General features: G+C 31.8%; 4 protein-coding genes and 1 long non-coding RNA gene across 7 annotated transcripts; 2 read left to right on the top strand and 3 right to left on the bottom strand.

The window, feature by feature from the left end:
* The first annotated feature begins 8,678 nt into the window (after positions 1-8,678).
* On the top strand, positions 8,679-58,483 carry LOC143071611 (dual oxidase 2-like). Its single transcript, XM_076246028.1, has 31 exons — positions 8,679-8,815; positions 19,555-19,641; positions 20,028-20,189; positions 21,467-21,654; positions 22,144-22,378; positions 22,853-23,040; positions 24,670-24,763; positions 25,571-25,667; positions 26,726-26,840; positions 27,474-27,567; positions 28,003-28,175; positions 29,134-29,330; positions 30,473-30,618; positions 33,343-33,528; positions 34,439-34,549; positions 34,808-35,025; positions 37,148-37,333; positions 37,884-38,109; positions 41,462-41,555; positions 42,801-42,982; positions 43,757-43,853; positions 48,227-48,426; positions 49,424-49,654; positions 50,549-50,642; positions 51,010-51,059; positions 51,626-51,907; positions 52,340-52,572; positions 52,914-53,075; positions 54,233-54,388; positions 55,307-55,435; positions 57,903-58,483. Exons 1-31 carry the CDS (start codon positions 8,767-8,769, stop codon positions 58,023-58,025), a joined length of 4,785 nt encoding a protein of 1,594 aa, XP_076102143.1. The 5' UTR covers positions 8,679-8,766; the 3' UTR covers positions 58,026-58,483.
* Positions 58,484-62,674: 4,191 nt separating this feature from the next.
* LOC143071612 (ciliary microtubule associated protein 1A-like) lies at positions 62,675-69,578 on the bottom strand. The gene is made up of 4 exons (XM_076246030.1): positions 69,413-69,578; positions 63,934-64,044; positions 63,543-63,656; positions 62,675-63,294 (listed from the first exon to the last, which is right to left on the bottom strand). Exons 1-4 carry the CDS (start codon positions 69,462-69,464, stop codon positions 62,813-62,815), a joined length of 759 nt encoding a protein of 252 aa, XP_076102145.1. The 5' UTR covers positions 69,465-69,578; the 3' UTR covers positions 62,675-62,812.
* Positions 69,579-69,582: 4 nt separating this feature from the next.
* On the top strand, positions 69,583-103,829 carry LOC143070993 (uncharacterized). The gene is made up of 14 exons (XM_076245087.1): positions 69,583-69,719; positions 70,615-70,768; positions 72,229-72,390; positions 72,873-72,953; positions 74,055-74,200; positions 74,818-74,926; positions 75,557-75,664; positions 76,290-76,430; positions 77,573-77,638; positions 89,908-89,930; positions 97,017-98,069; positions 98,683-98,850; positions 99,824-100,031; positions 100,609-103,829. The coding sequence occupies exons 2-14, from the start codon at positions 70,697-70,699 to the stop codon at positions 100,864-100,866; spliced, it is 2,595 nt and encodes an 864-aa protein (XP_076101202.1). The 5' UTR covers positions 69,583-69,719; positions 70,615-70,696; the 3' UTR covers positions 100,867-103,829.
* LOC143071610 (uncharacterized) lies at positions 83,674-88,936 on the bottom strand. The gene is made up of 2 exons (XR_012976925.1): positions 88,859-88,936; positions 83,674-84,163 (listed from the first exon to the last, which is right to left on the bottom strand). It is a non-coding gene; the product is annotated as an uncharacterized LOC143071610 (long non-coding RNA).
* A 4,542-nt stretch (positions 103,830-108,371) lies between the features above and the next one.
* Positions 108,372-116,045, bottom strand: LOC143071613 (major facilitator superfamily domain-containing protein 3-like). 3 transcript variants are annotated; one of them, XM_076246031.1, is made up of 5 exons: positions 115,880-116,045; positions 111,039-111,836; positions 110,453-110,600; positions 109,389-109,501; positions 108,372-108,692 (listed from the first exon to the last, which is right to left on the bottom strand). In XM_076246031.1, the coding sequence occupies exons 2-5, from the start codon at positions 111,730-111,732 to the stop codon at positions 108,379-108,381; spliced, it is 1,269 nt and encodes a 422-aa protein (XP_076102146.1). In that variant the 5' UTR covers positions 111,733-111,836; positions 115,880-116,045; the 3' UTR covers positions 108,372-108,378. The 3 variants fall into 3 exon arrangements, with proteins under 3 accessions (XP_076102146.1, XP_076102148.1, XP_076102147.1); XM_076246033.1 differs by having other exon boundaries at positions 115,940-116,043; XM_076246032.1 differs by having other exon boundaries at positions 115,936-116,043.
* Positions 116,046-130,649: the final 14,604 nt, after the last annotated feature.

Raw genomic sequence — 130,649 nt, forward strand, 5'->3', positions numbered from 1 at the left:
AGTTTCTAAATAAAAAGGGTTCTTAACCCATATTTTTGGATTAAACTGTTTTGATGACACAATTTTTTCTTAATTTTTTTTTTTTATGAAACGCTCTCCCTGTGTGTTTCTATCTAATGAAGTGACTCGGTTTGTTCTAAAATTAAACAGTTAGTCTTAAACTCATATGAAGACTCTTATGCCTCGTTCACACGTACACTTAATTCGAATTGAATTCCAATCGAATTCGCTGATCGGCTTCACACACACTCCTTTTTTAATTCGAAGCCGAATTGATTCGAATTGGCTAATTCGAATCATTCAATTCGCATTAGAAATACGTTTTTGTTAATACAAATTAAAAGTTAACATCGTTTGGACAGTAAAGCGAATTTTGTCGGCATATTTTTTTTTTGACAATAATTATTACATTCAATGTTATATGCTGTGTCATTGTTGTGCTAGAACCAGTTCATTGTTATATTGGTACCAGTCCATGTACATTTTTTAATAAGGAAAAAACTCATTGACAAGACGAGACTTACCCGGTAAGAAAATGTAAAATTGTAGATAAAACTAATCAGTAGATATATGTTGCAATATTTTATAGTATAAAAGTAATTTTATTTGGAATTGGATTGTTAAGCAACTTTGTATGTTTAAGAAATAATTCATGGGGGCTTGAATATATCGTTATTTTACCACGGGTTGGCCCTTTATGACAAATATTTTACCCTGAGCGATAGGGAGGGGTAAAATATCGGCATAAAGGGACAACCCGTGGTAAAATTTAGATATATTCAAGCCCCCATGAATTATTTCGATTCTGATAAGACAAATATAGCAATTGTTTTGGTTCAAAGCGCACTAGATGGAGGCAAATATTTGCCGTTCCCATAAATTAACCCACTTTAAGATTGGCGGTAAAGAACGGAGCAAACAGATTTAGTGACATGCTCAAACTATTTACAATAATATATTTAGATAGATTTGGATGAATTTTAATGATAATTTACTTATATATCTTCTATGTATATAAAAAAGGGCTTATACCACATTTTAGTATTGTTTGTTTACGTTTCATTCTGGTGATGATTTTCGGTATCAGAAGCGTGTATTTTCCCGAAAAATGCTTAAACTATTACGTTATCATTCTATGACGTCGTGTACTCCATCCATAAACAATCATATGACGTGGGAGTACAATCAGAACAGCCCAACCAATATATTCATATTTTACCACAGGTGTGTACTCAAAGCGTTTGAAGGACGTCATGTTAGAATTGTTTAGTTTGTACATATATATTGCATTTAATCGGTAATTAGCTAGTCATTAATTAGTTTAAGTTCTTTCCCTATATTTTAATTTCAACTTTTAAATACTTTAGTGACAACATGAATAGATTGATGTTAGATATAAAAACTTAATTCACTTTTTTTTTTTACATTTAATTGGGGAAAACATAGATTGACTGTTATGGGTTGAGAGTAAACTTTTATTATCTGCATTTCATAAATCAAAAGTATGTTATTTTTCTGTAAATGTATGTTATTTTTGTAAATTTGCATCTTTCTAATAGTATTGGAAACAGTACCAAAACATGCTTACATGATTTTTATACAATTTCACATTATAAAGGAATTTTCCTTAATTTATTGGTCCAAGAATTGACTTTCCAATAAGATTTGATATGATGACTTTGTATTTGATTGAAAGGTCTGAGCATATGTAAGGCAGAACTTTGTTACATATTTCATTAAAAAAATAGATGATGGATAACAAAACTGAGAGAGAGTTTTATCCCCCAAACAGTGTTAATTTTGTTTATTTCTATAAGACATCAATAAATTCATGTTGTCTCATAGATAAAAAAAAGTTAAGAGGTAGTTCACATTTACATTATTATTGCCATAACATCACTTTATCCTTTCCCTTTTCAATAGGTGTATGATACATCTGTTAATTGCTTTCTGGTGTCTTACAAACTCAAATCGTTTCAACAGTATAGTTTTCTCCAGAGGCATTGCTGAACAATATTACATTTTATATTAGTGCTGATAACAATAAAATACAGAATGTTTTTGAAAAGACAACGCACTATCAGTTTGGATTTGGAGATGGAAATGTCGTTTTTTTACTCCAGATTTATTTTAGTGATCTGGATTCTATTACTAATGAGCAGATGGAACTGGTCTTTAAAGAAAAATATCATTGTTCATTTATCTTCTTATAGGTTGTAAATACAGGCATTTAATTAGTTTGTTGTTTTTTGGGATGGATACTCTTTTTAATCTTGCCATAGTTCATGTTCTCTTTAATTATTTTTTTATTATGCCCCAGTTGTAGCAGAGTTTAGTTTTACCCTTGTTTGTACATAGAATTGTACATAAAAAAATTAACAACATAATACTGGAAACAAATTAAACACAATCATAGTCTTTTGAATGAGTAAAAACATATTGTTATTGACTCATTGAATGTAGGTTTGCTTGAGGGCACAGTCTGAAGAAAATTTACTTGCATTGGTCAAGGAGAAAATGTGTTGATTCCATCGAAAAGCTAAAATTGTTTTATTATAGATGTTATAAAAAATAATTTTATCTTTTCAATGGGTTCAACACATTTTCTCCTTGACTTATGGAAGTAAATTTTCAAAAAGTATAATTCAAAAACGGTAAACGGACAGAAAGTCACAGGACAAAAAGTCACAGGACATAAAGTCACAAATTTGGTAGGACAAAAAGTCACAGGACAAAAAGTCACATATAATTTATTGACAATTGTTTTAATATATAAGAATATATCTTGAAATATTTACTTTTAAATACATATATTCATATTAAAGTTTAGGAAATGTGTCATTATACTTGAAAAATGAAGATTTATTTAATTTTAATCATGCAAAAGATTATTTTCTTGGCACCATGAAGCCATTTAAGTGCCAAGTCACTTTGACATTTTGTTTTTTTTAACAATTATTTGATAATCTTTGATATTTTTTTGATACATTTTGTTTAAAAAGTTGGTTTATATACAATAGTTTAAGAAAAATTCAAAAATATTTGTGTACAAATAAGCGTTTTTTATTCAAAGAAAATAATCAGAAAAAATGAATTGTGACTTTTTGTCCTGTGACTTTTTGTCCGTGACTTTTTGTCCATGACTTTTTGTCCTGTGACTTTCTGTCCTACATTCTTCAAAAACTATGACATATCTTCAAATCTTCAAAAATGTTTTTGGGTCCATTTTCATTCTCTGTTCTCTTGTTTTGCTTACATAAGCCTTTTATTGTTGAAGTGGCTACAATTTGATTGTTCAAATGTACTTATAATTTGCTGTGTATTAGATAATCATACACATGTATTAACATATGTGCAATATTGAATGAGGTGCTGTAGAAATCATGATGACAAATACATATGTGAAAATCATTAGAAATAAACCATAAAATATGGTTTAAAATCAGGTGTTTTTTTTACTGTCAGAGTACAGCTAATCATGTCTAAAAATATGCAGGGCTGCATTGTACAGAATTTTTAGAAATCGATTTATAATTGACTTTAAGAAATTATTATAATTTGCATATTCTTCTTTTTTCCCCACATAAAAAAGTGTTGGAAAGAAAAGAGCAACTAAATGATGGTGATAGGTTCCCTAGAGTGTTATCTTAATAATTTTAATTGACTTTTTGTCTTGGAATATATTTCGTGAATAAAATAAGTGCTAAAATGAAATATGGATTTAATGTAAACTGTAGTGTGTACTATCATGACTATAGAACAACAGTTTTTATATACAAACTGCATTATTTAATACAATTTATTATAATTATATATTCTCTTCTATTGTACAAATCAATTTTCCAAATATTTATGTTTTAGCAAATATACAGTGAATCTCTTTAAAACTGGACAATTAATATATTTTTTTGTCACACTGAGAGGAGTAAAGATCCTTTCATTTTTCTTGCTACATGGCATTTTAAATTTCATAAGGTATTTGGGAGACTATTGAGAGTTGTCTCCCCTAAATTCACACAAGTATGCTGATTTGTTGATTCTGCAGAAAAAAGAAAAACATCAAGTATGGCAGTTAGTATCAACAAAATAGAAAACCAAAATTGGTTACAAAAAAAGATAATTGAATCCATGAAATTGAAAGTTTACTGAGTATAAAGAGGTTCACTGTATTATTATAATTTGCCTTAATCAAAATTCTGTGCCTTCAGGTTGTAATCATAATATAACAGATTTTCTAGTATTTTGTACTTTAAATTAGCAATAAATATTGATTTTAATCTTTTTGTTTTGAAAACCTGTATTTGAAAAAAATCTCAGCTGGCTCACTAAATAAATAAGTCACAGTGTCACAGAAAAGTCTTCAATTTTGACATGTGGCAATATCAAAAATGGTTCACATCAAAAAGAAAAAACACAACTGTCATATAAAGGTCTGAAGTGATGACATTTCTCAACATGAAGAGTGCAATATGTCACAGAGAAAACCAGAGTGTCATTAAAATGTAATTTGTGATGACATGTATAACTCCAACAGTGGGACACATTAGATAAAAGGTCTTCAGTGATGACATGTTCGAACATTAAAAATGGTTCATGTCACAGAGAAAATAACAATTGTGTCACTAAAAGTTCTTCTATGATTCGATGTTATAATGCCAAGAGTGGAACATATCACAGAAAATCACAACTGTGTCACTAAACGGTTAGAAATGACATTTTATAACAAGAAAAATTGTTGACGTCATAGAGGTCAAAGATCTTCAGTGATACCATGTTTAAATACCAAGAGTGGAACATGTCACAGAGAAAATCACAACTGTGTCACAATTCATAACGCAAAGAGGGGTGAGTATCATCAAGAAATCTTAACACAATCACTTAACAGGTCTTCAGTTAAGGCGTTTGGCATCTGAATGATACACTTGGATACACGGGGTTAATCATTTGTGTGTTTCCTGCGACAGTGTAGGAGACATAGGTGGTACTATCCAGCAGTGGCGGCATAAACTATATTTTTGATGGTTCAGAAACTGCTTGAAAAAAAAGATTATTTGTCATGTGACTGATTTCTCACTTATTATGAGTAATAGGATAACTATATTTGGTCTAGATGTTCCTTGTTATAACTGTGAAGTCCATCATACAAAGATCATCTGACCTCAACCACATTTAATTGACCAGTGAGCAAGGTTAAAATTATGCAATAATGCCTGTTTCTCAAATTCTATAAGAAGCATGTCAACTATATTTGGTGTATGGAATGATTGTAATGATCTGTAATAGGTACATTGCTCATTGTTGAAGGCTGTACATTTACCTATAGTTGTTAATTTCTGTGTTATTTTGGTCTCTTGTGGAGAGTTGTCTCATTGGAAATCATACCACATCTTCATTTTTTACATAATAGTAATGCAGGTCTCGCCCAACCTTTATCTCATTTTTATTGTTCATTGGTCAATTTTTTGTTTTTGTGTTTTGGTCTGTTTTTCGATTACAATAACCAAAAGGTCAACTATATTTGGTATATGAAATAATTGTAAGGTATACAAGTCTGCCTTGCAGTTATCATCTGACCTTGAAACCAATGTAAAGTTTTTGTGTTTTTGTCTATTTTTCAAGTACTATTTTTCTCTATTTTTCTAGTACTATAAGAAATAGGTCAACCACTAGTATGTTTGCTGTACAGAAAGATTGTAAGGTGTACATGTCTGTATGGCAGGTATCATCTGACCTTGACCTTATTTTCATGGTTCATTAGTCAATGTTAAGTTTTTGTGTTTTTGTCTGTTTTTGAATTCTAACAGCTATTTAAAGGTTAACTATATTTGGTGTATGGAATAATTGTAAAGTGCATATGTCTGTCTGGCAAGTATAATCTGACCTTGACCTCATGTATGGTCAATGTTAAGTTTTTGTGTTTTAGTCTGTTTTTCAATTAGCATACGCAATAGGTCAAATATATTTGATGTATATAAAACATTGTAAGGTGTTTGATGTGTGTCTGATACAATCTATCTGACCTTGACCTCAATTTCATAGATTTTTAATTGAAAAAAGAAAATTATACGTTTCTGTAATGCTTTTAGGAAAACCTTTATCTTTATGACTCTCAACTTAAAATCAATGGTCAGTAAAGCCAGAGACATATAATACAATGTATTATATGTCTCTGGTTAAGCATGTGTGTGCACTCTTGTGGAAATACACTCAATTGACGGTTCTACTCAATTAAAAATAATGAAAATGGTTTATTTATGTAATTGAGCGCATGTGTATTTTTCTTGAACTTGGTAGTGATTTATGGCAACATTGAGTTATTGGTGGCATATATTCTCTGGATTCCTCAATCTGATGATTGATTGGAAACACACAAGATCGTTTTGACTGATGAATATCGTTATTTTTGTTGTATTCTTTTCAATACAGGTCCCAAACATTGAACACGAAAATTGCCGTTAACACCCCCTCCGACCGAGTGGAATCTTGCATATTGTCAACACTTATCTGCCTAGAATGGGAAAAGTGCAAACCTTATAATTATGTTTTAACGTTAAATGTGCCTTTACTCAACTTGTCCGATACCACATGATTTCGACACTGTATTAGTTTGAAAAAAGGCTTCTTTTATTGATACTTTTATTTGTACAGGAGGTTCTGTCCATCGTCTTGACAGGTAATGCAAGTCAGGGCCGTAAATTGCCTTTCCTTCTAGGAAAAAATGGACCCTTTTTAGACAAAAAATGATTTTTTTTTCGTTTTTTTTCCTGTATGCAATGTACCTCCCAAGAATCCACCACTTGTAGTAATTAAATTATTTTGTTACATTTCAATAATTAAGCGCCTAAAAATATTGAATACAGTTGTCTGCTCTATGGTCGGGTTGTTGTCTCTTTGTCACATTCCCCATGTCCATTCTCAATTTTATAATTCAGAGTAAAGTAATATTTTTTTACGCTTTATACTGCTTTTTGACTTCACAAGCCATTTTTACTAAGTTTTAGAGAAACAATTTGCGAACTTTTAAAAAATGAAAAACTCCCTGACATTGCCAGCTTGAGCATTTTTTTGTGATTTTAAGTTACATTTTGTATCTTGCAACATTACCATTTGCCTGTCAAGATTACAAACATGTCATATGCATGCATTTGCATTTGCATGACTTCCAGCTTAAAGTATCAATTTTGATTTCTTAATTTATCTAATTTTACCTAAGATCACCTAAGTACATCCTTAAAGCATTTAGTATCATTATATTAAATCAACGTATCATCGTCCTGACTATAAATGTACTTAACTACTAGTATTTGCTATTTTCACATTTAGAGCAACCATCTAAGTATCAATCAATATTTAGTTTCCTTTATATTAATTAAAGGAAAGTTATGAAGTAAATAATATCACAAAAAAAGACTTCATATCATTTTTGGACAGAGTTTTCGTAGTAATGATAACCCGTAAGAAATGAAAAATTGATCTAACTTCAAGTTAAATTTATGTATACGGAAAAACAAAGTCACTTGGAAAACAGGAAAACACTTATAATATCAACAGAACGAACAAACGGATAATAACTGTTCTTATACCTTATTAAGACGCCGAAGAAGGAAAAATAAATTAAATTACAGGAAAGTGTAAAGTAGTATATGACAATTTCCGGGATACAATATTTTTGTACAATTCTGAAGCATTTCTTGCACAAAAACGGACTACGGTATATAATATACACAGCTGCAAAAGTTCACGTTTTTTTAGGACAAGCAGTTTTACTTTTTCTTCCACATTCAAGCATGATATCTGATCTTATCTATAATATATCGCATATAATTTATGAGATAAATTCATACTAAGATATCTTGTATATAATCTAGTTTTTATAAAGGTCTTCAACACATCGGACAAATTTTGCTCCAAAGGCTGGCTTCAGCAATTAACAAAAAGTTGTACTAATTCAGCGAAAATTCACCTAGAAGACTTTATAACAACTAGCTATACAAAGGATTGCAATAAAGGATTAACCCTTCGATTAAGAGTTTTTTCTTTTAAGTCTCAAAAATCTAAGAAAAACTTTTATAAAAAGTGTAACAATATGAAATTTCAGCAATGGAAAGGTAGTTCAAATAGAGTCTTGCGGAGAAGCAACCGTGACCTCAAATGTTCAATACATGGTTTAACCCCGTTGTCTAGGGTCGAACTCACAACCTTCCCATTACCCGAGGCGAGCACGCTACAATGCATGTAGTAGTATTTGTTTGGATCGGATCATCTGTTTTTATATAAATACAATGTATGCCGAAAAACGTATTCTATTTTTCAATTTATATAATTTCATAAGTCATTAAAGCCGTTTTTATAAAATAAACATCCGTTGCTTTGTAATCTCTAAAACATCTCAAGGATTTGTGTAAAGTTAATAAGTTATTAAATCATATACATTCACGTCTGTTTCATCCGTAAAACATCACGCACTACATGTTAAAATCTGCTTTCTAATAAATTAAAACAGAAAAATAAAATCCCCAAAAACTTGCACGCAAATTAGTTAACTGGTTATTAATTGAAATATTTTTAGTTTATGATTTTTTTAAAACTCTTTATTGGCCGAATTAACAACACAATTTATTTGTGTGTAATTGTTCACACCATTATACTTATACAGACAACGTTTTATAAGCTTGATAAGATGAGTTAAGTGTGTTGTTCCTGTTTGCTGAATCACAAATAGCGGAAGGGGTACTTTTGACATCCCAGTTTAGCTGATTTTGGCTGATGGATGGTCTAGTTTGTTGGCTCTTACTACTCCTGGCTTTCAATGTTGGTAAGTTATCAAACAAAATATTACATTAAAGTAATTTATATTTTTTTAAAAGCATAAAATGCGATCATGTTTATTTTTTTTTTCAACTGAATACGTATATTGCATTTCCTGTTTTGGGTCACAAGGTATGTTAGCATTGTAATGTTATGTCAATCATTACAATATGATTTAACAAATTTTTGAATATGTGAAATCAGCTTAAACATCTTTACTTAATTCCTTCCCTCTTTTTGTTTGATTTTGTCTTTTTTGTTGTTTCACTTTCGAAAATAAAAAATCCATAAAAACTATTGATACTACAAAATATTTGGTTACTGTATATGGATGAATTGTATAAAAAGGCACTAAAAGCCTATTTTAAGTTATCGAAAGATTTTGTATCCTTGCATCCTTCAGTCAAAACAAGCATGCATGTTTTTGATCATACCATCAAACCCACTCCTATTATAAAGATGTGAGATATGGGGTGCCTTTAACCCAATGTCAGCTAAATATAGAAATGAGATTTTTTCATTTGACCATATTTACTCCACATTATCTGAAAAACTTCATACTAAATTCTGTAAATTTATTCTTGGAGCTCCAAATAAAAAAGCACCAACTTTGCAGTATTAACTGAGTTGGGAAGACTACCAATATATTTTACCATGATTGAAGCAATGACTAAATACTATTGCAGACTAGAAAAATCAGACACTAACTTTCCATTGTTATATAATGCATTTATAGAATCAAAGAAATTGTATGAGTCAAAGAAACCATCGTGGTATATGTCATTTGAGGAACTTCTTTCACTGATTAATAATTATCAAATATCCTCAGACAGGGTTAAGCCAATTGACAACAGAAAACTAAGAAATTAGGGGGGGGGGGGGGTCACAAAACTCACTCAGAAGGAAAACTATGAACATATGTTACCTTTAAATCGAATTTTGGTTGTGAAAAATATCTTAATATTGTTAAAAAATTTGAAGATAGACGGAGTCTAACAAGATTTCGCATATCTGCTCACCATTTACTTATAGAGAGAGGTAGATATAGTAATACTCCCCGACACAATAGAATATGTAAGAGATGTTGTAGTAATGAGGTCGAAGATGAAATACATTTTCTTTTCAACTGTGATAGTGTATCGGACCAACGGAAAGACATGATAACAATGATAAATAATTTTAAAAATCTTGACCCTACCCAAAAACTGATATGGTTAATAAATAATGAAGATGAGAATTTATTATCAGAATTATGCATGTTCATTAAGAAATATGAAAAGTTCTAATGGGATTAATCTCCCTCTACTACTTGTAATTTGAACTTTATATTTTCTCTATAGTGAGTTCTAGAGCACCGTCCCTTGATGAATATTGCCCAGTAGCAATGTCAACCCTTGCTCCTGGGCATTAGTCATGAGGAGAATCACAATTGGAGTAATCTCATATCTGTAGCTAGTTCTGAAGGATCTCCCCTTGATGACCTTTGCATTGTTGTAATGCAAAAGTCCCTCACTGCTGTGCACTGGTCATGAGGAGAACTACTGCAGAATAAGATACTATATTTCTGGTTCTATTTTTACTTTTTTTTTGTTTCCCTATTAATAATTAACTTTATACCAAATTCTTTTAATATTAAATCGGCCTCATTACACTCAATGCCTCTTATCATAATTATATCCTACATTGCTCATATTATCACTTTATTACTTTGTGTATTACCAGAGACATATATACGTATATATGTCTCTGGTATTACGTATTGTGTATTTCACTAATGTTTTATATAATCATTGTATTATGATGTTTTTGTATCTTGCCCGACAAGGGCCCATGATTGGTATAATAAAATAATGTCTAATGTCTATAGATGATATAGTTTACAGACTGAATCATAGATTTCAATCCGAATTAAAACCCCCCTGACTGAAAATCAGCGACCAAACTAAATAATTTAAAGGATGACAAAAAAAATCTATGCATGCTATCTTCAGCCATACAGAGTTATACTCTTCATATTATTTTATTGTGGAATCACAAGAACAATAAAGTGTAACAGCCAATCTCATGGAAATGATGAAAATTTCGATCTTGTACAATAACCTTGAGCATACTATACAGGGATCCATGCATAAAATTCAATAAAATATAGTTGAAATATTTAGTAATGTTTAAACTACATATAAAAAGACTGATTACAAACCTAAAAGTACAAGACATCATGCCTATACAGAAATACTAATATATTAGGCTGGTGATACCCTGATATAGTAATAACATTAACGGTACCAGTTTGAATGTTCCATGATCTAATATAAATGTTTAAGTTGTTTTCCACGGAGTTTGAAATATCTACATTTAGTGTTTTGTTCTATTCGAGAAAATTAGTGGCAAAGCATCATGAACATAATACCCTAAAAATCACTCTGATGATTTAAACAATTACCTAGAAATGGCACCATCAAAATAATTGATTTATACGAATATTTACTCCATATGATATGGAGGTGTATTTCAAAAGACAGTCGCCATCACCTTCTTGAGACATTTTTACACCAGGTATACATGGTGTAATTGTAATGAGTATTTTAAACGAAAACATTTTGCAATGTAATCACATGTTAATCAAATGTAATAAGTAATCATTCAATTTCTGATTACATGTAAACGTAATTTGATCGATTACAACTGTAAAAACAGGTGTATTCATGATTTGTTTTACAAGTGCGAGGTTTGGCTTGCCACAAAACTAGGTTCAACCTTCGATTTTTTCTTAAAATGTCCTGTACCAAGTCCGGAAAATGGCAGATGTTATCTTATAGCTCGTTTATGTGTGTGTTACATTGTCGTTTGTTTTTTTGTTGCACTTTCGTGTTTCTGTTCTTTCGTTGTTTTTCTCTAATAGTTGATGTGTTTCCCTCGGTTTTAGTTCCCCGATTTGTTTTCTCTCTACCGATTTATGACGTTCGAACAGCGGTATACTACTGTTGCCTTTATTTATATTAAATTCATATGATATTTTGCTGATATAAATTTTGTATATGGACATAGACATTAAGAACTGTACACCTCTTCTAGTTTACTTGTTCTTTAATTCGTACCTTTTCGTTCGTATTATGAAGACTTCTTGGAGCTCAAGAAGAGTATGTCCTCTCATCGAATAATTCAAAGGTTGGTTACTCAGTAATACTTAAAGCTAAACTGTAAAGCAAGAGATGTTTCAGATATCCTCATTAGGAATTTCCCATTTCTAGGTATTACTATGCGTATCTATCATACTAATTAAAACGGATAGCTTTTTCTGTGTTCTCTGTCGTCCAGATACAAAAAATCAATATGGACGTTGGTGTGTCGCTTCTCCGTCTTCAAGATCAAATCAATTAATATGGGTTTTGTTGTGTCGCTTCTGGAGACCTTCGGAGCCGTCTTCCAAATAAAATCAATGGATTGATACATGGTTTTTTTCCTAAATTTTTTTTGCTTGATTAAGGTATGAAATGTTATGATTCTAAATCCTATTATTTGTTCATTTGCAATTACAATCATCCACCAGAGACCAATTTCCTAGTAACTAAACAACTTTAGGTAAATGTATATCCATCAACAATGAACAAAATTAATTTTTTATCGTATAGTAAGATTAAGCTTTAAACCACGAATGGTGCTTAAACAATTGAAAAAAACCCAAGCATGTCAGTTACCAACGACTAACACTGATTTACAGAAATTCTTGACTTGGGATACATGTAGGTAAACATAAAGAATAAAAGCGGCGCACTAAACCCTTCCCTTACGTTGGACACTGGTGCTACATCATAAAAAGTATATAAGACCAAATTGTAAAAGAATGTTGAAAAGTTCTTGACTTGTCAGATTGATACGAAGCCTCAAAAACAACGGACATAAGGACAATAGTTGACAAGCAGAATTAAGATCGAGTAGTGCCGCAATCACTGCCAGCTAGATCAAAACCAATTACTGATACAATAGACAACACAATAGACAATACTTGATTATCAATAAACATTTCTTTTCCAGACTAAAAACTAGCAATTAGTACGTGACATTCAGCGAATAATCTGAGAAATCATGACCTTGTGCAGTGTCCAAAATCTAGAATTGACAGGAAGGGGGGCATATGTGTTTTAACAGTTTCTATTCAGGTTTAAATTTACCAAAACAAACGATTAATGTGAATACAGAAAAAAATCTGCCTTTTCAAAAACAATTTTCTTTTTAAAACATCGTTATTTAAACAACGATGCGGAAATAAAGACTTAAAGTTAATATGACATCTATAAGCCGGTCCTTATTAATACCAGTTTAACCTTTGCTACACAAAAGTAGGAAAATCCATCTTACACACCATTAATTATTACTTTGCACACATGGTAATATGTAAAAAAAAAAGTATAATTATCTTGGTTATATAACATTCCAAGCTATTCTTTTTTCGGCATAGTTGTGGCCAAAATTAAAATGATTAACTGAATTGTACAGATATCCTTGTCACAGTCCACCCAATCTTACTTTTCTGTGTAAGGTACAGGCATCTTGGTGATGGCGTTTCTTTCAGATTAACGGATAGTATATGTATATGTAAGCTCTCACTCGAGCTGACAGTGCACATGATGCGAAATAAAGTTAATAGGTCTGGAAATCATGTCTTTCCCCTTTATTCTGGGTTGGAAACCTCATTTTAGAAATGACTGGATCTTTATATATAGTTTTTTTTTTTTGCATTTCAGTTTGTTTTAAAACTGTTTTTGCCAAAATTGAGGTGTTTGTTCACCTGTTAACGGACCCCTATTGTCCCCCCCCTATATATTTTGGAAAAGATTATATATCTCTGTATAGATGTACTGATTTTATGGATCACAAAAATTTAAATGAAAAAAATAAAAAAAAAATAGAAATAGTTTCCCGCGGTTTTCTTGATTTCAAGCTATTCGGAAACCATCAGTATCTTTCCAACAACTGATTGGAAGAGGCTGAGGCTGAAGAGAACCGATTATTCATATTTAATTTTGTGAGGTGAGCTATAAATAACCGACAAGAGTCAAGAGATGACAAGAGGCATATACATACATTTGCTCCGGAAGATAATTTCTCGACTAATGATCGACTGAAGTGGTTGTATTTATCAGTAATCACTTTGTTTGTGAATCTCATAGATCTCATGATAAGTCAAAATATTTATGAAGTCTTGAAAGGCTATAATTACAATAAAGGCCTCAAAGCAAACACATAAAATATCCTTATATTTGAATATGGGGGTCAGACACGGCCATTTGTACTTTTCCCGTTTGTGGTGTTCTTAATTAACGAGGGTTGTAAACAGTAATGGGGTACCTTCATGACAAATAGCGGTAAAAATTCTTGCCAAATGAGGATAAGGTTTATGAGGCCCCTCATGGGGGGTCCTAGTAATCACATAATCACCATTTTTTTGCCAATATAATCACATAATCATTAAATATTTGCTTATCTTTAGTAATCAAATAATCATAAACTAAAAATACAGTCCTAGGTAATCAAATAATCATGAAATATTTGGCTTAATAATCAAATAATCATTAAAAAAACGGCCAAGTAATCACATAATCAAAAACCCCATGAGGGCCCTCGTTTATGACCCCTTCTGTAGCCATTTTTGTACGAATTTTTCAAACTTCAATTGTCACCAAAACTACAGATAGAAAGGAATAATAGAGATATGCCATTTAGTACATATACCAAGGGGGGACTTGATGGAAAGCATAATTATTTACTGTTTCGTTGCATTTACTAGAAAAATAGTACTTTGTGGCAAATAAACCAAGATTTTTATAGAAAATCCACAGCCTTTAATACAGAGAATTTTGTTATAAAATTTTAAGCATAGATTTATAACTTGCTTTTCTATGATGTGCTAGTGTTTATTTTCTACAAAAAGTTCTAACCAACCTGTAAATACCTTGTGCTGAGTCACTAAGGTCGAGCGCACCCTGAAAGGTGTACTTGATTTGGTCCATATTTTTATTTGTTTTAACCAATAACTACATTAAAATACTTGTTTTAAGGAAATCAATGCTAGCACTGCATGCAATAATCCTATATCTATCAGTCATCAAATTGCCAAATATAAGAATACAAGGACAAAGGGTGTGGATTTTCTATAAAATTTCCATATGTTCAGCATTGAATCAACACAAGGGTACATAATCCTTAATGCAGGTTCACGCTAAAACGCAGTTTAACGCTATTTTTTTATGCATGACGATAAAAGGTACACTTTCTTTTAGACGATAAAAGAATTGACGAATCAAGTTAATTTTTTTAATAATTATTTCTGACCTCTGACGAATCATGATAAGGATATTTTGACAAAACACTTTAAAATTTTAACCAATTTGACTCTAACGGTAGCGGAAATTGACTGTTTGACACCAGACGGTGAAAGGCATTACTACCCTCATTAATTTTAACTCAAAATTGAGAAATTGAGAAATTGGCAAATTAAAAAAGTGAAATCGAGAAATTAGAAAATCAAGAAACCGGGAAATCCAGAAATCCAGAAATTGAGAAATCTGGGAATGGTGAAAGAGAAATCAAGAAAGTAATAAAAACACAAAAACAAAAACACAAAGATTTTGCTATTTCTCTTTTTTGCTTTCTAGCTAGGGCAAAAGTAAATGAACTTCATGAAATAAGAAATCAAGGGGAGGGTGAAATGCAAATACACTACAAATCAATAGCCTGTCAAGACATCCTAATTATTCCGACCAAGGATATGTAATCTTACTATATAAATCCTTGTTTGGACTAAGTTAATATTTTCAATTAGTTTAATTCAGTAGAAAAATATAAATATTGTTAGATATTTTCTGAGCAGTCTGGGTCCTAGGGTTTAATTTTGGATTTTATTGGATAAAGCACATGTATATATAATGCAACAAAAGTTTTGAATAATAATATTTAACCTTTAAACCCATGGGTTGCTTTTTATGCAGTTAAGCTGCATTATGCGAACACCCTAGATTTGTGTTCTACCCAATAAATGCTGAAATACTTGCCATTGTTATTATCTAGCTCACTGTTATATATAACTAATTTAACACTTTTTTAATAGAATTAATTCTGGATTACAAAAAATATGACCAGAAACAAACTTAAATGATCGTGGAATCACCCAAAAGTTTTGAAGTTTCACTTAGGAAGTAAAAAATCCAGACAGGTGACAAAATACATCTATGAATGGTAAATGAATATGAACACTAGAATTGAAAATCAAAAGATTCATATGTAAAAAAAAAAAAAAAAAAAGCAGAAAATATTTTATACAGAAACTCAAAATTAATTAATGTCAAAATCCAATACAATGTGACAGCTGGGAACAGTTTATCTAACAATATAAATTTCTTAATCAGTGATAAATGTTGATAATACATGCAAGATGCTTTTAAAGTGTAAACATATTTTTTTCTCAATTTTGAAGGGTCAGTTAAAGTAGCTGGAAGTTTCTTACTTTATTTTCATAAATAATACAACTATATTATATAATACCTGAATGTAAGCAAATCATATGATATATAGGTGGCATCCTTTGGGCCACTCTACCCCCTCCTGTTTGATAACTTTGAAACGGATGAGATCCCCACCTCTCAACCAAATACATTCATGTATGGGACTATATATATAACAAATCAAATGAAATATAGGGGGAGTCCCTGGGATCAACCTACCCCTTCCTGATTGGGAACTTTGAAACGATCGAGATCCCCACCCCTAAACCATATTATATTCAAGTATAGGACAATATAACAAATCAAATGAAATATAGGGGGAGTCCCTGTGTTCACCCTATCCCTTCCTGTTTGATAACTTAGAAACGGATGAAATCCCAACCCCTACTAAATCATACATACTCATGTATGGGACAATATAACTAATCAAATGAAATATAGGGGGAGTCCCTGTGGTCACCCCTTCCCGCATGTTTTAGAACTTGGAAACAGTTGAGATCCCCACCCCTAAATAATATATATATTCATGTATGGGTCAATATAACTAATTAAATAAAATATAGGAGGGGAGTCCCTGGGGTAACCCTACCCCCTCCTATTTCAGAACTTTGAAACCGATGAGATCCCCACCCCTAAACCATATATATTCATGTATGGGACAATATAACAAATCATTTACATTTACTATGGGCAGGTCAGTCAGACCTCACCTTTCCCGTACGAAATTTATAGCAGGATTCCTCCAGGAATGTAGGAAGAAGTAGCAGGAATCCTGTAGGAATATTCGTTTTCCTGCTACATCTTAGGCGTACTAGGAATATGAAGATTTTTCTACCAGGAATATTCAATTTTCCTGTCAAAATATTCCTGCTACTTAGTAGGAATTTGATGGTGTAGCACGGAATTTTATAATCCTGGTAGGAATCTCAACTTAGATTTTTTTTTGTAACAGGAAAGATGGACTTAGAAAATTTCTTCTAGCAGGAAAACTTTCTGCTAGCAGGAATACCAATCTTAGACATTTCTGCTAGAAGGAAAACCAATCTTAGAATTTTTTTCAAGCAGGAATTTTACTGGCAGGATTTTATACCAGGAATACTGTACTTCGAAATTTTATGCACCCAGGAATATTTAACTATATCCCTGTAGTAGTGAACATTTGTCTGATTTGTGTCTCATAACTTTTGTACTATAAAACACAGTCGAGATCCCCACCCTTAAACCATATATTCAAGTATGGGACAATATGATAAATGAAAGATGTGGTATGATTGCTAATAAGACAAATGTCCACAAGAGACCAAAATGACAAAGACATTAACAACTATAGGTCACTTTAACCATACATACTCATGTATGGGACTATATAACTGTAACGGGAGTGGAAGTTTCCACTGGCTTCGTTTTCCCGTTGTCCACCCAAGTTCTGGGATATTAAATAAAGTACGTAAAACTACGTAAATATAAACAAGATGTTTATTTTAAAGACATATAAATGGTTGAACATAAGTTTACATAAATAAATATACGGTGGTGGCTAGTCTACTTGTATAAATAAAGGTTCCATATTCCCAAGCCAAAGTATGAGCGTCTGCTCATTTCAAATCCTTAGTGTAGACTGCCCCGAACCCGGTGAGTGACATCATACTTATAGTTCCTATGGACAACGACCCCGTGCCAGAACAGGAAGTCCCGACAAGGATTTTTTCATGGCCGAACTCGGAAGAAAGAGTTACGGAACTATAAGTCATACTAAAGTTAACCAATTTCCCCAAATAAATAGAATGAACAACTAAAACAAAATGACCACCATTACATAACAAATCAAATGAAATATTGGGGGAGTCCCTGTGGTCACCCTATCCCCTCCTGTTTGATAACTTGGAAACAGTTGAGATCCCCAACCCTAAACAATATACATGTATGGGTCAATATAACTAGTTAAATTAAATATAGGAGGGGAGTCCCTGGGGTCACCCTACCCCTTCCTGCAGGCCTCTACAATAACTTTTTTTTCAACTTGTCCAGTAGGACAAGTACATATCAAAACTTACTTGTCGGAATGAAATTGTTACTTGTCCAAATTTTTTTTATTTTAAATAACCTTTTTACATCTTAAGTTGATTAAAGGAACAAAATGAATTTAAACAATAGAACAGAATTTGATGTTTTTCTTTTGAAATACTTTTCAAAAATATGAGTCAAGTACAACTGAATTTAATCATGTCACAGGACTTAGATCTAGTTTTCATCAATTTTAGTCTCATCAGATTCTGCACATGAGGCACCATCTGATAGGCTTGTATACTCATTTGACATTTGTATCCTATTTTTTTTAAGTTGAAAAAAGTTTATTCAAATACAATCAATAAAAAGAAGAATTGTGGAATAAAAATAAAATAAATATTATACTTGATAATACATCTTATACGGCAATTTACATGGCATAGTGTTGAGAATATGTAGCTTCATTTCGTGTTTTTAAGTCCTGAAGCCATCTTATTAATTGTCCAGTTGGCCTCCGAATACTTCTGATGACCATATAAGTTATATAAACATAAATAAAGATATAAATAGAAAAGTGAACTCGTGTAATTGCATTTTGCCATGTCTGTTTAATTTTATATTATAGATTAAAAATATATGTTAATCATCGTTTTTACTTGTATAAGAATGAGTTTTTGTGGATCGAATTAGTCAGTTAAATGATTTACCTTCATTTCACTTTCAACATTGACATTCTTTTCCTTTAAACAATTATACACACACAATTCATGTGTTATTCATCACTCGCTAAGGGTTTAGATTGAAGTTCACATGAATACGGATTTAATGAGGTTGAATTATTCACTTACAAGTGAATAATACATTTATCAATGTTTCTTTACTTATTTTGACAAAATTAACCCGTACTGGCTGCTAAAAGCGAATTATTTTTTCACTATTTCACTTTTATTAATGATTGAACAAAAAATATTATATTTTTGATTTTTTATATATATAGTATATTGACCATCCACAAGACTGGTCAAATAGTTCAACACTTACAATTTGAAAAATAGTGAAAACATTGTATACTTATAAGTGAGGTTTTATAAATGCCTTTTAATATTTAAGTTTTCTACTATGATTAGAAATATACCGTAGTTATAATTTTATAACATTATTTTATAGAAAAATAAAGATTGAGCATTGAACTGTTTAAAACCATTATAATTTGTGAATTGACTTTGTTTGTTTTCAGATTGCCAGGAGGAAACTCCTGACCCTGAGCTTCACCCATTAGATGGATGGTATAATAATCTTATCAACCCAGACTGGGGTGCCGTTGGTTAGTATTTTGACTGTAATATAAATGGTACATAACAATTATATTAATTAACACAGACACTGGGGTGCCGTTGGTTAGTATTTTGTATCAGTATAGGCAGATGAAGGAGGAGGGAACCCAGGTTGCCCTTGTCCCACTCATGGAGCTATAAACATGGTTAATGCATAGACTTTAACAAGTTCCCCTTTAAACATTGCGTAGATTAGGGGCTCTGGCACTTTTTTTGAAAATCCTGGATTTATATCAGGTCAAGTATGGGTTCTGACCTGATTTCTATCACAAGTATTGAGATTTTTTTTAATTTTTTTTCAGAAATTAAAAGATTCACAATAGGTAAATTTATCAGTATTACACATGCCATGTTAAGGTATACATTACTTTTATAGATACTCATCTGTTACGGAAAAGTAAAGTTGGTTATGCTGATGGAGTATATCATATGGCCGGACCCATGAGGCCGAATCCTTTTGATATCAGTAGTGCCGCACTTAGAGGACCGATGGGACTTGGATCACCAAGAGGGAGGAATGCTATGATTACTTATTTTGGTAAGATCATTATGAGGATTATATTAGCATATTAATTTAAATGCAGGTTAGATTTAATATTCATTTATACCAAATACAAAATTATTAGTTTGTTAAAAAATGAAGGACTTGCTTTATCATGTTATAAGTACATGTAATTAGTACATAATAGCTTTTTTTTATGCCCCATTTATGGGCATTATGTTTTCTGGTCTGTGCGTCCCTCTGTCTGTTCGTTCGTCCATCTGTCCATCTGTTTGTCTGTCTGTCCCATTTCAGGTTAAAGTTTTGGTTAAAGTTTTTGATTGAGGTAGTTTTTGATGAAGTTGAAGTCCGATCAACTTGAAACTTAGTAAACATGTTCCCTATGATATGATCTTTCTAATTTTAATGCCAAATCAGAGATTTTATCCCATTTTCACGGTCCACTGAACATAGAAAATGATTATGCGGATGGGGTATCTGTGTACCGTACTTGGGACACATTCTTGTTGTAGCCTATGTTATTAATGTTATTCCAGGAGAATTTTAAATTACATGATTCTTACATGATTGAAAAATATAGTAGAAACACATTTGATTCCCCAAAGAATATATGTAATAGGATATGTCTTGTATAGATCACGCAGCAACCTAACATAAGAAATAACTGAAAATACTTGAAAGACATGTGAATTTAAACAGTCAAACTGCAGTCTTTAATTAACAATAGGTCCATGTCTTTACAGTAAAGCTCTAAATCTTCTTAGCCAACAAAAGTTGTTAAACTGTACTCTTTTTTCGTGTTATTTCTCTAATATTTGATTTACCTCGGAAGGTCATTATATCATAGTCATAATTGTCATCACTTAATGTACAGTTATCTGATCAGGGCCATTCCAGAATAAAATATTTTGTGAACAGGAACATCAGTGCTGTGTATCATACAGTATACAAGGTGCCGTGGTGATGATTTGCTGTGTTAATAGGATGAAGTATTTATGTTATACCACTCAAACAATGTAGTGGTGTCACATTCCCTGTATAATGGATACAGTAGGGCTTTTTCTGTCATTTAATAATTATATATATATAAGTGATAAGATCACAGCGTTATTCCCAACTGAAAAAAGGGATCTTATTCTCTTAATGTTCCCCAAAAAAACCCAACTGAAAACAAGATCTATAAATCTGGTGAGTTCCAACTTGTATTCAATACTTCTGTCTTGAGAAGTGTACTTGATGAAAATAAGGAGATGTAGTATGATTGTTTTCTAAAAGCTTTATCATGAAACAGTTGTTTGGTCACTATATTTTAGGTCAGCAGGTTGTAGAAGAAATCATGGATTCTCAGAGACCTGGCTGTCCTAGAGAATTTGAAAATATTGATGTACCTAAGGGTCATGACCTCTTTGATACAGAGGGTAAAGGCAATGTCCAGTTACCATTTATACGGTCCCGATATGACTTCAGAACAGGACAATCACCTAATAACCCTAGACAACAGGTATACTTAATAAGTATAATAATGGACATCTTCAGTTATGCCCATTTAAAAGAAATATTTTCTGATGGTTAAGATTTAACTGCTTAAGTTCAAGATGTATACTTTAATATTTTATCAACAGTATAAAGTTCATTCAAGCAATAATTGGCTTTGATTTGTTTCTGATTACCAAATGTCAGTTAAATTGTTCCAATTCTCAGGAGGATTATGCACTTATGGAATGTTGGATACATATGGAACACAAGAATCTAGGAAAAATAGGTAAAAAGTGTGAAAAAAAGACCAAAAAGTTTGATTTTGGAAATGAGAACTTCTGTCTCACTCCTTTAATTATTTTAAACAATTTCCTGCTGGAAAAAAGATAACTTCAAATTCAAATTCAAATAGACATAATAATGTTCAAAGTTTTTTATGTACCAGTTTGCAAGTCATTTTTTGAAGTGACATATTTTTATTTTGATGAAACTAACTTGATAATGATGTTTACAGATATCTGAAATAACACCATTTATTGATGGTCAGCTAATGTATGGACCAGCAAAAGCGTGGACAGATGCTATACGGGAATTCCGTGGAGGACGACTGAAAGCGTTAGATGATAAACCACATCCTATAAGCATGAGTCTACCTGATAGAAATAACATCAGACTACCATATGCCAATCCACCCAATCCTAGAGAAACAACAAGAGAAACGAGACTCAGAGGGGTTAATAGATTTTGGAGTAAGTGTCATTCAGACCAGTTTTCATGAATGTAGATGTACTTCTCATTATATTTTTATGTACTACAAATTTAGAAATTTGGTAAGATTTTGGGTTAAGTAAGGTAGGAGTACTGTGGAATCATTATAATTTTGGAATAGCAATATTCATTGATATGGTGGGTATAGGTCAACATGCATTGCAAGTATTCAAGTAAGAAGGTTTGTATGCAGACTTTAGGAAAAAACATGCAATCAAATATCCATGAAAATACAGTTTTTCTTTAATCCATGAAAATAGGTTTCAACAAAAATAAATGAATTTAAAGTAATGAATATGTATTAAACATTTGCCATGAAATTTTTAGCAAATAACAAGCTTTTAATTGTTCCTGCAGATGAAATAAGACACCATTTTACCATAATATATGTAAGTAACTCATCTTGATCACGTATGATATTATAACTGACAGAGGATTTATTTATAATCTTTCAGGACTTGGTAATCCCAGAGGTTTTGAAAACCCCTTTTTGCTGTCATTTGGAGTACTTTGGTTCAGATTACACAACTACTATGCCAACGAGACTGCCACCAGCAAAGGGTGGACATCAGATGAAGATTTATTTAAATTTGATGAGAGAATATTTAATCAAGCTAGGAAGATGGTTGTTGGTATTTATCAGGTATAGACATTTTGATTACTGTTTTGTTTACAGTAAAGCAACTTTAGTTATTTTGTACGAATACTTTATTTTGCGTTTACTTTTGCCTATATGCTAGCCTTTTGGCGTCTTTTAAATTGACTAGTGTAGATGAATAAGAAAAAAATACAAGTTTTGCATATTTTTTACCATTTTTATTCACGTTATTTTTCAACTTGTGAAAGTCACAAAATAAATTGCTCATAAAAATTAGTTTACAGTATTGTTACATGGTATTTACCTAGACGTATCTTTTTGAACAAATTTGTCCATTTTGTTATAGTAGGTTTTGCCCATGATGATTTCGTGGTGATTTTTTTACTTCGGTATATTATTTTGAAATCTTCAAATTTAAAAACAGTTAACAGGAAAATTTTGCACTTTGAAAGAACAAAAAACTGCTTGATATAACAATGTGTTATTTTGATATTTTTAATTTAAAAGGACGACTTAGCCTTCCTTCTGCCATGGGGCCACAGTGGCTGAGTGGTCTAACTAGTTACTACTGTGATCACTATAATCAGTCAACACTGAGGTTGAGAGTTCCAACCCCCCTCTTGCGCCTGCACTTGTCCCCAATCTTAATTGACTAAGATTGTCAGTTTTCCTATCAGAGGTAGTGGTTTTCACCAAGCACTCGGGCTTCCTCCAACAATAAAAACTGGCCACCTTGAAAAGCGGTGCTTAAAAGTGGTGTAAGACAATAACAATCAAAACCAAGGAGTAAACAAGGACTCACAAAACCAAAGGACATTTACATCAACAGTTATAAATAATATATAAGAAACAACACGAACTCCACTAAAAACCGGGAGTGAAATCAGGTGCTCCAGAAGGGTTTCCTGCACTGTATAGTCCTGTCTTAGCAACTTTTGAGAAAGCAGTATTCCTCGTTCAACAAAATCAACGTACTTTGAGGTAGCTCTAGAGTAACGTATCAATTGAGACACATATACTCCATACACTGGTGCCGCTGGGATGTTGCTACACAGAAATGGAAAGTTGACTATAGGAAAATTAAAATCATCGCGTTTGTCATAAAATTTGATATTAAACCTACCATCAGTAGACCTTTTTCTCGAAATGGCTACTGATGGTAGGTGAAATACCCAAATTTTATGACAAATGCGATGAAATTAATTTTCCTATCAGTAGCCATTTCGAGAAAAAGGTCTAAATATGAAGCAGGTTTATCTGTGTCGGTAGTATCTTTACTGAATCTATTATTATTAAGAAACAGTACATCATCAATATACTGAAAGGTGAAATTAAAAGACTGGGCTAATTTCTTTTCTCCTTTCTGTACAAGCCCTTGGATAAATTCTGCTTCATAGGAATACAAAAACAAATCTGCAAGTAGAGGAGCGCAATTGGTACCCATTGGGATTCCAATAGTCTGTTAGAAGACCAAACCTCCAAATTCAGAAAACACAGAAATCAAATCTATTGCCATTGTTCCTCCTGTCAGTATTTTATATATGTCAGTAAAACCCCCATTTTTAGTGCATGTTAAGATGTCATCACTCAAATATCATAAGAAAAAAAGTATCTTGAGTATATGAATTTATACTGTTTTTTATAGAAAATATGAAATTTTACTGTTTTTTGTAGAAAATTGTGTTTTATGATTGGCTTCCAAGATGGTTGAAAATCGAAGCTAATAATTCAACATTTTTCAACATTACAGGAAGAATACCATATAGAGGTTTGTAATAATTTTCATTAGCGCTACAAGAATATATTGAAATACTGTCAGTATTTAATACTTCCAGTGCTTACTTGTCTAATACAGATATCCCTAACCATGCTCTTCGAGTACAAATGTACTGAGTGTAACAGGCCATTGATAATAATAATAATAATGAAAATTTATAAAGGGCCCTATATAGAAAATAAAAATTACTCTAAGGCACTGTACATTCACATGGTAATTAACACAAATCAATGACAAAAACATTCTTTAAGAGGCAATACCCGGTACTTTTATCCTCCTATGCTATTGACAATTACAGCCTAACTATAGGAATTTTATATAAAGATATTAGTATAAATATATTGAAAAGTACCATCTACAAACAGGGAAAGTACCAGTCAATATGAAACTCCTGGTGTCACCATTTATAAGTCATGACTTTTATCGCTGTGTTGAAACAAAGTAAAATTTGGCTTGTTATATGGTTAATGCTATCTGGATACAAACAATTTGTTTTCAAGACAAAATACTTTGAACCATAAGTAAAATTTGGAAGTTAACCTTATTTTTGTAAATTATGTATAAATTGCTCGTGAAAAAATTGAACATAAAAGTCAACCTATGTGAAAATTTCCATGAAGTCTATAGCTTGTATAAATTATTTCTTTATCTTTAATTTGATTTAAAATGCTGAACAAAGATATGTTAAAAAAATTATAATTAATTTTGTGTTTTAGGCTATTTTTTTTTTTATCAGTCTGGTCATGCATTGTATAACTAGATGTATTAAGTAAGTTTTGATTAAATTTTGTTTTGTAGGTTATGACCCAACAGTTCACCCTGGTATAACACATGAGTTTCAGACATCAGCTATGAGGTTTGGACATACACTGGTGACACCTGGTCTGTGGAGAAGGTAAGCATATAAAAGCATACTTTATATAAACACCAAACTTTTAAAAATAATTCCAAGAATTGATTGCTGTATGTCGTTGAAGGGTAATCATTGATATGGTTATATTTATAAATTTACTGTTTACAATTTTTTGAATTTTTTAAAATACTAAGGCTTTTCTACCTCAGGCATAGATTACCTTAACTGTATTTGGCAAAACTTTTAGGAATTTTGGTTCTCAATGCTCTTCAACTTCGTACTTTATTTGGCCTTTTTAACTTTTTGGATTTGAGCGTCACTGATGAGTCTTTTGTACATGAAACGCGCGTCTGGCGTAGAAACTAAATTTAGTCCTGGTATCTATGATGAGTTTATTTACAACCACTGGGTCGATGCCACTGCTGGTGGAGATTTATTTCACCGAGAGTATCACAAGCCCAGTAGTCGGTACTTTTTGTGCTTACATGAATTGTCATTGATATGGTTATATTTATAGATTTACTGTTTACAATTTTTTGAATTTTTTGAAATACTAAGGCTTTTGCTACCTCAGGCATAGATTACCTTAGCTGTATTTGGCAAAACTTTTAGGAATTTTGGTTCTCAATGCTCTTCAACTTTGTACTTTATTTGGCCTTTTTAACTTTTTGGATTCGAGCGTCACTGATGAGTCTTTTGTAGACGAAACGCACGTCTGGCGTAGAAACTAAATTTAGTCCTGGTATCTATGATGAATTTATTTAAAAAAATATTCAGATTAAAAACAGAATGATGTGATTTGAAAATACTGCAGTCAGCATGAATATGAATTTGATGATAGTATTATTGTTTAACTGAGCTATTCTGCCAATTAAACAATTCTGATTTTGATTCAGCCATGCTTGATCTACGTGGTCACTTGGGTATAGATGTTAAAGAGGTTTACTTTATGAAATAAAAAGGTACGCTTTCTTAAATGGTAAAGCGATACACTTTGTTAAATAATAAAGAGGTACATTTTGTTAAATGTTAAAGAGTTGCACTCTGTTAAATGTTAAAGAGGTGCTCTCTGTTTAATTGATACTTTTGATATTTTACAGAGCTGCTAGGAGTGGCACTAATCAATGTCCGTGGATTCCAAGTACAGTTAATATAGCTGGTCAACCAGGAGAGGTTCATGCTTTAAGATTGTGCAATGCCTATTGGAACTCTCAGGTAAGTTAACAAGTTATACAAACAAAGGATTTACTGTTGTTAAACTCTTTTCCAACACATTTAATTTGGTCAGTTTTCATATTGCATCAATTTGGCCCTTATCCAAGTTTCAATATGGAGAAAAGGGCTGCAGAACTCATGAATAAACTTTTGATATTCAATTGCTCTGAAAGGAGTGGGGTAAACCAATTTATGTCTATTCATCCTTTTGTCCATGTTTTTAAGCCCCACCTATGATAGTAAGGGGGCATTATGTTTTCTGGTCTGTGGGTCCATTTGTCTGTCGCTTCAGGTTAAAGTTTTTGATCAAGGTAGTTTTTGATGAAGTTGAACTCCAATCAAATTTAAAACTTAGTACACATGTTTCTTATGATATGATCTTTCTAATTTCAATACCAAATTACAGTTTTCATCCCAATTGCAGGGTCCACTGAACATAGAAAATGATAGCTAGTGCGAGTGGGGCATCCGTGTACTATGGACACATTCTTGTTTCTTTCTGTCTGTCTACCAATTCATAAAATTTTGGTACCTTTTGTCTCAGGAACTACAAGCTAGAGCTCTTGAACTTTGGAATCAAGCAATTCTATATTTAAAGATGGTGTTTAACAGATATTTTTATTATGTTGACAGGAATCTGTAACAGAAGATGTTGATGCTTTGTTTAGAGGGATGGCCTCAACCTTAGCAGAACGGGAGGATAATATAATGGTAGCTGATTTGGCAGGTATATATCAGTGATAGTTGTCTCTTAAATGCAGAGTGTTTTATAGGAACACATCCATTACATTTGTTTTGAACAGAGATTCACACATTCCAGGATATGAAAAAATGAGGCTTTCTAGAAGGCATCTTTAATGATAAAATGATAAAATGAATTGTCTGTGATTAGAGTTGTGTTATACATTGCTATTGTGATGTTATTTTTATCAGTTAATGTCAGGTCTACTCTTGACATGGAATACTAGAATGTAAATGTAAGTTTCAAGTTCTTTCATTATTATATAGACAATTAACATTTACTGTGCTAAATTTCAAGTACTTTTCTGTTCTTGAAGAATTCTTTTTTGTAGATTAAATGATCATGAAGGTTAATGGATAAAAATTAAGAAATTTTAAAGGGGTCAACTTTTTTTAACAACATTTCAATATTATTTTTAAGGTGATGTCTTTGGACCATTAGAATTTTCGAGGCGTGATCTAGGTGCAATAAATATTCAGAGAGCACGAGACCATGGGTTGCCTGATTATCAGTCAGTAAGAGAGGCATTTGGTCTCCCCAGGATAGAAAGCTTTGAAGCAATGCATAATGGCTCTATTGACACAAACCTATTAGTAAGATACAATTACCATATTTTTTGTTAAATTGTTTTATAAACATTCATATATTTTTGTGATTATCTGTTTCCAGGAAACTTAATGCAGAGAAAAAACCCAACAGATAATTTTATGAAATCTTTAATAAGGAGTAGGTCAATTTTGTGTCAATTTGTTAGTTTAATCAAAAAGAGCTCAAACTGTCAGATTGAAATGATCTATTTTCTTTAACAAAACATTGTAAAGAGGGACGAAAGATACCAGGGGAAAGTCAAACTAATAGATTGAAAATAAACTGACAACGCCATGGCTAAAAATAAAAAGACAAACAGAATAGTACACAAGACACAACATAGAAAACTGAAGACTACTATGAAGAAAAATTATACTTCTTTAAAACACATTCATGGAAATTTGATGATATTTGAAGAAGATGGCATGCATACGATAGTTTAGACAAATAAGGATTTCATCTGAAATTGAAATTAATGGTTTAATTAATTTTAATTGAATATAGTTCTTTTGAGTTTCATATAGAAATGAGCATAGCATACTGGACTCTTGACAAAAAAAATACAAATACTGAGGCAACATTGCTTAGTCTGATAACGATATTCGAAACATGAATTAGAAGCTCTTTTATTATCTATTTTGGGTTAAGATAAAATTGAGAATTGAAATGGGGAATGTGTCAAAGAGACAACAACCCGACCAAAGTGCAGACAACAGCCAAAGGCTGTCAATGGGTCTTCAATGCAGAGAGAAATTCCCACCCCCAAGGGTGTGCTGAGTATGATTTGTCACCCTGTACTTTCGTCTTGTATTTCAACATAAGAAATATATACATTTAGTTGAATCTATTTAATGAAAAATCTTCTTCAGAAGGTTTAGAAATTATGTAGGCAAATGGCTATATAATGTCTGATAAACATGTATAGATACCCTGAACATGTCACATCTTTAATATATTTTGTAGGCTATACAACAATTAAAAGCTGTATATTCAAATGCGGGTCTCAATGTCTCAGCACCAGACGATGTTGATTTATTTGTTGGGGGATTGATTGAAACCACATTTGATGGACCGGGACCATTGTTTACAGAAATAACTCTAGATGCATTCCGTAGAATCAGGGATGGTGATAGATTTTGGTATGAGAATAGGGATAATGGGTAAGTTTTCACATTTTGGTACGAGAATAGGAAAATATGTAAGTTTTCACATTTTGGTATGAGAATAGGTAAAATGGGTAATTTTTGACATTTTGGTACGGGAATAGGGAAAATGGGTAATCTTCACATTTAGGTACGAGAATAGGGAAAATGGGTAAGTTTTCACATTTTGGTACGAGAATAGGGAAATAGATAATTTTCACATTTTGGTATGAGAATAGGGAAAATGGGTAAGTTTTCACATTTTGGTATGAGAACAATTTTTTTTTATGCCCCACCTACGATAGTAGAGGGGCATTATGTTTTCTGGTCTGTGCCTCCGTTTGTCCATCCGTCTGTGCGTCCGTTCGCTTCAGGTTAAAGTTTTTGGTCAAGGTAGTTTTTGAAGAAGTTGAAGTCTAATCAACTTGAAACTTAGTACACTTGTTCCCTATGATATGATCTTTCTAATTTTAATTCCAAATTAAAGTTTTGACCTCAATTTCACGGTCCACTGAACATAGAAAATGATAGTGCGAGTGGGGCATCTGTGTACTTGGGACACATTCTTGTTTATCATGGTATGAGAATAGGGCAATGAGCAAGCTTTCACGTAACGGTATGAGAATGGATAAGAATGGGGAAAATTGGTAAGTTTTCACTTTATGGTATGAGTATAGGGAAAAAGGATAAGTTGTCATGAAATAAAAGTTCCTCCATGATATAACTTAAAATAAGTGGAAGAAATGTTCTATAATATTATTACAGATGGAACAATTTTTTTTTACTTTTCAGTATTTGTTCTTTACAGAATAAGGTCCTATTAACAAATGATCACTTGTTTTTTTTGGGGCTTAGTTTCAATTTACGGAACATACTTGATAGCTTAGCACTGAGTTACATTGGCTTTCACAACACAGTTATAGAATCTTTTTAAAAGTTCATATTAGTTAGAACACCCGACCAAGTAAAATTTAGATGAAGGCCACCAATTGATCTTTAACACAGCAAGATAATCCCACACCCGGAGGTGGGCTTCAGCTGGCTCCTAAACAAAAATGTGTACTAGTTCAGTAAAAATAGACATCATACTTAACTCCGAAATATATAAAGAAACTTAATTTAAAGAACATGTTAATATAGTGTTTCCATTTTGTTTTCAGTTTGTTTAGTGATACTGAATTGAATGTGATAAATTCCATGACACTGGGTGAAGTGATTGCTAAAGTCACCAACGTCAAGGTTCAGGGTCAGCCAGGTGTCAATGGCCAAAACAGAGAAGTTCAGCAGGATGTCTTTATACACAATGGTACTGTAATGTGGTTAAGATTAATTTTTTCATGTTATCATATTGCTACAAAAAATAGGGGATATAGGTTGCATTTCTGTAAATATCTACAATGCAATTTCCCATAGGAACTCCTTAACTGTACCACTTTTAATATGAAGTTTTGAAAAAAATTATATCGTAGAATGGAAAATTCAAAGGCACTACTATTTTTTTCAAAGGTCAAAACAAAGGGCTGTGTGGAATATTTTCAACATTTATATCCATGGATTGTTTCTGATTGTGTTAAAAGGGGGTTGGCATCTATGTATATCCTCAGAATTTCTAAGAGTTTAAACTAACACTAAAATTCTATACAACAACTACCTTAACTCCTACAGATTTCAATATGACTGATATGTATATGCATACTTACTGGTAACATTCCCAAGTTATGTCTCTACGAGATGAAACATACGGTAGCAATCATAACTAGAAACCAGTACGTAAACAAATTTGTTTATCTATGAATCTCCCCAAAAGTGGTGTGGTTTGAGAAACAGGTGTATTTACAAAGTGCAACCTATAGTGATTTTTGGCTATGATAAAAAAAACATTATTTTTACACAGATGTGATGGACCATTTTTAGCTCACCTGGTCCAAAGGGCCAAGTGAGCTTTTCTCATCACTTGGTGTCCAGCGTCCGTAAACTTTTACAAAAAATCTCTGAAACTACTGGGCCAAATTGAACCAAACTTGGCCACAATCATCATTAGGGTATCTTATTTAAAAAAATGTGTCCGGTGACCCAGCCAACCAACCAAAATGGCCGCCATGGCTAAAAATAGAACATAAAGGGGTAAAATGTAGATTTTGGCTTATATCTCTGAAACCAAAGCATTAAGAGCAAATCTAACATGGGGGTAAAAATGTTTATCAGGTCAAGTTCTATCTGCCCTGAAATTTTCAGATGAATTGGACAACCTGTTGTTAGGTTGCTGCCCCTGAATTAGTAATTTTAAGGAATTTATTATCTTGAATATTATTATAGATAGAGATAAACTGTAAACAGCAATAATGTTCGGCAAAGTAAGTTCTACAAATAAGTCAACATGACCAAAATGTTCAGTTGAGCCCTTAAGGAGTCATTGCCCTTTTATAGTCAATTTTTAACAATTTTTCGTAAATTTTTGTTATCTTTTACAAAAATCTTCTTCTCTGAAACTACTGAAGATGAATTTAACCAAAGTTGTAAACAATCATCATTAGGGTATGTAGTTTAAAAATTGTGTTTGATGACCCTGCCTAGGAACCAAGATGGCCGACATGGCTAATAATAGTACATAGGGTAAAATGCAGTTTTTGGTCATATATCTAAACCCAAAGCATTCAAGCAAATCTTTCAAAAACAAAATTGTTCATAAGGTCAAGATCTATCTGCCCTTAGATTTTCAAACTATTCAGGCAACCCATTGTTGGGTTGCTGCCCCTGAATTGGTAATTTAAAGAAAAAATTTCAGCTTTTGGTTATTATCTTGAATATTATTATAGATAGAGATAAACTGTAAACAGCAATAATGTACAGCAAAATAAGACCTTTAATGGTTTACTTTTATAAATTGTGACTTGGATGGAGAGTTGTCTCATTGGCACTCATACCTCATCTTCCTATATATAAAATTGATTGTTTTGTTCTAAATTGTGAACAAAATTGCTCTCACAAAATTTTGTTTGGGACTGTTCAAGGGGAAATCCCCCCCCCCCCAAATAGTAACAGTTGGCAGGTATATGCTTCCTTATTTTCTGTATATACTAAATTTCTACATAAGAAATTATGTCTACCTTTTCATCAATATAAGGATAATAGTTGGCAGAAACTTTCGATTAATTGCATTTTTTTTATAACTGTCACATAATTCAGATACCTTAAATATAGAAGTTATTGAGATTTTTGAGATTTTTGAATTAGTTCAATTAATATGTAAGTATCACAATAACAACGTCTTGCATTCTGATATCTTGTACATACTTTGTCTCCATTTCAACGTCCAAGATGGCCGCTAGTGGGGGACTTAGTTTAACATAGGACCCTATGGGAAATACATACAAGTTTCTTCTTATAGAGAACCACTGAATGGAATGAAACCAAACATAGCATGAATGTTCCTAATGAGATACTGACCAAGTGTTGTACCTTTGTTGTTATTGCAACATACAAGATGGCCGCCAGTAGGGGGACTTAGTTTAACATAAAACCCTATGGGAAATGCATACAAAAGTCTTCTTCTAAAGAACCACTGAATTGAATGAAATCAAACATTGCATGAATGTTCCTTTCCTTATGAGGTGCTGGCCAAGTGTTGATACTTTTAGCCAAATTTTATATTTTTTGATATGATTTCAAAAACCCAAGTAGAATCAGGTGAGCGATACAGGCTCTTGAGAGCCTCTAGTTCAGTAGACTTTGGGATATCACAATAGCAATGGCTAAAACAGTTTACCAAATCGCAGTTTGAATTCTTCTTCCACAAGCTGATCAACTTGCAAAATATTTCAACAAATAACTCAAGTGAAATGTTGTTAGTATAAAGTGATTGCTGTGTAAAAAAAAGTACCGGTAATACTTACCATCCAGCTCCAGTTAGTTGATGTCTTTGTCATGAATTCAAATAAAATAATGACTTACTACTTTTAGCCTTTGTTATTGTGATATTCCCAAAGCCCACTGAATAAGCACAATAATTACTAAAAAACATTTATTGTAGGAGCCAATGATCCATGTCCTCAACCTGCTCAGTTAAATATAAATACTGCAATATCTGTTCCCCCAAACAGTGGGAATAACCGTACCATTATTGAAAACTGTGTACCATGGCAGACGTATGACTATTTTTCTGGCAGTGAAGTGTCGTTTCCTTTGACGTTCCTAGCTGTAGCTCTGCTTATTCCAGGTAAGAATTGAGAATTATTTTTTTGAAAATTTAGAATTTTTGAAAAGTTTCAAGAATAAATCTTTAATTGCACAGTATTGGGCAATAGATTTGAAAGATCTTTATTTTGTGTCAGAAACCTATATTATGTAACAAAATTTTAATCATAATCCATCAAGCTTGAATATTGTGTCCAAATTTGCCCCAACTGTTCAGAGTTCGACCTCTGCGGTCGTATCAGGCTGTGCTCAGCAAAGCATTTAATTTTTTTTTTAACACCACTTTTAAGTCCAGCTTTGGGGCTATATTTCGTGGTAGCCAGTTTTTATTGGTGGAGATAGCCAGAGTGCCTGGAAAAACCTTTGACCTTCATCTAGGTCAGAAGTCTTCTTAATTCTTGCTCTTGTGTTACAGCAAATTTTAATGTTCACTGGTATTTTGGTAAGCCATTATGTCATAGTCTTGGCTGTCTTCATTGTAATTATTTATACAGTGTTCAAATTAACCTGTAAAGAGTTCTGAAAAAGTGAGAACAATGCGTTACAAGTTTCATCGGTCCGAAGCACTTTTCCGGATTTATCTTCATGAGGAAATCTCAAAGCCAAATATATTTGAGTAACTATGATTTATAAAGACAAAAAATGTTGAAGAGCTATAAACCAAAAAAGACCTAAAAATCATAACTTAATCAATCTAAGACCAACTTTTTAACAGGCAATTATTACATAATTACTTGATTGATTAGATAATTGCATGACGAATGATTCTTGCCAGTCAATTAATTTTTTAATCAATGCCAATTTCAAATTAGATTTTTTCATCAATTTTAGCTTGTAATTTAACATAATGAGTTCAATTTTTAGTCTAGATAAATTATTTTAAAATTTGCCTTTTAATTTCCGCAAAATAAAAAATGGTATGTATTTTATAGCTACTATAGGACTGATGATATGTATGGCTAAATACAGAGAAAAGAAATTGGCTAAAGCAAGGCAAAGAATCGTCAGGAGAGAGAAGACCAAGGAACCACACACATATCTAGGTTTGTAACTTTAAGTATGGTTACAAAAAAAACAACGTCATAAATTTTTTTTAACTTCATTAATCAAAAATAAACATCTAGGTTCTTATAAACTAAATCACAGGATATAAATAAAAAGATGTGGTATGAGACAAATCTCCATCCAAGCCGCAATGTATAAAAGGCAATTCAAATGCTACAGAAGAATTCTATCATTTAACAATAGAATAATTGGAACAAACCAAATAATAGCTAAATCTTTAATATTTCTTTTCACAGCAATAGAATGGGTGGGACCTAATGATGGGGAAAGACACATCAAGATCAAATTTGATGAAAATAGAAAGAAAATTCATGTCAGTGATCGCCGTGGGAAACCTTTAAGGATGATAGATCTAAGAAGTCATGGGAGCAAACAAATAGACAAACTGCATATTTGGGTATCAGAAGATACAGGAACCGTCATGTCAGTGAGAACTGAGGGGGAAATTGACTTGGTAAGTCACAATAACAGTAATTCACATCTGTGAAAAATGTCAGTTTAGTATGAATCATTGCCTATGAAATATTTTCACCTTCAATGTTCTTGAGTTATGTCCCTTTATAAATGAAAAAATAACTAATTTTCTACATGCTGTGAATTCAGAAATTATTGCGATGTTTTTGGGATACTATTGCTTTCAAGCAATCTGTAGACTTATACCATTGGCTCAGGGTCATGCCCTCACGTCAACTGTTTTATTCTAAACATTAAGGAACATCTCAGATTCTTATGATTGTCTTGCTTTGAAAGGTAAACACAAACAAAGGGATTGAACTAAAACAATTTTCCTATAATGTTCTTTTCATAATCTTCATGTTTGATATTTCCCTTGACTTATATGCATGTTTTCAACAATACGGAAAATCAGAATTAAGCAGTATTTATATTTAGCGTTTTTATAAATTTAGAAACACGTCAGAGGGAATTCCCCAGATTTTATAAAAATGCGAGAGTTCACTGAATTCCGATAAATCTATTTTTGTCATATAAGAACTGAAGTGGAGTTTTTCTTATATGTCACCATGATGAAACTGATATTTGATATTGTACTTCCATAAAGAAACGTTTAATTAACATTAAATATATGTTCTTGCTCCAGGGTTTGTTTAGGTAATTATGCGCATGCGTATAGTTTTCTTGACTTCAAGGGGTATTAGATTGAATGGTTGCTCTGGATTCCCCACTCAATTGATTAATTTAAAACTCATGGGATCCTTTCTATGTATGTCTGCTATTGAGGGTTATTGTTGTTGCATAATTTTAAATCATATGCATCATTTAAACTAAAATAAATGCAGTCCACATCGCAAAGGTGTAACTACAACACCCCTTCAGGCAAAATGGAGTCTTCCATATTATCATTTCGGGTTGTCTCCCTTCCGAAAGTAACTTCCGTCAATTCTGAATCAATAAGATACATCACGTCGAGAAAAATTAACTCATTCTGACGATAAACGTCGTATTATATTTAAAACGATTGCAATTTAAACCGCGGAATGTGTACAGAAAGGAGTCATGACCACTGACCCAAAGGAAATTAATTATTTAAAGAGTTTGAAATGAGGATTCCTCCTTGAATTAACGTAGGAAAATAGGTGATAAGATACGAAGTGTAATACCTTCTCTCACTCTTAGTCTCAGTGACTGCTGTGGAAAGTAAACTTGGAATTGATAGTACAAAAATAAAACACAATAAGTACATTGTTCATACACTTGTATCAGTGATTGGCTATATTATCCAGCTACATGTATACATGTGTCAATGAAAACAATGGCAATCATATCCCTCAGAGCAATCTGCTCTTTGATTATTTTTGTGATAAATGTGACAGCCTAGGGTTATAATCACAATAATTTAAAAAAAAAATATATGAATTTTAACAGAATTTCGCATTTTAGTCTAAAATGACAAAATCACAATAATAAAGGCATGTACAGTAATCATTTGTGCTTTGAAACTATACTTTTGAAAAAATATCTCGGGCTGATTACCTGAAGGAGAATGGTAAGGAAATGGAAGAAAGATAACACCTTAAGTTCATCATAGCATTCTGAATATTTGACCTTAAGTTCATCATAGCATTCTAGATAATTGACCTTAAGTTCATCATAACATTCTAAATATTTGACCTTAAGTTCAACATAGCATTCTAAATAATTGACCTTAAGTTCATCATAGCATTCTAAATATTTGACCTTAAGTTCATCATAGCATTCTAGATAATTGACCTTAAGTTCATCATAGCATTCTAAATATTTGACCTTAAGTTCATAGCATTCCAAATAATTGACCTTAAGTTCATCATAGCATTCTAACCGTTTAACCTTAAATTCATCATTGCAGTCTAAATATTTGACATTAAGTTCATCATTGCAGTCTAAATATTTGACCTTAAGTTCATCGTAGTATTCTAAATATTTGACCTTAAGTTCATCATAGCATTCTAAATATTTTACCTCAAGTTCATTATAGCCTTCTAAATATTTGACCTTAAGTTCATCGTAACATTCTAAATATTTTACCTCAAGTTCATCATAGCATTCTAAATATTTGATTAAACGTGTTCTAATTATAGGTGCTGAAATTTAGTGATGCTATGGACAGACAGGAGTTCATACAGAAGCTGGAGCCTTTCCTCCGTGGCATTGGATTATCACTGCAGAAAGTTAATTTTAAAGAGGAAGTCATCAAGAAAAATGCCACAACCAAGGAACAAAGACAAAAATTACTAGATAAATTCTTCAGAATAATTTGTCTACAGGTAGAAAACAATTGATATTAGTGACATATCCATAAGTTTCAGGGGAGATAATAATATTTACATTATTTTGGATTATATTTTCCCAAATTAGTCCAAAAATGTATAGTTCTATTTCCAGGCTCCTCACTTACCCTAAATATTCATGTCAACTCTTGGACATTTTATGGACATTTTGAGAAAGCACTGTTTTAAAAGTATAATCTACCCTTTTCAAAGTAAAATAAGTGACCTATTTTATTTTTTTCTGAAAGGAGGATTTTTTAGGTGGCCTGATGACAAAAATAGTCTTGAGTGGTGGAATAATTGCTTTTGCCGGAAACCTCTTTTAAAAATATATGGTGATGTAATAATGTCTCCTTTTGCCTTTCAATGTTGTTAATTTTGATGTAATATCCTATTTCCCTAGAAAATTATTTTAGGGATGAATATATTTTCTGAGTGTTTTTTCTGCCTTTGTTTTTATTGTATATAAATGTATCAATTTGGGAAATAATTCACGTATTTAAGGTTTGATATCGATGTCTCTATATAAATTATGCTTTATTTTTAGGCTTTCAAACATACCAACATGGATGCTATGGATTTAGGTGTCCTTGACATTGAAACATCCAAGCAGATAGCGGATATTCAGCTGACTAGAACAGAATTTGCAGAGGCTCTTCAACTTAAACCAACATCTCTCTTTGTTCGTAATATGTTCGTATTGGTGGATGCTGACAAGACTGGATTTATTAGCTTCAAGGAATTCTTGGATTTCTTTGTTGTTTTGTCTTCAGGTTATTAAAATTTCCTTTCTTGAATGCCATCTGTGCAATGATTCATTTTTGTCTCGCTTGACGGAGTCAAAAAGCGAGACATAGGTATGCTGTTTCCAGCATTGGCAGCATCAACAATGTATTAGTTTGTGATTAAGTTTATGGGGAACCACTAGTGGTAGGTCAAAGATATTTGGTATGCAGTTGTATAAGTATTGGCACATCTCATTGCCATGGAGATTATTTGGTCCCACCCCCTCAGTTATGGTCTATTGACTTTGAAAGTTTGCTTATTTTTCATGTATTAGTTTGTGATTAGGTCAATTTATGAGAAACCACTAGTGGTAAGTTAATGATAATTGGTATGCAGTTGTATAAGCATTGGCACATCTCATTTCCATGGGGATTATTTGGCCCTGCAACCTCTGTCATAGTCTATTGACTTTGAAATTTTTGCTTAGTTTTAATGTATTAGTTTGTGATTAGGTCATTTTATGGGGAACCACTAGTGGTAAGTCAATGATAATTTGTATGCAGTTGTATGAGCATTGGCACATATCATTTCCATAGTTTACATGTATTCGTTTGTGATTAAGTTTGTTTAAAGTGAACTACTTATTATAAGTCAATGGTATTTAGTATGCAATTGTATTAGCATTGGCACATCTCATTTCCATTGAGAATTTTTAGCCATGTACCCAGGGGTCAAAATTAGCGCTGGTCCGGTGTTCTGGGACCAGTAGAATGTGCCTTGGACCAGTAGATTTTGTCAGCTGGTGGTCCCGTGGACCAGTAGAAATTTGTTGATAAAAATCACTGATTGCATCCCAATCTACATTTGTTTACAAAACAATTTACCTGTGAAACCAATTACACGGTACTGGGAGAGGGGGTATTACAATTGATCAAGTTAATTAATATTTAGGGTGAGCGTCTTTCACAACAATATAAAATGTGGAAATTTTTGGAAGGAGTTAAACTGCTGGACAAAATAATTAAAATAAGTGAAAATCAAAAGGAAGATCGAAATAAAGTATATGAAATTGACAAAAGGAAACGCAAATTTATACCAAAAATCATGGGAAAAAGATCGTGAATGGTTGAATTATATTTATATTAGTGTTTGTCAAATGAATGTCATTTTTGCAGGACCAGTAGATTTGGAGCCAGACTAGTAGAGTTTTCAGTCCACTGGTTGGGCTGGCCAGTACACAAAAAAGCTTAAATTCGACCCCTGCATGTACCTTCAGTCATGGTTCATTGACTTCTTTAATTTCAACATTTCCATTATCAAAATTACAAAAAAGCCAGATAAATCTCTGTGATAACAGTTTATTCAATTTACATTTTCAATTTCAATATTAAAAGAATACCAATATCAGATTCATTTCACCTTCAAACTTTAATATGATAGTAGAGTAACATTAAATTGATTAAGACTAGTAAACAGAATACAGCCAATTTATCTAAGTTCAATCTCTGGCTTTCACTGTTATAAATACTGAAAATTCAGAAGTTAATGTTTGCTTCTGTTATTGTGACTTTATTTTGTGATTCAGGAAAATCTGTATACAAATATCAGATATCAAAATGTGAGTTCTTATTACCAGGGTTTCTCCTGGGTCAATTATTTTTTTAGCCACCTCTTTCGCCAAAACAATATATATTTTTCGCCACTTAATTAGTATTTCGCCAAGTAACATACATATAATTTTTGTTTAAAATTTTCCTTTTTTCTACCCCCCCCCCTAAATATGATGAGTTTGCCCCATTGTTGTCTATGATTATACTCTCAAACTTATCTTAGAGTTTACATTGTAATGAATAAACGCTGAACATTTACTTTTAAAAAGAAGAACTTTTTTTATGGCCCTGCAACGAAGTTGTCGGTGCCATATAGTTTCACCCTTGTCCGAAATTCCGTCTTTCCGTAATTCCGTCATTCCGTCATTTCGCAACAAACTATTATACAGAGTTTTTTTCTAAACGCCTTCAGATATTGGGCTGACTTTTTGGTATGTGAGTTAACCATGATGAATTATAGGTCAAGCTTAAGTTTCGTTCCGCTCCGCTTATTTTCGCTGAAATTACAGGCTTTGGACTTTGAAAATTATTGAAAACTACAGTTATACAGATTTTTTCTCTATTCCCCTCTAGATTTTGAGCTGATTTTTGATATGTGAGACTACCATAATGTTTGTGTCCACATGTGTTTATATTGAAATTGCAGATTTTTCGACTTTTTGGGACGGGGCCATTCGTGTCGCTTTGCCACATCTAGTTTTAACTTAAAAGGGGGCCACTTACTTTTAATAATAAAGAAGATATAAGTTCTGGAATATTACAAAATTCTTGGACATGTTTTGACCATATATCATGTATATATAATACCAGAAAAATGTACAGTTCTTTGGGAAAGTTTCTTCAAAGTAAAAAATATGTGCCCTTTTGTACAAATGAAGAAGTGGTTTTTACAACAAAACAAAAGCTTTTATCACTTGAAATTGGTCCCTCTTTTAAGGTGTAGTCATTACATTGAAGGGTTACTCCCATTTGAGGGGTTGTTCCCAACTTTTTATATAGATTTCTTCATAACGACAGTTTTCTTTTCTAGACCATCATAAATGAAAATGTTGAGACGTAAAACTATATGCTTGAAACACGTTGTGACACTCAAATGACTTTAAAGTTCTCTCTCAAATCAGTTATCTATAACAAAGTAAAAGAATAAAGCTTTAAATTGGAGATTTTTCTTGCTTTTGAACATTTTTCGACATAAGTTAACAACAGTTTTCTTTCTGGACTATCATTAAAAGAAGGAGAGGAGACGTCCAAAGTTTGCTTCGAGCACGTGCGTCGCAAAGTGGTTGATAAATCCTTTATGTGAAATGTGACGAACACCATTTAACCATATCATTTTGTCAAACAATGCAATCAACACCTTTAGTCTTTTGTTGTGGATAGCTATAAAATGCAATCAGCTGATTATTAATTTTCTGTCAAAATCTTCACCAGTTCAAGTTGAATTCCGAATATTGTCTGATCAGGTAAAGTCTGAGAAACCCGAAAAAAAGTAAATAAACAAGATGTATATAAAAATAAATCTTATATATATATTTCTTTCGCCAAATTCTTTCGCGAATGATGAATTTTAATCACTACAATTATTATTTTTTCGCAAATTGCGAAAATAGCGACTGCCAGCGGAAACCATACTTATTACAATCCTCTCTATGTCCCATTATACCTCGCAAAAAATTCTGAATTTACAGTAAATATATATATTTGTAATAATCTCAATCTTGACTTTCAAAACTGCTTTTATTTTATGTTTTCAGCATATAGGCTAATATGATATATTTGATTTTTTTAGATGATGGTGAAGGTAAAGTGGAGTTGATGTTCAGAATGTACGATACATCCAAACGTGGTGTGTTGACACAGAAACAGTTTGCTTTGATGATTAAGTAAGTAAACAAATATAAAACTATCTTGTCCAATTAGTCATTGGTGTATGATTGTTAGCTTTCAAACCACATATTTTAAGTTCTGTGTTAATTACTGTCACTTGACCTTGACCTCAGTTTCAGGCGCAGATAGTAAAGTTAATTTAAGATATCAGGATGAGGTCTTTTCCATGGATACTGTTCATGATAGGTCAACAAAATTTGACATGTATGCATTTTTGTTGAGCCTTCGACTTTAGTTGAAAAAGCGAGACTAAGCGATCCTACATTCCGTCGTCGTCCACAAATATTCACTCTGTGGTTAAAGTTTTTGAAATTTTAATAACTTTCTTAAACCATACTGGATTTCTACCAAACTTGGACAGAAGCTTGTTTATGATCATAAGATAGTAAGTATCGAGAAGTAAATTTTGTGAATATTTTACTTATAAATGGACTTAGTTTTTCTGCAGGAAAACATTACATACGCTCTGAATCCATTTTTTCCATATTTTACTTTAAATGGACTTTTTTTCTGCCAGGAAACAACACATTCACTCTGTGATTAAATTTTTTAAAATTTTGATAACTTTCTTATACTATTTTTTATTTGTACCAAACTAAGACAGAAGCTTGTTTATGATCAAAAGCTAGTATCTAGAAGGAAATTTTGTTAATATTTTGTACCTGTGTATCTGTATTTTACTTATAAATGGACTTAGTTTTTCTTCCAGTTAACATTACATCCAGTCTGCAGTTAAAGTTTTTAAAACATTTATTAGATTCATAAACTATCCAGGATTTTTTACCAAACTTGGACAGAAGCTTCCTACAATCTAAACATGGTATCAAGCGGAATATTTTTATTGATTTTTTCCCTCATTTTTGTTGATCCTGCAATTTCCAGCAAAAGTACGCGAGACACTGGGTTCCGCGGAACCCTTACACATTTTTATGCTCTATTTATCAGGATGGGGGTCTGTTCCTCAATATTAAACTAAATAGTAGGTCAACAATATATGACATGAAAGATGGTTGTGAGAAGTATTATGTCTGCCACACATGTCTTATAACTTTGATGTTATTTTCCATGCTGTAGTTTTCAAGATAGGATGTATACCTTGGTCAATATACAATTTTGTTTTATTCAACAATATTAAGGATTTGAATTTGTTGTGAATGGTATCATTGGGAGAGTTTGATATGGCTTTATTTCATAACTTAACATTGATATCTTGCTTTTCAATATATTAACCTCTGTTGTAGGTCTCTTTTAGAACTGTCTGATTCTTCATTGGAACAGAGACAGCTTGATCAATTGGTAACATCCATGTACAGGACTGCAGGAGTACAGGAGGGAAGTGACATGACAGTAGACAACTTTAAGAAGATATTTGCCTCAAAAGAATACGCTCATACGCTAGACAAAGCCACTTTAAATCTTGATGGTAATTAAGTTTGCTCTGAAATTCTCATCAAGGCTTTTTTTTCTTCAAAATTCTGTGCAAGAGATTTGCATTTTTAAAACAGGCTATGCTAGGTATATGTATGCATAAAAAGTAAAATCACAAAAATACTGAACTCCAAGGAAAATTCAAAACGGAAAGTCCCTAATCAAATGGCAAAATCAAATGATAAAATACATCAAACGAATGGACAACTGTCATATTCCTGACTTGGTACAGGCATTTTCAAATGTAGAAAATAGTGGATTGAACCTGGTTTTCTAGCGCTAAACCTCTCTCATGTATGACAGTCGTATCAAATTCCATTATATTTACAACGACTTGTGAACAATACAGACATAATAGGTAAAATAGTCACAATATGGGTACAGCAGTCATCATTGTGTCACAATCTCAAAACAAACTAATATTTAACTAAATTGCACAAAAAATGCATCTATTAAATTTAAAAACCACATGCATTACTTAACGTGTATGATGTCAGAAAATATAAACATCACATAGAAAGAAATATAAAATAATTTTGTCACTTTTGCATGTGATATTGTTGAAAATGCTTTTAATTCAGTCAAATTATCTTCATTTTATACAAATCAATAGAACAATTGAAACAACATCAGATATATTTCAGTGCAAATACTGAATGTGTGTCTCTTATAAAATCTGTAGGTCTTTACTACATAATTGTCTTAAGGTGCCCTCACCTTATTTAACATAAAAGACTTGTCATTCTTTATTTTCTACATGTCTCCATAGGAATAAGTATGCCAACAAAAGAAGAGGGAACTAGATCTGGAACAAGACAGACATTAAAAGCTAGAGGATCAACTATAGTTAGAGGGTATAATACCATGTAAGTTTATTTATTTCCATCTACTCATAATTGATTTATATGTGAAAGAAAAATGCAGTTCCTGAAGACACAGCAATAATGCATTAGAATAATATGAATAGTTAGCTCACCTTTCCCAAATGGCTAAGTGAGCTGCTTTTCCCATCACTTGGCCATTCTTCTCCTCCGTCAACTTTTACCAAAATCTTATCCCCCTTGAAAGTGCTGAAACAAATTTAACCAATCTGAGCCACAAACATCAGCACAACATCTTACAAGAGTTATTGCCCTTTAATTGCAATTTTTACTAATTTCTTATGTTTTTTGTCAAATAAATTAAAAAATTATAATAGATAGATAGTAACTAAATTAGGAAACATGATCAGCAAGACGAGATCTGCAATAAAATCATCTGACAATTCCTTATTGGAGTTATTGCCCTTCAATGACAATTTTCACCATTTTTTCTCTCCATTTTTGCATATCATCTTTAAAACTATAATAGATAAATAAAAACTTAAATAGCTATTATGATCAGCAAGACTCGATCTACAAATAAGTATGAAATAAAAAAAAATCAACTGTAAGAGTTTTGTGCCTTTAAGAGAATTGTGTATTTCCTGTTTATATACAGTGGAGTCCCCGGTGTCTGCATGGCCTGGGATATCGCGCATTAGCTGATTTCGTCATATCAATAGAGTAACACATACAGAATCGTTCTTGTTATTGTTTTAGCCTTCCGAAGGGATAAAAAAGAATAAAATTGATAAGTTCAAGAACTAATTAATAACTGCAATCCCGTGATTTACCATATTTGGCCAATTTCCATTAAAAAAATTACATCATCAGATAAAATTTGTTTTATTTAAGTCAAATTGATATCAGATTGAAATAATTTTTGGTCTGCATCATTGGAAGTGTGTTTGATACAAACTCAGCTATATTTAGTAGTAAAAAGTCTTTCCTTTATTCCACATAAGCTATTTTTGAAAGGCATGCGCGAAATCACCGGACATTGGAGGAACTCTCAGAACAGGGGTTTACCTAATTTTGGACACACATTACACAAAATATAGAGGATGAAACCTTACATACAGAAGATTTTATGAAATAAAAGTATGTTATGAATGTGTTCACCCAATATTATCCAATTATTGGTCTTATCAGTTGCATGAAGTGAAGTCATAAGTCTTTGGTGCGTGGATACACCAGACTGCACCGTACAAATAATGAAATGTGGTATTTAATTTTGCCAAAGAGACAACTATTCACCATGCAGAGATCAAAGGCTGAAGTATATAATAAACTTAAGGTCACTGTTAGGGTTTCAACAATGAGGAAAACCCATACACAGGTGGGCTATAAAATGTGTTACATGGTTAAATGTGAAATAATTTGAAAGTGAAAAATTATAGCATGATTATTCTATAAATGAAACAAAAAACAATGGAGCAAACAGCAACAAAAGCAACCAAATTTTGCTTAATTCACATTACACAGGAATGCTGGAAGGTAAAGAAAATTCTCTTTATTGTTTGCCATTATTTAATTGAATATTATTTCATTTATGATATGTATAGCATATACATGTATTTACTAGTATATATTACATTAGTATATAAAATAAATTTGTCTGCTTTTGATATAAATTTTAAACTCATACAGAGAAATCTATATATATAATAAGAAAATAGATTCTGTGGAAAATTTCAAATTGATAAAATATTCCCATGTATTATCATTATCATTTAGATTTAGTAATTGGCTATTTCAGAATCAATGCAAACTTTATTTTCAAACATATACACTAAAACATTGTGATTGGTTAACAAATTAATGTCATTTAAAACAGTGGAAAGGCAACCAATGGCATATTGTGGTCATAATTCTTTAGATTCTGAAATAACAAATTCCTATCATTTTATATAACTGTCCAATGTGTATTCATTAGGTATCACTTCTTGGTTTTGTATTCTTCTCTAAATATACAAAATGGGTATTCTAGAATATTTAGTATATTAATGTTATTTATGAAAACATGAATATTTAGCTGTTCATATGCATAATATATATGTTACAGTGAATTTGTATAATCTGGGATTATGTAGAATCCCTGATTTTTCAGAGAATATGTAGAATCACTAAAATCATTAGTAATTATATATAATCCCTGAAAATGACCAGTGATTTTACATAATCACTGAAAACTTTAACTATTATTCCACAAATTCCCCAATATAATTTCAGGGAATATGAATAATTTAAGGATCCTTTGTTTGATAAAAAAGATATAGACAAATTATGATTTTTTACTTTCATATTCCTTGCCAAATGAAATAATTTTGCTTTTAAACACAGAGGATGATCTTAAAGATATAACCAACACAGGGTTTCGAGATAAAGTTGAAGACTTCAAAATTAATAATATTAAGATTCCATCTTTTTAGCGATAACTTTACATGTAGTGTTTGTTTATTAAAAGCCAGCATTAAATAGATATTCATGTTCTATTTGTAAATCCAAGGAGCATGTTATTTGTGGTACATGTAAAACAAATGGTGAAGAAGATAATGAACATCTGTTTTTATGCCCCACCTACGATAGTAGAGGGGCATTATGTTTTCTGGTCTGTGCGTCCGTTCGTCCGTCCGTTCGTCCGTCCGTTCGTCCATCCGTCCGTTCGTCCGTTCGTTCGTCCGTCTGTCCCGCTTCAGGTTAAAGTTTTTGGTCAAGGTAGTTTTTGATGAAGTTGAAGTCCAATCAACTTGAAACTTAGTATACATGTGCCCTATGATATGATCTTTCTAATTTAAATGCCAAATTAGAGTTTTGACCCCAATTTTACGGTTCACTGAACATAGAAAATGATAGTGCAAATTTCAGGTTAAAGTTTTTGGTCAAGGTAGTTTTTGATAAAGTAGAAGTCCAATCAACTTGAAACTTAGTATAGGTACATGTTCCCTTTGATAAGATCATTCTAATTTCAATACCAAATTAGAGAATTTATCCCAATTTCACGGTCCACGAAACATAGGAAATGATAGTGCGAGTGGGGCATCTGTGTACTGTGGACACATTCTTGTTTTTTTGTTTTTTTTGTTTTTGTTCAAATGAACAAGAAATTCAAACAGAGAGAACTTACACATCTAAATGTATAGAAAATTTAAGGATTGACAATTAGAACAAAATTTTAGCGGAAGCAATTCCACAGGGTAAAAAAGGAAAGGGAATCCCAAAAAATATAATGGTAATTGTTCACCAAAAGTCGGAAAAAGGATATCGCCTGGCAAAAAAAAAGACATGGTATCTTGCCCGTACCAGTTTGAGGTTGCTAATTCCCTTTTTTTGGGGGTACCTACAGATGTTTTTACTGAACACTTTATTTCTCTTGGGCTGGTCATAATATCTGATTCAATATGTGAAGGAAAGGTTTTTTTTTAAATATGGATATTGTGGTAAAAACAGATATGAAGCATTTTATTTTAATATATATTGTGTTTAACATTTTAATATATTGTGCCTAACATTTTTAAAATTGGGGTTATCATTTTGATAATTTGTTCTTAACATTTTACAATTTATGTTTATATAGTGTAATGCTGTTTTGATATGATTTTATAGCAGAAATTAATTGACTTTTATTCATTTTCTTTATAAATAGACTATTTCTTCATGTCAGTTATTATGTATAATCCCTGACGGTTTTCTAGTGATTATACATAATCCCTGAAAATTTTAGTTATTATATATAATCCCTAAACTGGCCAGTGATTCTACATAATCCCTGAAAATTTCAGAGATTTTACATAATCACTGATTATACAAATTCACTGTAACATACATAGTATAAACATTAAACCTCAAAACAGGTTGTATGAAGAGTTTAGATACATCTTAATCCATATTGAATCATTTTAAATCTTAGAAATTTAGATTAAAACATTTTCAACAAGTATATAAGACATGCACAAATGGACCAATTGTGCATGAAATCCCCATAGAAATTTTGAAAACATTAGCATGGATGATAAAGTATAATATTGTGATCCAATTACTATGATACATATATAAACAATTTGAGAAAAAGCTAATTTTTTAATCCTACAAATTATTATGAAGATCAATAAATAAATATTGCCATATCAGAATTCCACACAAAGAAGTTGTGTTTTAATTAATTTTAGTTGGAAAAATTCAGAGAAGGTGATGAAATGTAACGTCAGTTTGTGTTATTATATTTTTTATCAGCATTATTGAAGAAATGAAGCAATACTGTGAACACTGCTCTCAAGTAAATGTAAGCTCTTTTGGAGTTATATTGTATTGAGCATTAAAAACCCTTACAGAAACCCATTGATAACAGTATAAAAACCATTATATATTATTGTATTCAGGAAACCTGGAACAAAGAATATAAGTATGAAGAGACAGCAGAGTGTGAGTGCGCCAACCAACTTTGCCGTGTATCCTAGAACAGCATTTGGACAGAAGTGGTATAACTTCTCACAATGGGTGGCTACATACCAGTTACAGATCTTTTGGTTAACACTTTACACACTTGTATTAGTTGGAGTATTTTTAGAAAGAGCATTTTGTAAGTTTTTTTATGTTTTGCCATCAGCATGAATTCTTTGTGAAAAGTCAAAAATAACAATGAAAATTATAATGATGTTTGTATCCCCTTGAAAAGAAGGGTATATAGGAAGGCTTATCTGGGATCTTTGAGTGTTTATTCAGTCATACAATGGGAAACCAACACTGGGTCTTTGGAGTGTGGTTATTTAGTCCTTCCATGGGTAGCCAACTTTTGGTGCTCATATCGTGTTTTAAAAGTCTTACCAAAGGTAGCCAAATCTTTGTCTATGGAGGGGGTCTATTCAGTCATAATGCTGTAGATTACCAACAATGGGTACTTTGTGTGTGTTTATTGCCCCTGAAATGTTGATTTTTTTTTTTACTGTTAAGGTATCTTGTTTAAAAGTGTTTCCAATGACCCTGCCTGACAGTCAAGATGGCTAACATGGCTAAAATTAGAACATAGGGGTAAAATGCAAGATTTGTCTATTATTTTGAAAACTGATATACAAGACAAAATCTGACTGGAACAGAAATGTTCATAAAATTGACCTCTACCAATTGGATTTATATGTTAATACTGTCTGACGATTTTTAATGGGAGTTATTGCCCTTGAATGACAATTTTTACCACTTTTTTGTCCCCAATGTAACATGGATTTACCAGGCATCTGTCCACCTATCTCGTCTTGTTAGTGCTTTCACAGGTATAATAAAACTTATACTTTAGGTTTAAAATAGCAATAACTCGAACAAGTTCAATGCTAGTAGCTGATTCACTTCTTTTAAAAGAGTTACAGGGTATGCCCCTTGGAAATATTAAATTTATGTAAAATGGCCTTGTTAGCACTCTCACAGGTACAATTCTTGCCAGACTTTTATAAAATGTTTACTTTAGGTTAATATTAGCAATATTTCGGACAAGTTGTATGAATTTGTGTGTAACAAGTATTATTTTTGCAATATAATTTGAATAGAAAATAGTCTGATTAATCAACATATACTCACATTTTCAGACTATGCCTTTGAGAGAGAACATGCGGGACTGAGAAGACTTGCTGGTGATGGTGTTACTACAACTAGAGGAGCAGCTAGTGCTATGATGTTTACTTACTCAAGTTTACTCATCACAATGAGTCGTAATATGATCACGTTTTTCAGAGAAACATTTTTACACCGGTTTTTCCCATGGGATTCTATGCATCTTTTCCACAAGTATATTGCTGCTTTGGCTTTAGCATTCACAAGTAAGTGGCTGTTATATTAGTTCATAATATATTCTTCAATCGAAACTAATTATATGTAAATGTGATGTTATTTAAAACAAATAAAGTAATAAAGATTTTGACTTGCCTCAACAAAGTCCTGGAAACAAGACTTAGGCAAGCTGTTTACAGAGGCATCAACTATTTGGAAAAGTTCGATTTTAAGTCAGTTATAGAGGAACATATTACTGTTAATAAATGAAATTTGATATGCATTTGTATCAGCAGTGACACATCTTGTGTCTATTGAGATTATATTGTCTAACCCTTCAGGGATGGTCTATCATCTTTGAAAATTTTGCATTATTAAATTACATGAGTTTGTTATAATGTCAGTTAAAGGAGAACCATTTACAAAATGTCAATGATAATTGGTATGCAGTTATTTTGGCATTTGCATATTTTATTTCAACTGGGATTATTTTGTTTTACTCTCAGACATGCTGGCTTTGAAAGTGTTGCCATTTAAATTTAAACATTTACAATTGATATGCTCTTGTCATTCACAGAAATAAGAGGGTCAAATATATAATTATATATACAGAATGTACACAGCCTTGTGTCATCACCGCTGGTGATTGGATGGATAAATCTGTTGTAGAGTTGTCACTGGTTCAGACGTACTTATAAATATATATACTTGAATTTTTGTAGATATTTGATTTCATGGTTTTGCCAAAGTCTGCATACATTATTATTGAACATTTGTAATTCATTGTACATTAAAATTTGTGGTTTCCAGGTGACCACGAAGTCATGAATCAACAGTACTATATTTTAAATACTACAGTTTTACATCTTGAAGCATGTTTCTGTATAGCCTTTGGATACCATTCCATAGCACATATGTATAATTTTGGGAATATTTCTTTACAGTTCTACATATTATTGGTCATGGATTCAATTTATACCATATCTCTACGCAAGCTTCTGGCGATCTCAACTGTTATTTCACGGAATACTTCAGAGCGTAAGTATATCATAGTCTTCTTAAATAGCACTATTTGTCCTCAAAAGAAAATCTTGAACTTACTACCTTCAAACAGTTTGTTTTTTGAAATGTGGTAAGACAAGTGATAAGCAACAAACAAACAAAACTTGAAGAAGATTTATGTTTGACTATAAATGTACCATAAACTTGATATCTTTTTCTCTAAATGAAAATAAATACAAAATAATAATTGTCTAACTGAACAGGTACGTTTGCATCTATATCTCATTAAATGAAATTAGTCTTCTTTCAACTAAATCTCATTTAAATCTGTTTGAATTCCTGAGTGTGGAAACTTTCACTTGCACCTCATTAATACAATTTGTATTACGTTTTTCTTTTGTAGGACTGATGTATTAGCCTCATTCCATTATTGGACTTACGAAACAATAACAGGTAATTATATATAAGATTCCAAACTGTTTATTCACCATTAAAAAGGCAAAGATTAAAATTTTACATAATTTTTTCAGATTTCTTTCAGTTGTATTTTAGCCTTCAATGTATTTGCTATTACCACTGCTTGTTTTAATCTCCTGAATAACATGATATCAGGTGTTGAAATCCAATGAAAAATACATCGTGCTGAATGAACACACACTGATAGATAGAAAGACATACTTTCAAATATACAACCTAGTCATACAAAGATCAGCATACACAAAAAGTGCCCCAAAAATGGAGAGGCATGCACTTAAAAACAAAAATTGTAAAAATAACTGTACAAACGACCGATGGTGGATTTGTTTTTAACCAGATCAAGGGGCAAACTTTTCATGCATTTTTAGAGCAAAACATAAAAAAAATACCACAGAACCCTCAAATGATGAAACATTTTTACAAAGAGAAACACTAAAAAAAAATTTTATAAAAAATACGGACAAATAAAAAAATTAAAAAATGGACAAACAAGCCTTGTTTTATACAGAAACGGTCAATTACTGTCTAATCTACTATTTCAGGTTTTACTGGTGTCCTAGCAACCATTGTTGTCATTGTCATGTATGTGTTTGCTATGCCTTATGCTAGAGCCCATGCATTCAAAGCGTTCTGGAAAACTCATAATTTATACATCGTCTTGTATATTTTGATGATCCTCCATGGTTCAGGACGACTTGTCCAGCCTCCATTGTTCCAGTGGTACTTTATTCCTCCAATGATAATCTTTATCATAGACAAGTTGATCAGCTTGAGTAGAAATAACATTGAAATTACTGTTAAAAAGGCAGAGTTACTTCCCTCTGGTAAGTCATACACTATATGAAGAAAGGAAGATGTGGTATGAGTCAATCTGACAACAGCCTGATGACAACACTTCAAGTCATTAAATTAATTTCTTAGTTTTAAAGGTTATTTATGAAGGAAATGAATACTAGAATTATTTAAAGGGAGATAATCATTATCCTACTGCAGAAAATAGTTGTATGGAAATTCAAGGACAAATCATAGTCCTGTGGAGGCAGCTATGTAGTCTTACTGAAACCTTTTTTTAACATATTTAATACATTTTAAAACCACCTTACAAAACCATGTCTTCTATCAAGTACTATTTTTATTAGAAAAAAACTCATCTAAAGAAGATTACTTGATTTTTTATGGATTGAACTTGTTTAAAATTACTTATAAACCAGCAAAGGAAATGATTGCAAATTAATTAAATGTTTGACTTATTGTAGATGTGACTGCCCTAATCTTCAAGAGACCTGCCAACTTTGAATACAAATCTGGTCAGTGGGTAAGGATTTCTTGTTTAAACCTTGGATCTAATGAGTACCATCCATTCACCCTTACATCAGCTCCACATGAAGAGAACTTGAGCTTACACATCAGAGCTGTTGGACCATGGACCACAAATCTTAGAGCTGAATATGATGCTAACAACCTGGAAACTGGACAAGAAATACCTAAGGTAAATTGACAAGAAATATCTAAGGTAAATTCAATGTTTTCATTTTTAAGAGATCATAATTATATTTATGAAAAGTCTTTTGAGTAACAGAATTAAAGAATGATGCTGAGAATTATATAGTTCATTCACTCAGTTTATGTATTTGGCAATATTTGTTTAGCTTTTTAAAATTGGAAAGACAATTTGTGTTTTATATTTAATTGGACAGACAATTTGTGTTACAGCTTTAATTTGACAGACAATATATGTTTTAGCTTTAATTGGACAGACAATTTGTGTTTAAGCTTTAATAGGTAAGACATTTTTCCTTTTTAGCTATAATCAGACAATTTGTGTTTTAGCTTTATTTAGATGGCCCGTATGGAGAAGGTCACCAGGATTGGTACAGATACAAAGTAGCCATATTGGTTGGTGGTGGTATAGGAGTGACACCATTTGCTTCAATTCTGAAGGACATCGTTAACAAATCAAAAATTGATGAAATGAGGTTCCCTTGCAAAAAAGTAAGTTTATTTAGAGTACTTCAAAGTTACAGCTAGAACTCCTTTAAAGGGAGTTCAATCAGTAACTGTGTGCATTCTCGGAAAATTCTAATATAAATATAGATAAGAGGATGTGCCAATGAGGCAACTCTCCATCCAAGTCACAATGTATAAAGCTTACCAATTATAGATCAACACCAAGCCTTGACTCACACAAAACAGCAAGCTTTATAAAGGGACCCAAAATGACTAGTGTAAAAATGTTCAAACGGGAGAACCAATGGTCTAATCTGTTTAAAGAAACAAGAAACACATATGAACCACACCAACAAACACAAACCATTGCACAACAGGCTTCAGTAAACCAATATTTTAGAAAAATCATTTACTTACAGAAAACATTAATTTATATAACCATATTTACTTGTTTTTACTATTGGAAAATGACGATATGATTTTTATGCCCAACCTATGATCCCACCTACGATAGTAGAGGGGCATTATGTTTTCTGGTCTGTGCATCCGTTTATCTGTCTGTCCAGCTTCAGGTTAAAGTTTTTGGTCAAGGTAGTTTTTGATGAAGCTGAAGTCCAATCAACATGAAACTTAGTACACTTGTTGCTTATGATATGATCTTTCTAATTTTACAGCCAAATTAGACTTTTGATCCCAATTTCACGGTCCACTGTGCATAGAAAATGAAAGTTGGAGTTTCAGGTTAAAGTTTTTGGTCAAGGTAGTTTTTGATGAAGTTGAAGTCCAATCAACTTGAAACTTAGTACACATGTTCCCTATTGTATGATCTTTCTAATTTTAATGCCAAATTAGATTTTTTAACCAATTTCACGGTCCATTGAACATGAAAAATAAAAGTGCAAGTGGGGCATCTGTGTACTTTAGACACATTCTTGTTTTACTTTAAAGGAAATTTTATGTTTTTTTTTATCATGTTTAAGGTACATTTAATCCTTATGAATACCGGTAGTAAAAATCTATTACTTTAGTTATATCACAGTAACTACTTTCTAAAGGTAATGAGACAAAATATTTTATATGGTCTTATAATTCTCAGTACCATGTAAGAATTTCTTTCTTATATTAACTGGAAAACAGAATCAATTGAATTGATGACACACATCTCAACAGAATAATACTAACGGATTTGTTTGTTTTTGTAGGTATACTTTCTTTGGGTAACAAGAACACAGAAACAGTTTGAATGGATGACAGATATTATAAGAGAAGTGGAACAGAATGATGCCACTGGATTTGTGGACACACATATATTTATTACACAGTTTCAACAGAAATATGACATCAGGACTACCATGCTGGTAGGTTTTAGAACAAATATTGAATATTTAACTCTAGATCCGAAAATATTGAATAATTAGGGCCTGTCCAAATGGCGGGTTGCCCTATTATAGTGATCAGTCTGTTGGTCCGTAACAACTTGTGTCCACTCTATATCCAGGGAACGGTTATAATATCATAAATTTATATACGTACATTAACCAACACCAGAGAGTGTGTCATAATGTTTGTACAACTTCCTGAGTCAAAAACTTTGGTGTCAGTTGGCACCCCCCTGTCCCATGAAAAAGATTGTATTCGCTCTATATATCTATGAGAACTGTTATGATTTGAAAGTTTATACTTGACATGTATATTAACCAACACCAGAGGGTGTGTCATAATGAATGTACAACATCTTAGGTCAAGGTCCAAGGTAAAAAATATTTGGTTTCAGTTGACAACCCCATGTCCTACGGTAAAGATAGTGTCAGCTCTATGCATTGAGAACCATTAATATTTCAATTTTTATACTTGACATGTATATTAACTTACACCAGAGGGTGTGTCATAATGTATGTACAACTTCCTTGTTTAAAGGTCACTGTCAAAAACTTTGGTTGCAGTTGACAACCCCATGTCCTGTGGTAAAGGTACGTTCAGGGCCCACAGAGATGGTTCCCATCTCAATGATGTCTAGTTAAACTCTGATATCAGGTCCCAAGGACACAGTAATATTATAGAATTATTATGCTCAGGGTACCAATTTTCATGTACTTCTTTATTACAGGTGAACCACAAATTGAAATGTTCAATGAATTACAAATTTTTTATAGGCTTTATGTCCATTTTCAGGCAGGTCCACAATGTATAGAATTTGTCTTTTATGACTCTTTCAGACTACCTATAAGTATTTTCTAATATGTATATCTAAAACTTTTGTTGAACTTTCATTTCAGTACATTTGTGAGAGACATTTCCAGAAAGTGGCTGGCAGGAGTTTGTTCACTGGGTTGAGTGCTGTTACACATTTTGGTAGACCTAAAATGACAGATATACTGAGAAATATCAAGTTGGAACATCAAAATGTAAGGCCATGTAGACTGATAAGATATTTAATGCATTTAAAGTGAATTTTATAATAACAGGTTAATAGGTGGATTAAGTAATTTGGGTTATTAAGGACATTATTTTGGACCCATTGCGTTAGAAAATAACACATACTCATGAAATAGTTTACACCAATCGTAGAACTTAATCTGTGTACCATAGTAAAGAAGTATGGAATCTAACTTTTTGATTTTATATAAAAGTTTGGAAAGTTGATGTATTGTAAGCAAACAAGCAAACATCTTTTTGCTGATACTTTTTTTTATATGGCATTATACAGATTTGTTTTTACAATTTTCTATTTTCAAGTCAATGAATTGCTCTTGAGAATTGAATTGATTTACACTTATAAAAAACACTAAAAGTAATTTAAAAAGAAAGCCAACCTTGTCATAGATTATGGTGCAATATAAGAATAGAGAGATGTGGTGTTATAGCCAATGCGACAACCAGCAATATTTTTTGTTTTTGAGAAAGGTATATTGAATAGAGAGATGTGGTGTTATAGTCAATGCAACAACCATCAATATTTTTTTGTTTTTGAGAAAGGTATATTTTTAGCTCACCTGGCCCAAAGGGCCAAGTGAGCTTTTCCCATCACTTTGCGTCCGGCGTCGGCGTCGTCCGTCATCGTCCGTCGTCGTTAACTTTTACAAAAATCTTCTCCTCTGAAACTACTGGGCCAAATTAAACCAAACTTGGCCACAATCATCATTGGGGTATCTAGTTTAAAAAATGTGTGGCGTGACCCCACCAACCAACCAAGATGGGCGCCATGGCTAAAAATAGAACATAGGGGTAAAATGCAGTTTTTGGCTTATAACTCAAAAACCAAAGCATTTAGAGCAAATCTGACATGCTGTAAATGTGTTTATCAGGTCAAGATCTATCTGCCCTGAAATTTTCAGATGAATCAGACAATCCGTTGTTGGGTTGCTGCCCCTGAATATGTAATTTTAAGGCAATTTTGCTGTTTTTGGTTATTATCTTGAATATTGTTATAGATAAAGATAAACTGTAAACAGCAATAATGTTCAGCAAAGTAAGATTTACAAATAAGTCAACATGACCGAAATGGTCAATTGACCCCTTTAGGAGTTATTGCCCTTTATAGTCAATTTTTAAACATTTTTCGTAAATCTTAGTAATCTATTACGAAAATCTTCTCCTCTGAAACTGCATGGCCAAATTAATCCAAACTTAGCCACAATCATCTTTGGGGTATCTAGTTTTAAAAATGTGTGGGCGTGACCCGGCCAACCCACCAAGATGGCCGCCATGGCTAAAAATAGAACATAGAGGTGAAATGTAGATTTTGGCTTATAACTCTGAAACCAAAGCATTTAGAGCAAATCTGACATGGGGGTAAAATTGTTCATCAAGTAAAAATGTATCAGCCCTGAAATTTTCAGATGAATCAGACAACCTGTTGTTGGGTTGCTGCCCCTGAATATGTAATTTTAAGGAAATGTTGCAGATTTTGGTTATTATCTTGAATATTATTATAGATAAAGATAAACTGTAAACAGCAATAATATTCAGCAAAGTAAGATTTACAAATAAGTCAACGTGACCGAAATGGTCAGTTGACTCCTTTAGGAATTATTGCCATTTTTAGTCCATTTTTAACCATTTTTCGTAAATCTTAGTTATCTTTTACAAAAATCTTCTCCTCTGAAACTACTGGAACAAATTAATCCAAACTTGACCACAATCATTATTGGGGTATTCAGTTTTAAAATTGTGTGGCGTGACCCGGCCAACCAACCAAGATGGCTGCCATGGCTAAAAATAGAACATAGAGGGGAAATGTAGATTTTGGCTTATATCTCTGACACCAAAGCATTTAGAACAAATCTGACTGGGTAAAATTGTTTATCAGGTCAAGATCTATCTGCCCTGAAATTTTCAGACAAATCAGACAACCTGTTGTTGGGTTGCTGCCCCCGAATTAGTAATTTTAAGGAAATTTTGCAGATTTTGGTTATTATCTTGAATATCATTATAGATCGAGATAAACTGTAAACAGCATTAATGTTCAGCAAAATAAGATCTACAAATAAGTCAACATGACAAAATTTTCAATTGACTCCTTAAGGAGTTACTGCCCTTTATAGTCAATTGTTAACAACTTTTTCGTCATGTTTTTAGGAAATATTTTCCACTGTAATTACTGGGCCAAGTTCATTATAGAGAGAAATATTTGTAGCAACAAGAATGTTCAGTAAAGAAAGATCTACAAATACATCACCATCACAAAAACACCATTTTGTCATGAATTTATCTGTGTCCATTGATAATATGCACATAGACCAAGGTGAGCGACACAGGCTCTTGAGAGCCTCTAGTTAATCTATACTCTTGATGAAAATCTTGAAATAAGAGAGGAGATTGATACCTATTCCGGTAGTCACAATATATGACAAATATTTGTTCTCATTACAGGTGAATTTATTTGGTGTATTTAGCTGTGGGCCTGCTCCTCTAACCAGAGGTCTAGATAGAGCATGTGCAGATATGAATAAAGTGGAAGGAGCTGTTTTCAAACATCACTTTGAGAACTTTTAATCAAACAACATATTAGTTGAATCACCTGATAGAATGAGTGTGTTTTTATGAATTTCTTCATTAGCTCTGTTTAACAGAACTAGGCAAAGTTCAGTGTTATATTCAATAAACCTCTATGTTGAAATGTATTTGACAAAAGAAGGTGTTAAAGGATTTATTTTCATCCCAGTAAAAAAATGTTTTGTTGATTTAACTCATGGATATGAACAAATTTCGATATAAAAATTGAAAAAAAATAGTGTTCTTTTATAAATATGTAAAGTCTGGTAAAAGAAATTAAGGTATTTTATTTTGGGGAAGTCTGGGAATTTTTACCTCATCTAAGTCATATATCATAAAATTATGGTTATAATGCTATTGCAAAAGAGTAGGTGTATAAAATCGTTTTTTTGTCATTTTTATCGCTATATTTTTGTCAAATATGTTTTGTATTTCTGGACATAGTTTTAATATGGTGAGCTGCTTGTTTATTGACCTGCCAATGGAATTGGCTTCAGACATTTTCATTCTAACTTGTTGGTTTAAACTGACTAAACTAGTACTAAAATCAAACTGGTTTAACATTTTTTGGTATGTTGTCTGGTGCTTAGGATTAAACATAGCCAATGTTATTGTTAATTAATGTACTCTATATAATTTTGTATATTTTTTACATATCTTCAGTATACATTTTATGCTTTATAATATTCCAACTTTTTATATATTTAATTTCTCTTTTTTATTAAAGATTATTAGTAAACTTTTATAAAGAAAGCAAAAAAACATACATAAATCTCACTGGCATGTTACAGAGATCCTTTCAAAATGAAGAACATCTAAAGTCACCACAATTTATTTTAGATTAAAGAAAAGCTTTATTGTATGATAATGCCACAATTCCCCCCTCCCCTGAATAGGACCAGAGTAGGATTTAAAGGCTCCCCCCCTGTTGTTGGACAAATTCTGTTAATTATATAGTAAGCACTGAAGCATGACTGGAGTTTGCCATCTTAAGCAGTCAGTTGGCCACCACTTATGAAAATTTCTTGATCAGCCACTGAGGACAAGCGAAATAGTACAATACATCTGTTAAACAACATTCTTTAAAGTTCACAATACATTAGACTGCCATCATCAGTATATACATTTTGAATTTTGTTTTACATGTTTACATATGGGCTTCAATAATTTATTTTCTGCAAAACTGCCAAAATAGCCTTATTTGTAGATCTTGTTTTAATTAACATTTAGATATCACCCAAGGCTTTAGCCACAATTATATTTTTATACAAGATGTGTTTTAGATAGATGTTTTGTGTGTAAAATATATTTTTTAGGTACAGGTAATAGGTCTTCATGCTGTATGTATTTATTTTGACCCAAACCTACATAAAAAAATTACCATTTTAGGTCATATTTAGCTATTTCAACATGTATATGATGTCACATTGACATCACAAGGAACCTTTCTGAAATTATTTAACAAATAATATCAATTACCAATTAACAAACTTAACATGAACTATAACTTACCAGAAGTTCCCAAGCCTTGAATAATTGTATAATTTTCGCAATTTAAGTGTTAATACTAATAGCCTTCTCCTTTACACAGTATTGATTCTGAAAGAAAGGAATGCTCTTAATTGTCAGGAGTCAAATGGTCATTTTCTACTACTGTTAGCATCGTATGGGTTAAAATTTGTGAATGTACCCCCATTACGACCATCATCCTTGTATTTCCAATAAAATTTTAACAGTGTTAGTAGATGTTTATTAAAAGAAAAATAACCCAACAAGAAATAGTAAATTAGTATTACTGAAAAAGGTTATGTCATGTTTATTGATTACACAAGTGTAGGGAAAAAAAATACAATTGGTTATCTTTTTTATTTTAGTTTAATAGTGTGGTTAAATCATCAAATACAATATTGTATCATATATACCATTTTAGAAATTAATTGACTTTGTGGAAAGATTTTTTTTAATTTTTGGATTGCTTCAAACAAACTGTGCTAAATGTATATTTGGATTATTCATGCAAATTCAGCAAAATTCATCTTACGTACTGATTTCAATAGATATTTGGCACTATTTATTTTATAGATGGATTGGTTTGAAAGGATATTGATAAAAAGTATAATGTTGATAGCTTTGTCAGCTTAATGACTTAAAAGATATGAAAATTGAGGCTTGCAGGGCTTATACTCCTAAATATTACCTAAAATAAAAAATATAAATAAAAAATGTACATTTTTTATTCTTTTCTGTGCTTCAAAATAGGCATAAATAATATGCAGGAAAGTATGTTGAGTTATTTTTTATTGATTGTTCATATTGCTTTATTGTTATATTCTCTCTCCAAATAAAGTTTATCATAATGTTGAGAAGTGTTCGTGTTCTATGAATATATTGCCAAACCGTAGTCAAGTTTTCATTGTGATATATTTTGCCCCTTTAAATTCATAGTGTAATGGTCTGTGGGTCCGTTCGTCTGCCTGTCCCACTTCAGGTTAAAGTTTTTGGTCGAGGTGGTTTTTAATGAAGTTGAAGTCTAATCAACTTGAAACTTAGTACATCTGTTCCCTATGATATGATCTCTCTAATTTCAATACAAAATTAGAGTTTTGGTGTTTTCACAGTCCACTGAACATAGATCATGATAGTCTGAGTGGGGCATCCGTGTACTATGGACACATTCTTGTTTTCTGAATTAATTGATGTATTAACTCCTTTGTGGTTTACTTTGCTGTACTTTTTTAAGTATGCAATAGGGACTATTTGTGGTCCTAAATCAAGAGCCAATTTATAAGTTGCTATACCTTATCTTAAATTTTCCTACACATGACTTAAATGTATATAAGTTTTTGGAGGGGAAATCACATTTAACAAATTGGTATGGCAACAAATTATGAAGAAATTAATATATTATGTAATAAAATTTCTCAATATTCCTTGCATTAACATTTGAGTATACCAAAATAACAACTGTATGATATGTGTTGAGATTATAAAAATAGCTGCGTTTTCACTTGATTATTTTGACATTTAAGATAATTAAGCCATTTGAAGCAAACTAAGCAGCAATGGTAGGTTGATATCTTTGAGATGAGATCTAAATGTCCTTGCTTGTCATCCAAGGTGGTAGCTTTTATCAAAAAAAAAAAAATACAAGAAAACTCAACATGAAGAATCCTAAAATATCTTAAAAAGAGCCAACTGCTACTGACCTATTGTGTACATTTTAAATTATGTTGATTAATTTGGTATTTAGTATAGATTATAGACATAAGTGTATATTGAGACTGCATGTAACTTACAACACTGGAATCCATTGTGCCAAATCAGTTGCATTTACGATTGCAATTCTCTGTTGCTCTCTTCCTTTTTAATTTAAATAGAATTGGAGAAAATGGTCTTAAAGGTGTGGTTGAAGTTAAAGTGCTTGTACCTAGTTGGTTGATTATGTATATCATGGTGTTATTTTTTTTTTGCATTTTAGAAAGGAGATCATGTTTTAAGAACCATAATTTGGCCCCTGAAATTCCATATTTGGAAATTTTCTTCAACCCTTATGGACAAATTTAAGTAAATCAATTGTATATTTCCTGTGTATCTTGCTTTGATATTAAAAGCAACTTAATACAAGTTATATGTTCACATATTACAAAATAGTCTGGTTCTGATGTTTCTTACTATTTTTGATTTAAAGATGGATGTTAACATTTAGCCAACTATAACTTCCCACTGAACAGTTTTGCAGATGTCTGGCAAATCACAAAAGCGATTTTTATCATTTCTTTTTTCAATTAACATAGAAAATGAAATTGGACTTTTCTTCCTGACTAATTTATGAAATACTTGTTACTGGACTCAATTGTTTACTGTCCAATTAAATGCACACATGACACTTTTGAAAATAATAAATTTACCATATGAACCTATCAGTGCATTTGCAACGACTTATATCAAATGTGGTTTAGTTAGTTTTAGATCTAGAAGTCCATGGTATCAAAAAGCTAGAAGTCAACAGCTAACCAGTATGACTGAGGTATCGAAATATGGTCACCTCGAAAGATCCCTCGTCTGGCAGAACCCATACGTGTGTGGGCCTCCAGTTCGGCTGCACATGATGTATAAAACGCAGCAACAGTATTTCGAAGTGGTAAAGCTGATTCTATAGCAGACTTTTGTCAAAGCTGCCAAGTTACTACAATTTATTTGAAAAAAAGTTCAGCTGGAAATTATTACTGGAGATTTTAAAATGGCAATTTTTATCGATGTTTTCTGTGTTCTTATAAAATGTGATGTAACAGAGTTCCATTATAGACACAACAAAATTCAAGTTAAGCACCGGATTGCATCCGTTTATGGGTAAAGAAAAAGCATACGAAGACAGACGACACTGCTTTAGTAATGATTCAGAACTTCATTTGCTTCTGTTGAATTCATTCATAAAAAAGATCCTTTTTATAGATAAACCCACACATCCTAGATCATGTTTGTGTTGGGTTTCAAACACATCTATCAAGACGTTAACCACAAGAGGTTGTTATTCAGACATTTCATGCAAGTATACATACATCGGATCATGTGGGCCAATATTGCATGTATTTTTAATTCTCACTGCTATCAGGCACTTACATTTTCAATGGACGAAATAATGAAGTAAAGAGCATTCACAACTTTTATTCTACTTTTTATATTAAAAACATCTATACAAAAAATAAAATTCTACAGAAACGAAAAGATATATGTCTATAAAAGTTCTGTAATTCAAAAGATATAAAAAATATTTATCAAAAACCTTTTTAGCTATCAAAGCCAATTATGAGTGGACACACGTATTCCGAGTGACGTATGCCTATTGAGTGTTTTGGAGGTATTGCCTTGTTAATGTAGACGTTTTCTGGGCGATGTGCCCCTGGTCCTGGTTTCTTAACCGCGTCTGTTGGCATATAACAACGGTATCTCATAGAGTATTGTGGTGGCTTATCCATAGTATTATCTGGGGGTATGGCATCATATCTTCCGGGTCCAGGAGCACTTGCTAGGTCCTCCAAGTATGATCCGAGTGATTGGCGTTTGACCATGGAATAAGCCGGAGATGCCACTTTGTATGACTGGTGGCTTCCAAGAACAGGTGGCAGCATGTATTTGCTAGGGGCAGGATTAGCATCACGTTTTCTATAACGAGTTCTACTCCCCATTGAGTATCTAGGAGCATGTTTTTCGCCTTGTGGATGTACTTTCTCGGGTGAATATTTTCCAGGCGATGGTGTTTTGAATGTGTCTATAAAATAAATATCTTTCCGTATTTAAAATGAAACAAATAAGTTTTACATAACAATACGGTTTGCATTCTATTTTACCAAGCCGATTAATTATATGAATAAGAGCCGGAACACATTAAGTTGATGGAATATATAAGTTAAAGATTATCAGGAATATTTACCTGAATAAATTTAAGAAAAAAGAAAAAGAGGGGTTCGTGCCCCAAGCTCTTCTGCCTTTTGTCTTGCTAACATGGAGTATACTTACTTGGATCCCTCTGTCTGGCTAGCATAGAATATATAGGTGTACCATCAGCACCAGTCTTTGTGATCTTTGGATCAATATAGTAAGCAGGGCCGGGATTTATATCCCTCTTGCGAACTGCAATAAGAATAGGAAAATTTGAGTCATTTATCATAGGATGTACAAGAGAGAAGTATAGATATAATGGCGCATTCAAAACATTGTCTAATATTTTTTTGTGTCCCTAACACAACAACTGAAACAAAGTTGACGCCAGAAAAAATATGATGTTCGAAATTTCATCTTGAGTGTAAAATGATAATCAAGTTAAACTTTCCTAACATTACAATAACATGAGAGACATTTTGATTTGAATTTTTATTTCCAAAGTCATGCATATCATTATATTTCTTACCATCCCCATATAATCGTCGGCCGAACGAATAAGCTGGTTTGAGTAATTTGGTGCAGTCATGATTTTCGAATCCTACACATGACGGTAGCGCATATCTGCCTGGGCCTGGACCTGAAAATGGAAATAATAAAAAAAAGTTCAATTTTGATTAATATATCAATACAACCAGAGTCATGATTCGGATATAAAATATTGGTATAAGGGTTCCGCGGAACCCAGTATCTTGCCTACTTTTGCTGTTAATCGGAGACTCAACAAAAATGAGGAAAAAATCAATAAAAATATTCCTCTTGATACTATCTTTTGATCATAAACAAACTTCTGTCCAAGTTTGGTACAAATCCAGTATAATATAAGAAAGTTATTAAAATATTAAAAACTTTAACCTCAGAGTGAATATATTGTTTCCTGGCAGAAAAACAAAAGTCCATTTATAAGTAAAATACGGAAAGTGGATTTTTTTTTCTTCAAAATTTACCCTAAGATACTATCTTATGATCATAAACAAGCTTCTGTTCAAGTTTGGTACAAATCCAGGATAAAAGTTATTAAAATTTTAAACTTTAACCACAGAGTGAATGTAATGTTTCCTGGCAGAAAAAGTCAAGTTATAAGTAAAATACAGAAAAAAAATGAATTTTATTTTTGCAAAATTTACTTCTGGATACTATCTTATGACCATAAACATGATTCTGTCCAAGTTTCGTAGAAATCCAGGAAAGTTAAAGAAAGTTATTAGAATTTAAAAAAAATATCAACCACAGAGTGAATATTTGTGGACTCCGCCGCCGCCGCCGACGACGGAATGTAGGATCGCTATGTCTCGCTTTTTCGACTAAAGTCGAATGCTCGACAATGAGTATAAGGGGAATACTTTTTGTCTCACCAATGAAAACGAAATGTCTTGATTGTCATCTGTCAGTAGGGCATTAGGGTTACTAATAGCAAAATATAAAGCTCATGGTGATTTCAATATGATGTATTTACAAAATTGTTCAATTCAATTGTATGGTCAGTGATTGACTATGGTGCCTCTATTTTGGGTACTAAAGAATATTCATGTATAAACGCTGTTAAACATAAGGCTATGAGATTTTTTATGGGGGTGGGTAGAAATACCCATAACTTAGCACTTTATGGAGATATTGGATGGAAACCATGTATTGTTAAACAATGGTCTTCCATATTTAGGACATGGTCACGATTTAATAAGATGTCTAATTGTAGACTTAATAAGAAAAATTTTCTTTGGAGTAATAATATCAGTTTTAATAAAGTAAAAAATTGGAACTGTAGAGTGAATACAAAGTTTAAAGAACTTGATCTTAATCAGTATTGTAATATTGAATGTATTTTGAGCAAGTCTGTTATTAAAGATATTGAAAAACAAACTATTTATTACGTACCAAAATAAATGGCAAGTAGTTCAAATTTACTAGCTAATGAAAGCAGTAAATTGCGTACTTATTTAAATTAAATTATTGTACAGAAAAATATTTAAGTATTACTATGCCCGGTAAATATAGAAGTGCATATGCTAAATTTAGAGCAGGTCCGATTAAAATTGAAACTGGCAGATATGAAAGTATGGATGTAAATGTAAGGTTTTGTTGTAATTGTAGAAAAAATGATTTGAATATAATTGAAGATGAAAAACATGTTTTATTAGAATGCCCAGAATATGCAGATTTGCGAACGATATTTTTTAACAGTGTATGTAATATAGAAAGTAGTTTTAGTAATTTAAGTAATGAGGAAAAGTTTTTATTTATGTTCCATGATAGAGTTTGCTATTTTACAGCCAAAATCTGCCATGAAGTACTTTTTAAGAGAAAGTGTATTTTATACTCGTAATAAGTGTATATAATGTTGTTTGTTTTCTTTTTGTATAATTGTTTTTAATAGTATGGTGTTTTATGCTAATATATATTGATATATGTTATAGATGTAATATAAATGTATTTTAATCTGTGTTTTTTACAGTCTCTCTTAAGTAACTCTTTTTAGAGTGGCTCTTTTATAAATTGATCTGTTAATATTATATTGTGTTTTATGTCAAATGTTTTAAAGAGGTGAGACTCTAATAAATTATTTGTTTGTTTGTTTGTTTGTAGGCCAGGTTGGCTATATATATGTGTGTCATCGGAATATTTTGGTGGGAATAATTATTGCGGTGAATATTCGTCTCACATCTCCTTGTTTGTATATTAAGATAGACAGCTCCTTATTTGTATATAAAGATAGATAAGGTCTAAATTAATACATTTTGCCTACATGTAATGTAAATCATGTTATTTTTCCATGTATGGGTCAAGCATTTTTTCAAACTATAGGTTGTGCAATGTTAATTGTCAAATTATGTACAGATTATATATACATGGAAAAACCACTAGTGTCTGAAAAGAATGGACATGGAACAATTTAGTGAGAGGACATAATCTTTCAAAATTTCCTTTTAATAATAGTAGCCTCACTTGAATAGGAGCACAATTGGTTCGCATGGGAATGCCGATTGTTGTTGAAAAATACATCCTCCAAATTTAAGAAAGACGCTGCCAAACAAGAAATCGATACATCTTAATAATATAAAAATAATTAAGGAGATGTGGAATGGTTGTGAGTAAGACAAATTTCAAATGGAGTGATAACCAATTATAGGCAACAGTATTCGGCCTTCGAAAACCCCATACTGTATGGTCGGCTATACATGGCCCCGATATGAAAAATATGAAACAATTTAATTGAGAAAACTAACGGCCTTATTTATAACACACCTATTTATAAAAAAATTAATCTGACAGACATGAACCAACGACAACCACTGAACAACAGGTTATACTGACTTGGGATATTCACATAAAGAATGGGGGGGGGGGGGGGGGGGTAAACATGCATGTAAGCGTTCAACCCTCTCCTAACCTGGGACAGTGGTGTAACATAAGAACTAAAAATTCAGTAGAAAAAGGATCAACTTAGCAGACGAATACACATAGAAAATTATCTAACCAAAAATTTAAATACTGTCAGTTTCATGGATTATTTAAGTTTGAATTGAAATGATCTTTAACACAGTACGATTTATCCCTCACTTATACGAGAAACTTGTAACAACGTTGGCCTTTTTTTATGAAAGAAAACAGGACCAATTTTTTTTAGTTGTCTTTTAGTTTGGAAAAGGGAAAACTTGTTTAAAGGGTCGAAAAGTTAAATATTTTGATACTATTGCAACATAAAATAGACTTAGATTGTATGTACACTAAGAATTATTTGACTTTGTTTAGTATCTGCATCTGATTCCCGCCACCCTTAAAATAGGTAAGTTCCCAAAGGTTGAAGCCTGTCTTTGATTGATGATCAAATTTATGTCAATAATATAGAAATAGGTTTCATTCTGCACTTGGAAGAGCCATTAATATAATATGATTCATGAAATTTAAGTTTCTTCTATTTTACAATCGAATATGGCGGAAGCCATCCCTCCTATACATCATAGGACTTAAATTCGCGCAATAGTTGCATAAGGTATGGCCATGGCCTTTTCTATCTGTATCTGTATGTTACACAGTGCAGGATCCGATCGCGGATATATGCGCACTGGAAGAAGAGCTTGTTGGTTAGTCCAACCGTAGGAGGGCAGGCGGGAAACCCTCAACTGTCTTTTGGCATGCAATATTCTCGTCCAGATGGTTCCACTGCGCTATTGATTTTGGAAAAAAAGAGTTCTTTTTGATGTCTGTTTTGCAGTCAATCAATTTGTATGATCTGCTATTTCTGGTGTCTTGTCTTTCTACGATGTTTGTGTATTGAAAGTCACTAAAGTTTTTTGGCAATTGCCTTGACTTGGCGTTTGTTTCTGATCTCTTGTAAGTAATCAGTTGGATCGATAGCCGGCACCAATCCCTGAACCACTTTGTAGAACAAAGTCAGCTTCTGATGTTTCCTTCGTTCCTGGTGGTAGTTTCAGCTAATATAGCATATTTGTGACGCACCCAGTTTCTCTGGATTTATAATCATGCAAGATGAAACGTGCTCCTCTTTTCTGTATGCTTTCTATTTTTTCTATTTCCCTGATGCATGGTGAATGGGTCCCAGATGACAACACCGTATTCTAGTACGGATCTTACCATGGCCAAGAAGGCTAGTTTTTTTTTCAAGCGGCACTCTAGGGGCACTAGCGTAAGTTTCTTCTCAGGAACCATAGTGCACAACTTGCCTTGCTCAAGTTGTTGTTTTCCCTGTGTGGCTGGTCCATTTTAGGTCATCAGATATATTTTTAAAAAACCTAGTTAAGGATTTGTTTGTACTTGTTCTAGTATGTGGTAGAAGTGTGTTGATTTTTGTTTGAAGCTCATTTAATATATATCATTTTTTTTTGCATTAAATTTCATTCCCCAATTTAGTGTCCATACTTCTAGCTAGCGAAGCTGTCTTCTTTATTCATTAAAAAAATCCTTTTCACCTTTTTACGATAAAGGCTTAAACGTGTGTTTATTAATTGTAACATATATACGAAAATAATTATGCATATGGTATACTGAAGTTGTTAAACTTGGAACAAAAAGTATATTTTTACACATTCTAAATTCGGTCGCAGAATATAAGTACATCGATCAAAATTGACAAAAGTAACAAATGGAAGTTATAACATTCCAAACGTTGTAATGTTTAAGATCATGTGCTTATCAACCAATATTACGTATAACTTGAATAAATTATTTTGCTATTATAAATCGTATAGCTGAAACTGTTCTCTCTCCGGATTCACCACTTGACCACCATGAGGGTCAACCCCCTCCCCCTTTTGTTGAAATAAAGTGTTTGTAAACAAGCGCTAAAAAGCTGTTTATATCAAAATGATCCCCCTGTAAGGAGTCTTGGGACAAAAATTTAAAAAAAATCTTTCAGATTAAAAAGCAATTTTTTTCTTACATGATTTGATTTTTAGTTGTGTCAACTTTTATTTGTTCCACTCCTTGTAACAGAGTATTCTGGAAACTTTGTTATGAACAATGCTATTATATATTCCGTCAGGAACAAATAATGTTATAGTTTTTCCAGTGGAATTTCATGATTTTCCACAATATTTTTTCCATGAAGGCATATTGAACGAACATTATAAATGAACGTCTATTCTTTGACGGTTGATTCCTTCACAGCCATGTCAGTAAAACAATATAATAAGAGTGACACATTTATCATAATGAATTAATATATTTATCTGGTTACTAACGTATTTTAAATTGCAATATAAATCTGAGATAATTTGTTTATTTTTTTCAAATGTCATAACTTGTAATTGAAGAGAAAAAAGTATGTACATTTTTTCTGTAGCTTTAATTTTACAAAAAAATCACTATTAAATAATTATTTTTTTTTAATGGACTTTCACAGGTTACACAACCCATATTACCACATAGCAGTAACAGTCATATAAAAACGTGTAGTTCTAAATTAATTATTTGAATAATATTTATTCTACCTCTTTCTCGAGCTGCTATCAAAATGGGTGTCTTGGCTTTTTCATCAGTCATGTTTTTCTAAGGTTTTCTTTACCACACTAAAAAAACACGGCGAAATCTTCCCGCGAAAAATACTTTCGCCGTCTCTAACGTTACTATTATTAAGGAATCATGCGACTGCATCGCAAAATTTTTAGACTTCCGGTCAAATGATAACTAACTTCCGGGTTAAAGTTTTACAAACATGAAAGTAGAGAAATGCAAGATGACTGATTAACTTCTTAAATTAAGAAGGTGCATGGAAGAAGAAACCAAGAACTAATAAAGGTTAACTTAAAAAATAAAGTGTTAAACAACGAAAAGAACTTTAAACATTAATATTGTTTGGGAAAGAGGCAAAAATATGATATTTATGGTTATTATTTCCCTTAAAATATCAGTTATAATTGATTGGCAAAATTGGTAATTACAAATACATAAATACATGTCAACAACATAATGTAATGATTTCTTCAATAAAAATAATGAAATGACAATATACAAAGAACTTCTATTAGTCCATTAAATATATTAAAATTGTCACTGAATGTGGTCGTATGTTTAGGGATGTAAAGACTTGTTGCACAATAAACACGTGGCAATTGTTTACAAACACTTTCTTCATTTACACGTGATCATGTTATTGGCGCTTTTTGATTGGATGCAGCGAGTATCGACTGCAACCATTAAAAATCCTTACCTTGTGTCTCCGAAATTATATCTCAATCCGCCAAGGGTGAAGAGAACGGGAGTGAATCGTAACCCTTGGGTAGCGAAGATGGCCTCAACCAAATGTTATGAAAATTATTCACAATACTTTTTACCACAAAACTTTGATCAAGTACAAATTTGGGTAACGTCACTTTGAATGTTCTTCAGTTATGTCCCTTCATAACTTCATATGATATGCAAACGGGTTTATCATTTGCGTCCCATGAACACATTCCCCATTTATACAAATAAATTTTGACTGAAGTAGTTTTTAAGCACTTTATTCTTAAAGTGTATGCCTGATCAATGCTTTTACAACCTTTAAACATATTACAAAATGATCATTCAATTCTTGTCATATATATATATATATAATTACATCTTTATGCTACAAATAAAATGATGCCGATGACAAGTAAGTGATAGCAAAAATTTGTATTCTAAACATTTTAAAAGTTTTTTTTTTTTGTAGATTGTGTAGAAGTTTTGTGTTACAGTTTACTCTAGATATTGTACATGTTAAGCAGAGATTTGGATAATGCACCAACACTAAAATGTCTGGTGAAATGACTATTGCTCAGTCAAATGAGTATCAAAGTTTCCGTAGTTCTGTGTCACAGAGAAAGGTGAGTCAGAATAAGCTCAATTGAATAAGCATAAAAGTTTCTCCTAATTTGTGTTCCTACACATTTGCTAGAAGAACATAAAGTCAGGGCTTTAAAACAGATGGTTAAATTGATTGTTGAATTAACTTGAAAGCTAAAGGTATCGAAGGAGAAAATATTATGAAAAATGGTTTGTAATAGATGAAGGTTAAATTTAATATAAAATGTCCCATCAAAACAAGAAAACTGAGAATACACCAAGTCTGCTATCAAAACACTTGATACAAGCAAGGTAATGAAGGTCAGATAACATCATGGCCAAAGACATCCTCCTCCCCCTTAAAAAAAGAGGCAAAGTTGTCTACATAAAGCACACAGAAACCTTAATATTGAGCAACATTAACCCAAATTTTTGAATTGGGATTGAATTCTTGTGCTCCCTAAGGATGAGAAGTTACAGATCCACAATTGATGGTCTTTTCCCTTTGATTTTTGTCTCCCTTTGACAAAGGTGGTAGTATTTGAGACATAGGGATTACTATCTAAGCGGCTGTGTAAACTTTTTGTATTAAACATAATATTACAAAAGATAGTACACCTGGATGCTTCATATCTTGAATGCTGATACCTCAATAATCATGTCACAAAATTTCATCTGTCATATGTCCATCATCCTTAATCTAATGACATCATTTTCATGGTTCAGTGACTGCTTGGAATTTAAAAAAAAAATTGTTTGTCATGTGAAATTCTTAATTACTGTGAATAATAGAATAAATGTATTTAGAATGTTGGTTCCTTGCAATGTCTAAAAGTCCCTCAAACAGCTGGGTTCACCTGACCTCCATCTCATTTGTTGGATCAGGGTTAAAGTTACTGGTAAAGGTTCATTTATCAGATACTGTAATTACTCGGTCAACAATATGTGGTACATGGAATGATTGTAAGGGGTCATGTTCTATTTGACCATGATCCCATTTTCATGGTTCATTAAATCAATGTTATTTATTTTTTTTTTGGACTGTTTCTCAAGCAATATAAGCAATTTGTCAACCATATTTGGTGTATGGAATGATTGTTAGTTGATCATGTCAATCTGGCAGGTTTCAACTGACATTGACCTCTATTTAATGATTCATTTTTTGACAATGTTAAGTTTTAGCATTTTGGTTTGTTTTTTATTTCAAGTACTTTAAGCAATGTGTCAACTGGAATAATTGTTAGATGTACATGTTGATCTGACAGGATTTATCTGACCTTGACCTCATTTTCATGTTTTATTGGTTAATTTTAAGTTTTTATGTTTTGGTCCGTCTTTCAAAGCTAAAGGTAAATATAGTTTTGTATAGAACTAATGTAAGGTGTACATTTGTACATATCTGTCTGACAGGATTCATTTGACCGTGACCTTCTTTTCATGGATCATAGATTTGTAGTGTATAAACAAAAACTAGATTATCATTACAAGTGTTGTTTTACAGTTTGTTGTAGATGAAGATGAGTCAAAGGAATGGAAGGTGTATGATGCTGGTCCCCGGTCAGTTAAATGTCCGTTAATCTGTTTTCCTCCTGCCAGTGGTACAGCTGATGTGTTCTTCAGACAGATATTGGCTCTCACTGCTGTAGGGTATAGAGTTATTTCTGTAAGTAATTTTTTCTGGTATTTAAAAAAAATAATGTTACTTTGGGCTAGAGATTCTTGGGGACACAGGGAGAAAATATGCTTTTTTTAGGACTTACATTATCAAACGTCAAATGACGTTTGATAATGTAGGACACAATATTTATGTTAGTTCATTTTATTGTGTACTAATAAAAGCCAAAAAAATACTTAAATGGCTATATAGCTGGAACCAGTATAATTACTTCAAGCAAAACATTGTATATATACTTTCATTGCAAATCCCAATTAACCTTTACCCTAGAACTCTTTGCTTTAATACTTTAATCTTACAAATGTCACATATTTATAGTCTGTATTTTGGAAGGTCAGTAAGTCATGCACAGTTTAAGAACTCTTTTTTGAAATATGTATATACATGTATATACAAGCAAGTACAAAACAAGTATTCGTCTATAGATGACACTGTGTAGATGTTGGTCAGTTGTAACTTTTTTTTTACAGGTTGAATATCCAACATATTGGAAAATTGTTGAATTTTGTGAAGGATTTAGAAGACTAATAGACCACTTACAGTTAGATAAAGTATGTATTTAATGAAATAAACTATTCACATAATATATAAATGAAAGGAGATTAAGGATATGCTTCAATGAGAGTGTAGCTCTATGACACACAAAAAATAAAAGAAAACTAATCTAGAGGTCAACAAACTGTCTTCAACAATAGACAGTTGACTATACAGTATGTCAAATTCTGAAGGTTAATAATAAAGTCTAGAAATGTTATAACTTAGTTTTATAAAGACTTTTTAAGATCTGTCATAAGTATAAACAACCTACATGACCTTCAGCTAGATAAAGCAATTTTGTCATGAATCCTGAATTTACTCTTCCAAAAATTACATTACATATCAGGTACTCTCTGTCAAGTTAGTACTGGTTTGCTGCAATTCAGAGGGACCTTGAGAAGTGAATAAACAATATTTATAATCATTAATATTATAATTAATTTCATATCTAGATTCATTTCAGCAGCCATCGTGACACCCTACAAAAATAATGAGTTGCATTCTTTAGTTATGTAAGAGTCGATTCACATTCAGGAAGTAATTTATTAACAAGAGTTGGAATATATGATGAATATGTACATTTTAAATTTGCATTATCAAGTTAACAATTTGATTTGAAATTATGTATGTCACAAAAGATAACAACACTCAGATATTTTTACTGCATAGTTATAGTTTTTATGGTCAACATGTTTCACCTATACTATGGATAGGCGTCATCAGGACAATGTGACATATAAAAAAGTAGTGCATATCAAATCAACTTTCCGATCTGGGATAAAAAAAATTACGAACGAAAGTTCATAGTAAAAGTGACACAGCTTTAGCCACAAAGGAAGTTCCTATGGGAAATTGCATTGTCTATATTTACAGAATTGCAACCTATAATATGTCAACCTGGAATATTGAAAAAAAGGGGGCCCACCAACAAGGCAAAATTAGGATTGGGACTGGTCAAAAGTCTCTGCATTAACTTAAAGGCCCCCCCCCCTCCCCCCATTCACCCTCAATTGTACTTCATTCAATCAAAAACTCAGGAAAATTTAAAGTTGAAGAAATTGTTTGGAGTGCATGCATTAAATTAATTGGGAATATGTTTTTTTCTTTTTTTGTAGGTACATTTATTTGGAGCATCATTAGGGGGATTTTTAGCACAGAAGTTTGCTGAATATACATACAGATCACCTAGAGTAGCATCACTTATTTTATGCAATTCATTTTACGACACAACTATATTTAACCAAACTAATTCTGCTCCAACGTAAGTTTACATTTACATTCTACATTTTATTTTATAAAGATTAAAGATTCAGTTGTTCTTCTTTCTGAAACTCACAATAAGAAGCATACCTGCCAAACTTTGAAACCTTCAAAAAGGGAGATTTAGCTAAGGGAGAGATTTTGCATGAACGACATTTCCAAGTTAAATATAAAACCTGTTTATGGATTCATCTACAAAACACCAATAAGAGTTAACAAATAAACTTTATTTCTTCAATTCATGGTTGTAATCTATACGAGGTAGTTTTTTTTAGTCTTTTTCATTACCTACAAAATGTACAAGTCTCAAAACTCATAATATTCCATATTTTGATTTTGTTGTAAGTCTCACACTAAGCATTCTTTCAAACATCGCACAAACCACCAGAAAAAATTGAAAAGTTGATTGAACATGATGTGCATAAAGATTCAGTGCCGAAGGCTAGCTTATTATCATTATGAAATAAAATAACTTGAGTTGATATCAAGCGATATCCCATTCTCACTCATTATGAAACCTATAAATCTAATTGATAAAAAGAGGTAGATGCAAAATATTTGTATAATTATCATTCTATATATTAAATGCTGTCACACACTATATATTTGTAATTGAAGGTTTTGGATGATGCCATCATTAGTACTTAAGAAAATGGTAATGGGAAACTTTGATAAGGGATTAGTAGATCCAAGTATCTGTGATTCAATAGATTTTTTAGTGGAAAAGGTAAGTATGTTTAAACTTAATTGAAGGATACATTTTATGTATAAATAATTTCATAGATAATTTGTATGCAAGAGTAAAATTGAGATTGGAAATGGGGAATGTGTCAAAGAGCCAACAAACAGACCAAAGAGCCGAACTCAACAGCAGGCCATCAATGGGTCTTCAACACAGCAAGAAAATCACGTATCAAGAGGCGTGCTTCAGCTGGCCCCTAAGCACAAATTTGTGTACTAGTTCACTGATAATGGACGTCATACTAAACTCTGAAATGTATAAATGAACTAAAATTAAAAATCATACAAGACTTACAAAGGCCACAGGCAATGACTTTGGAAGGGACAAAAAAGTGTCTGAATTAAGCTTTTCCCTTTCAATTATTTTATTTCCTCAAACTTGTTGTAATCCAACTGACTAGCTTTGAGTAAGAATTCTACGTACTACATTGGTTGATATAATGGTGTAGGGTATCAGATACTGTAAGCATTTCGTGCCATTTGTTCAAGAATCATTGTTTCAAATATCTGATCATTGCAAGCAATAGTACTAAAAAGAAATTAAAGTTGATTTTGTTACCATCAATGTAGATGGTGGAGTTTATTTTCTTGATAGACAATACTTGTATAATTTCAGTTAGATGGATTGACTCAAGCTGAGCTAGCATCAAGACTTACCTTAAATTGTATGAATTGTTATGTAGAACCACAGAAAATTCAACAGATACCTATTACTATAATGGATGTGAGTATAAATTTATTTTTTATTTTTTAAATCATAATTAATTCATCTTCATTGTAAAAATTTATAGCAAGTAGTTAACATTTAAGATAATTACCGAACAACTAGCAATACAGAAATTTAATAATGTATAAAAAGGTTTATGAGCTACATGAAGAAGAGATGAAAAGAGATTTCTTTTTTAGTTGTCTCCCTTATGACGGACATTAATTTTTATTTACAATGAAGAGAACTAGCAGAAAGTAATTTGTTAAAAAAGTGTGTAATAAAGTTAGCAGAATCAAATGGCAAATGGACAACTGTTACATTTGGAATTGAAAGATAAAAATGATTTGGAAAAAGTGAATGAATTTTAGTCCCGTTTTGAGCATTTTGTATATGTTGATACTGTGGATTAATTTATTTTTGTGGGTACCAATTTTCATGAATTAAGGAAAACTTACATTTTCGGGGATATTAAATTTCATGGTTTTGGCCAAGTCTACAAAAATTCCTTAAGAAAATTTGTAATTGGTTGAGCAATTAAATACATGGTTCCCCTTTTCCACTTAATCCATGAAAAAAATTCGTATCCAATGAATATTAATGAATCAACAGTAACCAGATAATAATCATTGTTTTATTTTAGGTTTTTGATGATTGTGCTTTATCACATTCTGTGAGAGAAGAACTATATAAATGTTATCCTGAAGCTAAACGTGCACATTTAAAATCAGGAGGTAACTTTCCATATCTCAGTAGATGTGATGAAGTGGATATTTTTATTAAGGTATGAAAACTATGTTTATTTACACATATATTTATAGCAGCAGCATAACCTCCGGCTGTCAGGACTGATATTGGTTTCTAGTGTTGATACAGCATGCAATATGGATTTTGCCATGCTTTATTCTATTACTATTGCTACTTGAATGTTAGATTTGTTGTTGTCCTATTAAAGTTAAAATTATTAGCAAAAGTTATTGCTAATGGAGTTCAAATATCTTAAAGACTTTAAAATTGGTATTTGCTGCTGGATGAAAGGCCAAATTTGTTTTTTGACATGTTTGACGTCAAACCAAAGTCCAGGTCATATTATATTTTAAGTTCAACAAAAGTATTCTAGTACTACCTAAAATCTTGTCTTTTCTGGCTTAGTTAAATTAATTCCTGTTTGTTGAATCTAGTATGACATAGAAAACCAAAATAGAATTAAATAAACATTTGTGTATACAATATATAAATCAAGTAAGAATAAGGGGAAGTAACTCTTCTTAATAAAACCTAATATATATATATTTCAATCAATTTTTATTATCTTCTGATTTGTTTAACTGTTGATCTATTTTTCAAATATTCTTTTTTTATGCTCCACCTACAAAGTAGAGGGGCATCATGTTTTCTGGTCTGTTTGTTTGTCTGTCCCTCTGTCCCATTCAGGTTAAAGTTTTTGGTCAAGGTTGTTTTTCAATGTAGTCCAATCAACTTGAAACTTAGTACACATGTTCACTATGCTATGATCTTTCTAATTAAAATTAAATTGTTGACCCCAATTTCACGGTCCACTGAACATAGAAAATGAAAGTGCAAGTTTCAGGTTAAAGGTTTTGTCAAGAAGTTTTTGATGAAGTTGAAGTCCAATCAACAAGAAACTTAGTTCACATGTTTCCTGTGATATAATCTTTCTGATTTTAATGCCAAATTAGATTTTTGATCCATATTATGGTCCACTAAACATAGAAAATGATAGTGCAAGTGGGGCATCCATGTACTATGGACATATTCTTGTTTGTGTGAGCTTTAAATACGAACAAACAACTATTTTTGGAGGAGTGGGGGCAGTAAATCAACTTTTGAATTATCACAGTCACTGTCATTATCGCTGAACTATTTCAGTTAAATCTATAAAACACATATCATTTTTAATTTCAGATTCATCTCCAACCATTTGACAACAAAAAATACAGTGCCAAAGAATATGTAAAGGCAGAAGATGATTAATTGTACTATTTACTGTTGTTATTTTTACAGGTTGAAGTTACAATATTATATTTTATTCATTCAACTTATTATAGCAAATTATTCTTGTTCCTTGCCAAGAAGGGATGTAAGGCCACATAGAATAAAATATTTTACTATTATTTTACTTAAGTTTCACCTTTTATTGTACATTTTTAAATATTTCTTTCAAATCCTTATGAAAATTTAAAAAAAATTTATCCTATCAATTATTAAGGTAAATGTGGCCCCAAACTAGATCTCCACTAGTAGAAATACTAACCCAAAGCTTTGCACGCAAGATAAGTTTATGTATATAGACAAATGTACTTGGTGTTTCTTTTCCAATGAGACATAAATAATTGATAATATATTTATGCAAGAAGGAAAATAATAGAAATTACATTGTTCAAATAACCATTTTCTTAAAAATAATTTTTGTGTTCTAATGTTATTGATGAAAGTCGTTCTTCCTTAAAGGATTTTTTTTATTAGTTATATTTCCATAATAGTCTAAAAAGGGACCAAATTAATCAATTTTTATGAGTTTACATGTATATTGTGTTATGTGTATTGAAATGATTGTGTCTGAAAACAGAAACACAGAGACTTTGTGACATCAAATAACCATCTTTGTAAACCATTTCTTATGAGTCAACTTTGTATACCCAGCTGCATGTATTTTAGTGTCATTTTGTCTTTTCTACAAACAACTCCATTCATGTTTAAAACAATTTTCTTATGAGTGTAATTGAGCTCAGGCAAATCTTTTGTAAAGATTGATGAATATATTTTGTTTTCAATCGAATATGTTTGTTTGCACTTTAACAATACTCTTGTGTACACTAACTGACTGCCTTATCATTGACCTTCTTTTGTAATTTGTATACTATTGCCAAAAGTATTGAAAGTTGTTTTCTTTTTATTTAAAATTGTATGCATCAATTGCTCAGTCAATTTAGTATTTACTATGTACTTTGATAATTACAAATCTATGTAACCAGTGAACACAATGAAATATTGATTTATGTAATGTATGCATGTACGAATACATGTATAATATAAGTCTAGATGGAAATATTATAAAGCAAATTTTAATCAGTGCAGTTGTTAATCTGCTACAATTTTAGCATTAATAATACACAACATTATTTAGCTTACAAATTTTCAAATTTAATTTTTGAACACATTATTGAATTGCAATACATGTACAATAAATGTAAAACATGATATATTGTGGGCTTTATTCTATTAAAGCTGCAATTGTATTTCTGAAATTTTAATATCGTTTATATTTTTAACTTACCAGTAATTCAGACACCAAACGGACTACTGTAAATTCAGAAATTATTGTGTGCATTTATTATTGTGATTTTGTCATTTTAGACTAAATTGTGATTTTGATTCTTGAGATATTGAGGAAAATCCTATATGATTCATTTAAAAAATTTCAAAATACGAGTTTAAATTATTGTGATTATAACCCTGTTGCATTTTCTCAATACAAAAATACAAAACATCTTAAATCAAATTATTGTCAAATAACAAAATATTGTATTAAAGAATTCAAACGATGTAAAACCTTAGCATTCACAATATGAAATTTATATGTATAATAATAAAACTTATTAGGCCACACCAAATTAATTTTTTGTTCTACGGATTTTTGGACTCCAAAATTTGGGGCGAGCGAGCGATTTGAAAATTTTAATAAAAAAATATTTAATTTGAAATTTTTTGAGGCGAAGCTTGAAAAGTAAAGGCGAGCGATTATATTTTTTTTTTGTAAACATAAAATAGTAGGTTTTGACAATATTAAAACTTGATTTATAACTTGTACTTTGACATTTTTTAATTTCTGAAGTATTTTTTCCCTGTTCACCAAGAAATAATTAAATCGGGTCTATGTATGTGTGACTGACAATGATACAATTCTCCATCCAAGTCATAATCAGTTTGGGGTTGCCCCTTAATTTTATAAATATCCCTTTTACATGTTTTATGATGGATCATATAAGTTATAATATATTTGTTTGTACAAAAGGGCTCATATTTTCTCAAAGAACTATATATCTATCTATAGCTAGTATTAAATGGTCAAAACATGTCCAAAAATTTTGTAATATTCCTTTAACCATGTTAAATTAACACATTTACTTTAACAGTTTAATATTCATGATTCAAAATAAGTGGACCCCTCTTTTAGAAAAAGTTGTTTAAAATATGATGTAACTCTCCCCTTTTTGAGTACAAAATTCTAAGTTTTCAAAGTTTTTGTATAGAAGAACTATACAAGTCCTTGGTATTTCTATTTTCTTTTCTACATCAGTAAAATGACCCCTTGTCTGAGGGAGGGTTGTTCTCAACCTGACAATAACCAACACAGGTCAAAGTACGGCCTTTTACACAGGGCTTTGATACAGACCAAACAGCAAGCTATAAAGGATCCCAAAATTATTAGCGTACACAATTCGAACAGGAAAACCAACGATCTAATTTATATATTCAAACGGGAAAATACCAATGAACAACATCAACAAACGATAACTGCTGAACGACAGGCCCCTGAATCAATCAGGGCAGGTGCATAAACATGCAGCGGCTATATATAGTTTTGTTTTGCCAGCATACAATATAATTGCAGTTGAAGGCAAATCCTTCAGAAGTTCTTTGTACTTTATTCTAACAACGGAACATTTTGGATAGGGAATATAAGTAAGGGGGAAAGAAACCAATGTTGATATCTTTTTATAATATTTTCAAAAAAACGGTGCGGGAAATAGACATGTTTACATTTCCGGATGCGGGAAGCGGGAATATAAAAAAAATAAAAAAATTCTGTTTTGAAAAAAATAGGTGCGGGCGGGTCCGTCGAACAAGGAATCAAATTGGTGTGGCCCTATGTATGATCTAGATGAGAAACTTAAGTGCAATCTGATGGCAAATAACAGTAATTTCTAGATTTAGAAGAACTCGAACTGAAAATTGCTTTCCCTCCAGCTGTTTGTTGACATTGGTGGGTTATCCAGTGTTTACAATCGTAACTACTCGGCCATTCTCGCTACGCAGTACAATAGTTATTTCTTCGTGCAACCAGAAAGGCCGAGTTGTTCCGATTGTGTTTACATGTAGACTAATTTTATTTTATTATTTCATGATATTAATATCTGTACATAAAATAACCACAATTAAGAAAAAGTTGCAAATTCAGTCGAGAAATACAATACTGTATTCAATAAACCCTATGTTACTATGTCTAGTAAAAATCTATTTGGTATCATGTCTCAATAAATATATTTAAAATACTTGTATATTATTTATCATTTTAAACATGGTACAAAATCAAAACAAAGTTTTTAAAATTTTATAGAAATATCAATTTTTCTGTACAAAACCATCATGTTCCAAAGAGTCAGAACATGTCAAGGATGAAAAATCATAAGTTTATAGACAACAACACAATTGCCAAAAAATTGGAAAAAATACATCAACATTGACAAATAAATGAACAATAAAATGAGGTCAATGTCAGAAAGAACCTATCAGTTAAAAATAAAATTTAGAATGAATACAGGGAAAGTGTCAGATACAACAACCAGACAATGGGTCTTCAACAGAGAGAGAAAATCCTGCACCCATAGCTATTCAGCTGGCTCCTTGAAAAATATATACTAGTTAATCAAAAATGGACATCACACTAAACTCCAATCATGTTAATGAGCCAAAATAAAAAAAAAGACTAAAAGTCAGAGGTTCTTGGCTTGGGACAGGCTCAACAATGTGGCAGGGTTAAACATGTATTGGGAGATCACAACCCTCCCCCTATACCTATAGCCCACTGGACATTTAACAACCAAAAATCAATCAATCTCTACCTCTAGCCTCAGTGTCTAGCCTATGTGGAATAAAAAGGCACACAGCATTACACACAGTAAAACTCAGTTTAAAAGAATTCTAGATATATATGTTTACCTTACAATCCTACCAAACACCAAATAAAGTCGACCTTTTGCCTGTAGTATTTGAGAAACAGATTGACTCAAACAAAAACTAATTGTCCACTGTGTCAAGGTCAGATGAAACCTGCCAGTTGAATAATACACTTTACAATCATTCTTAACACCAAATATGGATGACCTATTGATTAAAGTATACACCAATGAACCATGAAAAAGAGGTCAAGGTGAAATGAAACCTGCAAATCAGACATGTACACCTTACAAACTTTTAACACGTCAAGTATAGTTGACCTTTTGTTTAAAGTTTATGAGAAGCCCACTTTACATGGAAAACTTAACCTTGGTCACTGATCCATGAAATAAGGTTAAGATGAACCCTACCAGTATCACAATCATTTTTAACATTACTCATTATAATTGAATATTTCACTGAACAAACAAAATCAAAATATTTTCAAGCAGTCGCTGAACTACGAAAAATTAGATCAAGGACAATGGACAAATGACAACCAGGTGCTCCGGTTGAAATTCAAATAATATGGGTTTCTGACACAAAACAAATGTCAAGACCTAAAAAAATCTATTGCACAATTTTGAAATTTGAGAAATTTGGGGAAAAAAATTTGAAAACTACTATACCATCCCCTTTTTTTTGCAATTAGTCCAAAACTGGACATTTTATTATACATAATTTACAACTAGTGTATTAGGGAGGTAATTCAGAACATACCTAACATTGTATGTTAAATGTTTCTGAATTACCTCCCTTACACTGCTTTTAAATTGTCTTAATTGTCCAGAAATACCTAGTTTTCCCCTTTTTTTGCCCCTAAATTCCATAACATTTTGAGCCATAACCCACCAAAGTCAATACTAACCATCCCTTCATGGTATGGAAACTTGCACAATTTCAGAGAGATTCATACACTTAAACACAAGTTATTGTTTGAAAACTACAAAAACGCTTATTTTGGGCCGAATTCCTAAACTATTGGGACCATAACCCCCAAAATCAATCCCAACCTTCCTTTAATGGTATTGAACCATCTGGTAAAAACTTTCAGAGATTCATTCACTTAAACTAAAGTTATTGTCTGGAAACTAAATGCGTCTGAGGACGACGACATAGCATTATACGACACAAATTTTTTTTTGCAGTCGTATAAAAACCTCATATTTTTTCTCATCATACTTAGCTCCACAGAGAGCAGAAAGAAAACATGGCCTCTAGTCAATTAAATTGTCACTAAATGCATCCCACAATATTTGATACCTTATATTACAAAAGACAAATAAATGGAGACTGTGTTGATTATCCATGGGACACAGATGATACCCACTTGACAAGAGTTTGGTGGTATTGTGTATAAGTTTCATAACATTTGGTTGAGACAAACTAAAGTTGGAGAACCAAAACCAATATAAGGGCTTATGTAAGTTCAGATGAAGGTAAACTCGTATGCCCCTTCTGATGCAGCAAGGGAATAAAAATTACAACAGAAGTATTATGACAAAAAATTCCATGTTTCTGATTGTTATGATTTTTTCTACAGAAAAATCCAAATATTCAGATAATTGTACATACATTTTGTACATGTACTGTTCAAAATACAGTTAAAGAATCATTGCTAAAAAGAAAAAAAATATGATGAACAAGATGAGACAAGTGATCATGGTTCAGGGATATATTTAAAAGTTGTACAGTCATATTTAAGGGAATATAAGTAAAATTAGTCTGCGGGTCAATGTTTCAAAAAAATTACAATTTTTATCTAACAAAATCTAATGAAGAGTGAATAATGAAAAGATCTATTGATTTTTTCATTTCAGGGCCTTTTATATCTTTTGTATCAGTTTTTCTCATTGATGAAGGCTGCATATTGTAACCTATACATTTGTAGTTGTTTACTTTTACAGCATAAGGTCTCTAGTCACTGTTGGGGAGTTGTCTCTTTGCCAGTCATACATGATACCACATTTTTTTATTTGTATATATTACCTCTGCTGACTAAAAGATCAGATGAAATATAATTTTATAATAAATTCTTTTAAAAATTGGTAAACAGAAATGAGAGCTTTCAATAAACTAGAATTTTATTTTCATTATAATAATAAAGAACATCAGACTTTCTTCCATGTTTTCACTTGTGGTTGATATGGATAAAATTTATAAAGTCCTTTCTTTAGAGTTGGTAGTTGCATTTGGTCAGTTTTACTCATAGGAGGATAATTCATAATTCTTGGAACAATAAATAGTCTTTTTCTGCCTTTTAGAATTTTTCTCCAAACAGCCTCCTTTAATCCTTGGTTAACAAGCACATTTTCTAATCCATGTTTGTGAGCCCTCTTCCAGGCGCTGGCTTTAAAAGTTTCGCCACCTTTATATTTTCTGAAGCGAACACTCTGATGATTGGTGGTATTTATGTTATTCTGTAACAGTCTACAACCATTTTGCACTTGTAAATTTGAAGACTGACATATGTTCCAACTATTTCTTAAATTTTGTTTTGTTCCTTCACTCGCTATTTGTTGTGTTGCTATAGAATGATAAGTGCACCTAAAAAACCTGTAAAAATAAAAAAATACTGTTAAAAGCACTTTTTACAAGCAATACAAATTACAAAATGTATATTAATATATACAGGAAAAAATAGTACAATGTCAATAAGAAATCAATCAAATTTCAAAAGTTGTACAGCGAATATCTAAACATCTATTGATAATGGTAACACTATTCAACAGTCAAACTTCTATCTAACTAATATAAAGTCAATATCTTCAAGCATGACAAAAAGAAATAACTAAAATTAATAGCCTAATTTATGTGCAAAAACATTAAAAATACAAAGAGTGCAGACGCTGAAAGGTCTGGCCTGCTTTACTGACTATTGATTTTATGTTGATAGTTCTATTAAAATAAGGATAAAAATTTACTACAAGTATCACACAAACTTAACATATGAGGTCAAGGTCATATAAACCAAACACCGGAAATACATGTACACATCACAATCGATCTTCATCTGTATGCATTCAAATTAGATCACATATTGATTAAGTTTCTAAGAATCAAATATAACCATGAAAACTTAACATTGACCAGTTAACCATGAAAATGAGGTCAAGGTCAGTTGATAACTGTAAGACCAACATATATATATAAGGGGCAATATGCGAAATTGTTTCTACATAGGCGGTAATGGTAACGTTTTCTTCTGTTGCTCAGCCCATATCATAAACTTGTATATGTATGATGGTTTGTTTCGAAGCTGAGACATTTTTACATATGTGGTTAAATTTACAGGGTACGAAGTGTGATTCATTTTTCCGTAAATTAGCAAACCCCGAGTATCCTTTTGCGATGTGGCTCCTCATGGTAAAAAATCCCATTTTTGACACAATAAGTTCTTTAAAAATTTAATACTTTGAACACATTTAATGGCTCCACAGTTTTTACACATTTATTCTGTGTTCCCTTACTTTCTAAATTAACACAAATGGTTCAGCTCAGTCATTTGTTTATCATAGAAATGTGTCAAATATCACTACACAGAGATTTTTTGTTTACACATGACTTTTGAGTTCCTCATTTCAAGGCGCATTAGGGATATTGTCCCATATGTAATGTTTTTTGTTTATTTTATGCATCAGAGGGTTTTATTATCATTGTATAATCAGATTACTTATTCTCATTATCAAGTAATTCATTACGTTCTATTTTTATCGCCTTCAATCAGATTGTACTGGTTAAATGTCAAATCAATCATGTTAATCAGTTGGTGCCAGTTGCTTTGTTTATGCAGGTGCCTCGGTTGACCTTAGCTCTGGGGTCCTGTAATATAGCTCCTGTAGAATATTTCTTTGTTCAGAGTCATTTAACCATATTGTCAGTTACTAGAGTAGTATAAAAGAGAGAAATATTTGTAGAGATATAAGGGACGACATCAAAAGTTCAATGAAGGATAAAAAACTTAATTCACATAGTTTTTTCACTGACCCCCACACCCACCCCCCCCCTCTTAACTTAATTTGGGAAAAATTGATTGACCAATAGGGATATATATAAAATCGATTTTAGATTAACAAAACTTGCAGCAATGTTGACCCCCCACCCCCAAACTACATGTATTTGATTTAAGTTTTTTATCCTACATCGATCTTCTGATGTCGTCCCTAAGATATACAAGATACGATTTTGTGTACAAGAGGAGTGTACGTAGGAGATTAAGGATTATGTCACCGTATTGTTGAGCCTGCAGTCTAGATGTTGTAGACTTTTATTACTGCTACATGTTATTTGGATTTTGAATAATGCAACAATTTGAATCGACTTTGTGTTTATGTTAACTTGCAAGACTTCGTTTAGACTACACCAGGATCCATTTATTTATTTATGTGACCATGATTCCCTTAATCACGCTACCAGAGATTTTTAGGGTAACCCTGTTAAAGAGTATACTTGGCATTTGTCGTCCGTGTACGAGTGAAACTTAGACACCCAACAACACAGCACAAACACAAGAATACACACTTGAGTTCAAATTGCATCACGGCAAACTAACCAACTAAATTTTTTTCGTCACATATACATCGCAATCATACCATACATGTACATCAAATATAGTCCAGAAAGTTGACCTATTGCTTATAATTCAGGAAAATCAGACCAAAACATAAAAAACTTAACACTAACAATGATTATGAACTGTAAAAATTAAGTCAAGGTCAAATAAAACCTGAAAGACTGACATGTACATGTACATCCTAAAATATTTCCATACAACATTGTACAACAGATGTATAGAAAAACCACCACAAAAACTTAACACAAGGACCTTGCAATGTAAATACATACTAAATATAGTTTTCCTATTACCCATTGTGCTGGTAGTCATTTTGGCTAATTCTTTGTGTAAATTTAATATGAGGATGAAGTCCCCAATTATGGTAGAATTTTTTTTTTAAATCGGGAAAATTTCCCGAATTTTTCAATTAACTAATGAACTCAAAATCGTTAACTTTTTTTTCCGATCTACTTCCTGTTCCGGTTTTCCCCCCATTCGCGCAGAAATCTTCTTCCTTTTCTGGTCTTGTTTGCATGAGACTTTGAATAAAATATATATTTATCAGTCTAGTAAAATATAAGATTGGAACTCAATACGAATTCATTCTTAATAATTGTTTTATATGAAAAAAACGTTACCTGATGAAAGCGTTTCTTTTGTTTACATTGAATATGACGTCATAACTTAAAGAACATCACAGCTAAATCCCTAACAACAGAACCAAAATCGGAAACATAAAGGTTTTAATTAAAAACAAGAGGCTCTCAAGAGCCTGAATCGCTCACCTGGTAAACAATGCCTTCAGCCATGTTTTTTGACCAAATAGAAAATAAAACACAAACTTTATTTTATACACCCTACTGATCATTCAAATGAAGTTTGGTTGAATTTGGTTGAGTAATTTTAGAGGAGAAGATTTTTTAAAGTTAGCAAATATGATGAACAAATTGTGAAAAATTATCATTAAAGGACAATAACCCCTTAAGGGGTCAATTGACAATTTTGGTCATATTAACTTATTTGTAGATCTTACTTTGCTGATCATTTTTGCTGTTTACAGTTTATCTTTATCTACAATGTATAATTCAAGATAATGACCAAAAACTGAAAAATTTCCTTAAAATTACCAATTAAGTGGCAGCAACCCAACACTGGGTTGTTTGATTCATCTGAAAATTTCAGGGCGGATAGATCTTGACCTAATGAACATTTTCACCCCCGTGTCAGATTTGCTTTAAATGCTTTAGATTTTGAGATATAAGCCAAAAACTGCATTTGACCCTTATGTTCTATTTTAAGTAACGGCGGCCATGTTTTTTGACGGATCAAAAATCGAAGCACAAACTTAGTGCAGGATAATCTAAGGAACAATCATATTAAGTTTCATCCAAATCTATTCAGTAGTTTCAGAGGAGAAGATGTTTGAAAAATTGTTACCGACGACGACGGATGCCAAGTGATGAGAAAAGCTCACATTTCCTTTTAGGAAAGGTGAGCTAAAAACTGCAAAATTTCCTTAAAATTACCAATTAAGGGGCAGCAACCTAGCAACGTGTCGTCCGATCCATCTGAATATTTTAGGGCAGATAGATTTTGACCTGATAAACAATTCAACCACAGTCAGATTTGATCTTAATGCTTTGGTTTTTGACATTTTACACCTATGTTCTACTTTTAGCCGTGGCAGCCATTGATACGGATTTAAAGAGGTCGACTCATTCACTTGCAAGTGAATAACTAATTATATTAATGTTTCTTAGCGTAATTTGACAAAATTGAACCTTTTTGGCTGCAAATAGCGAATTGTTATTTCACTATATCACTTTCATTGTTGATTGAACAGAAAAAAATCAAACTTTAGATTTTTTATATATCTTGTAGCTAGTCCCCCTTTAAAAGAAGCAAAAAGTTCATTTTTTTCAATTTTACTAATGAAAAGATATTATCTAAACCTATGTGTTTAAATTTTAGTATAACTACAAAATCACAATTTATAACAAAATTTCTAATTTGCTACTCAAATAAGTGGTTTAAAAATCACTCATTAAGTATAAGTCCCCTGACTGTTAAATAAACATGTTTAGTAATCGTCATTTTATTAGAGAACCTGGGAGAACTTAAGGCAAACAGGAACAGGTTAACACTTTTCTGTTACACCCATAATTAGAGGGAAATTAAAGACAAATTATAAAAAAATGTATATGAACTTTTTTTTGAAGTATTTACAAACAATGAAAATGAGCTATAGCTAGGTCAAAGATAATGGAGTCAGGACATATGACAAACAGAAACTTCTTGTCGATAGGTCAAAGGGGTCAGATTTCGAAATCGAGATAAGGTCTATGGTACCAGATATTATTTGTTACTTCGTCTTTGTATATATAAGATTTGTCATGTCAGGTTTTTTTTTAAAGCTTCCTGTATAGTACAGATTTTGCTTATTGTTGAAAGTCATACAGTGAATGATAGTTGCTTATGATAACTTTATTTGATCTGTCAGAGATGGAAAGTTGTAAAATTATTTTTTACCTAACAAACTTGTGCCTGTGGTTTTTTTACTGACATTGCTATTATATAAATCTTTGGTATATCAGATCAAGAATGTTATCTCTGAGAAATATGTGAATATAGTATGTCATAATTTCTCTGTTGATTCATTTATGAATTCTAAAATCAGCAAATTATTATATGATCACCTTGAAAGTTTTGGAATAAAACTTGAAAACATGTTGAAGAAATGCAAATGCTTTCTGCTAACTCCACTTCCGGTGAAATTATTCGGTATCAGGTCCGTTCGCGCCCAATACACTTTCGCACCCCACATGTTCGCACCTCGCACGTTCGCACTCAAGGTCCGTTCGCACCCAATTTAAAATCAAGTTCCAGTTGAATAATTAGAAAATCATGATTGTTGTTTTAAATTGCCTTGATGTAAATACTGCATGTATTTAGCTTCGTCCCAGTATGAGTAAAACATTGAAAATTTTAAATGAAAACACAAAAGATAATTGTTTTTTAACAGATTGGCCTTTGATCTGAAACAATTAAATAAAAAATTATAGAGATACACTAACAAAAATTGATAAATATTTAAGATTTATTCCACCCAAAAATCCCGGTCGTCAAAATCTCACTTTATCAGAAACAATGATTAAAAATATTTTAACAATACACTATCCAAAACATGATTAAGATGTATTCAACACAAAAAACACGTTGTCTCACTTTTTTTTGAGACAATGACAAAAAATATACTAATAGGAATACACTTGCCAAAACTTGGTTTTAAAGTTATCAAACACAAAACCAATAAAAATTGGGCGCGAACGTGTAGGGTGCGAACGTGAAAGGGCGCGAATGTGATCGGGTGCGAACGTGAATGGACGCGAACGGACCCGGATTCGTTTCCGGGTTATATGAAAACGCGTATTAAAATAGTACAAAGGTTTTGCGAAATTGTTGAGTTCGTAGATAAATATTTGATTTAGTTACTTATGAAATAAGTGAGTTCTGATTTATTTTATTTTGTTAAAAAAATCTTTATTCAGAAAATATTTAAAATTTAGATTTCGAAAATGAAAGTAGCGGAATAATTTGAATCCGGGTCCGTTCGCGTCCATTCACGTTCGCACCCGATCACATTCGCGCCCTTTCACGTTCGCACCCTACACGTTCGCGCCCAATTTTATTGGTTTAAAACCTTTGTACTATTTTAATACGCGTTTTCATATAACCCGGAAACTGTAGCAAGGCTGTCTCCTGGAAAAAGTAAACAATATTTTTTTTGTAACCTGGTAATGTGAGGAATGACAGACTTTATTCAGAATACATTAATAGTAATCATCTTATCTTAAACGAACAATAGAATCTTTAGCTTTATATTCAAATTGCCATTAAAAACGTCGACGAGTATGTCGATAAAAAAAATATATATCCAATCCAGTTGTTACTTAAAAAAAAAAGTTTTTTTATGGCTTTGTCAAGTTTTGAGGCAACGCTTTTGAGCAGCTGATGTCTTCATGATGCCCAAACTCCAGCTGAAAATTTCCAGTTGTGACGTGACAACTCTATATCACGAATCCATGACAAATTGCCCCACTGGCAAATCGCCCCACACCTTTTATCGCCCCACTTTTTTTCCATTAAGATGGACGAGTTGCGGTGCAGGAGCTATAATTTACATTAATGATAAAGAGGAAAAATTAAAAAGACCTGTCTCTAACAAAGGATCAATCTTGCTAGCTGAACTTATAGCAATAAAAATGGTTCTGGATTACATAGAATCTTTTTCAAAAGAGCAAATTAATACTTTAACTTTATTTTCGGACAGTCAGACAGCATTAGGTATCTTAACTCTCAATTGGAAAAGTGACAGCTATCATCAAACCATTAACGAAATCAAAGGGAAAATAAAAAATTTAAACGAACATGGATTTTTAATAAACTTAAACTGGACACCAGGACATGCCAACATAAAAGGAAATGACGAGGCAGACTCCTTGGCAAAAGAAGCTGCTAAAGAAGCAGAAACACTAGCCGTTGATGATATAGTGTTTACAAAACAAGATGTAAAAAAAGCAGCCAGAAACTCTGTTACAAAAAAATGGCAACGCAGATGGGAAAATAGTGATACTGGACGTCACTATTTCAGATTTCATCCTGAAGTTAAAGATAAAGTTAAAAAAGACTTCCCGTCAAAAAAAATGTACAACATAATCAACAGTTTACGAACAGGTTATTCTAAATTAAATGCATACCAATTTATAATAAACCAGCACATCGACACGGAAACCTGTCATCACTGCAAACAAAAAGAAAATGTACAACACTACCTTTTTGAATGTGACCTGTATTCAGATGCCAGAGACAAATTATTTCATCAAATATACTTCATAACAGGACAAATTCCAACAGATCTAGACAATTAATTAACAATCAATTTGCCAAATGCAGAAAATATCAATCAACTATTAGCGGAGTACATAGAGGAAACAAACCGTTTTAGTGGATAATTTGATACAAATTTCTTTAAATTTTTTATATTTTTAATTTTCATGCCATTTCAATAACCTAATAAACCATTTTTTAAATTTATTTCACTTCATACAATAATTCTATAATATTTTTAAAGCGCCACCTACAATATATAAGTACAAAGGAGAAACTACAATTGTGATAATTATTTTACAAGAGAGGATAATTTACAAGAGAGATTACTCTGTCATCACGACAAAGATTAAAGATTGAAGAACGAGTTGGCAGGAGTAACATTAATGGGATTTAACACATTTCACAAGTGGGGCGATTTGGTAAATCAGTTTTGGGCAGTTTTTAAGCAGTTAAGCTGCTTTATGCGAGCACCCTAGATTTATGTTCTACCCAATAAATGCTGAAATATGTGCCACTTTTATTATCTGGCTGGCTATCATGTTATTTATAACTAATTGGACACTTTTGTCATATTTTTTATTCTGGAATATAAAAAATATTATCATAAAAACTTTAAATGGTCGTCGATTTTCCCAAAAGTTTTGAAGTTGCACATAGGAAGTAGTGCTCGATAGAAATCCTTCTATAGTTTATTATCCCCTGTGCTGTTGGCTAAGATGCCAAAAAACAATTGTATGAAATATTTGGTCGCCGAAAATCTATAAAGATGAGTCGTTTAAATTTCCCAAATGGCAAAAGTCGTAGGAATATTGTTTGTCATCGATACGTATTACATACGTCAGTAGTCTTAATAAGTTGGCGGCAATTTCAAATTACATAGAATACGAAATTTACGTACCTTTTAAATTGAGAGGATTCTGATGATCAGGGCTTTCGGTGGCTTCAAGTGCCGGCTACTTCACTGACAAAAATATAAATTCAAAAAGAGAAAAAATATCTTTTTCAAATGTTTACAGGCAGCCGAGAGACGTATTGTCGTAAAGTCGCGGTCACGATAAACAAGGGTGAAAAGTCAGTGTTTACCACGGGCTAAATATAGTTCACATGAATTCAGGTCACTAGTAAATAAATTTTAAGCATAAGGTAATAAAAATAAAAAACTATAACATAAAAAAAATGAAATTTCTTTGAGATTTTTATTTCTTTCTTAAATTTCATACATAAAAAATGGTCAGTTGAAAGATGAAATTAGGTGCCAGGAGTTTGCGAGAATGCAGGATTTCATGCTCTATTTATGCCAGAGCTTCTGGGGGCCTTGAGGGGCCCCTAGACCCCCTGCCATAAGGCACCAAGCTTACAGCATGGTGGGCGTCTGGCTTCGCTGAACGCATGTTACAGCCGCCTATAATTTTAATTGAGCCTTCTACTTCAATTTCATGGGAAAGCCCTGCATTAGTGGGTCCTCACTATGGACATGTGCATACAGAATGTGGCGGCTTAAACATCTTAACTGGCACAAAACTCTCCCCTAACATAGGACAGTGTATGTGTATAATCTCAAACATTGAATCTTTATAAATATAAATTGGAAATAACTTTTGAAAGTGGTAGGATTGCATAACATAAACATTACTGTACAAGCATTATTTGATACTTTAGAAATAGCTGAGAACAATGCCTGAGATAAATATAATTGACTAATTCTTTACACTATACATCTGAACTTTGCCAAGTTTGCCTTTGGGTGTTTGATTAACTGCCTATAGCACCCTTTGGTGCTTTGATTTTTTTAAAGCAGGGCGAGTTAGTGAAAAAGTGGGGCGATTAGGTGTGGGGCGATTTGCCAGTGGGGCGATTTGTCCTGCTTTCCTCTATCACATATGTAAACTAACTAACTAATTTTTTTCAGAATAACATCCAGTACAAAAGGATCATTGCTGAAACACATGAAAACATATCAAAACATATAAAAAACAAAACAACAATAAACATAACAGCCAACAATTTTGACACTTATAACAAGCAATAGACAAAACTCACACTCAATATTATGCAATTATTCCCACTGATGAATGTCTAATCAAAATACATTTGTCTAAATATATAAGAAATCTGGTGAGAACATCAGTCTCTGAACAGTTCATTACATGTTTAAATTTATCAAAATTATCTAAATCACAAAAACAAGGTATAATATTAACAATGTCATCATAAAACTTTTCCCTCTCGTCTTGATAGAGGTTGCATTCACATATAAAATGAAGCTCATCTTCAATTTTGTTATCAATACAATGTTTACATATTCTTTGATCCAAAGGTGTATTATTATATCTGCCTTTTTCAATGTGTAAATTGTGGTTAGAAATTCTTAATTAACATAATTGTCTAATATATTGTTTTGAGATATTTAACTTTGTATAAGTCTCAGGTTTATATTCCCATTTTTAACTTGGAATATGTGTGTGGTTTGTTTGATGTTCAGATGTATCCTACAACCCTGCTCCTTATCAACCAGTATTATAGTCCAAATATTTATGACATCTTGAAAGGCTATTATATTTTTTTCTTTGACGCCTTACATCGTCGCAGGAAGGCGTCAAAGCAAAAATTTAAAATAGCCTTCCAAGACGTCATAATTATTTGGACTGCTGGTCAGTATTACTAAATTCATTTTTATATGACCACTAAAAATTTATTTGGGTTGGTATAATGCTATGATGTTGTCATCAGCGTCTTTTGCATTGTTGTCTGAAGACACATTTGGTTTCCGGGCAATAACTTAAGTTTAAATGAATGGATCTCTGAAATTTTTAAAGAATAAAGAAGGTTCAATACCTCAAAAGGAAGGTTGGCATTTAATATGGGGATGATGGTGCTAACCATTTAGAAATATGGGCATTTTTCTAGTATCAGGATAATTACTTGTGTATAAGTATTTTGATTGCTCTGAAATTTTACCACAATGTTAAATACCACCAGTAGAAGGTGCGGATTCATTTAAGGTTTATGGTGCCAATGGTTTAGAACTAAGGGCCAAACATAAGCATTTTTGTAGTTTCAGGACAATAACTTGTGTGTAAGTGTTGTACCACAAAGTTCCATATCACACAGGAAAGGTTGAGATTGAGTTTTAGGGAAATTACTCCAGACATGCAGGAGTTTGGGGCAAAAAAGGGCTAAAACCAAGCATTTTTCTAGTTTTCAGACATTAATTTGTGTGTATGGATCTCTTTTTACTTAATTGTACTCAATGGTTTCATACAATGTATACTACAAAGGAGAGGCTTGGATTGAGTTTGGGGCAGACTTGGGGTAATTGTAATTGTAATCATTAATCAGCTGTATTTGATTACTATTTTTCAAGTAATCAGTGTAATCATTAATCAGCCAAAAATCTGATTACATGTAATTTAATTTAATCAATTACTTTTCAAAATACCCTATAATCATGATTACTTTTTGATTACATTCTGATTACAATGAAAAAAATCTAAAATTGTGTTTTTGGTCATTAACCCTTTTCTCCATGGAGATTTTTTTTTAAAAATACTTGATTCGCATAAGATTTTTTCAATAAAAAAAAAAATATCAGGTTTAAAGTATTAATACATTACAAAAACGAATCTTTCATCAATGAAATTTAAGTCAGATATTCTCATGAATTTACTTTTCATATTAGATATAATTTTTTTAAAGTTTGATGCAGACATTTTGTAGTCAAAGTGTTTCAACTGAAGTACTACACAGGCGTCAAAAGGCGTCATTATAGAGTAAAGGGGGTGGCGTCAAAAAGCGTCATTATGGAGGAAAGGGTTAAATGAACCTCTTTGTTATTCATATATATGATAAATTTTAAACATACTAAAATGGTTTGGTTACTTCAAGCATGTCTACTTCAGTAAAAAATAAAGTTACAGTACTGAAAAGTCATCATTAGCCTAAGCAGAGACATATAATACAATTATATATCTTTTTGGTAAAAGATATTGTACATACATGTATTATTCATCGTTTTATAATGATCTTCATATTAATTTTTGATAATAACTGTTATATATTCAAGTAATACTTTTCTTTAACCCTGAATTATAATCTTTTGTTAATTTTTGTGATTTTTGTCAACTTTGAATTGACAGGTAGGAGACTAATTAATGTTTGTTTTTATTGCAATTACCAATTGAGTATAGCTGTAGGGAAATATATATGATAAAAGATAAATCAGACATGAAAATTTATCTAATTAGCACATTAATTAAAAGTTAGACAAATAATATGTTGTTCAATTTTTTTTTGTATTTGGACTGGACATGTAAAATGCAATGATTTTTAGTACTTACATATTGTTTACAATTTGATTTAACATTTCTATTAAAATTTAACATAGTTTTAACTGGTAACTTTATTTCATCCATATTTAAACTTCCTTAAACTGCACCTTGGAATACATATAAATTATGAAAGAGCGGTCAGAAGACAAACAAAAAACTCTTGATTATGATATATCTTTATTAAATTCAATTCAAAATAATTTAGAGATCATTGGTGATAAAGTGTAATGTATAAATATGTAGTGAAATTTGGTGTTTATTTAAATAAATGAAATTTAATTTAAAGTTATCATTTTATAATTGAACCAAATGAAATACTTTCTCAAAAATGCTATATTATTCATTCACATCATTCAAAATGTTTTGTTTTTAAATTCATTGTAATCAGATGTAATCATGATTACTTTGTCAATGTAATCATTAATTTAATCAGATACTTTCAGAAATGATGTAATCATTAATTTAATTTAATAGTACAAATGACAAAGTAATTGTAATTTAATCAATTACATTGAAAGTAATCGGACCCATCTCTGGTTTGGGGGTAATTTTTTGAAAAGTTTCAAGAAGAAACCTTCAATTGCACAGTATATATATATATTGCACATTAATAGATTTGTAAGATCCTTGACCACATTTATTTTGTGTATTATATTATGTCAAAAATGTGATCACAATCAAAATTCAGACAGTATCAAGCTTGAATATTGTGTCCAAATTTGCCCCAACTTGCCCGTACCTTACAAAAAAAAAGAAGAAAAAAAGGGTATACTGATATTAGGTGCTGAATCTTTGAATTCCTATTTCACTAGACATGCTAGAAGCATATTGACCAGATATGCTGATTAAACTTTTTCTATAGGTGCCGAATCTACCAGGGTTGATTTGACTTTGATAATTTTTTTTGTACAGTAATACACTAGTGAATATGTAAGTTCCCTCCATGAGCTTTGCTATGGGAGTACTGCTTTAGCTAAGTTGATAGAGCAGTGCAACTTATTCAATATTGAGCAGGGTCCTTGGTACAATAATAAATTTCAGAAGGCAAATAATGCTCTTTCCAACGTTTGATGTCGTTTTGACAATCCCCATTTCCATTCTCAATTTTATTTTGGTTTCAAATTTGGAACCCATTGAATTTGAATTGACAAACCAGACATCCTGAAAAACAATTTAGGTAACAAACATATACACTGTGATATATCCCTAGAAATTTTAAACACAGTTAGCCCAGTCAAATACTGTTAAACTTTTTTTTTATTTTGCTGGTTATATCAACATGTGAATGCTGTGCCGTCAAATGGGATCCATACAATTAGATGTTGATAACAGCACAATTAAACATAGAGAAGACTCAACTGACAGCAGTTCAATTTATTAGTGGGGGCTACAAATCCAACATAGTGGTGTTGTGCAGATGCTAAGTAAACTTGGATAACCTCTATTGCTCAGGAGATCATTGGGAGATGAGAAACAAAAAATTTAAACCAAACTTTATCATTCTATAAGTCATCTGGAATTCCTGGTGTGAATTTTATGAAAATTGAGACATGTTAGTTTTTCAGCTATGGTGTGATTTAATTGACTTGATATCTCAATGTTTTCCTTGTTAATTATATGTTTGTTGTTGTTGTAGAAAGATGGCAGAGATGTCTGACGGCTGTTGTTGCATTAGAAAAAGAAGAATGAGAGTTGGTCCTACAGAGGAGGGTTTACCAGAACTTATAGAAGTCAGACCTCATAGACACATACGTATTAAACATATCAATCCAAGACCTAGGGAAGAACTTCTTCAGACAGAATTGAAAGTATACCTTGATAATTTAAAAATAGCATTAACAACACCAAGAGTCGTAACTGTTCCAAGATTAAATGCTAATAGGAATATTGATATGTCAAAAGATTGGAATAGTAGAACGTTTCAAACAAATAATCATACTGAACAGTTACCAAATATGGCAACCCATTCTAATAATAATAGTAATGGTACCTGTATATCAAATGAATTAACTATGAACAATGTCAATGTAAAGCATGAAGAACTGACACCTGGAAAGAGACCATTAAGTAATAAGGAAACTTCAGATCTCCATTCTGAGTCACGAGCATCAGTTCTATCTACTGGAGAGAGAAGTGTTATGTCTTCTACAGGTGTACATGTTTCCATGGATGCCATGAACAAACAAAAACTAGAGAAACAATCAACGGCACATAGTGTGATTACTGAAACTGATGAACCGTTAAGTTCAAGGTCAAGCCATAGTATAGCTATGCATAATGGATTACCTCCGTCACTTTATAGCCCTCGTCGTCAAAGTAGTCATAGTGTTCATAAAGACAAATCTACTGCTAATATTCCTAAATCCTTCATGTCTCCAAGAAAATCAATTGTCTCAAGAACTCACGAGGAGCATATAAATTATAATGTTGCTAAACCAGTGAAAGACAAGGAATTAGTTATATTTTTCATTCATGGAGTTGGTGGATCATCAGATATATGGAACGCACAGCTTAATTATTTTGAAAAGTTAAACTGTGAAATAATATCTATTGATTTAATAGGTCATGGTCTTAGTGATGCTCCGGATAAAAAATCGGCTTATACATTTGATCAAATTCTCGTTGACATTACCGAAATCTTTGATAAATTCTGTAAGAGGAGGAATGTAGTTGTTGCACATTCATATGGGTGGGTATTTAAAAAAAAACCAAGTACATATTATAAGCACATCTATGTAGTGGTGTTAAAGATTAGTTTGTCACATTTTTCAAAACTCAGTTGTAAAATTAAAATATGCACAGTATAACTACATATAACAATTGTTTGGTAGCTCACAAGAGAAAAAAAATATATGCATTTTCAAATAATTTAGAAAGCATTGTTAAACTACTGATGGGGTATGAAATCTTCAGTTATTTTTATCAGTAAATAAATGTAAAAAGACAATTTCTAATGAATACATTTACGCTGAATGAGTTAGTTAATAAATTACCTTTGTACATTTGTACCTGTATTGTTTGAATGAAGATTAGAATGTATATATTTTGTAAAAATTGGTAATCAAAACATGAACAGATTTTTGACACAAAAATGTTTGATAATTAACATTTTATTCTTTTGCCTTTACCATGGTAATAAAGTGTTTTAGATTCAATTTAAACAGTATCAATTCCTGTTTTAGTGATGCCATATACCGGTATGCTAATTCATGTACTCCTACTCTTGTTGTACATGTTGTACAAAGCAATGTTTATATTTTTGTCATGCCTGTATGATTATGTGCATTAATATTTTTTTGTAGTTGTGCATTTGCATCAGTGATTGCCAGAGAAAGAAGGAAATGGGTATCTAAGTTAGTTCTTGTTAGTGGTGGAGGACCAACTCCATTAGCTCCTCAGCCTGGTGTCTTCTCTTTGCCTTTATGCCTACTTGCCTGTTGTAGACCCTGCCTAACTAGGGGATTTCAAAGGTAAAAAAAAAACAGTGAAAAAGTATACAATGTATCACAACTGCAATTTTTCTACAACATGCATATGTAAAAGACAGAATTTAACAGAAATTGACATACATCAGGCTAATATTCCAAATTAATTACAGGTGCAAAATTTATAAGAAATATGGTATGAAGCCATAAATTTTTTTTATTTATAAAAATTACAAACATCTTTTTATACACTACACAGCTACTTTTTGCATAGGTACTATTTCAGTACCAAAAATCTGTAGTACTGGAAATCTACTTTTAATATTCAGTACTATTTTGTTACTTAAAAATTATTGTAATATTTAGGTACCTTTATTTTACAGTACTTTATTTGTACTTGAAATTTATGTACCACAGATTTTTGGTTACACTGTTACATTTGCAGCATTTTGAAAGTTTGTCTATTTAAATCTCTTTTAGTTATGATGTTCAAACATGGAATACTGTGATCATTGTTGGTACTATTTCTGTACCAATATTTTAAGTAAAAATCAAGTACTGTAAAATACAGGTACATGTACCTAAATATTACAATAATTTTAAATTAAGAAAAAGTACTTAATATTAAAAGTAAATTTCCAGTACTACAGATTTCAAGTACAGAAATAGTACCTATGCAAAAGTAGCAGTGTAGGATTTTATTTTAAAAAAAATATAAGTGTAGTGTGTTATAATATGCTGCATGTATTTCTAACTCTTTTTATATAGGCCATCTAATAAAAAATTCTATTTGCATGGTCTTTCTTAAATTTGCAAAAGAAAGCCACAATTTACCTAAAGTCTAAAAATGAATTTTCCATTTTATAATCCCATTTCTCAGTTAATGTACATATTTTTGGATTGGTACTTCATTTGTGCATGTATTGCTAAGGAACTTTAAAATGCATTTGCTTAATATCCTTGAATTGTTTTAAACAGAACTGTAATGATAAATACCAGTTATTTTTTTTCATTGTAGAGGTGCATTCCATCCAAGCTTTAAAAAATCCTCTGACAGAGAGAAAGCCTTTGATGTGCCCACCTATGTGTTAAGTTATGTAATGAATGGACAACACTGGCCAGATGGGGATGATTTATACCATAGCTGGATTAATGTTCCAACATTACTGGTGTATGGACAACAAGATGGACTGGTAGATAAAGAAGAGGAAGAGGAAATGACAAAGGTTACCAGCTTTTTTTTTAGATTTTTAGAGCACAAACATAGGATTATCAAAAAGTTATAGCAAATTATTTTCACATCATTCTGAAATCAACTCACCCAGTAAACATTGTTTCTTTATTTAGGTAGTAGGGTCTTTTTGACATGGGAGCCTCTAAAGTGCTGTTTTATGTACAATTGACAACTTTTTGTGATTCAAAATATGGGAGATAACTCTGTATAGAATTGTGTAAATAATCTCATAAAATTGAGTAAGGAAATGGGGAATGTGTCAAAGCAACAACAACCCGACCATAGAGCAGACAACAGCCGAGGACCACCAATGGGTCTTCAATGTAGTTCTTTAATCAGATATTTTTTCAACAGATAATTAATTTATTTTTATTCTCAAAATATCTTGAAAATTTATGTGAGGGGAGACAATTTGCTAGAAAATAGCTATTCTAAAAATAAAAGTAGATGTTAAGGTAAAGCTATGAGACAGCGACCCAACAAACACAAGTTAAGTAAAACTATTTTAAAAAATCTTTATCTAATAATTTTATAATAAATAATGTTTTTTTTTCTCAATTTTATTTCAGACAATATATGGCTCTCACTTAGAGGTTGTAGAAGATGCAGGACATATGGTTATGATGGAAGCTCCTGGCAAGTTTAACCAGCTTCTATATAACTTCATCACAGATCAGCCATTATCAACCTCAGCTATAGAACCTGATACACACAGAATAGATACAGAAGATGATAGACACATGGCTAGAAGTCAAGTCTCACTTCATTCTATACGATCATCTAAATCTATGCCTCATGGATTATTATCAAGTTCTCTTAATTTATAGTGATATTTTATTGTTTACACTTACTTTTATATCAAGTTTTTACAGTGATAAGGTGACACAGGGATGCACATTTCCCCTAACCTGCCTTTTTTGTAACTATTTCCCACTTCTTACTTTTTCTTAAAATTTTACTTATTTTTTCACCATATTTCCAACATCCCTTCCCAGTTTTAATCCCTATATCCTACTTCCCCACTTTTTTAATCCCTATATCCTACATTCCACTTACATTTCACCATATATCCTACACAGCAATTATTTTTATGCCCCACCTACGATAGTAGAGGGGCATTATGTTTTCTGGTCTGTTCCTCCGTTCGTCCATCCATCCGTCCGTCTGTGCGTCCGTTCGCTTCAGGTTAAATCTTTTGGTCAAGGTAGTTTTTGAAGAAGTTGAAGTCTAATCAACTTGAAACTTAGTACACTTGTTCCCTATGATATGATCTTTCTAATTTTAATTCCAAATTAAAGTTTTGACCCCAATTTCACGGTCCACTGAACATAGAAAATGATAGTGCGAGTGGGGCATCCGTGTACTTAGGACACATTCTTGTTTCCCTTTATATCCCACATTCCCACTCATCTTTACTCCTGATATCCCACATCCCTACCTATTTTTACTTCCTATATTATACATTCACACTATTTTTAACTCCTTTATATTTATTCTACATCCCGAAAGCATTTCATCCATATCTTCAGGTTATTGGTTGTATCATGACATAAATGAAAAAAGTTTTCTTGAGTAAAGCTGCTGTTCCAATTTTGTTTAATGGTTGTAATTACAATGTATATCACAATTTTATTTTTTCGGATCAAGTATATTTTTTTTCCCCCTATGTTTTCTATCTGTTTAATGACGTATATGTTCGCTTTAAGGAAATTATCTTCCCTTTCAACTCAGGGATTTGGAAACTCCTTTGGAAATTCCTTCTGTCCATTTGTCTTTCCATATTTCCATCCTACATTGTTACATTATTTTATTTTAGATTTTAATGGTTAAAGAATTATAGCTTTCTAACAACTAAAAAAAGTTTCTCCGTTGTAAAATATAGGCTAAATAATTCACAAGTGAGTTATGAAATAATATTTAGGATTTGTATGTAAAAACTAGTATTGCTTTTGTTGCTTGTAGTATAAAAAATGGTATTCACCTAGCATGCCTAGTGCCTTATATTGTTATTGTGATGCCACCTTTATCAAAACTTTAATACCAAATATCAGCAGATATTATACAATTATTTTTAGATTGTATAATTAATCATATCTATGAAAACACTTTTTATATCCATGGTATTTTAAGTAATAGAAAATAGGTGATTGTGATTCATAAGCAAAAGTCTGTTATCTGCCGTTATGGACAAGATTTATAAAAATGATATGAAATTCTTTTATATTGACATGCTATTTAAATGTATATTTTAGTTTAATTGTCAGCAATTGTTGGTTCACATGGTCAATTTACTTAATATTCATTTAAGGCCATCTTCCTTCTAAAAATCACTTGAGCCTTTTTTGTCGAGCCTGCAACTTTTGTTGCAGAAAGCTCGACATAGGGATAGTGATGCGGCAGCGGTGTTAGCTAACTTTTTAAAAGCTTTATATTTTAGAGGGTGGAAGACCTGGATGCTTCATACTTTGTATATAGATGCCTCATGTTACGAAGTTTCCGTCAGTCACATGTCAAATGTCCTTGACCTCATTTTCATGGTTCAGTGACCACTTGAAAAAAAAGTTCAGATTTTTTGTAATGTTGAATTCTCTCTTATTATAAGTAATAGGATAATTTTATTTGGTATGTGCGTACCTTGCAAGGTCCTCATGCCCGTCAGACAGTTTTCACTTGACCTCAACCTCATTTCATGGATCAGTGAACAAGGTTAAGTTTTGGTGGTCAAGTCCATATCTCAGATACTATAAGCAATAGGTCTAGTGTATTCGGTGTATGGAAGGACTGTAAGGTGTACATGTCCAACTGGCAGGTGTCATTTGACCTTGACCTCATTTTCATGGTTCAGTGGTTATAGTTAAGTTTTTGTGTTTTGGTCTGTTTTTCTCATACTTTATGCAATAGATCTATATTTGTTGTATGGAATGATTGTAAGATGTACATGTCTAGCGGGCAGATGTCATCTGACCTTGACCTCATTTTCATGGTTCATTGGTCTTTGTTTAGTTATCTTGGTTAATGCTAAGTTTATGTGACAGTTTTTAATAAACCTTTATACTTAGGACTATCAACATAATATCAATAATTAGTAAAGAAGGCGAGACATTTCAGCGTGTGCACTCTTGTTGTCATTTTTATGAATTTTCACTATTTAATGAAATACTTTATTCACTATTAAAAGCAATATGCCTGTCAACTATGAGGTAGTGAGTTTAAATCATGCACATGGCCATTGTAAATTTTCCTACTGATGTATGTGGTTTTCTACAAGCACTCAGACTTCCGCCAACAATAAAAACTGGCCGCTATGAAATATCCAATAGTGCTGAAAGTGGTGTAAAACACCAATCAATCAATCATTGATCACATTTTAATTTAATATTTTATGTATTAATCATCTATTAAATCAAACATATCACCCACCTAGAGTTTGTGATGTCCACCTAACCCCCATGTCTTTCAAAACACCAAACATTCCTTCCATTGTTTAGATACAGTGGATTCTTTTATTTTAGTGGTACCAATTTTTGTGGATAAAGGAAAACTTGCATGTTCTTGGATATTTAATTTCATGGTTTTGCCATTTACTGAATATTGAATTTTGTGGTTCACCTATACCCACGAAATCCACGAAAAATTGGTATCCAACAAATATTAATGAATCCACAGTATGTTATTATGTTGATAGAGACGTTTAAATTTGTACACCAAATTGTTTATTTTTGATAATGTCTTTGTACACCCTTTAGAGTTTGTTAATTGTTGAATATTAATAAAATTTATCATAAAACAGCATTGGATTTCTTCTTATTTATTGTTTTAGCTATTTGTCTTGAAATATGTTTTAGTTGAACACAACCCTCATAAGAAATGCTTGTTTTAGCCACTAGTACTCACAATTCATATACATTTTTATGGAAACAATACTGAAAATTAGATTTTGAAGACTCATGATTTATAATCTGACATACATGTATTGTAAAGAAGATTAACTTATCAAAAAGAGAGGCAAGAGATATCAAAGGGATACAGTATTCAAACTCAAACTGACAATGACATGGCTTAAAAAGAAAAAGACCAAATGACAAACAACAGTACACAAAACACAAGATAGAAAACTAAAAACTGAGCAACACAGACCCCATAAAAAACTGGGGTGATCTTAGGTGCTCTGGGAGGGCAAGTACCATACAGTATTAAGATTCCTTAATTAACTATGTATACACATACACATGTACAGTTCAGACAAAACTAATGATATAAACTGCTGGAGAAAGTGATTTATTTATTACTGGTAGTTGTAATTGGGTTTGAACTAGCTTCCAGTAACTGGCAGTACTCATATTCTGGCGCTTTGTGTCCATTGTTATAATGTAAGTTATTTTTGTTCCGCATACCAAGTTAAGTTTACCATATTGTTACTATTTATACGCCTGTTTATGGGATGTATTTATGGTATACTGTTGTCTGTCTGTCCGTCAAAATGTTGGACAATTAATCAAAAAGGCTAAATCCTTTTTTCATGAAACTAAGATTAACTGTTTTATATAAATTATCTATTGATGTAAACTCCCTTATGATTTTTATGATTTTTAGATATTGCATTACAGAGTTATGGGATTTTGTTTATATAAAAAGGGGGGTATTTTCCAGTTTTCAGACAATTATTCAAAAATGCTTTGAGAAGATTTCATGGAACATTGCTGACTGGTTTATATCTATAAAATAAGCTCCCTTTAGTTTTCATCAAGCCTGCAACTTTTGTCACAGAAAGCTGGAGAAAGGGATAGTGATCTGGCAGCTGCAGCGTTAGCTAACCTCTGAAAAGCTTTATATTTTAGAAGGTGAAAGACCTGGATGCTTTATATGTAGATATTAAGAAGTTCATTTCGGTCATATGTCCATTGTCCTTGATCTCATTTTCATGGTAATGTGATTACTTTAAAAAAAGTTAAGATTTGTTGTTATGTTAATTTCATTATTAATATGAGTGATATGATAACTATATTTAGTATGTGCTTACCTTGCAAGGTCCTCATGCTGTCAAACAGTTTTCATGTGACCTTGACCTCAATTTATGGATCAGTGAACAAGAATAAGTCCATATCTCAGATACTATAAGCAACAGGTCTACTATATTTGGTATTTGAAATGATTGTAAGGTGTACATGTCCAACTGACAGGTGTCTTCTGACCTTGACCTCATTTTCATGGTTCAGTGATCAAAGTTAAGTTTTTGATTTTTGATCTTTTTTTTCTAATACTGTATGCAATAGGTCAACTATATTTGGTGTGTGTAAATATCTTCTGATGTACCTGTCAGTCTGGCATGTTTTATTTGACCTTGACCTCATCACAGTTCATTGCTTAGTGTTAAGTTTTTGTGTTTTTGTCTGTTTTTTCTTAAACTATAAGCAATAGGTCAACATTATTTGGTGTATGGAAGGATTGTAAGATGTGTATGTCTGTCTGTCAAGTATCATCTGATCTTTACCTCAATTTTATACTTCATTGGTCAAGTTATGGTTTCATGGTAAAGTATTTTTCTAAGATACTATAAGCAATTATAGTGGTCAATTATTTTTATACGACCGCAAAATTTGAAAAATTTTTCGTCGTATATTGCTATCACGTTGGCGTCGTCGTCGTCGTCCGAATACTTTTAGTTTTCGCACTCTAACTTTAGTAAAAGTGAATGGAAATCTATGAAATTTTAACACAAGGTTTATGACCACAAAAGGAAGGTTGGTATTGATTTTGGGAGTTTTGGTCCCAACATTTTAGGAATTAGGGGCCAAAAAGGGCCCAAATAAGCATTTTCTTGGTTTTCGCACTATAACTTTAGTTTAAGTTAATAGAAATCTATGAAATTTTGACACAAGGTTTATGACCACAAAAGAACGGTTGGGATTGATTTTGGGAGTTTTGGTTTCAACAGTTTAGGAATTAGGGGCCAAAAAAGGGCCCAAATAAGCATTATTCTTGGTTTTCGCACAATAACTTTAGTTTAAGTAAATAGAAATCAATGAAATTTAAACACAATGTTAATGACTACAAAAGGAAGGTTGGTATTGATTTTGGGAGTTTAGGTCCCAACAGTTTAGGAATTAGGGGCCAAAAAGGGACCCAAATAAGCATTTTTCTTGGTTTTCGCACTATAACGTTAGTATAAGTAAATAGAAATCTATGAAATTTAAACACAAGGTTTATGACCATAAAAGGAAGGTTGGTATTGATTTTGGGAGTTTTGGTCCCAACAGAATAAGGGGCCCAAAGGGTCCAAAATTAAACTTTGTTTGATTTCATCAAAATTGAATAATTGGGGTTCTTTGATATGCCGAGTCTGTCATGACTGTGTATGTAGATTCTTAACTTTTGGTCCCGTTTTCAAATTGGTCTACATTAAGGTCCAAAGGGTCCAAAATTAAACTTAGTTTGATTTTGACAAAAAATGAATCAGTTAGGTTCTTTGATATGCTGAATCTAAAAATGTACTTAGATTCTTGATTATTGGCCCAGTTTTCAAGTTGGTCCAAATCAGGGTCCAAAATTAAACTTTATTTGATTTCATCAAAAATTGAATAAATGGGGTTCTTTGATATACCAAATCTAACTGTGTATGTAGATTCTTCATTTTTGGTCCTGTTTTCAAATTGGTCTACACTAAAGTCCAAAGGGTCCAAAATTAAACTTAGTCTGATTTTAACAAAAATTGAAATCTTGGGGTTCTTTGATATGCTGAATCCAAAAATGTACTTAGATTTTTTATTATGGGCCCAGTTTTCAAGTTGGTCCAAATCAGGATCTAAAATTATTATATTAAGTATTGTGCAATAGCAAGTCTTTTCAATTGCACAGTATTGCGCAATGGCAAGAAATATCTAATTGCACAATATTGTGAAATAGCAAATTTTTTTTTAATTAGAGTTATCTTTCTTTGTCCAGAATAGTAAGCAAGAAATATCTAATTGCAAAATATTGTGCAATAGCAAGATTTTTTTTAATTGGAGTTATCTTTCTTTGTCCAGAATCAACTTAAATCTTTGTTATATACAATATACAATGTGTATTCACTTTTTACTACCAACTGATAAATTAAAATAATCTTTACCATTCAGTGATAACAAGCAGTTTTTTTACATCTTAATATTTTATGATGTATTTAAATGAGTAGTTATTGTTGCAAACTCCATTAGAAATTTTAATTGAGATTAGTTTTGGAATAAGGGAAAGGGGGATGTGATTAAAAAAATTGGGTTCAATTTTTCTCATTTGAAATTTCATAAATAAAAAAGAAAATTTCTTCAAACATTTTTTTGAGAGGATTAATATTCAACAGCATAGTGAATTGCTCTAAGAGAAAACAAAAATTTTAAGTTCATTAGAACACATTCATTCTGTGTCAGAAACCTATGCTGTGTCAACTATTTAATCACAATCCAAATTTAGAGCTGAATCCAGCTTGAATGTTGTGTCCATACTTGCCCCAACCGTTCAGGGTTCAACCTCTGTGGTCGTATAAAGCTACGCCCTGCGGAGCATCTGGTTAATGCATAGATTGATTTTTAGGTGTACTTGTCTGTCTGGTAGGTTCATCTGACCTTGACCTCATTTATATGGTTCATTGGTCAATGTTTAATTTTTCTTGGATCATGTTAAGTTAATGTGATACTTGTAGAGAAGCTTTATATTTAGGACTATTAACATAAAATCAGTGGTTAGTAAAGAAGGCTAGACATTTCAGCTTGTGCACTCTTGTTAATATATTTCTGATATTACATTGAGGAATTATGGAACTTTATTTGTTGAAAAAGCAACAGGCCTCAGTGCTCATGGTGAAGCTCTTTATTACAAATTGTTCTCATATTTTACTGTAACACCACTATCCCACGTAAACACACATGTACAACCCTAGGCTGCCACATTCTTTATGTGCCTGTCCCAAGTCAGGAGCCTGTAGTTCAGTGTTTGCTGTTAATTCATGTCTGTCATATGTTGTTTTTTTTCGTAAATGGTTTTGTTATAAATTAGGCCTTTAGTTTTCTTATTTGAATTGTTTTACATTTTTCATATGTGGACCCATTATCTATAGGTGACTATACGGTATGTGTTTTTCTCATTTTTATTTCTGTGGATAGTTGTCTCATATGCAATCCTGCTGTCTTTATATTTTACATCCTTCACATCCTTGAATTTGCCAAGCATACAATTTTGAATGCAGATATTAAATGTGACGACAAAATTTAAACCTGTTTGGATGGGTAAAAAAATATATGTGTAATTTGTTTTACCAGATGAGTTTTTACATATTTTGCAAAAATAGAAGAATATCATATTTTTTATTAACTATTTTTATTTATAACTATTGTTTCCGAAACTGACAAAGATGGAAACTTTTGAAACATGAGCAAAACTATTGAAGTCAGTATAATAAATAATACAAAAATAAAGTTATATCCTAATATTTCTGTTAATGGTCCTAATATTACAGAAAATGTCAATTTCCCCATTACTTCAAGAGTTGCTAGCACTGTATAATGTGTGGACTGAACTGTAGGTGGTGCCCTCTGTGAACACTGCATCATCAGAGTGAAGGTTGCTGTGGTAACAGTGCCACTGATAAACAACATGGCTGACATAGCAAATACAGACAGCACTGAAATAAAAAGAAAATCAGAACAAAAATTGCATTTTCAGCTTAAAATCATGGATATCCAGTAGGGGTCAAACTGGCAACTGATGAGTATAGCAACCAAAATTTTGTCATTTTTTGTTTCATCAAGTTTGGAAAGTGTATGAAGAGTAAAGAAAATACATGACCATGTGTGTCACACTCCCTATGTAAGAATTTAATAAAATTCAGAGAACCAGTAATAATAATCTAGTGCAGTGCATAATAACAACTTCCATATTCCTGACTTCACAAGATGTAGGCCAGTGGATGGACAAATGCTAACTCTTCATTGGGTGAAAACAATCTGGAGGCATTCCAAAATTACATTTTATCTCTCAATGAAATTCAACATTTATGACAGCACATGACTCCCATGAAAACATCACAAAAATGCATATATATATGAAAAAAAAAAGAAAATAAAGTTGATATTGATTTGTAAAAGTGATAATCTTTCTCACTTTTGAGTATGAAGTTAAATGCTTTTACATCCCTTTTAAATTACAAAAAGAAGCATTAAATATACCCACTATTGCCCTCATGAATAAGGGTGTCTGAATTCTGTCCAACAAGTATTCTGAGTTTTCTGTATTATGTCTGAATGGTTCATTTATGCAAGTGTTTATTGATGGGTATAAAAAATAACTATTAACTGTTTTAAGAAAGCTGAGAACTTACGAGAAGAGACAGAGCTCATTTCTTCTGACCATGTCCATACTACAAGTAACTGTAGAGAAAGTGGGATCACTCTCAGAATACAAGTTAACTTCAGTGTCTTTGATGTTGTGTATCTAAAATGGATAGAAAAACAAATATGACAGTGAGTGTTAACTAATGTTTGTTTATTTGATTTCACCTGCGTAAACCACAACAGTGAAATATCTTCATTGTGCTCAATTATTCATTGACCACCAACCCTAATGATCATTTTTTCAAATCAACAAATTACAATAATTCTGAGTAACTTGAAGGCATCATATTGTTTTATAGATCAAAGTAACAAAAGATTTTAACCCAAAAAATATACAAATATTTTAACCATAAATATGTTGAAGACCCATTGATGGCCTTTGGCTGTTGTATATTTTAATGGATGGGTTGTTGTCTCTTTGACATATTCCCCATTTCCATTCTTATTTCTATTAAAGATAATTCTTGTATGGTAATGGCTTCATGAAGTTTTCAATTTAATTTATGTATTTATCTTTAATACATCTGTAAGTACATTATAAGTTTAGGCTACCTTGATTGAGGTCATTTTAGGTGTAAGGTTGAGTTCATTGTCCACAGAATATTCAGTGATAAGTGAAATAGAAGCATTTCTATGGTGTTTTTTTTTATCTATTTCTTGTGATTATGTCACTTGAGCCTTTTTATCCATTTTGTTTAAACTTCTATTTAATTTGTTTTATTGGTACATGTTTCATAAAAAAAACCCTAAACAATCTACTGACATATATTTTGTGTACATGTAACAGATGTATGAACAATTTGAACTTTGTAACATTACATTCAGTAACATAAAAGTCTAAGATACATGTGGCCTTTAAACTGGTTATTGTTTAACAGATTTGAGCAGAAATGGCAATGGCAGTCACTGGAGACTGCTGACTATTCTGGTATACACAAGATCACTTTATGGTTTCAGGTTGCACCCTTGTTATTTCCTTACTTATTGACCTAAGTAGGGCTTCAAAAACATTTAAACAAAAGTTAATGGGCAAAATAAGTTACAAACTTACCCTAGATGTGAAATTGCCCATCCCCCTAATACAGATCCACAGATTGACACACCTTGTCCCACCATTCCAGTCCAGAACCCTACCCAAGAGGCAGGAATCTTCTTGTCAATCAAAAACATTGGTACCATACTCAATGCTCCTTGTTCTCCTGAAAAAGGGGTGATTAGTTCATAAATAGCTATATATATATTATATACTCTCAGTCTGACTCTTGATACATTGATTTAGGGAGCTTAGTAAAACCATTTGATTTTTATGTGGGGGCTAGGATGAAAACTTTTATCCTGCATTTTCTTTAGTTGTTATCTCTGTCCTGCATTTTATTTTTCACTCTAATCGAACATGCATTTAATGGGTAGTGTATGCATATTATCCATGATACTACAATATTTAATAGGTAACCATCAATATAGCTAATGTATTTTCCTGAAAAAGATTCTTAACAAAAAGACATAAAACAAAGGGGATTGGAGTACAATGACCAAGCAACCAAATGAAGCCATAAACACTCAAAAAGATATCCTCTTGGATACCTATATATATCTAAATTAAACACTTAGTTTACATTTATAGTATGAAAACTTACCAAGTTTATATATGATAACAAACATCATAATCCATAATGTCCCAGGAGTGTTATAAATTTGCTGGAATGTTGATTTCATACCAGGCATTAATTTTCTTTCCATGGAATCATTTTCTTTTTCCTGTTCCTCTATTTCTGATTTTAATTGTTGTGGTGGATGAACAAAAATTTGAACAAATATTAAAGAAAATACATAAACTAATGCTAAACATATAAACAGTATGGTCCATTCCACATAATCACTAAGCCATGACAACACTCCTCCTCCAAAAATAGCCCCAAATTTATATCCTACAACCTGAGCTATGTTTCCATATGCTAACTCGGAGGAAGTCAAAACTTGAATAGCTATTCCATCAACTGCTATGTCCTGTGTAGATGTAATGAGATTGAATAAAAACATGACGACACCAAGTTCTCCAATATGATCTGGTGATGTGAATGACCCTAGGAAACATGTAAAAATAAGGCCAACCATACTCCAAGTCAGCCATAACTTTTTGGTACCATAGGTATCAACAAATGGAGCCCACAAGGCTTTACACATCCATGGAATTAATAGAAGTTTAAACATACTGATATCGGTAAGTGACATGCCATGGGTTCTGAAGTAAATTGGTAAGAACCGTGACTGTAATCCATATGGTAATCCTTGAATGAAATAAAGGAAAGCAAGAAACAATAAACTCTTCATGTTGCTAAATTTTTGTATCGTCCACAGATCTAAAACATTGTCTTATCTTTAAAGAACAAATCAATAATGCTCTGATATTGTTTTTGGTCTTCTGTGCTGGATATCTAAAACAAAAATTACAGTAAAAGTAAATTCTTGTGATTTTTTAATTTTACTCAGCAATATTTGGTATTCTATTTTTAAAAGGTTAATTATGATTTACTTACTACATACCTCCCTTAACATTTTAAGGTGACCAGATAGTTTCATGGGAGATAACAAATAATAGAATAATGAATGTTTATGTACCATGTTTGCCTTTTTTTTTAGATGATGGCTTAAAATTATCTTTGAATAACCTATAATAATAGTGTAAAAAGATTTATATATATATACATGTATAACAAGTCTAAAAGGGTACAACATCACCAAAAACACAATAAAACGAACAATATGTTAGATATTTCGGATAACAGATATCCTTCCTCGGTAATAGCACGATGACAAATGAATCATGTCAATTCAAATTAAGACTCTATCAAAATCTTGAAATTAATACAATTTAAGCGAATGCTGGAACAATGTTAAAATTTCCAAACACGGCGCAAAGACTACAGAGATATGCTAAAATAAAATTAGTTATTTACGATTTGAACTGGCACAACTCTGAATTCCCAAAGGTGGTGATAGTTGAGATGTTAAACAACTGTGTGGGAATACAGTCCCAATAAACAGTCCTGACCGATTTACGCTGGTATACTATTTAAAATATGACAGCGGTAGAAAAATTGCAGAGGGCATTAATGAAAAAACATAGAAGAGTCACTCATTTTCCCTACCATCACTAACTTCCTGCCATCACCTGTGTCCAGTTACTCCGTCTTCCGTACTGGACACTTACACTTTTCAGGAATTTTTGAATTATACTAGTTTTAATTACAGTTGGCAGGAATGTGTAAATACACAGCCACATTCTATTACTTAACCTTAGTAAAAATTTATTACTCATTTTTCTTTTTATCTAATTACTATATATTTGAAATGTTTAAATATGCAGTCTCTGTTGCAATTTTTCTACCGCTGTCATATTTTAAATAGTATACCAGCGTAAATCTGTCAGGACTGTTTATTGGGACTGTATTCCCACACAGTTGTCTAACATCTCAACTATCACCACCTTTGGGAATTCAGAGTTGTGCCAGTTCAAATCGTAAATAACTAATTTTATTTTAGCATATCTCTGTAGTCTTTGCGCCGTGTTTGGAAATTTTAACATTGTTCCAGCGTTCGCTTAAATTGTATTAATTTCAAGATTTTGATAGAGTCTTAATTTGAATTGACATGATTCATTTGTCATCGTGCTATTACCAAGGAAGGATATCTGTTATCCGAAATATCTAACATACTGTTCGTTTTATTGTGTTTTTGGTGATGTTGTACCCTTTTAGACTTGTTATATATTATATTTTGTAGTGTACTGAATCATAATTATATGATCCATCGCCCCATAAGATTTATCGTTGACTATTTATTCAGTCATTTAATATATATATAGAGAGAGAGTTGCAATAGGATGTTGTTGTTTTTTCAATAGAGACCATTATTTACATCCTGTCATGGTAACTTCTTACATTTGCATCTATACAGAAGATGTTGGTAAACTTTTAAACTCTGTAAGTGAATTTCCCCCAAAAATCTTTAAATGTCCTGTACCAAGTCAGGACTATGGTAGTTATTATTAAATAATCGTTTTTTTATGTTTGCTGGCATTTGTTTTAGTAGCAGTTCAGTGTATCTGTTATTCTGAGTGAATTATTAATAAATTTCTGCTTCAAGATGCTTCAGTGCATATATATTAATAACAGAATTTAAAACATTATGTGAATATGTTGCAATTTTGAGGCTAAAATGGTTAGCAAGGTTTAAACCTTTGATGTTTTTTTTTTTTTCTATTTTATTCCAAATTGGTAAATGAAATTATATGTTATTTACAAAATAACCAAATATAAACAATTGGCATAAAGTTTCCACTTTATTGTCTTTTTAAGGTTCATCATAACAAACGGACAAATATGGCTGTATTTACATGCCAAAAATTACTCTGAGTACAGACTTACCTGTGAAGTTGGAAAAGTTTTAATGCCTGGCATCCACTAGATATAATAAAGTTACATGCATTTTCTGTTTCAGAAAGATAAAATCTCTTTTGGATTTTGATGGGCATTTTTTTTCCTTCATGCAAAAGATGTGAAAATTAACTAAGTTGTGGTACAACTATGAGATGCTCCCTCAGGTAAAAAACCGGTTAGTATTGTTTTGATTGTCCTTAATTGACATGGACAAGAGTTATCTTCACAACTATAGGTGAGTTAAAGAGTTTATCGGTCGTCCCACTGTCTATATCACTCTGTTCAGCTCTTAATATTATTCCGTATCATGTCTTTGTGACGTCAAATACGTTGACCCGGCCTTAATAACTTTGACCCGGACATATCAGCGACGTCATAATGTTTGAACCGACGTTAATAACTTTGACCCGAACTTATCAAGTCATCTTTTGTGTGCTGGTGAAACAAAGAAAACACTTCTGAAACACGCAAATATAGCCCGATAAATCGATTATCAGATTATCTGCATATTGATATTGTAAAATATCAGCTGCTTGACATTATATGAAGGCTTTTTGATCTCGTTCGCTACGCTCACTCGACAAAAAGCTTCATATTATGTCTCGCAGCTGATATTTTACGATATCAAAATGCAGATAACCTGATAATCGGTACTTATCTGAGTCAGTGAGTGGACAGTATCAAAGTAATTCAGGTGTTTGTTTATTTTTACACCTTCTGCAGAAAGGAAAAAAAATGCCCATCAAAAACTAAAAAAGATTTTATCTTTCTTAAACACAAAATGCATTTAACTTTTATATATTTAGTGGATGCTAGGCATTAAAACTTTCCAAACAGCACAGGTAAGTCTGTACACAGAGAAGTTTTTGGGGTGAAAATACGGCCATATTTGTCCGTTTGTTAGGCCAATTAAAATTAATTGATAGATTTTCATCCCCGCCCGCCCCTCTGAAATCGCCCCGCCCCGAATTTTTTTATTTTATAAAATTTACGATTTCCGGATTTTGTTCATTCCCGTTACCGGTAACCGTTAAAATTTCGTTTCATTCAATGCTTCCTGTTTCAAATTTCGGTTTTGTACCTCGAGTAAATCTAACCAAAATGATTAAGTCGACCTTTCCGCTGCTCTATGATGACAACATCATCTTCCGAGAGTAAAGATTGATAACGAGAATGACATGAAATATTGGTGTTACGAGAAAAACGCTGTTTCCAAGACTGCAAATCGCGGTATGTCACAAATTTCTGTGATTAGAAAACTGCGGACTTCTTTATTTATGCAATGACTTTGTCTCAGGAAATTTAAACTGTAAATGATACCCAAAGCACAAGATTCGTGGAAACCATTGATACAGAAAACATGACTGAATTATAGATATTGAAACACAAGCACGAACTTGTTAGATTTATGACCGTTTATTGAATTTAAAAAGTCGACTAACATACACATTTTATTTATGCAAGCCCTTTGATTTTACCCATGGCTGTCTTTTTATGTTGACAAACCTCAAATGTCCAAATACACCCAAAAAGACTCATTAAACAACAACTTTTTTTTTATTATTAAGTTCATGTTTTACATGATAATTATATTTTCATCTTGCATATAAAGTACCAACCCTATTATTTTCAACACTCTCTGAGTTTTCATTTTATTCTGTACTCATAATAATTGTGTTGCATTCCAATGCGTTTGCTTCATTTTATGGTAATACAAACCATTGTTTAGAAACCAAAATACATTTTGTGTAGGTACATGTAGTCTAACTGAAGAGAGTATTTCTCACACGTTTTTGTTGTTAAGTTTTTAAAGCCGCATACTTGCATATATGAAGAACTCGTCACAAAAGGGTTTCATATGGAATAAAATTTAAAAAATAAAATCCTCCCACCCGCCCCATTATTTTCAAATATTTGGATGAAAATCTACTAATTAATTTTAGTTGGCCTTATGGTGAACCTTAAATAAAGTGTATATTATAAGACTTCAACTTGTCTTGACTTTAGTTTAGAAAAAAACATTAAAACACACAATATACCTATTAAAATTCATAGGATAACTAGGACAGTCTTATCTTAATGAGATTAAACTAACTAACAAAAACTTGACTTAAACATGTTGAACAAGCAATGCTAGCTGAATGTTTGTTTACATTTGACAGGATACACATGGTTTTAACCATGGGAGATTACTCAAACATCATTGAGTGGGAAATTTAAATAAATAAAAAAAAAAATGTGTATGCAACAAATGATAAATAAAAGACTAGGCACAAGATTAATAATGTTCTACAAAATAGAATATCAAATAGTATATTTAAATGCCTGTAACATATATATAGGCCACGCTGCACAAAACAGTAAATAATCTTCAGAACAATGAAGGAATACCGAAAACCTTAAGAAGAAGAAATTCATTCAAATTAATCTATAATCTTTCAAATTCAGACAGGAGACCTCATAGACTTATACCATAAATTTATGTTGATGAGCAAATGGCTAAAGTGACCTCTGTTCACTTAGGCTACTGAAAAATTGAAAGAAATGCCAGAAAATAAAAAAATGTTTGATCAAAACATTTTACAAAAAAAAAAAGCAAGTTCCGGGATAATTTCTACATCTACATCATACGACGATCCATCATTACATTGATGACTATACGTCGGCGCATCGCAAACAGACACTTAATAAAATATAATAACTAATTTTGTGCAATAATTCCAAAAAAAATTTTGTGCAAAAACAAAACAAAAATTAACACATTTACATTATTTACAAACAGGTTAGATATCTAAATATACTGACTCTGGATAAGTATTTTAAACTGATCCAGGGAGTTAACACTGCTGACATTTTGTGGGAGTGAGTTCCACAGTACAACTGTGAATGGGAAAAAGCTGTACTTGAAGTAGTCTGTTCTTGTGCTAAATGTTTGGTATTGTAATGAATTAGTGAATCTGGTGTTTTTGACTGGCTGTGGTAAAAGGTAAAGGTTTGGGTCTACTGCAATGAGATGGTGTGAGATTTTGTAAAGCATAGTGACTCGATTGATGTTTCTGCGAGTTTCAAGTGACTTCCATTGAAGATGGTCAATCATGGAAGTGACACTACTGGTGTTGTGGTATCTGTTGGTGACATAGCGTGCTGCCCTTCTTTGTACCGTACTTTTTCGATGTTGTTTTTTTGTTTTTGGGTGTGAGGTGACCAAACTGAAGAGCAGTATTCTAAATTTGAACGTACCATGGATTTGTATGCCAAACTTTTAGTTTCTTCCTGATTTATTTTTAAGTTTCTTTTTAGAAAGCCTAAGATCTTATTTGCTTTTGCAGTAATATTATTTATATGTGTATCCCAAGACATGTTGTGAGAAAGGGTGATACCGAGATATTTTGCAGTGCTGACGGATTCTAAGATGTGGCCTTTTAATACATAGTCATGTTTGAATGGTGACTGTGATCTTGTCACAGTAAGAGAGTTGCATTTTTCTGGATGGAATTGCATACCCCAAGTTTGTTCCCAATTGGCTAGGCAGTTTAGATCATTTTGTAGTATGGTACAATCTTGTTGATTTGTTATGTTTCTGTATAAGATACAATCATCTGCAAACAAGCTTGTTTTTGATGTTACTGCTGCAGGTAGGTCATTAATGAAGATGAGAAAAAGTAGTGGACCCAAAACTGAGCCTTGGGGCACCCCACTTACCACAGGTATTTGACTAGATACCTCTCCGTCAAGGGCAACCTGTTGCGTTCTGTTACTAAGGAAGGCTGATACCTTTTTTTTTATGGAATGACTTACCTATATCTCTGAAAATCATTCTCAAGAACAAATTCATTAAAAAAAAAATTACTATATTTGAATCATTAACAATCTGTGTAATATTATATAAGTATTTGTCAAAACTTTGAATATTTTAGGCTAATGATTTTGAATGATGCCAAAACTGTATGAACTCATAATTTCTACCAGTTTTAAAAGTAGTATATTTCATTACAATTTTTTATTTGATTTTTTCTCATATCACGTGATGTGTGTGTGTCTTTGTTAGATTTGTTTGTTATATTTCACGAAGGGCTCTGACTGGGAAGATCAGTTTTATAGCTAACAGTCAACCCTTTAAAGTAAAGAATTATGTTTATAATCATTGTTATATTATGGAAATGTTTATGATTATAACATATTTTTTTCATGTGAGTGTTGAAAAACAATGACTTGTTTTTTTTCCCTTGGACCTGAGACTCAGGTTTTATTAAATTTTAATTGAACAATTACATGTCGTCTGCAAACGGTAAAATACGAAACTACTTTAGAATAATGTAGCTCGCTTTTTTGAGTGTATACGGTTTTATAGGTAAATTGAGAGTGACCAATCTCTGTGTTATAGTAGTCTCAGCTTGGACCTATATTCAGAGTTCTATCACTATAAAATAAAATTGAACCAGGTGCTCCGCAGGGCGCAGCTTTATACGACCGCAGAGGTCGAACCCTGAACAGTTGGGGCAAGTATGGACAAAACATTCAAGCGTGATACAGCTCTGAATTTGGATTGTGATCAAATTTTTGACATTACATGGTTTTTTTTACACAAAACAAATGTCAAGATTTTACAAATCAATTAAAGATTTCTTCTTCAAACTTATTTAAATCTAAAATTAAATAGTTGACACAGCATAGGTTTCTGACACAGAATGAATGTGGTCTAATGAACTTAAAAGTTTTTTTTTGCCTTTGAGCAATTCACTATGCTGTTGAATATTAATCTTTTTCTTTTTATTTATGAAATCTGAAATGAGAAAAATTTAAACCCCCCCCCTTTTTTCACATCCCCGTTTCCCTTTTTCCAAAATTGATATCAATTCAAATTTCTAATGGAGTTTGCAACAATAACTACTCTTTTAAATACATCATAAAATATTAAAATGTAAAATAAAGTGCTTGTTATCACTGAATGGTAAAGATTGGTTGGTAGTAAAAGTGAATATACATTGTTTATTGTATAAAACAATAAAAAAAACTTCATCAGCAACATTTTATATTGGCAAATTTCCAATGAAGTTATTTACATAAAGTTATTGGCAAATAAAAATAGAAAATGACATCATAGTCATGTCTGGCAAATTTCCAACATACATTATCTAAAAACATTTTAGATAAGATAAGGAAAAAAAGCTTCATCAGCAACATTTTATATTGGCAAATTTCCAATGAAGTTATTTACATAAAGTTATTGGCAAATAAAAATAGAAAATGACATCATAGTCATGTCTGGCAAATTTCCAACATATATCATCAACTACTATTCTATACAAAGAAAGATAACTCCAATTGAAAATTAATTGCTATTGCACAATATTGTGCAATTAGATATTTCTTGCTATTGTGCAATACTGTGCAATTGAAAATTTCTTGCTATTGCACAATACTTGATATGCAATCCTGATTTGGACCAACTTGAAAACTGGGCCCATAATCAAAAATCAAAGTACATATTTAGATAAAGCATATCAAATAAGCCCAAGAATTTAATTTTTGTTAAAATCAAACTTAGTTTAATTTTGGACCCTTTGGACCTTAATGTAGACCAATTTGAAAACTGGACCAAAAATTAAGAATCTACATACACAGTTAGATTTGGCATATCAAAGAACCCATTTATTCTATTTTTGATGAAATCAAACAAAGTTTAATTTTGGACCCCCATTTGGACCAACTTGAAAACTAGGCCAATAATTAAAAATCTAAGTACATTTTTAAATTCAGCATATCAAAGAACCTCAAGGATTCAATTTTTGTTAAAATCAAACTAAGTTTAATTTTGGACCCTTTGGACCTTAATGTAGACCAATTTGAAAACGGGACCAAAAATTAAGAATCTACATACATAGTTAGATTCGGCATATCAAAGAACCCCAATTATTCAATTTTTGATGAAATCACATAAAGTTCAATTTTGGACCCTTTGGGCCCCTTATTCCTAAACTGTTAGGACAAAAACTCCCAAAATCAAACCCAACCTTCCTTTTATGGTCATAAACCTTGTGTTTAAATTTCATAGATTTCTATTTACTTATACTAAAGTTATGGTGCGAAAACCAAGAATAATGCTTATTTGGGCCCTTTTTTGGCCCTTAATTCCTAAACTGTTGGAACCAAAACCCCAAAAATCAATCCCAACCTTCCTTTTGTGGTCATAAACCTTGTGCTAAAATTTCATTGATTTCTATTTACTTATACTAAAGTTATTGTGCGAAAACCAAGAATAATGCTTATTTGGGCCCTTTTTTGGCCCTTAATTCCTAAACTGTTGGAACCAAAACCCCAAAAATCAATCCCAACCTTCCTTTTGTGGTCATAAACCTTGTGTCAAAATTTCATAGATTTCTATTCACTTAATTTAAACTAAAGTTATAGTGCGAAAACCAAGAAAATGCTTATTTGGGCCCTTTTTGGCCCCTAATTCCTAAAATGTTGGGACCAAAACTCCCAAAATCAATCCCAACCTTCCTTTTGTGGTCATAAACCTTGTGTTAAAATTTCATTGATTTCTATTCACTTTTACTAAAGTTAGAGTGCGAAAACTAAAAGTATTCGGACGACGACGACGCCAACGTGATAGCAATATACGACCAAAAAATTAAAATTTTTGCGGTCGTATAAAAAGTATGACCTATATTTGTAGACAAAACCTCTATACTGGCTCTATAGAATATACAGTATTGGTATGCAGATCTTCAGACAATCATTCCAAATAACTTGGTAAAAAGTCTGAAGTAGAAACCTCAGAGCATGCTTGACCTTTGTGTGTGCTTGTGAAAAATGCTTATTTTTCCTAGATTAAAGTCCTGAAATATGGAAACAAAATTTTCCCTCATACCTGCATTATGTAATGATAACTTTCAAAGTTTATATTGGTGCCTTTCATTGCTAACTATACGGTATGAGCTTTGCTCATCTTGAAAAGGCTGTACAGTGACATATAATTGCTAACATCCATGTTATTTGGGCTCTCCCATACAGAAAAAATGATCACTAGGCCAACTGCATTGCTCAACTGGCCGCCAGTTGAGCTAACAGTTGAGGGCTAGTTGAGGGCTAGCTGGCCATCAGTTGAGCAAATAGTTGAGGGCCAGTTGAGGGCTAGCTGGATTTTTGCTATGCAAATTAGGTAGCCCTCAACTATCAATGCTCAACTTTATGCAAATTAGTTGAGCAACGTTGAGAAAATATCATAGTTGAGGGCTAGGTGTCCAACAGTTGAGCAATTAGAGTTGAGGGCTACCTGGCCAACAGTTGAGCACCAGGTCATTAAAAGTTGAGGGCTAGGTGGCCAATAGTTGAGGGCCAGGTCATTAAAAGTTGAGGGCTAGGTCTTAAAAAGTTGAGCATTATGTGGTAATTGAAAACTGATGACTACACATTGTAGAAAAAATAAATTTAAATTGTGTATTTTTATAGCCAAAATACTGCTGAAAGATCTTAACTCTCAACATACTACATGAATGCTTTATCCTTGCTTTTAAGAAGTTATCTAGCAAATAAGAATAGATCTCTAGTTTTATACCAAATTCATTATGAATATTCTTATTTTATTAGTAATACTTTCTAAAACAAATTGTCTTAATAATAAAATAAACATGTCTCCTGTCTTACACATTTTGACAATATATAAATTAATGCATAAATATATTGTCTCATTCTTTTCTTCACTCTTTAAAGTTTATAAAGAAAACACTTTAAATATCACTATTTTGAACTAAAAGAGCATAATTATACACTTATTCAAAATGGTGGAATCAAATCTAATCCAATGTACTTACCAAAAGATGTTTCCAGAAATATGTGTTAAACACCAATCTTCCTAAATCCAAGAGTCATGTCATCAGAAGAATACACTTCACTTTTCAATGTCAATACAGTTATTTGTAACTTTTTTTATCTACATTCATTGTAAAATTCATATTTTATTCATGATAGCTAGAAGACATCTTTACTTGCCATGTGCATGCTCAAACCCAGTTCAAATTTTAAATGTTTGGGGTTCTTTTGGGTATTGTGACAGTGTGATCACTTTGAGATTTGCCCCTAATAATAACTGTTAATTACCTAAATCTTGAATATTTGATATATCTTATAATAAAAGAAATACTGTTTGTTTTTTATCTTTATGTCAAAGATTTAGATAAGTTAAAATACAGAAAAATGTATAAAATTGAAAATATGTGCTTCCCTTAATTTTGCCTCAAACTTTGTGTACATTTATAATAATACTTCCTGTCCATTTGCACTAAAGACATATAAAACAGATGGCACATAACATTTATATCACTAGGTCATATTTCTAATTGCTCAACTTTTGCTCAACTATTAAAAAAAAATCAAAGTCTGAACGCTCAACTTTTCCTCAACTACAAAAATTTCAAAGTCTTAATGCTCAACTTTTCCTCAACTACAAAAATTTCAAAGTCTGAAAGCTCAACTTTTGCTCAACTATATGAAAATCAAAGATCAATTGCTCAACTTTTCCTCAACTTATTGGCCAGCTTCAGTTGAGGGCCAGTTGAGCGACATCTATCCAACATACAGTGCTTGGCCAGGTTTGAGTTGAGCTAAGATGCTCAACACCTAGCCCTCAACTATTTTGCTTAAAACAGCTAGCCCTCAACTGTCCGCCACATGGCCATCAACTGGCCCTCAACTTTTTTTTCTGTAGGGGAGCTAGCTGTTCTATAGTTGTCTAAAATGTTGTTGCAAGCAAATGAAAAACATAATCAATAGAATTTTCATCCAACTGTAATCTTATTTTATTTATCTTGAGCTCAATATAGTTCACATCAATTTTTTTACAACAAATAAAAAATACAATAAAAAGATGATTCACAACAAAAACAACAATATACCGGTAGTTAGCAGTAATAAAAACTAATTTCAACCTACATAACAAAGTAACTTTTCTCCTTGTTAGTTGTATTTCTATAGCTGCCATTTACAAACTTGATATAATATAAGGAACATTAAAATTGCATTTGTAGAAAAAAAATAGCACTAGTGGTTATACACAGCTGATTGGAAATATTTGAAATTTTTGTCAAAAGTTCAGACTCCTTTATTTTTTTCCCTATGATACAGAGTACAAATATATTTTGCCCCATCACATCAATTTTTCTTTTCAAATAAGACTTCAGCAGCTCATTAAAGGTCATTTACCAAAATTTAAGCAGATTTTGATTTCTTTTCTTTCAATTTAAGACCCAACCAATACCAATGCAAATATAAAATATATAAAAATATAGAGTTTGCCTTTTGCTGCCCGGGGGGTGTCAGGGGGTTGGAACCCCCCATTTTTTTGGGGACGATCAATGCATTTGAATGTGGACATGTAGTTGGAACCCCCCTTTGTCCTTTTTATCTTATTTTTACAGATTTGTAAGAATTCATGGAAAAGCAAGTTTTAATTAGAAAAGAACCATCTATAAAGTATTTTAAAAGTTATGAAAAAATAACATATAACAGAATATGAGACAACATAACACGGAATGCTGTTTCTCCTCCTTAGTACATGATAATATATTATGCAGTGTAAAACATCTTTAAATTTGAATAATCAATTGATCAAAAAATTATTCCTATGGACATCATATGAAAACTCTATACATTTATTTAATGAATGACTATTATTTATTTTGAATTTATTGAACCATAAAATTAATTTTTGACTCTTCACATTGAATAATCCGCGAAGCGGATTATGTAAAATGTGAAGAGTCAAAAATTAATTTTATGGTTCAATAAATTCATTATAAATAAATTTCTATCAAAAATAAAGCTCAAAGAACACTTTATATTTATATTAACAATAACAACGTACACACATGTTGGCGTATGAATACACAACGTCAGAGTGGGCGTGTCACCATTAAAATTGACAACATTGAAAATAAAACTAATAATTTTAACCAATCAGAAGACAGTAAATACACCAAATTTATTTATTTTATAATCCTACAATTAAGATATTTTATACAGTCAAAATGAAAAATAATCATGCCACAATACAAGAGGCTCTCAAGAGCTTGAATCGCTCACCTGTATTTCAGAGGAGAAGATTTGTAAATGTTAGCAAACTTGATGAAAAAATTGTGTAAAATTGTCTTTAAAGGTCAATTGACAATTTTGGTCATTTAGGGGTCAATTGACAATTTTGGTCATTTATATAACTTTTTTGTAGAGCTTACTTTGCTAAACATAATTGCTGTTTACAGTTTATTCCTATCCATAATGATATTCAAAAAACGGCAAAAAACGACAAAAAATTCATTAAAACTACCAATTCAGTGGCAGCTACCCAACAATAGGTTGCTCAATTCGTCTGAAAATTTCAGGGCTGATAGATCTTAATCTATTGAACAATCTAACCCCCATGTCAGATTTGCTCTGAAAGCTTTAGTTTTTGAGATATTAGCCAAAAACTGCATTTGACCCCTATGTTCTATTTATAGCCATGGTGGCCATGTTTGTTGGATCAAAACTTCGGATACACTTTATAAACTAGATACCCTAAGGAATATTTAGTAACTCGATTCAAAGAATAATGTGCCAAAAAGTTTGGAAATAGGGAGATATGCCATTCGGTATTGTGTTATCTTAAATCAATTGTGAATTAACTGTACATATTTTATGGTATCATATAACAACAAAAAAGAAACAAAACTAGATATCATTGAGATGGGAGCCATCTCTGTGGGCCCCGCTGTGAATAATGTGCATTAAAAAATTGAATCTTTACCATAGGACATGGGTTTGTCAACTGAAATCAAAGTTTTTGACCTTGACCTTTGACCTAGGAAGTTGTAAATAAATTATGACACACCCTTTGGTGTTGGTTTATAAACATGTCAAGTATAAACTTTGAAATCATAACGGTTCTCAAGATATAGAGCGGACACGATCTTCACCACAGGACACAGGGTTGTCAACTGAAACCAAAGTTTTTGACCTTGAACTTTGCCCTAGGCAGTCGTTCATAAATTATGACACACCCTCTGGTGTTGGTTCATATACATGTCAAGTATAAACTTTGAAATCATAACGGTTCTCAAGATATAAAGCGGACACGCTCTTCACCACAGGACATGGGGTTGTCAACTGAAACCAAAGTTTTTGACCTTGAACTTTGCCCTAGGCAGTCATTCATAAATTATGACACACCCTCTGGTGTTGGTTCATATACATGTCAAGTATAAACTTTGAAATCATAACGGTTCTCAAGATATAGAGCGGACACGATCTTCACCACAGAACACAGGGTTGTCAACTTAAACCAAAGTTTTTTTACCTTGACCTTTGACCTAGGAAGTTGTACATACATCATGACACGCCCTCTGGTGGTGGTTAATAAACATGTAAAGTATAAAGTATGAAATCATAATGGTTCTCTAGATATGGAGCGGACACAAAGTGTTACGGACAGACGGACGGACGGACAGACTGATCACTATAGGGCGACCCGCCTTTGGCGGGGCCCTAATTAACAAACTAAAAATAAAACTATGCAAATAATAGATTTTGTAAGCATGCAGTATTTAAAAATACATTCTTTCTATTATTATTCTACATATCAAGAGATAGCTTACTGGGATGTGTGTTAGAGAAATATGTACAAACCCATAGAATACAATTCTTATAAAAGTGATACCACCACTCCCACTTTTATATGAAAATAACTTTTATGGTATGTCATCTGTTGATATCAAATATTTTTATTGTATAAAAATGATATGCAAAGAGAATGTGTCCATAGTACAGGATGCCCCACTCACACTATAGTTTTCCATGTTCAGTGGACCATGAATTTGGGGTCAAAACTTTAATTTGGAACTAAAATTAGAAAGATCATACCATAGGGAACATGTGTACTAAGTTTCAATTTGATGTAACTTCAACTTTATCAAAATCTACCTTGACAAAAACTTTAACCAAAACTTTAACCTGAACTTTGCACTATCATTTTCTATGTTCAGTGGACTGTGAAATTGGGGTCAAAACTTTAATTTGGCATTAAAATTAGAAAGATCATATCATGGGGAACATGTGTACTAAGTTTAAAGTTGATTGGAATTCAACTGCATCATGAACTACCTTGACCAAAAACTTTAACCTAAAGCAGGACAGACAGACGGGCGAACAGACGGACGGACACACAGACCAGAAAACATAATGCCCCTCTACTATCGTAGGTGGGGCATAAAAAACATGTAAAAATCTAACAAAATTCTTTATAGTGATAAGCATAATAATTTGAAAAGTGAAACATTACCCCCATCCCTATCTTCAGAAGTGAAATATTAACTCCAGTATTTTCCCTCGAGTTTTCAAATAGCACCATAGAACCTAGTACTGGTTTTTCAAAAAAAATATAGCACCTTATTCTATTGTAAAATCTTCCCACATAGCACCATTGTAGAAAATATAGCACCAGGGTACCATGATGCTTTAAGGCCCTGGGAAGGACTTTAACTCCACCTTTTAAAATAATAAATATAAATATTGTTTGATTTACAACTGAACAATTTTCAATTGAAATTCCAGATTATCAATGGTAAAGTGTTATCTAAGTTATTTACCATTGACTCTGCATTTTGGATTAACAACTTCAATTAAATTTTTCTTCACAACTATTTCAAAACAACTGTTATATATTATATAAGTATCAAAATAGACAAAATTTAATATAGCCAAGTCCTGGATAGGATCAATTTAATCTTTTAAGTGTGCATCTAAACCTTTTCACTGATTGAACTATTGTAATGTAATAACAAATGTACATGTATTTACATATTCAAAACCCCATCCTCAATAACCTTTTGTTTTTAGTACAAGTTGACCTATAGCTTACATCTGTTACATTCTATAACATACAATTACACTATTTACACCAAGGTTTCATTAAGGTAGCACTACAGTCAGAATTTTCTGACTCCAACCAACAGTCTTTAACGATTAATTTCTCCAAAACTACTCAATGGATTTTTAAAATCTTTAGCTCATTATAAAGGTGAAATATTAATTCTTCTTAATCTGTAGATAAATTAATTTTTGGTATGATTAATCTCAAAGTATAGCTCCTTAATTGCCAAAAAAGTGGTCATCCAACTTGGATGAAAATGACACATTCAGGTCAAATGGTAGTAAAAATTTGTTTTCATCTCTTTAATCAACCATACACTATAAACATAACCGTGTCTCAGATTTTTGATGTATGCCTCCAGTAAGAAGATATATTGATGTAACTGCTGGGTACCACACCTCATTTCACCTTTCATCTTTGGACAACTATAAATTCATTTAGAAACAAATTATCCAAAAACTGGGACACGGTATTGTAGAAAATACTCCCTTTAATCACATATATCAAAGTCAAACCTAAAGGGGTACCAATGAAGTTTCTGTATTCATATTTTGCTAACAATTCTCATGAAAAATTGTTCAAAGAAATGACCTAAAAACTGAATTTCCCCCTTATAACCCCTATAAATGTATCATTAGTACAAAAGTTCCACTGAGAACACACCAGGAGTGTTCTGACACCATTATTTTATCAATATAACCACACACTTTGTGTCTTTGATGCTCTAATACTGTAAATTTTGAATTATATGTGCACTGACCAACACTAACTTAGCATTTGGCGGGAGTTTGACGTCACAGATTTGACCAACATCTGTGATGTAGTAATTAAATATAGACAAAGCTCCGCCTCTCTCCAGACAGTCTAAGATAAGAGAATAACAGGAATGACCAGCTGCATATGAACAATTTTTAACATAATTATATTCACTATAAAGAATGATTTCATTTGTATTGTAAAAAGAAATATACTATGAAATTAGAACATTAAAATTATGCAATAAAAGACATGTTCCATAAAAGATCAAGACCATCCCCTTGCTGAAAATAGATTCTTGATTCTTGAGTTTTATGGAATTTAAAAATTTCACATAAACTTAAAATTGGTTTAAGTGCCTGAAACTCCTAACAAAAGACAGATTCAGAGACATATACTTCTTGTTTGTAGTAAGACCCTTAAAAGTTTAAAGTTTGTCAGAGGCTTTCAAGATACTTTCACACTCTTATCCTTAAATATACGGTATATATATAGTTTTGTTCATTTTGGTAAGATTTCTTCCCTTTAGATTTTCTCCTTTTTAATAACTTTCCCTTTTCTCTGTTTACTTCAAAGTTATATAAATTACTTTTGTTGCAATACACATGATACAATGAGATAAGATCACACTATTTATCTTGTGGTCAGTGATTAACAGCTGGACACTGGCATCAACAGATGATTGACATATTAGCCCCTCCTAAATGCCTATATATTTAGATTAATTACCATGTGCCTTTATTTACATAAGTTCATTATCAATTTACTCCCTGTTGTGATATGATAATGATTTTGGGATTTTTACAAACTGTGTAGAATAATACTTACTTTAAAATTATGTGATAAAAAAAATATCTTAAAAATATCACTGTTAGACTGTAGTGCTACCTTAAATGAGGATATGAATGTCCTGCACTATCAGGCCTCAAATTAGGAGATAACAATATTGTGTTTTAAGCTCCCAAGGCATTAATTCGGGATTTGATGGTCGCAAATTAAGTTTACTGGCGACACGTTAGAGGAGACAGTAAACGGGTACTTGCGACCATCAAATCCCCAATTGATGCCGTCGAAGCTTAAAATACAATATTGTTATCTCCATTCCAATGAAACAGAAAACAACGTTAAAACATGTATTTAAAATCAGTCATATGGAGTCTGCGATTGTGTGTATGTCCCATAGCATCAATTGTGAATTGATGCCTTGTAAATAAGTGATGTTATCCAATCAAAATGAACGTTACAAACGTTGTTGCATTAGAATGGTCATTTTCAGCAAGTTAGTGTCAAATAATTGTGATTTATCAAAATATCTTTTTTGAAATTAGTCAGAGGTCTCAAATAATTATTGTTACGGTTATTTTTGGAAAAAATGTAACGTGATTCTTTAGAATCAGTCAATTTTTTATCATCTTAGAAAGTGCACATTTTATTGTCATGCACCAAAAAATAATGTTCACGTCATTTGGCAAGAATTTCTATTGTTATTTGTCATGAAGGAACCCCCATTACAACCTTCTTATAAGTAATTGGATATTCTGCATTTATCATGTTTGTCCATAAAATAAGATGGAAATTTTGAAAGATGCAAAAGACATCAAGACAGAAGCTTCCCTTAGTATGGTTTTGATTAACGGATCAAAGAAACATGAAGGTGACCATAGACATATACCATTACCATCCAATCATTAGGCCAATTATAAATTGTTATAATATTTGTGATGTTCTTTATAATTGCACATTATGATTAAGAGTCAAAAGAAATAATATCAAAAATTTTGACATTTTTATTTGTACACAAGATTTCCTCAAATTGATCGAAATGATCACAATTTTTTTCTATTAATCAACAATTGTAATAATATTTTAATAGATAGTATGTATGTGAACAATGACTATCATAGTCCACATTTAATAGTAGCACTTTCCACATGTGCGTGGCAGTACCTAATACAGTGTATGGTGCAGAACACCCTACATATTTAAAGGTTCAATAAGTTATAAATGTTTCTACATATCTTGGTTTTATTTTACGTCATACTTTTAGATTTTGTACCTGAGTGACTTAATATGAAAAAAGAAATCACTTCATAAAATATTGAAATTACATATTTAAAATATCCATAGTTTCTTAATATAAATATTGTACTGATTGACTATTGACTAACATGATTTATTGTATATAAGGTCATTTATTTGTAACAGCCATATGTTTCAAATATCTATAAAATAGGAAACCTTCTTTACTTTTACACAAATTATAAAATTCTTAGTTCGTGTTCAAAACATGAAGTCATTACTAATCTGTATTATCTTGTGTTTGTGCCTCGTAAATGAAGTTCATGGAAAAAGATGTAAGTGTTATTCATATTTATTTAAGATTTTAAAAAAATCTCTTTTATACTTTTGCAAATGATTATTTCTAATTTAAATTTACAATCAAAAACAAGTACCAGTATTTCATAACTCTTGTTCAGTAACTTTTGTTGTTTTATTTAATTGATTTGGTTTAAAATAAAATTTGCGAAATTCTTATTCCAATATAATGAAATCGAGAATTTATTTCATTTTTGCTTTTAAAGAATTCTATGACCAAAATATGAGATATAAGTCAATGACAAGATATTGCAAGGAACCAGCTACTGTCAATATTTAACATGAGAGGCTCTAAAGAGACCGTGTCACCCACGTGCATCTTCAACAATGGCCACTGAATGGTATAAAAATCATAATAAAAGGGGAATAACTCTATTAAAATTAATCTGACAATTTTAGTCATGTTGGGCTTTTTGTTGATGAAATTCATATAGATAGGATACCAGAAAAAGCTTAGAGTGAAGAAAAAAGTCCAAATCATCTTAAATATCAGAGTTATTTGAAAATTTCAAATACACAATTCCTGAAATGAGAAGCTGATCAACATTTCCAATTAGTATTATTTATTGATAGAGAACTTAGTTGCATATTTTCATTATAATTACACCTTATGTAGGAATCCTGGGTGTTGATTGGTTGATAGCCAGTGTATTTTTCACCAATTTACTGTTATCAAATGAATATTAACGCCGCCAGGATATATGCAAAAAGGATATGCCTTTTTTACCCTTTCTGCTGTGGTATTTGCCAAAAAATACTCTATCTGACTGGAC

Source organism: Mytilus galloprovincialis, chromosome 4, assembly GCF_965363235.1.
Source record: "Mytilus galloprovincialis chromosome 4, xbMytGall1.hap1.1, whole genome shotgun sequence".
Taxonomy (NCBI): Eukaryota; Metazoa; Mollusca; class Bivalvia; order Mytilida; family Mytilidae; genus Mytilus; species Mytilus galloprovincialis.

Coding starts and splice junctions, on each gene's coding strand:
- LOC143071611 (XM_076246028.1), top strand. CDS start 8,767: ATGGATGGTCTAGTTTGTTGGCTCTTACTACTCCTGGCTTTCAATGTT. Junction 42,983..43,756: donor AGCCACTTTAAATCTTGATG/GTAATTAAGTTT, acceptor ATGTCTCCATAG/GAATAAGTATGCCAACAAAA. Junction 54,389..55,306: donor ACATCAGGACTACCATGCTG/GTAGGTTTTAGA, acceptor CTTTCATTTCAG/TACATTTGTGAGAGACATTT.
- LOC143071612 (XM_076246030.1), bottom strand. CDS start 69,464: ATGACTGATGAAAAAGCCAAGACACCCATTTTGATAGCAGCTCGAGAA. Junction 64,045..69,412: donor GATAGCAGCTCGAGAAAGAG/GTAGAATAAATA, acceptor TTCCATTTTCAG/GTCCAGGCCCAGGCAGATAT. Junction 63,295..63,542: donor AGCCAGACAGAGGGATCCAA/GTAAGTATACTC, acceptor TTTATTTTATAG/ACACATTCAAAACACCATCG.
- LOC143070993 (XM_076245087.1), top strand. CDS start 70,697: ATGTCTGGTGAAATGACTATTGCTCAGTCAAATGAGTATCAAAGTTTC. Junction 70,769..72,228: donor GTTCTGTGTCACAGAGAAAG/GTGAGTCAGAAT, acceptor GTTGTTTTACAG/TTTGTTGTAGATGAAGATGA. Junction 75,665..76,289: donor TACCTATTACTATAATGGAT/GTGAGTATAAAT, acceptor GTTTTATTTTAG/GTTTTTGATGATTGTGCTTT.
- LOC143071613 (XM_076246031.1), bottom strand. CDS start 111,732: ATGAAGAGTTTATTGTTTCTTGCTTTCCTTTATTTCATTCAAGGATTA. Junction 109,502..110,452: donor TGGGCAATTTCACATCTAGG/GTAAGTTTGTAA, acceptor TATCCATTTTAG/ATACACAACATCAAAGACAC. Junction 108,693..109,388: donor AATGAGCTCTGTCTCTTCTC/GTAAGTTCTCAG, acceptor TTTTTATTTCAG/TGCTGTCTGTATTTGCTATG.